General features: G+C 41.1%; 10 protein-coding genes across 14 annotated transcripts; 2 read left to right on the top strand and 8 right to left on the bottom strand.

The window, feature by feature from the left end:
- Window positions 1–8,646: 8,646 nt before the first annotated feature.
- LOC125901888 (C-X-C chemokine receptor type 4-like) lies at window positions 8,647–10,369 on the bottom strand. The gene is made up of 4 exons (XM_049597883.1): window positions 10,224–10,369; window positions 9,907–10,115; window positions 9,529–9,812; window positions 8,647–9,435 (listed from the first exon to the last, which is right to left on the bottom strand). Exons 1-4 carry the CDS (start codon window positions 10,236–10,238, stop codon window positions 8,840–8,842), a joined length of 1,104 nt encoding a protein of 367 aa, XP_049453840.1. The 5' UTR covers window positions 10,239–10,369; the 3' UTR covers window positions 8,647–8,839.
- A 3,947-nt stretch (window positions 10,370–14,316) lies between these two features.
- si:ch211-227n13.3 (uncharacterized) lies at window positions 14,317–20,961 on the bottom strand. Of its 2 annotated transcripts, none has more exons than XM_049598102.1 (6): window positions 20,649–20,961; window positions 18,155–18,235; window positions 17,160–17,632; window positions 16,838–16,913; window positions 15,166–15,294; window positions 14,317–15,063 (listed from the first exon to the last, which is right to left on the bottom strand). In XM_049598102.1, exons 1-6 carry the CDS (start codon window positions 20,684–20,686, stop codon window positions 14,685–14,687), a joined length of 1,176 nt encoding a protein of 391 aa, XP_049454059.1. In that variant the 5' UTR covers window positions 20,687–20,961; the 3' UTR covers window positions 14,317–14,684. The 2 variants fall into 2 exon arrangements, with proteins under 2 accessions (XP_049454059.1, XP_049454060.1); XM_049598103.1 differs by having other exon boundaries at window positions 20,738–20,954.
- Window positions 20,962–33,535: 12,574 nt separating this feature from the next.
- Window positions 33,536–41,273, top strand: LOC125902059 (UDP-glucuronosyltransferase 1A1-like). Its single transcript, XM_049598156.1, has 9 exons — window positions 33,536–34,217; window positions 36,665–36,728; window positions 36,811–36,959; window positions 37,280–37,407; window positions 38,354–38,447; window positions 38,599–38,724; window positions 38,814–38,901; window positions 39,787–40,006; window positions 40,113–41,273. The coding sequence occupies exons 1-9, from the start codon at window positions 33,675–33,677 to the stop codon at window positions 40,381–40,383; spliced, it is 1,683 nt and encodes a 560-aa protein (XP_049454113.1). The 5' UTR covers window positions 33,536–33,674; the 3' UTR covers window positions 40,384–41,273.
- Window positions 41,274–41,406: 133 nt separating this feature from the next.
- ndufb3 (NADH:ubiquinone oxidoreductase subunit B3) lies at window positions 41,407–44,713 on the bottom strand. Its single transcript, XM_049598157.1, has 3 exons — window positions 44,635–44,713; window positions 41,756–41,884; window positions 41,407–41,648 (listed from the first exon to the last, which is right to left on the bottom strand). The coding sequence occupies exons 2-3, from the start codon at window positions 41,881–41,883 to the stop codon at window positions 41,495–41,497; spliced, it is 282 nt and encodes a 93-aa protein (XP_049454114.1). The 5' UTR covers window position 41,884; window positions 44,635–44,713; the 3' UTR covers window positions 41,407–41,494.
- A 2,931-nt stretch (window positions 44,714–47,644) lies between these two features.
- pecr (peroxisomal trans-2-enoyl-CoA reductase) lies at window positions 47,645–53,460 on the bottom strand. The gene is made up of 8 exons (XM_049599186.1): window positions 53,328–53,460; window positions 51,334–51,467; window positions 51,075–51,240; window positions 49,987–50,068; window positions 49,801–49,897; window positions 49,597–49,707; window positions 48,097–48,208; window positions 47,645–47,989 (listed from the first exon to the last, which is right to left on the bottom strand). The coding sequence occupies exons 1-8, from the start codon at window positions 53,437–53,439 to the stop codon at window positions 47,907–47,909; spliced, it is 897 nt and encodes a 298-aa protein (XP_049455143.1). The 5' UTR covers window positions 53,440–53,460; the 3' UTR covers window positions 47,645–47,906.
- A 2,070-nt stretch (window positions 53,461–55,530) lies between these two features.
- rpl37a (ribosomal protein L37a) lies at window positions 55,531–58,676 on the bottom strand. The gene is made up of 4 exons (XM_049598793.1): window positions 58,620–58,676; window positions 57,737–57,865; window positions 57,088–57,170; window positions 55,531–55,694 (listed from the first exon to the last, which is right to left on the bottom strand). Exons 1-4 carry the CDS (start codon window positions 58,620–58,622, stop codon window positions 55,631–55,633), a joined length of 279 nt encoding a protein of 92 aa, XP_049454750.1. The 5' UTR covers window positions 58,623–58,676; the 3' UTR covers window positions 55,531–55,630.
- A 238-nt stretch (window positions 58,677–58,914) lies between these two features.
- On the top strand, window positions 58,915–62,456 carry cfap410 (cilia and flagella associated protein 410). The gene is made up of 7 exons (XM_049598931.1): window positions 58,915–59,126; window positions 59,274–59,292; window positions 59,447–59,493; window positions 60,462–60,691; window positions 60,794–60,944; window positions 61,069–61,168; window positions 61,257–62,456. Exons 1-7 carry the CDS (start codon window positions 59,050–59,052, stop codon window positions 61,419–61,421), a joined length of 789 nt encoding a protein of 262 aa, XP_049454888.1. The 5' UTR covers window positions 58,915–59,049; the 3' UTR covers window positions 61,422–62,456.
- A 56-nt stretch (window positions 62,457–62,512) lies between these two features.
- orc2 (origin recognition complex, subunit 2) lies at window positions 62,513–69,729 on the bottom strand. Its single transcript, XM_049598930.1, has 16 exons — window positions 69,621–69,729; window positions 69,292–69,366; window positions 68,935–69,090; window positions 67,620–67,706; window positions 67,432–67,521; window positions 67,307–67,338; window positions 67,105–67,162; window positions 66,651–66,952; window positions 66,459–66,568; window positions 66,237–66,369; window positions 65,967–66,063; window positions 65,743–65,889; window positions 65,487–65,658; window positions 63,180–63,241; window positions 62,964–63,082; window positions 62,513–62,862 (listed from the first exon to the last, which is right to left on the bottom strand). The coding sequence occupies exons 1-16, from the start codon at window positions 69,667–69,669 to the stop codon at window positions 62,779–62,781; spliced, it is 1,773 nt and encodes a 590-aa protein (XP_049454887.1). The 5' UTR covers window positions 69,670–69,729; the 3' UTR covers window positions 62,513–62,778.
- Window positions 69,730–71,346: 1,617 nt separating this feature from the next.
- On the bottom strand, window positions 71,347–81,965 carry zgc:162816 (uncharacterized protein LOC571260 homolog). Of its 2 annotated transcripts, XM_049598461.1 has the most exons (11): window positions 81,903–81,955; window positions 81,228–81,313; window positions 80,084–80,239; window positions 79,834–79,963; window positions 77,239–77,389; window positions 76,979–77,159; window positions 75,176–75,294; window positions 73,580–73,706; window positions 71,979–72,041; window positions 71,789–71,894; window positions 71,347–71,695 (listed from the first exon to the last, which is right to left on the bottom strand). In XM_049598461.1, the coding sequence occupies exons 2-11, from the start codon at window positions 81,311–81,313 to the stop codon at window positions 71,606–71,608; spliced, it is 1,209 nt and encodes a 402-aa protein (XP_049454418.1). In that variant the 5' UTR covers window positions 81,903–81,955; the 3' UTR covers window positions 71,347–71,605. The 2 variants fall into 2 exon arrangements, with proteins under 2 accessions (XP_049454418.1, XP_049454419.1); XM_049598462.1 differs by lacking the exon at window positions 81,228–81,313 and having other exon boundaries at window positions 81,903–81,965.
- Window positions 81,966–84,850: 2,885 nt separating this feature from the next.
- Window positions 84,851–111,127, bottom strand: col6a2 (collagen, type VI, alpha 2). Of its 3 annotated transcripts, none has more exons than XM_049598454.1 (32): window positions 110,917–111,125; window positions 106,111–106,202; window positions 105,838–105,938; window positions 105,579–105,722; window positions 103,252–103,611; window positions 103,141–103,161; window positions 102,990–103,055; window positions 102,763–102,861; window positions 102,640–102,666; window positions 102,312–102,338; window positions 102,161–102,205; window positions 102,010–102,063; window positions 101,857–101,919; window positions 100,547–100,609; window positions 100,362–100,415; window positions 100,239–100,274; window positions 100,088–100,150; window positions 98,345–98,407; window positions 98,166–98,228; window positions 98,020–98,082; window positions 95,980–96,030; window positions 95,797–95,895; window positions 95,642–95,704; window positions 95,418–95,453; window positions 95,281–95,326; window positions 95,042–95,194; window positions 94,831–94,925; window positions 93,277–93,458; window positions 93,007–93,185; window positions 92,857–92,895; window positions 87,069–87,403; window positions 84,851–85,665 (listed from the first exon to the last, which is right to left on the bottom strand). In XM_049598454.1, the coding sequence occupies exons 2-32, from the start codon at window positions 106,184–106,186 to the stop codon at window positions 85,396–85,398; spliced, it is 3,036 nt and encodes a 1,011-aa protein (XP_049454411.1). In that variant the 5' UTR covers window positions 106,187–106,202; window positions 110,917–111,125; the 3' UTR covers window positions 84,851–85,395. The 3 variants fall into 3 exon arrangements, with proteins under 3 accessions (XP_049454411.1, XP_049454412.1, XP_049454413.1); XM_049598455.1 differs by lacking the exon at window positions 102,640–102,666 and adding an exon at window positions 102,501–102,527; XM_049598456.1 differs by lacking the exons at window positions 84,851–85,665; window positions 87,069–87,403; window positions 102,640–102,666 and adding exons at window positions 87,431–90,280; window positions 102,501–102,527 and having other exon boundaries at window positions 110,917–111,127.
- Window positions 111,128–121,623: the final 10,496 nt, after the last annotated feature.

Below are 121,623 nucleotides of genomic sequence, written 5' to 3'. Positions count from 1 at the left end.
CTTGCCTTGCTGAAGAGCAATGTCAGGAGGATATCTTAAATTTATATAATCCAGACTCACGCAAACAGTGTGCAGTCAGCCGCTGCAGGCTTCAGTCCCAGCGCCATCTGCGACCAACACTGATTTCTCCTCTATTATTCCATTAATGTCTATTTCTGCTCCCACATCATTCTCACGTCTCCACCTGCAGAGGTCAATACAAACACTCCCGGCAGGCTATTGGTTTCACCTGTCACATTGTATTAATCCACCAGGAACAAAGCAGGAAGTTATTGCAGGCCATTTGGACGCAGCCCAGTGTTTCTCTCCATCTCTTTTTCTCCTTTTGTCTTGACCTCTGTTTTTCCCACGATTGTTCAGAAGCAGGAAACTCAGCTTGTCTCAATATGAGGGAACCTGACCATCTGTGGGCACACACACACAAAATCCCAACCCTCACACACACATAGTGTCAGAAGAGCACCAGTGCCATCACAGTTTGTGAGAAGGTCTTTTTGTATAGCGTTTGCATCAGTAATGTTATAAAGTAGATGTAGAAACAGTTTATTCAGTAGACTACCTTAAAAAGAAATACATTTAAGTACGGTCACGTTTCATTAGTGGTTTCATTATTGCTACTACAAGTGGAAAGTATACTAATATCACAAACATCCGGCTGGTGGGAACAGATCAAACACAATCTGTGTCTTATCTATTGTGGTGTGATCATGCAGCAGGCACCGAACCAGCATGTGCTCAGAGATTAAAACCTTGAAGGTATCAGATATGTGGCAGAAAACAAGACGATGAGAACAAACAGTCATAAGAGCAGCAGGATATGAAAAATAAGAGGGAAGCGACGGTTTAAAAAGAGTCGTTTCCTGCTGTATTCCTACACACATGGTGACACATGTTCATTGTTTGGATGGTGGACTCCCGCACACTGAAACAGTCACTGAGGTTTAAGTGCTGGCATTCAAGTTCATGGGTGCTCACAATCACACTGGGAGAACAGAGCAGGTAGTCCTCTTAACACACAGACCTCCATCTTTAGCACAATGCAGCAGGGGAGCTATTTTAAGGCAACCAGGGAGCCAAACAATGGAGTATTTCTGACATGTAGAGTTAGTGATTGAAGCTAAGCTGCGTGTGTTTCACTAGCTGACAACCAAACTAAGAAGAAGCCCAAGAAAACAAACAAGAAGTAAAATTGGTAGAACTTTTTTAACCACTGTCTTTTATTATTTTTCATTTATCTTATCATTTGTGGTTTATATATCTTGCTGTATCTGTTTTTAAAAGCACTAATGGAGTGGCACCTGTAATCTCATTATGACAATAAAGCTTTCTATTCTATACTCTTTCTATTCTAACACAGCTGGTTCAGCATCATCAGTAAGGATATAGTCTCATGTAGCCAGACCAATCTCCACAGCACTCCGTCAGCACCAGAGAAATATCTGGAATCACTGACTATCTTTCTGCGATGGGGGGAAAACGCTCTGGTTTATTTATGTTTCTTCGAACCAATCACAGTCATCTTGGGTGGCGCTAAGCCCAGGACGCAGTGCCGGTGCTCTTGCAAAATAGTGTCGAGGGTGAACTTGGTGTGGTGGAACATTTGCACATGGTAAGGCGAGCGCTGTCATTGAAACACGACCAAAAAAAATTAACAGTAATTTGTCACTGTGTGATTTAACTTTTACTGATAAAAACGACAAACATAATTTGATAATCGGAACTCGAGAGGTGAAGCCTGACTAAACTTTGGCTCTGGAAGAGCTCACTAGACTCGATTTGCTGGCTGTATATGTCTTGTGACAGTCCCCTGTTGGTCTGTGTTCTGTTGCTTTAATGCACCAGAGGCCTGTACCACGAAGCCAGTTCAACTTACCCAGGATATCTTTTCATTATCTGATTTGACTAACCCTAACATCAGCCATCTGGATAACCGGTACTACAAAGCTGGTTATCAACTAGTTCAGTTAACTCTGATTTCATAGTACTGAAAACCCAGGGTTAACCCCGAAGTTACCTCGTTAACTTCAAATGCTGCTTCATAGTACAGACCTCAGGTAGGCTAACTGTTGGGCGGAGTGATTGTCCTTGTTGGGAGCACCTGGGCCTGGTGCTCTCAGGTTATAAATACCTCATCACTCTGTCTGAGGTGCTCTCTTCCTTCAAAGCATTGTTTGTTACTTTCACACTTCCAACACCCCACACAACATGCAGCACTCATGCAGATACACATGAGTGCCTTCACCAATGATTTTACTGATAATACATCTCATCGTTACCTTTAGTTTGCTTTTGTGTTTCCTGCATGTAAAATTGTTATTTCTGTGTAACTAAATCATGTATTATTTTGCCTTCAGACTGCCTTTTTGTCATGGCTTCAGAGCCAGGTCATGACAGTCTCGAGCAGAACACTGTTATGACGATATCACAGAACGGATCTGTACATTAGTAAAGTCCCTGTCACTGGGGCATGGTGATGCTAGAGTTAAAGATGTGGCAAATCAACTTTGACTGGCTGTATCAGAAAACTGATCAACATCAGGCATGAGAGTCCTGCGAGAGGAAGTCTAGGCTTTTCCAATGTGCGTTCACAAGTTGTTTTATTAGTTAAATCTTCACAACAACTCACTAGAAGACCAAAGCTGCCATGTAAGCTGTTCACTTGGAGGTTGGGAAACAGTAACAGGCAGATAGCAGAAGGAGGGGACAATGCCGGCTAACATCTGTGCCCAATGGCAGGTTTATGGCCACAGTTTACATCCGGTGAGTCAGACTAGTGAGGATACAGTGTCTGCTGAAGTGTGTCAGACAATAGTCATAGAATTCACAGTATTGTTTAAACCAGTAGTTCCCAACTGGTCCAGCCACAGGGTCCAGATTTCTCCTTAGTCATTAGTCCAAGGTCCACACAGTTTAATGTACTCAGCATCATACTTGTGTTTCGCCATGTCATCAAGCTAGTTTGCCGTCTCTGTCAAGTAGCTGTCCGTCATCTCACTCATTCTACAGCAGGAAACCAACAAATTCTCACTCGGACCTCGTCATATATTGACGTTTTAATCATGGGCTTTCCACGTCCTCATACGACGAGCAAGGTACCCTGGGTACGTTGGTTGTTGACGTTCTGGGACGTCGTGTCAAGTTCTGCAAGTTACATGCGTTGTCTTCTCTCGGTTGACGTAATTTTTCCTTCAACAACAAACTCACATGATTGGGTTTAGGAAAAAAACAACAGGTTTTGGCTTTAGAATCTTACGGTCTCACCTGCCTCACTTGGATTGGCTGGTTGCCCGTATAATTTAACAGCCCTCAGCACCATCAGGAGGAAACGCGCCGGGACGAGGACATATGTAACCATCTAAAAACTGAACTCTGTGAACAACTAGACCCACTGCAGTTTGCTTATAGAGCCAGGCGTGGGGTGGAGGATGCCAGCTTGATTCTAATACAAGCAGTGACTGAACATCTGGATAAACCAAAAACTTGTGCACGGATTCTTTTCATGGACTTTTCCTCCACATTTAATACTGTAAATACAGACATTTTGATATCACGTCTTTTTAATCTGCAAGTAAAATTTGCCGTTATCCTCTGGATAAAAGAATTTTTATATAACTGACCTCAAAAAGTCAAGGTAAAGGATTTCATGTCTGACAGTCTGGTGCTAAATACTTGAGTTCCTTAAGGTTGCATTTTATCACCGATTTTATTTTCTGCTTATACAAATGTGATCAAGTGCAACATACACAATATTACATTAGTTAAATATGCAGATGATATGGCCCTGGTGGTGCGACTTACAGATGTACAATCATTAAATGCATATGTCAACTACGTAGCTGAACTGACAAAGTGGTTTGATGACAGCTATCTTCTGTTGAATGTAATAAAACTAAAGAAATGTGTCTGCATGGCAACAGGAATAACAACCTGTCAAACCCCCTTTTTAAACCCGTCACAATTAGTGGCCAGGAGGTGGAGCAAGTGAGCTCCTTCAAATACCTGGGGACTGTGTTGGATCAATCTTTTACATTCACAGAACATGTAGGCTGTGTCTATAAAAAAAAAACACAGCAAAGACTCTTTATGCTGTGCAAATTAAGAAGCTTTGAGGTCAGCCAGTGCACTTTAAACAGAGTATATCAATCTTTAATTGAAAGTATCCTCTGTTTTAACATTGTGTCCTGGTTCGGAAACCTAACTGTTAAAAACAAGGCAAAGCTTTCTAAAATAGTCAAACTGGGCAGCAAAATCACAGGCCGAAAACAAGGTCAACTGTCCCATCATTATGACAGAGCAGTACAACGGGTGAGTAACAAAACTGTAGATGATTGCAGTCATCCTCTACATTACTGTTTTCAGTTACTACCCCCAGGGCAAAGGTACAGAGTCCCCTGTGCAATGAAAAACATCTACAAAAAATCATTTGTCCCCATTGCTATAAACCATCTCAACCATCTCAATCAATAATCACTATTTTAAACAACTACCTCAGCACACTGCACTTTATATTTACTGGATTTGGTCTTGTAATGTTGCTTCTGTTGTGATTTATGTAAATTTTTTTAATGGGTTGTTGTTGTTGTTGTGTTGTTTTATGGTTTTATGTTGTCTTGCAAGTCAAAGACAAATTTCTGCCTTCTGTATGCATAAGGTAGACAATAAAGTATTATTCTATTCTTCTATTCTATCATACAGATGTTAAAAGATAGCCTGGTTTCAGACCATAGACCCCGCCCACTCAACTGAGTAAGCTTGCATCTCTGGTCTGGCATACTGCAATGAATTTGCGATTTATCTCGTCCAAACAATGGACGGACCAATGAACACCAGGGGTCTAGCGATTAGCCAATCAGCGCCACGCTGATGTCAAGCTGTACGCTGGTGGGTAACTGGTGAGGTTAGCAACAATGGCGACCGCTACAGATCCTACAGACCACATTAACGATGCTATCGAGGTATTTCGCCACTACTCGCGTTAATGGAGGACCAAATTAAGGAAGCTGCTAAACTGGATTTAACAGCGATGCAGCTGGGCGTGCACGACGACGGAGACATTTTAAACGGGCAATACTCGCTTGTTTTCGGCACCCCCGAGGCATGGATACTAATGACGTCAGATTCTGGGTGAGTCGTTGATCTCTACTGATTGGTTAGGGAAAAATCAAATTCCCTCCCCCTTGTAAATCGCCTTCAATGGAAGCCATGTCAGACTGAAGGTTCTGGGAGCTTCAGTCTGACACTCAGGCTAGTTAAAAGACGCCTTTCTCATTGGTTTCTGACGCCGCAAGTCACTGCCGAAGCACTGGATTTCAACAACTTCGGAGTGAAACTAGGCTCAGGAAACAGCACTTCAAAATAAAAGTTCTGTGTCAGAAATTCACCGTGCTTAAAAATAAAGTGTGCGTTTTACAAGGTTGATGCATTCATAAGTCACGTGCAGTCCATTCAGAATGGACCCACGACCAACTTTTGGACTGCAACCCACCAGTTGGGAAACACTGGTTTAACATATTAGCATGCTAACATTTGCCAGTTAGCACTACACACAACGTACAGTTGACGCAGAGTAGAATATTATGCAATTTGGTCAAAAACAAATTTCTTGGTGTGATGATAGACCACAGAACCTGCAGGAAACCACATATAGTATACGTAAGAACAAAGTTGACAAGGAGTGATCCAGTTTTCGGCAAAGCCAGACACACACTGGATTACAAAGCATTGTATACTCTGCACTGTTGTCTGATGAAATCATTGAGCTGAGGTTTGGGGAAACACCTACAAAACCACCATACAGCCATTATCCATACTGCAAAAAAGAGCCATAAGAATTTTACACAATGTTGAATATCAGGAACATATTAATAACCTGTTTTTGAAGTCACACGAACTGAAATTTATAGATCTGGAGGATTTTAAAATGGCTCAAGTCATGCAAGAAATGACTTACTACCTGGCAAAATACAAAAACAATGTTCTTGGATAGAGAGGTGGAGGGGGTATAACTTATGAGGTAGATTAAATTTCAACGTTGTTTTCACACCACTCTGAAAAGTATGAGTGCATCAGTTTGTGGGTTGATTTTCTGGAATGCACCAGCAGAAGAACTCAACCAGAGTAAAGATACCAGACAGTTTAAAAAGAGGAACAAAGACAGTATTTTCACAAGGTATAGAAATGATTAGAGCCAATATCCTCCTGAGACCCTGTGTCCTCATATGAGGACATCACATTTTGGGTTTATTTGACTTTATACTTCATTCTTCTTAACTTAGACCTGTCGTCCTCGTTTGTGGACACTTTTTGTGCCATCTAGTGGTAGTAAGAGCACAATACACTAATCCATGTGAAAACTAGATGGCGGCCATCTCTGCAAAGTCAGTCGGCAGCCGATTCCAACTCACAAGTGTAAACCTGATCATGTTTAATGATTGAAACGTATTTAGTTATGATTAATAATGTTTCTAGTTTGATATACCGTACACATTTTACCATTTTTAGCAACGGTGACAAGCTAAGACGCTGTTAATTAGGAAGTACTCGTTCGCAGACATTGGGAATTTCTCATCAGCTCGTTGAAGAACATTGGGACTTTATTATCATCTCCTCTGAGGACTTTAATTCTGTATTGTTGTCGTTTTAGGATATTAGGACTTTATTTATTTATTTATTATCGCTAACAATGTTTAGTTTTTTAAACTTATCAGGTTCTACTGATCTCAAATAGCTAGGAGAAATTGAAAATGCAAACCAAACAAAGTTCGGGTCTCAGGAGGATATAAAGCACACTCAGGGTGAGACTGTTGTCGGTATTCACAATTTGTATTATCGTATTTGTTTTATACATGGGGTAATATTGGTTATCAGGTATTAAGAAGTGCAGTAGTGTAAATGTGTGATTGATCAATGGTGAGGAGAGTGTATCTATGTAATAGTTTGATGAGTGATGGATCAGTATGGTTTGGGATTGAGTTGGGTGCTTCTTCTTACTCCTTTTCAGACATGAAATGTTAATTTATGATTCTTGTTGTACGTCTGTTCATAATTTATTGTTTGTTTTGTTGGCTTTTTTGTTGTTGTTGTTTTTACAATATATTCTATTGTATTATTATTTTAAATGATAAAAATTATTACATGAAATCAAATCAGAAGCCGAAGTTTTGTACACAATTAAATTTTGACCTAATGGTGCTATGAAATAAAAATATTGCACTCCATTCATAGAGCCAAGGACAAGACCTAGGGTTTATGATTTGCTAAACCCCACATAACTGAGACTCAAATAATGTAAAATATATAACCCGGGTCATGACATTTTCCTACTTGTATAATTCATAAGCGCTACAAACATCCTGAGTTTTACCTCTTTTCATATGTATGTTTACATGTCTACATTGTACCTGGTCATTCATGATGTCCTTCAGTGTCTCTGCACTGATTTATTCTGCAGCAGCTCTCTGTCTGTGTTGTCGAGTGCAGAGCTGCTTGGCTGTTTGATTGTTTTAGCTGCTTGTTTTTCCTAAAATGAGCCGCAGGAAGTCTTTCCTGTTTTGAAAACACTATGAATAGAAGAGAATTGTGTTTGTGTGCGTGTGTGTGACGGAGAGTGAGTGAGACAGATAAAGAGAAAGAGAGATGGAGAAGAATACATAATAAAACTGAAATGATTCAACACATTTCTGTATATATAAAGCCACATAGATACGACACAGTTACAGTGATGCCACAGAGTCGACCCTTCACTGTGGAGCTGATTTACTGTATTCTTCCCCTTCGTCTCTCTCACAACTCTCCTCTTAATCCTCCTCTCTGCTCCAGGAAACAGGACACAGTAAACTTCCAGCTTCTGTTTCTCTCACTTCCAAGTGGAAGTAAGTATGTGGGAAGCACTTTGTGTGTCTGTGTGAGCGTTGAAGTATTGGAAAAAATGAACCTCCTGACCGTTTGATGCTCCCTTCTCTCTCACGTAGAAGGCGCAAACTGTTTATATCATCAGCATAAATCTGCACCCCCAAAACAGCACACAAACACACACACAGAGGTGTGTGACTCAGATACACCTGGCTATCGCAACATTTTCAAAAAGCAGTTTCATTTTTCAAAGGAACTTTACTGCGTTCGTGCTCCGGATCAGTGGATTCAGATGGCAGGCGGCTGAGTGATCATGACTCAGTCTCAAGGGAGACAAGCTGATCATAATAAAGATAAGAGCACGCGCCACAATGCCAACTAATGGCAACTTTTTTTTTCAAAGAATCTGTGTCTGTTAACCGCCAACTCTGCCCCCAAAACACACAAATTAAAACTGTAGCGTTTCCAAAAAACAACCATGATTTGCAGCGTTGGACACCAAAAAGATTTGATTCACACTTGTTTCCACCTTTCCTGTCGCTTACCCATGTGTTTGCTGTGATAAAACTGAGCTGCTTTCATCAACCGTCTCATTAGCTCGCTCAGTAGACTCTGAATTATTTAATTTGGGTCTTAATGATATCAATCTCACCCACTGAGATGTTATCTGTGTGAGAGTGGCATTAGCTGTGGTTGAGTGGTTAAATTTCACAAGAATTCACAGTTTCACTCAGGAAGCAAGATACTTTTTTCACAAGAGAAGACATTTTCCACGCATATGGGTATTTTGCATATTTTATTACAAACATCTACAACAGTAAACGACAAGCACAGCAGCAGTGAAACAAACCTGATGACAGTATTTACAGGAGAAACCTCACAGTGAAGGAGGAAGACAAGTCGTGGGCCAGCAGACTGCTCCTCTCACACACTAAACACACACACACATATACACAGTATTTACACATATATACAGCACAAGCAAACACTAGCTGGAATGTAAACTGGAGGACTCGGACTCTGTGGTCGTGGAGGCCCCTGGGCGTCTTCGTGGTAAAATCTTCAAACTGGAGGCTCGGCTCAGAGTGAGGGCTCTGCGTGCTGAACTCTTGAACCCAGCCCCCAGGAAGGCGTACAGCAGTGGGTTCAGGCAGCAGTGTGCGAACGCCATGGGCTCAGCCACCGCCAGCCACACGCCCAGGACGGCCTCCAGTCTGCAGCTGCGCGGCAGGACCTCCAGGCGCAGCAGAGCGTCCACAGAGATGCCCGCTCCGTAGGGCAGCCAGCACACGAAGAAGCAGAGGACCAACGCGATGGTGGTCCTGACAGCTCGCCGCTTCTGCCTCTGACCCCCGAGCGGGCCACGGGTCAGCCTGGTGACGATGACGCAGTAACACACAAGGAGGACCAGACCTGGGATCACCAGACCCACCAGGACCAGCTGGAGGTGGAAGACTGCAACCCAGATGGGACCGTTGTCTGCTGGGTAGAATCGCTGGCACAGAGTGGCCCCCTCGCCTCCTTCCTGAGTGCGGGCGTAGATCAAGTCAGGTACTGCCAGGAGGCCGGCGGGCAACCAGGCACCTGCAGGGAGAGAAGGCACAGAGAGGTAAGAGACTGTGGGAGTCAGAGGTCAGACAGAAGAGTTGCAAAAAGTAAAAATCGTTCAACACTCACCAACATAAACCAGTTTGTGTGCCAGCAGCTGCCTCAGCTCGCCGGTGTTGGTGTCCGTGGCTCGGACTACAGCCAGGTAGCGGTCCAGGCTGATGAATGCCAGGATGAGCACGCTGCCGTACAGGTTGACTGTGTAGATAACGTTCACACCAACGCAGGTGACCTCTCCGAAGCGCCAGTCAGCCAGAGCTGCATCCACGGCCCAGAACGGCAGCGCCAGAACAAAGAGGAGATCAGCAGCAGAGAGATGTAGCCGATACCGGTCTGTGAGGCTGCACTTTGACCTGCGGACAAACACAGCGGAGGAAATCATTAAGCCTAGTGGTTCACAGACACAAAGAGATTCATCAGATCAACCACCAACCCTCCACCTCTCACCTGCGCTGGCAGCCCAGCACTATGACGACCAGGCCGTTTCCAGTGATGCCCAGGATGAAGATGAGGGCATAGACCACAGGCAAGAAGACCTGCTGGAGCTCATCAGTAATCACATGCTCCATGTCACAGAGCTCCTGCAGATCCACCCCCATGTCACCAGAACCAGAACCTGAGCCGGTGTCATTGAGGTCATAGTCGAAGACGATATGCTGCAGAGGAGATGATGATGATGATGATGATGAGTAAGAGCAGGAAGCAAAAGCAGATCCAGATTTGTTAATTTACATAAAAGCTCCAAACATGACCAACATCCTTACCTCATAGTACGACATGACGGTCCCTCTCCTCTCTCAGCAGAGTGAAGTTAAGATTTCTGTCCAAAGGGGATATATAGCCGTGTCACGCTCCTCCCCTCAACGCACCAACACATCTGTGTTCCTGCTGAAACGTTTTTCCTGTTTTCGAGGTGTCAGGTGCTGATAGTGCCTCTATCACAGGATACTGTGTTGTGTGTGTGCCCTGCTTGAATTGTTTTGGCCCTGAGACCTCTGGGTTGTGATAATCAGGAACTATTGGCAATAGGAAAGACCGCCGATGCGAATCAGACAATGTGTAATGTTTGTGTGTGTGTGTGAGAGAGACAGTCTCCAAACTCCACGCTCTGTTAAATCAGGACAAGCAATATGTGTTTCAGCCCTCAGCAGAGAGTGAACAGACTTGTTGTGTTTGCGTCATTGTCTTGTGTGATGCATAGAAGCATGTATGCATCGACTAACATGAAAGGAGATGCAGGGAGGAGAGAAGGAACGTGTGTCTCAGTTAGTGAATGTGATATGATTATCAGCTGTGTTCCAGCAACACCGTGTGTGTGTGATATTAGGGTGTGCCACCTTTTTAAGAGCAACATAACGATAATGTTTCAACACCCATGTGAGCAGGAGCACATCCCTTGGAGTCTTCCATTATGGAGACCCGAACTGTTAGTGTTTTGTTGATTTAACTGATTAATTAATGATTTAAAATGCTGATAAAACTCACTACAAAAAGGAATTCAGCTTGACAAAATCTTGTTTTCTTCAGTCCACCTATCTGATTCACCCTACTTTAACAAATCACTGCTGATTTAAAGCTCCAGTGTAGGATTTAGGGGCATATATTGTCAGAAATAGAATATAATACAATGAGTATGTTTTCTTTAGTGTATAATCACCTGAAAATAAAGATCAACATGTTTTCTTCACCTAATAATGAGTCGTTTATATCTAAATAGGGAGCAGGACCTCATTTACAGATATCGGCATGTTGCACAGTCATGTTTCTACAATAGCCCAGAATGGAGAGACCAAACGCTGGCTCTAGATAGGACGCTTTGGCATCACCCACCAACACAGACCTTTTCTTTTTTAAATGTAAAACTGCTTTATTCAGTGTTTTTACCGGATTAAATCACTCGGCCTGTTTGTTTTGCAGAGGAAGAGACCTCTGCAGTTAATTCTGCTCCTGACAAAAACCTTGTGAACGTTAAAAATAATAATAATAATACATTGGATTTATATTGTGCTTTTCTGGATAGTCAAAGGTGCTTTACAGAAAACAAGAACAACAAAACAAAACAAAACAAAACCAAAACTGAAATAATCTATAAGAAGGGAAACAATACAGAAAGGGAGGAGAAGATCACAATCTTTGAGAGGTTGGAGACTGAGGGAAAGTCTGTTATGTATTTAGGGAGTGAGTTCCAGAAGGTGGGAGCAGCAATGGAGAAAGCCCTGTCCCCCCTCATGTTTAGGTTAGTCCGGTTAGCTAGGTTAGTTAGGTTAGGTTAGCTGGTGGTCTCCGACATGCCAAAACAGCATCAGAGAAACACTAACTTGTACATGAAACTGCTTTATTCAGTGTTTTTACCGGCGTAAATTGTCTGGATCATTTGTTTTGGAGAGGAAGAGGCCTCTGCAGATGATGCAGCTCCTAATAAAACCCCTCTGAATATCTGGATCTTTACAGTAGTTATCAGAGAAAAAGTGTGAGCACACATTAGCCGATGCTAGCTGGCTGTCTCCGACATGCCAAACAGCATCAGAGAAACAATAAATTGTACATGAAACTGCTTTATTCAGTGTTCCTACCGACTTAAATCACCAGGTCCATTTATGCTAAGAAGAAGAGACCTCTCCAGACAATTCAGCTCCCTGTAAAAACCTCCTGAACGTCTGGTGAGCACACATTAGCAGGTGCTCGGTGAGTTGCTCTTCTGCGACATGCCAAATAGTGTAGAAGAAACACAGATTTGTGAAGTGAAATTGCTTATAGTTTCTATTTCATGACCATTTTTAGTGTAACTAACAAAATCAGCTGAAATGTAATATCCCTGCGAGCAATCGAGCACCGTCACTTTACATCCACTAAAAGTGTTTGTTTTCACCACTGACAGACTCAGATTGGTATTATAAGTGTCTGACAACTTTATGGAAAGGATCCCTACAGCCTAGACCTTAGACCTTTTTTGTAAAAGAGAGAGATCCAAGTGTCGGTCAGCAGACACATTTCCTGGTTTGGCACTGGCAGTTCTGACCTTAAATCCCATCCTCTCCCAATACATTAATCCCATCAGTAAACAGCACCAAGACTAAACTCTCAGTCCCTTATCTCTCCCGTTTCCCCATCCTTCCTCCACATTCACTGGTATCAGCACAAACGTCGCAAAAATAACATTGCTGTGTAAAAAGACCTGTTCCTGGATTATCCTCATTAAAATTACACAAATATCTAACAGGCAAAGCTGCTTTTAGGAACGTGTGCCTGCTCTAATGTGGAGGATGAAAAATGACAGGGAAAATGAAGTGAAGTATCAACACTATATAAGGTATACTGTAAATGAATACATGAATAACTAAATCACTACAGGAATAAAGAAATACAAGAATGAATAAATGCTGAAATAAATATGAAGGTACATAATAGATGAATAAAAACAAATGCAAAGGTTAGCACCTCCTACCTCACTAAAATACACTATAAATAAATAAATGTAGTTCAACATATTTAAAATATTTGTGTCCTGTTTATCAGCTTTACATTTGAATGTATATCTATTTCCATATTCCAATTTTTCATTGATTTAAATTTTGATTTATTTCTGTATTTATTTTAGCATTTATTCTTTTATTATTTATTTACATTTTTATGTCAACATTTTTATTTATTCTTTTAATCATGTATTTATCTATTTCCATATTTATGACAAATTGTATTCACCTATACATTGATTTCTATATTTATTTTAACATTTATTCACTGTTTTATTTGCACATTTATTTCTGTATTTATTTCCAAGTTCAACTTTTATTCATATATCCTTTTATCTAATTATGTTATTTATTTAAGCATTTATTTATTCTTACTTCAATTATTTTTGTATTTGTTCATGTTTTTAGTCCTGTTTTGATCTATTTATCGTTACTTCAGTCATTCACTTCAAGTCATTTTTTGTCCTCCACACACTGACAGTATTAATCTGAGTTGTACTGCTGATCAGTAAGCTTTTTTAAAAGGTAATTACAGGAAAAACAGGCATAAATAATTCCATTAATTAAAGGCTGTGTACGATATAGATAAACCACATGCATGACCCGGGCTGCTGTGCATGCTGCTTCACTGGGACACTAAATGATTGTTAGTTATTAATCATACCAGTGCTTTTCCTGCTGTGATGAGTCAAAAGGTTTAAAAAAAAAAAGCACACTTAACAGCTCCTGGCTAAAATACTGGAGGATTCAGTTAAGTGGCGCCACCATGTGGTCTTATAGAGAAAGGGTCAAACACTACCCAATACCCAAACTAAACTGTTAACCACGTTTATAGAATACAGCTCAGTTCCATAACTTGCAACCAGGAAAAAAACGCCAAAATCAGGACAGAGGACTTTAAACGAGATGGGTAAATGAAGGCGTCTGATTTCCCATCCCTGTGGAGACAAATCTACAATAACTAAAGAAGATCTGGACAACAGGGAGGAGGCAGCAACGTGTCCTACCCGTTCATCATCGTTAAAGTTGTCTATGATCAGGAGGTGTTTGGAGAAATCATCGACACACCGTCTTCCTTAGAAATCAAACTCAATCTGGTTTAGTCTTGACCTCCCTCACCGTCATCATCATCTCCAAATCCACGGACTGTTCCTTTAAATCCACTTTATTCATGTTATCCTAGTTCACATTCTTTATCTGTGATTTTAGCTTATTTATTAGAAACATTTCCAACGTAAAAATTTCATGTTTTATATTTTCTTTTTTCTTTAATTTATTTATTTATTTATTTATTTTTTGGTCTAAAAATGAACTTGCAGGGCAGAAACCCAGAAAATCCGTCATGTCTGAATAAGTTCAATTGAAGTTTGATTATTGGACTGCAAGGAAGAGATGGTGTAGAGATGGTGCATTCAAGAGCTGCTGGGAAACATCAGTCTTCAAAAGAATCTTCTGTTTCGTTCGGTTTAAAGTTGATTTTGAGGAAACAAAGATCTGTAAATATTTCTCATATCAGCATATTAACTTATATTTTATTGTCTTTTGTGTTGATATTTGTGCTTACATCAACAGAATTAAAATATATATATATTTACAGTTGTCCCATTGAATGTAACTCTAAATAACTGCTATTTTGAAATTTCAGAAAAAAATAAATAACATGCAAGTATGTGGAACTGCCAAAAAAACTATGGCTTAAATACTAAATTCTTAACTGAATACTGTAGCTGTAGCTTAAAAAAAGTCACCTCACTAACGTGTTTCTCTGACAATCGTGCTGCTGCCACGCAACTGGACAAGCAAGTCTCTGAATCCTCCCCTCCTCTTTGGTGCTTTCTGCTCAGGTGGAGTCTCTCTTGGTTCAGAGGTTTCCAGGGTGACTGAGGAAGGAATCAACTCAACAGACAGATTTATGTCTGCTTCACTGCTGTCGCTGCTATGACCAGGACTGCTGTAGTGGCTGCTGGTTGGGTGAGCACCGCTCATATCCGCACTGCTGTCACTGATGCGATTGTTGCTGTGGAAACGCTGCTGCTTAGCGACACGAGTGCTCTGAGAACCGGTTCTTGTCCTCTTTCTCCTGGTCTTCTTTTGTGCCTTTTTCACTGGCACTCTGACACGTTTTAGGTTCCTGACATGAAAACACACCATGTTTTAGTCAGTTTTTATGTAAGGTTATTGATCTGCTCTTCCACTGTAGGAAATGTAAGTTATGTGTACACAGATGCATTACCTCTGAAGGAAAGGGTGCGGCCTCCAGCAGGCCGATGACTCTCCTTCGCCCACACATTGCGCAGGTCGGTTTGTACCATTCTTCACCTTAAGTCTTTTCTTAACCAGCTGGACATGGATCAAAAGCTTCCTGACAAAACAGAGAGGTGCATTCTAATGAGCTGACAGCCAAATGTGAATTTCCATGGCTAGTATTGCACCTTAATGGTAAAGTTTGAATTCTTTTGAGGTGTGGTTTTATGAGTTACCTATCCACAGTCAGTGTATCACCGACAGTGAATGTCAGATGGCACGCCCCCAGTTTGGAGAAGCAGGTAGGATTAGTGACACAAAATCTAAGCAATGTACTACTGTGGATGGGGGCAGCAGCAAAACATATTTTAGCTTCCTGAAAAATTCAATATCAGTTTAAGTGCACGCTATATTCTAAATATTTTCAATTCTTTACCTTACCGTCTGATAGTGATGTCCAACTGGGAACTGAAGCAGTTATCTACGCTCTCTTAAAAGCCACCAGATTCCATTGACAACAGTAGCCTCTTTCATAGTGCCTCTTCAAGGTGGGTATTTCACGTCGTTATTCCACCTCGCCGTTCTGTATAAAAGGTACAGTCGTGGAATGGGGGGACAGAGTTATCTTGCCTTTGAGCTGCCACTGGAGGTAGTAACAACACTGAAACGGCATCAGTATAAATGGCACGGCTCGCAGGACAGGATTGTGATGATGTGTTATGCGTGTGACCCACTGCTGGAAATTTAAAAAGTAGCTACTAGCAGTTAGCAGCTAACTCCAAGAAGAAGATTGGCCGAAAATGTCCACAAATTGGGAAAAACAATGAGGTCCAAGAGTTCCTTACCCTCCAAGCAGAGGATGAGATCAGCAGCCATATAATAGGGATGGTAAATGATTGTTATTGCCACGTTTTGCCATGGTTATTGTTTATAAAGCTCTGCCGACACATAGATTTATGGAGCAGAATGATGCTGATGGTTCTATGTCAAAAAGTAAAGACAGCATAAAGAAGTGACTTTATAGCGGCCCTGTAGCGTGATCTCTGTGTAAACAGGACTAGTAATTTTACCTCGCAGAACACGAGAGCTGCTGGTCTACTGCTGCCTCTATCAGCAGGGGCCAGGAAACATGCCTCATCTTTAACCCCCTGGAAAATGCAAGGTCAGGTTGTACTACTATTGTGCCGCCTATGTGCCAACTTTAAAAAGCGCAGAGGTAGGTTGCATCTGAGGTTGCTAAGCGACAATAACCAGCACCGAATCATAGCCTACTTGTGTTACTGTGTGACTTTAAAGTGATGTTTTAAAGGGTTAGTTTGGATTCACCAATGTCACACAATGAGGACGTAAGTGATCAAAGCAGCGAGAGCATAGAAAGTTCCCCATCACAAAGGGCTGTCTGACAGCAAGGTATAGCAGATAAAATATTCTCAATATAGATTAAGGGAGCTAAAATATGTTTCGCTGCTGCCCCCGTCAACAGCAAGACACTGCTTAGCTTTTGTGTCAGTACTCCCATCTGCTTCTTCAAACTGGAGTGTGCTGACTTATATCTACTGTAGGTAACACACTGACTATGGATTAACACCTCATACATCCCCACTTCAAAAGACCCAAACTTTCCATTGAAGTCAGTAACCACACACAAGCAGCAGTCTTACCCTCTTACATTAGGCAGCCTCCTTGGTTTCCAGGTCTTGATCAGGACCCACTGGTCACATGTCAGGGACTTGGGATCTGAGGAACAAACCACAAAGAGAGTTTGAACATGTTAGCAAGCATCTGTGCACTGAATATGAGCTATGCCACAGGATGATTTATGTGTTGTGCTTTAGCAATGCTTCAATTACTGCAATGCAGAAGGCAACCGAAGACATATATCTTTTGTTGTAACAAGTATTTTCTGTGGCAATGGCCCAATTTCCCCACACAGATGTTACAGTTTCATCTTCTGTTCATAACACAAGGAATGAGTGCACTCACCAGTGTCTAAGAGTTTGTTTTTAATTGGTGCTTTCATCTTCTTTGCCCTCTGCTGGAGAGTCTTACAGGTTGAGCACAAGCCTTGTGAGGGCCTTGGTTTCTTTGGAGAGGCGTTACGAAGGAGAGAAGGACCAGAGGCTAAGCTGCTGGCAACAGAGTGACGATCATCATCTGACTCATCCATTCCTTCAGACACCAATACAAACTTTCCTCCATCGTCCTCAGTGACGCGTTTTGCATCATGTGTACTGTTGATGATGTCGATGATGTCCCTCCCTTCATCTGTAACTACGCTGTTGCCTTCTTTGGTCTTCTTCAGCCCCGCCCTCTGTCTCTTACCCTTCAACCTGCGCTGGATAACTTCTTCATCTGAGCTGGGACTTCCCTGGGGGCTCTTCTTGGAGACCTCTGATAGTCTGGAGGAGCGTCTGGGAGACATGGGTGTTTTCCACTTCAGAGAATACTCAAATAACCTGTGACAGAGAGCGACAGTGACTACCTGTGATAAAGCACCTATTATGTGTTGTACATTGGTATGTGGTCACTAATGCCAGCCTTAAACCAACTATTTTTCAAACAATTTCACTGTGGCAGACACATTTACAATGCTGGAAAAAGATCATGAGAGTTTTATCTTAGTTGGTGTAAGGTGGTCATGAAACTCAGTCCAACCAGCCTGAAGTCAGCATTTTTCTTGTCTTGACATTCCCATAAAAATTGAACATGTTTAATACCATATTAAGTTTTAAGTCTTGTGATTTTGTTGCGTTTGCTACCCTCATAGCCAAATGGCGCAGGGTGGGAGATAATCTCAAAGTGAATCAAACTAGTCTTGCAAATAGTGACCCTGCACAATCCAGTCTTGAAGAAAGTGACAGTCTTTAGTCTTTTAAAACTAATTTCCACTACTTCTAATGCAGCTTTATGTTATTTCACAAATTTAACTGAAGTCACACAGGCTGAAAACTTTAAGACAGTTCTCTTGTGGGTCTTACCTGTAATACTGTACTCTAATGGACAACGAATTAGTGAAACACTCCAAGCCCTCTACCTCATGCTCACTGTCTGTCGCAGGCCTATAAAGACAACAAAACAAATTTAGTGACAGAAAATCAAAACAGCAAAAAGGATATACAGCACAGTATTGATAACATAATCTTGTTCATGTGTCTGCTTCATCTCAATTCAAGTAATTCACTGCAATTATCACTTATCTATGTAGGTGCCACCAAAGAGACTGAAACACAGATCTTCAAGATTTAAAAAATTTTGTTATATATTGGCAGCTTTCTAGGGGATTATTTTATGGGGAAACATTTTTTTTTTTTTTACCTTACTGTACGGAAAGCTTGATAAGTAGCCTAATGTCTATTTTATCTACTTTATCGCAGTACCTGTTAAACTAATCAGGTACACAATATAAATACGTCTATATATTTGACCAATTTAAAGGTTTTATTACATTGTCAAATCCACCCTGAATCCATCCCTCTACTAGAATCAGGATAATCTTGATTTTTTTTTTTTTTTTTTTTTTTACATCAAAGGTATGCCAATCCTACTAAAAAGTTTTGAACATATGCTGAAGGTTTGATCCAGATCAAAACCAAGACTGGATTAAGAAATCTAATCCAATTTTGGAATCCTCTCATTCTTTTGAACAACTAACATTAAAGGTTTGATCAATTCCGATAGACGAAATCTAATAAGATTACTTTTAAACATTTGGGCCTGATTGTTCAAAAAATTTAATTTGGATCATTTTGATCCAGATTTTAAAATCTGATGTTTTGCGGTCCAAGATCAGCAAATCCATCTTACTTTTGTGCTGGTTTTTCAAAGCGACATTGGATCGGATCACCCTGATCCAGGTACATATTTTCCCAAGATTACCAAATTTAGAGAACCATTTCTCTAAATTCTCTAAATGGGATTACATAACTCACTGTAGGGAGTCTGCCAACAGACACACTGTAATTATCACTTATTATCGTAGGTGCCGCCAGAAAGACCAAAACACAGCTCTTTGAGGTTTAATCATTTTTGTTTGATATTGACAGCTGTTTGGGGGATTATTTTATGGAGACAAAGCCCCCCCCCCCCCCTTCTTTTAACATTACTGTACTGAAAGGCTTGATGGGCAGCCTAATATCCACTTTCTATCCTTTATCACAGCACCTGTTCAACAAATCAGATGCAAAATGTAAATAAATGTGTATATATTTGATCAGTTTAAAGGTTTTATTACCCCGTGTTCCTCAAATCCACCCTGAATTCAATTCAGTTCAATATAACTTTATTTATTTCCGGAGGGAATTCTTGTGCAAGAGAATGCTTCAAATTACAGTAACACCAAGTACAGTGACCACAATTTAACTATTCACAACTAGTATCAAACAGACAAGCAGTGGGTGTCCTGGGTCAGGGTCACTCACTGGGCTCAGTTTTCTAACAATACAGTACTAAATATTTAAAAACAGACAAGGCAGAAGTGTCTTCAAGGAGCAGAAGCAAAAGACAGTGCCTAATAGAGTTACAATAGGAGTGTGGTAAATACAAGAGTTACTAAAAAATAAACTGAAATGGTGGGGAAAAAAATAGATATAAAAAAATATAAAAAAATAGATAGATAGAGAGATAGATAAATAGATAGATAGATGGTTCTTTATTGATCCCAAACTGGGAAATTCTTGTGTTACAGCTGCAACTAATCAAACAGTATGTGGACAGTGATATACATGTAAATACGAGAAGACAAAAACAGATCAAAATGAAATATATGAGAATATATAAATATAAAATATATACAACAATAAGTAGTACTAAAATGTAAATATGATATGAATTAATATGAAATTTAAATATAACACAGATATTAATAATATTGCACTACACTGACAAGTGAACATGACATCGAGGGATAATATTGTACAAGATATTTAAAAGTAGTAAATAAGTAGAATCCAGCCTTCTCAGGATAATCCTGATTTATCTGGGTCCAAGGTATCCAAATCCTTGTAGGAAAGTTTTGAATGCATAACTGAAGGTTTAATCCAGATCAAAACCAAGACTGGATTAGATTATCTAAACTGAATTCAGAATCCTGACACCCATTTTCAAGATACAATCCAATGGATGGCTGAAATCTGACCAGATTACCTCTGAACAACTTGGTACTGACTACCAAGCAAAAGTTACTCTTTATGTTGAAGCACTACTTTCCCCTCAAGCCTGCTGTTTCTCAGTTAGTCTGTGGTGTGACAGTAACGTTAGGTTTTCACACAGGGTCCAGAGGACAGGACTTTAAGAACAGGTAATGATGGAGAGCCTGACTCACGAATTTGTCCATAACCCATTAAATAGCCCTTTATCTCATGTTAGCATCTTGGCTAAGCTAGCCGGACTTAAACGCAGTAAACACCATCAGACTGAAGGCTAACAGTGAGGACATCATCAGCACTGAAGCTAGGCTAAAACTTTACAACTTACTGATTCTCCGTTCGTTCACAGTTTACGTGACTTGACATGTTTACTTGTTTTTACCGACACCTTCATCTACAAAACAGCGAGGCGCTTACTTGTGAACATTCTGGCTCGTGCCGTATTGAGCTCGCGGACCTGAGGCTGTTGAGCTCGAGGATAACTTCTTAAAGTTGCGCGCGGCGGAAGAGGACTCGGCTGGTTCATGACTCTTCTTCTACTGCTACTGTTTGACACTGGAGGTAAAATGGCGCCTTACCGCCGCTAACTGGACGACCGTTTGAATGACCGTAAATTATCAGACATTCAAACGACATTATTCAAAACATGTTTAATGATGCAGCTGTTTGACCGACCAGTCTCTCTCGTTTATGCCTCACAAGCAGATGTTAATGTGCTGTTAAGCTATAGTCTATTTATTTAACCAACCAGGAAGTCCCATTGAGATTTCTCTCCAGAGCTGTTAAAACCCAAGGTGCATTAAAACATGTGTATGTGTGTTTATATGTGAATGCCGTATATTCATATTTTGTGTTTCTGTGTCCATGGGCGGATTATGAGACAATGGGCCCCTGGGTATACATATGTACAAGGCCCCACCTCCCCTCTGTCCTACAACACACGCAGACTTGCCCCCCATGTCTCTGTAGTTGTTTCATGTCTCCTTGAAGTCTTTTTGGCTGTTTTGAGTCTCTTTGTAGTCATTAAAAGTAAGTTGGGATGGGTCATTTTTGGTTTGACCTCTGGGACAAGATGGTGACCTGGATGTGTGTGTTCATCATTACAGTGATACATCAGGTGTTTCTGTAGCTCATACACATCACCTATCTATGTAAAACCTACAGTGCACACACAAATGCCCAAAAGCCTCCATATACCATTCATGCACTGTATATGAAATCTCATTCGCTCACGCACACGCACGCACATGCGTCAGTTAAAGTCATGACAACAGAACGGCTCTACTAAGGGTATATAAAGGCTGCAGACCTTTCAAACTCCCCTTTTGCACTTGGACTTAACTCGAGTTGAACTGCAAAACCTTATGCTGATAAGTAGAGAGAAAACAAACACTTGGATCACTGAGCTGAAGAAAAACCTAACGAGGTTAACTTCAACTCCATCAAATCGTACCTGCTGACAACATGGCGTCCGGACTCCCCGCGGTGAAGCCCCTGCTGACAACAGCCTGGATGACTTCCTTTAGAGGAGAATTTCAGCTAAAAATGAGCATTTAACTGTTGAATGTAAAGATAGTCAGTAATGTTAGTCGACCTGTTGGGAAACACAGTTGTTTTTTAGTGAAACTCAACTTTTTCTCGGTGTACTGTAAAACAATGATTACAGGTGTTAACAATGGTGTAGTGATTAGAAAACACTGTTATTTTTATTTGAGGGTGTTGCATTTTCCAAACTCGTCGTTGAAATTTTTGCGATAGAGATGGCGACTCTGCCTTTTTTGAATGGTACCAAAAATATTATTATCTTGTGCGCCATGGAGATGATGGAACGTATAGGGGCAAACGCCAGGACGTCACCACGCGCAGGTGTAAACAAACCGGGGCCTGTTCCTCTGTGTGCATAGCTGAGGATGTTGTCGGGTCCTATTAAGTTACATTTGTCACATTAGTGAACTAATTTCCCGAAATTCCACAAAGTGAACAAACAGATGAATATTTTGCTCTGAATCTGGATAAAAGAGATGAGGTGAACTGTGTGTGACAGTTATTGGACCTACAACCAAAGCTGTTCAGTCTGCACTCACAGCTTGTAGGCAAACTTACCTAACATGTTATTATTGTCTGAATATTGAAATCTGCTTCGCTCGTTCATGTCATATTTTCTTATGAAAGGAAGAGATGAGGGTGGTTTTATGCAGTAACTGTGCTCGTCGTCCTGCTTCCAAAGTGCCACCTTCTCCTCCACGGCGTGTGATTTGCAACTCATAAATTAGGAGAGTGACGTTAACTGAATAGAAACAATTAGTGTGCCGAGAAAACACAGATTTTGCTCTTATTATTTTCTGGAGAGGCCCTTTTATTCATTGTGTATAATTCATCAAAAGTGCCAACGTTTTATTGTGCGTGTGCGTGTGCGTGTTATTGTGTAATGCTTTGGCTCCATCTCAGTGTTTAACACAGCTTATCTTTGAGGCAGTGACATCCTACAGTTCCTGCAGATCATCTCTTCTCTCATGACACAACTGTGTGTGATTGTTCTGACTGCTATAGTCTGACTTTTATTGTGTTGTCAGAGGCAAAACCGGGAAATGTGAGCATGGTTTTAATTATGCAGAATTGTGGGTAACATTTTCTTGGATAGTCTGCATACAGATAGTTTAAAGAGTGTTTGTAACAACGACAGCTTATGGGTTGAGATTCAACAATTTGGTCTGTTTTATAAAGTAGAGAATGTGGCTTTATTTTAAATGAATCTTTTCTTCTTTAGGTGGCAATGCAAGCCCCCCCGATGACCCTGTCCTGCCTGTCGGGGTGGATGACGGGATCCAGGAGGCTAGGCTTCAGGTAAGTAACTGGCTGGGTGAGCGTAGGTTCCCAGCACTGCACCCTGTGGTGGAGGGTCCTGCCCTCCCTTTTCCTCCCTTCAACCCCGTTCCCTATGCTCCTTACACCACCCCCCCGCTTTGCTTTCCTCCCTGCTTTCCCTCCTGCAATTCCTCCTCCTTTCCCTCCTGCTTTCCCTCCTGCATTTCCTCGGGTATTTCCTCCCACATTTCCCGCCGCTTTCCATCCTGCTTTTCCTCCTACTGATCTGCAGCTTTTCACTGCTCCTCCTGCTGCTCCTGAACCTGCTCCTCTACCCGCCCCTCAAGGGATTTGTCACTCTGCTTCTGCAGTTTGATGAGCACCTCTTTCTTACCCTGATGCTAACCTCTTGGAAGATGTTGAGCCTCTGATTGCAGGGTGGATGGCCACAAAGAGGACCAGGGAAGACAGTGATGGGGAGGAGACTGCTGCAAAGAGGGAGAGGGGGGCTGAAGGGTGACTCGGATTGAGTCTACCATGGATGGGCTGTGTATCTGGCATGAAACATCACAGCAGGACCAGTGACTCCCATGGCAGCCTTTGCGTCTGGCAGGGCTGGTGCACCCCAGGTAGCATCTTGCACTGGGACTTTGAGTATCTCCTCATTTTTGCACGGTGGATCAGTGGATGTTTTCTCCATCCTGAGGGTCAGCCTTTACATTTGGCAAGGCTGGTGATGCCACAGGTAGCCCTTGCGTCTGGCAGGGCTGTCGACCCACCGTGCAAGTAGCTTTTGCGTCTGGCGGGGCTGAGGAACTGTCACCTTGGTCTGTGTTCAAATGAACACCAGCACCAGATATCTCTGTCACACACACACACAGCTCTCTCCAGGTCAACAATGAAGACGACGGCAGTGAGAGAAGAAGAAGAAAGACCCAAAATTTAAGAAGAGGACAAGACACCACTCTCAGACCACCAGATGACTGAATATTTCCTCCAGAGACTTAAATGCCTTTACATGGCCAAAAGGTATAGTAACTATTTTAAACACATTATATTCATAATATTCAATAATTCAAAGAGTGTTTGTCTTACCAACATTTGTTTGGTCATGGTTTATCTCACTCCAACACCTGAGCCGCTGCTGTTCACCATGGACGAAAAAAGTAAGTACGAGCTTCTGACTCAGAAAGAAAGTGATTTAAGGATATAATACAAAGACATAAACAGTAATCAATGCTGATGTATTAGCCTTTTAATCCATATATTACTGAATAATTCAAAGATAATTTGTCTTACTAACCATTATTCATGTTCCCTGTCTTACAAAACAACCTGAGCTGCTGCTGTTTGCTGTGGACTAAAGATGAGTATAAGTTTTTGACTTTTAAAGATAATGTATGTTATTGTGTAAACTAGCCACATATGCACCTGTTTATCCTGATATGATCACTCAGTCAATAAATCAAAGATGATCTGTCCTACTCTCAGTCTGCAGGATTATGTGAACCAGGCCAACGTCCACACAGGAAGCAAACTTCACTAACTTCTTGTTCTCCTCTTGTGTGCAGGGGCTCCTGAGAATGGATGTGAATCAAACCACCGAGAGCCGCCATCCCAGCCGTCCACTGAGCGCACTCTGTCACACTAATGTCTGAACTGCACTGATTTGGTGTTGCATTCAATAAAACACTCAGACATATAAAGTGACACTATGTATTGTGACCTTCATTTTATCTTCAGTGATGATGTGATGTTGTTAAATAGTGAATCAGCTGCAGGTGTCATAACATGAATAAAAAAGCTTTGCCACCTGGAGTCTCTTTAAACAAGCAGCTACACTGAGCCATCTGGTTCACTATGTCATATTAAAGCAATGCCACATATCCAAAAGTTCTGAGAAACCGTCAAAGATTAGGGAAGAAAGAAGACAAACTCACTGGAGAGGTTGTAAATGCTGCAGAAAGGGGAGAGGGAGTGCTCTGAGGCCTTCAGCCACTGCAAAAGATCAATCACACACATGCACACACACCTCTTTTATATCAACAGGCAAGCAGCAACGTCCAAGGCTGAAAAATGGTTTCCCCGCTCACAACAACTGTATGGGGGGTGAATTTTTTCATAACTCACCCATTTAGGCTCAAAGTTACGCATAATTAAGGGTGTGGCTGCTGTAGGTGACAGGGTGAGTGCAGATTATGTCCTAGGCTTCTAAGTCACACCCACCCCTCGCTTCACTACAGCACTTCTTGCCCAAATCTCCTCTGGCTCCAAAAAATGAAACTGGTGATGGGCAGAATGCCGAACTTAACTCTTCAAAATGAGAGTGCACAAGACAATAGGTGATGTCACAGTAGCTACGTCCATTATTCTAATAGTCTATGGTAACAGGACATTTAAACATTGAATTGACATATATCTTTTTATGGGTTTTGATGCATTTAAAGGGCTCATCCTGTTACCATGTTTGTAATATAAATTGTAGTTAACAGTTTTGTCCAATACAAGTATTTCAGTAAATAATTAAGCATTACTTTGGGTGTGACAAAGAAAAATCATGCTCCCTCCATAAATACAAGAAGACTAAAAGTCCATGCTGTGATGGTGTCATAATCATTTCACGCAAAAAATATAGGAAGGATGAAAAATGGACAAGAACATTGCTTTGTTTGACCCGACGGTGGCATCAGAGGTATGTCTGCTGCCACGTGCACACACCTGCCAGGGCTGAAAAATGACGCTGACACGAAAGTGCCAGTTTCTGGAATGGCCACTTGAGACTGGCCCCAAGAGTGAGTCAGTCCCCATAGACCCCCATGCCCAACTTTACAGCAGAAATTGACATGTTTTCTGCCTGGTACAAAAACTGATTTTTCTGTTCATGACAAAGGAATGGGGGGGGGGGGGGGGGGGGTGAATGTTTATACTCACCTGTTTACATTTTATTAGCTTTTTCACTTTTTAAACTGTTGTCATGTCTGTACCTAATCCCCCACATCAGTACACATGTGGTCCTTCAGATTCAGTGACATTTTTATATGTCCACATGTCATGCTGCAGAAATAAAACCTAATTTAAGACAAAGGATTCATAAGTTTTGGACAAAAAACTATGAACTGTACAGAGGCCACAGTAATTACTTGCATCAGAGCAGGTCATTTCTTTAACTTTAACTAAATTTCTATCAAAATATATTTACCACAGTGATGGTCTTTTGAGGACTTGTACTGTTTTGTTGCCGTCTCACTTTGATCCACTACTTTCGGTGGTTTTCCCGTTTAATCAAGGCTATGAAAATCTCTACTATAAATAGTCCCAACAGGTCAGTCTCCTCTCTGTATAAAAATATGAGGGGCAACATAAATGTTGGTCTCTCTTCTCCAGGTCAGTTTCAGCTGAGTCTGAGTCTCTTATGATAATCAATCCAGTGTTTGGAGACATCTTCAGGAGGGACACTGCACTCACTACATAAAGAGAAGACCATCACTATAAATAAGTGATAATATTGTGAAACCAATATTCCTTTTATACATATATGTTGTCTACCACAAAAATATATACACTACATGTTAGTGTGGACTTGGTCATTTTGTGTTTCATTAGTTATTTCATGTCTCTGAGGTAATTTTGTGTCTTTTGTGATTTTTTGTCTTTGAGGTAATTTGTGTTTTGGTTTGTTTTGTATCTCTCTTTTGTGTCCCTCTGTTCCCTCTTTGGAGTCATTTTGTGTCTTTTCAAAGTAGTTTTTTCGTGTCTTTGTGGTAATTTTGTTTGTTTTGTTTATTTCTTTTTTGTTGTTTTGTGTGCCCGTGGTCATTTTGTGTCTGCTTGAGGTAATTTAGTCTATTTCTTGGTATTATGTCTTTCTTTGTAGTCATCTCATTGTTAAGGATGAACTGATAGGACTCAAGAGCAGGACTCAACTCAGGTTCAGTTCACAACAAAAGTCTTTAATGAAAAAGGCTGGTTCGGTACACAGGAAGGCAGTCAGACAAGGCAGAGGTATCCAAAAAACGCTAAGGCAGAGGCAGGGTCCAAAAAACAGAACTAGATCATACACTCTTGAGACTCACACTGGGAAAAAGCCTGGGACGCTTATAGGGAACTGAAAAGACGAACCGGCAGAGACAAAGGGATGCACACAGACTAAATACACAAGGGAAGGTGGGATAATGAGACACAGGTGACACTAATCAGGGCGGGGCAGGTAATCACACAAGGTGGGAAACACAGGAGGAGAGGATCTGGAATGACAGGAAAATACAAAAATAAAACGGAAGTAATCAAAATGCACAAAGACAGAAAAACATAATACTCAGGGACTAGATGTTACAGTACACCCTGGAGGCAGGGACCAGCGTGCTTTCCTTAGCTGGCTTCACACGGGACACATGGAAAGTAGGATGTATCCTCATGGTCTTAGGGAGTTTCAACCTCAGTGCCACAGGGTTTATCACCTTAGATATGGGGAAAGGACCCACAAAACGAGGAGCCAGCTTACGGGACTCAACACGCAGGGGGAGATCCTTGGTGGACAACCAGACTCTTTGACCAGCCTGATACAGGGGAGCCGGGGTCCGACGCCTATCAACGAACTTCTTAAGACGAGCAGCACTCTGAAGCATGACTTGGCGAGCCCAACTCCAAGTCCGACGGCACCGACGAACCAAGGCCAGAGCTGAAGGAACCCGTGACTCACCCTCCAGGGCCGGAAACAGGGGGGGTTGGTAGCCATAAGCACACTGGAATGGAGAGAGACCAGTAGAAGAACAAGGCAATGTATTATGAGCATACTCCACCCAGATAAGCTGTTTGCTCCAGGAGGTGGGGTTCTGTGAGGCAAGGCAGCGCAGTCCAGTCTCTAGCTCCTGATTGAGCTGCTCCGTCTGACCGTTGGACTGCGGATGATATCCGGAAGAGAGGCTGACAGTGGCTCCCAACAGTGCACAGAACTCCTTCCAGAAACGGGAGACAAACTGGGGGCCGCGATCCGAGACCACATCACTGGGGAAACCATGGAGACGGAAAACATTGGAGAGCACAACCTCTGCCGTTTCTTTGGCAGAGGGTAATTTTGGCAGAGGAACAAAGTGCACCATTTTAGAAAAATCTGTCCACAACAGTGAGTATGACTGTGTTACCTCCGGAGGGGGGTAGACCAGTGACGAAGTCCAGGGCGATGTCAGACCAGGGTCGGCGCGGAACAGGGAGTGGGTGCAGGAGACCAGCAGGCCGATGGCATGGGGTTTTATTGCGGGCACAGACTGGACAAGCCGCAACATACTCCCACCGCTTTCTCCATGGAGGCCCACCAAAACCGCTGCTTAATGATGAACATCGTCCTACGTACTCCTGGGTGACAGGAGAGACGGGAGGTATGTGCCCAGTGGATCACTTGAGAACGGAGAGGAGAAGGCACAAACAGCCAGTTCGGGGGACAACCTTCCGGAACAGGAACATTAGCAGAAGCCTGTCTGACTCGTTCCTCTATGCCCCATGTGAGAGCTCCCACCACACAGGATGGGGGTAGAATGAGAGAGTGAGATTCAGGAGCAGCGGCAGAGCAAAACTGGCGAGAGAGCGCATCAGGTTTAACATTGTTAGAGCCAGGGTGATATGACAGGGTAAAGTGGAATCTATTAAAGAAAAGGGACCACCTTGCCTGACGTGAATTCAGTCTTTTGGCAGTATGCAAGTACTGCAAGTTCTTGTGGTCGGTCCATACCAGAAAAGGCTGCTCCACTCCCTCCAACCAGTGACGCCATTCCTCCAGAGCCACCTTAATAGCCAACAACTCCCGGTTACCCACATCATAGTTCCTCTCAGCTGGAGACAACTTACGGGAGAGGAAGGCACAGGGGTGCATCTTGTTGTCCACCTTGGAACGCTGAGAGTGTATCGCTCCAATCCCAACATCTGAAGGCCCACCTCAACCACAAACTGCTGATGTGGATCAGGGAGAGCCAGTATCGGGGCAGAGGAGAACCTTTCCTTGAGAGTCATGAAAGCCTGATTGGCTTGGGGATTCCACTGGAACCTGCTAGCAGGAGAGGTTAGAGCATGCAGAGGGGCAGCAATGGAGCTAAAATTTCTAATAAATCGTCTGTAGAAGTTGGCAAACCCCAAAAAACGCTGAACCTCCTTGCGGCTTCCTGGGGTGGGCCACTCTGAGACTGCTTTAACCTTAGCTGGGTCCATTTAAATATTGCCCTCGGAAACAATAAACCCCAGGAAAGACACAGTAGGGACGTGGAACTCACATTTTTCAGCTTTGACGAAAAGCTGGTGGTCGAGGAGGCGCTGGAGGACCTGATGGACATGAAGAATGTGCGATTGCTCATCTGGGGAGAAGATGAGGATGTCGTCCAGGTAGACAAACACGAAGATGTTAAGCATGTCCCTGAGCACATCATTTATCAGAGCCTGGAAGACAGCTGGAGCATTGGTTAAACCAAAAGGCATCACTAAGTACTCATAGTGTCCACTGGGGGTGTTAAAGGCTGTTTTCCATTCACCTCCCTCCCTTATCCTTACCAAGTGATAGGCATTTCTCAGATCTAACTTGGTAAGGTTATGTCGTTAAGGCCCCGGTAATCGATGCAGGGGTGGAGGGACTTGTCCTTCTTGTCCACGAAGAAAAAACCAGCTCCTGCTGGAGAGGATGAGGGGCGAATAAGGCCAGCTTTCAGTGCTGAATCCACATACTCCTTCATGGCCTGCATTTCTGGAGCAGAGAGGATAGAGCCTTCCTTTGGGAGGAGAGGTTCCAGGTAACAGGTCAATGGCACAGTCATATTCACAGTGAGGATGCAGGGAAGTGGCCTTAGTCTTATTAAAGACTTCCTTCAAATCATGGTAACACTGAGGTACTTTAGAAAGGTCAGGATAATCAGATTCGGGAGTGACTGAAACAGCAGGAAGGGCTGGAGGAGAGATTACAGGTGGCGACTGAACGGGAGCAGGGCAGAATGGAAAACACGTCTTAGAGCACTCAGCTCGCCAGCCTAGAATTCTCCCCAATGACCAGTCTATGTGTGGGTTGTGATGCTTGAGCCATGGGAAACCCAGAATGAGGGGGTGTTGAACAGACTCAAACAAGTGAAAATTAAGAGTCTCTGTGTGGTTATCAGGGAATGCCAATTGTACAGACTGAGTGTAATGTGTAATGTGACACAAGAGGTGACCATCCAGGGCACTGGCTTCAAGGGGTTTAGACAAAGAAATGAACTCTAAGCCTAGTTCTTTGGCAACTTTAAAGTCCATCAAATTGGCATCTGAACCAGAGTCAATCAAAACAGTACTGTTCATAGTCTTGGTGGGAGAGGTGAGTGTAATATGATGCAAGGAGCGAGAGGGACTTACAGACAGAAATGTGCGGCTCACCAGCGCCCTCCTGGTTACTGATGAGCCCGGTCTTTTACTGGACAGGTAGCGATCATAGACTGTATAAAATAAGTAGCGATGAGATGTCCCCAGCTGAGTGCAGTAGATACACCGCCCCTCCCGTAGGCGGCGCTGACGCTCCTCCGGGGAGAGCCTGGTTCTACCCAGCTGCATTGGTTCCTCCACAACAACAGGGGGCGATGAAGAGGGCGAAGAAGGGCTCTGCCCAGAAAAACGCCAACTGGGGGGTGATGACCTCTTGTGGCTCGGCGGAGTAACAGCACCTCTGGGCCTCCTCTTTTCTCTCTCCCTCTCAAGAAGCCGCTTGTCAATCTTGATAGCCAAGGCAATCACAGAGTCCAAATCTTCTGGAAGATCGAGTGGAGCCAGCTGGTCCTTTAATGGATCAGACAGTCCGAACAGGAAAGAGTCTAACAGGGCGGCGTCATTCCAACCGCTGTCTGCGGCAAGAGTGCGAAATTCAATGGCGTAGTCAGCAACTCTTCTCTCACCTTGTCTTAGACTGGAGATGGCTCTGGCAGCCTCTCTACCAGGAGTGGTGTGTTGAAAAATCTTGGTGAAAGTCCCAGAAACAGCTTCAAAGAGTCACAAATGGGTGAGTGTCTGCTCCACTCTGCCGTAGCCCATGCTTCAGCTCTGCCGGAGAGGTGAGAAATGATAAAAGCAACCTTGGACTGCTCCGTGGGGTAGGCAGCAGCCTGGAGCTCAAAATGCAGACCACACTGGACCAGGAATGCCTGGCAATCACCTGAGTCTCCAGAAAACTTGTCTGGTTTGGAGAGGTGAGGAAACGGAGCTGAAGGAGGAAGAGGCATGGCTGCTGGGGTGGACTTACAGGTGGAGGAGAAGACACAGGAGGCGGCCCAGACTGGAACTGCATCTTCTGAATATTGCCCTAAACAGCAGATCTCTTCGCCAAGAGATGTCATTATTCTCTCCTGGCGCTCCGCCATTTCCTTCATTTCTTGGCGGAGAATAGAAAGCTGCTCCTCCTGTTGATGAATCCTACTCCCTTGGTTTTGGAGAGCAACCCGCACAGGAACTGAGTCTGCTGAGTCCATGCTGGCCAGTTCGTACTGTTAAGGATGAACTGATAGGACTCAAGAGCAGGACTCAACTCAGGTTCAGTTCACAACAAAAGTCTTTAATGAAAAAGGCTGGTTCGGTACATAGGAAGGCAGTCAGACAAGGCAGAGGTAGGGTCCAAAAAACAGAACTAGATCATACACTTTTGAGACTCACACTGGGAAAAAGGCTGGGACGCTTACAGGGAACTGAAAAGACGAACCGGCAGAGACAAAGGGATGCACACAGACTAAATACACAAGGGAAGGTGGGATAATGAGACACAGGTGACACTAATCAGGGCGGGGCAGGTAATCACACAAGGCGGGAAACACAGGAGGACAGGAGGTGAGGATCTGGAATGACAGGAAAATACAAAAATAAAACAGGAAGTAATCAAAATGCACAAAGACAGAAAAACATAACAATACTCAGGGACTAGATGTCTCTGTAGGGATTTAGGGTCTTGAGGTACATATTTGTCTTTTTTGTTTTTGTTTTGTGTCTCTTTGAGGCTTGTTACCTCTTATGTTGTCATTTTGTATGAGGTAACTTTGTGTTAATTTTTTATCTCTTTGTAGTCATTTTGTCATTTTGTGTTTCTTTGTGGTAATTTTGTGTCTTTCTGTTTGTTTTGTGTGTCCTTGTAGTCATTTTTTGGTACTTGAGATCATTTTGTCTCTTTCTTGGTCATTTTGGGTCTCTTTGCAGTAGTTTTGCCTCTTTCTGTCATAACTTTGTGTCTTTCAGGTAAATATTTGTCTTTTTTGTCTCTTTTCCTTTTTTATAGTCATTTTGTGTCTCTTTGTGGTCATTTTGAGTCTCTTCCTGGTTGGTACGTGTGAATTTAAGTGACATTTTGAATGTGAAGTCCAGTGAGACCTCTGACGCTTTAAGCTGCTGGACCTCTGCCAGGTAGGCCCGTTCAGTTTCCTCATGTCTGTGTTAGCGAACTCTATGCTCCCATTTTGGACAGCTCTCTTAACTTAAAAAACAGATTAAAAATGAACCATAACAAGCAGATTTATGTCCTTGAATTTTTGTGTAACCCTGTGGCTGATGTTGTGAATGGCTGCTAATGAAACCTGAAGTTACAGATTACACTAACAGTCTCCATGTGTTCATCACATACTGTACTTACGTGACAAAAGTTAAAACTGTCATTCATAGACAGATAGGGATACAACCTAGCTCCAAGTTTTCTGTTTGTCACCTGAGGTGAATCGATGAAACACAACTTTATTATAAAAATGAATCATGGCTAAATTCCATTTAGCTAGTGGGCTAATCCAACACTTGTGATTTTCATTGTCAAAATTTCTGCTGTACGAAAGAAAAGAAAAGCCAAAAATAAACTACAATAATTAAGGTTTTAGAGTTTAATTTTGATACATGGACCCCTCACAAGATAGGGGCCACAAAATCACATTATGCAGGACCCAGCTGATGTTGTAGTTAGTTGTGCACATTTTCAAAAAAGTTCACGAACAAGTTGGTTGTTGGTTGCTAATCCACTCCCTTCACTCACTGCCTTTAAATGTTAGAACATGCTGCATGGGAAATCCAGAGAAACACGCCTGACTGGAGTAAAGATTATCTTACAATACTTAACTTAATTACTTCCCCTCGGACCCCCCTACAGAGGTCCAGGCTATGCCCTTGATGTCATCAAATCCTGGAAACATCCATGGTCCTCTTTATTGTCCTCTTCAGACTTTTTCCCTTCTCCATGAACATTGGACGCAGGTGAAGTTGCACCAGAAATCCCTCTGCAAACACTGCTGCTTCCTCCATTGAACTTTCCTCCAGTCCCCAGGGGCAGTATCGGTTGTAATTGTGTTCTTTCTTTTATGTGTTGATACCAATAATTACACAGTAATTCAATCACAGGGAGTCCAACTGACTGGAGGACTTTGAACACACACAACTGCAGTCTAATTCACTGAGGAATTTAACCAGTCAGAGGATCCTAAAGGGCGGGAATGCATTCAAAGCACAGAGAAGGGGGTGTTTCCGTGTCATTTTTCCTTCTCTTAGCCTCACCCTTTCCTCTGTATTGCACTCAGTGAGCTGCAGAGGAATGAGCACAATGTGGAAAACAGCAGCGTTTGTGTTCCTGCTGCTGAACATGGACATGCAGGTGAATGGTGCTGTGGATAAAACAAAAGGGTCTGCGGCAGACAACTCCAGACCAGAGAAGAAGGTGAAAACAGAAGAGGCTGAAACCACTGAAAACACCCCTGCAGGTGACTCTGCTTCTCCAGGTTTCTTGGGAAAATTGCTGGTGGTGCCCATGGATGGGAGTCACTGGGTGGGTATGAAGGCAGTAGTCCAAGAAATGGGTCGCCGTGGACACCAGGTCACCGTTGTGATACCAGAAGTCAGCATACGGTTGGGTCCAGCGGATTTCTACGACATTGTGACCTATCCTGTTCCTTATGAGAAGGCTTATATTGATTCTATCATGTCCACACACAAGGACATTTTGCAGAAATCTGCACAGTCCTTCATGGAGAAGATAAGGAAACAATTTGCGCAAATTCAGAAGATTACAGGCTTTATCCACACCACGGCAGAGAGCCTGCTGTTCAATGACAGTGTGATCTCACATCTGGCACAGCAGGTGAGTGCAAATGCAGAATCAGATTTGAAAGCTAGCAAAATTAAATACAGCCACGGGTCCAGATTTCTCCTCAGTCATGAGTTCAAGGTCAACACAGTTTAACACATTCGTCACCAATATGCATTTGGCCATGTCATTGAGCTTGTTTGCTGTCTCTGTCCAGTAGCTATCCGTTAGTCACTCATTCACTCTACAGCAGGAAACAGCACTTCAAAGTAAAGGCTCTGTACCAAAAATCCACTGTACTTAAAAATAAAGTGTGTTTTTTATAAACTTGACATGTTTGGTAGTCACGTGTGGACCATTCAGAATGGATCCACAACCCACCAGTTGGGAATCACTGCTTTAGACTGTGTCTACTACTCTTGAACTACCTTCTGGGGCTGTTGTTGTATTGGATTCAGGGGCCCTAAGCAGGATTTGGTTTGGAGAACCCCTCAAGGCACTGAACCCACTTGTGTACTATAAATATTAGCTTAACCACACATAATGTCCAAATAAGCACGTAAAGACCATAGACTGTATCAAATAACAACACACTCTCACTCTAACCTCGTCACATATTGACGTTTGGTCATGGACTTTCGACGTCCAGATATGACGTGCAAAGTACCCTGGGTGCATTAGTTGTTGATGTTCTGGGACACCGTGTCAAGTTCTGCCTGTCACATGCATTGTCTTCTTTCAAAATACATTTCTGTTTTCACAGGAAATTTAGCAAAAATGAACAGGGTTTGGTTTTAGAATCTTAAGTGCTTTTTGGACCCTTCCATCACTACACCCACCTGCCCCAGTCAGACTGTCGCCCCCTTAACTTTCATCCTTGTCCCGCCGCATTTCCCCCTGATGCTGCATATCATGCTGACATTAAAGGATGCCCTTTTTTGTTGGATTCTGATGCTGCAAGTCACTGTCCAAGTTCACCCGCTGATTTATGGACTCCCGCTTTGAAGCGTCAGCATTTTGGCCGTCGCCCTCTTGGATTTTTGGAGCCAGAGGTGACCATATTTGGATGAGAAGGTGGTGCTAACCCTAATACTGCAGCTGCTAGCTTGGTTAGCACTGTGCATTTTCAGCTACGGCTAACTGTGACAATACTAATGCTCAATTTTTGTTAGTTTTAACTACTGAAAAAAACAAAACATCCTACTCCCTATGCTGTGTTCACACTATGAGCAACAGGCTACAAGTCATTTTCGATGGAAGGTGACATTAAGCTACAAGCTGACGCTAAATACTTGTCGCTACAGGCAGGTGTAACATGCTACAAATCAAAGTTGAACTGGCTTCAACTTTTTTTTCAGCACTCCAATGACGTGGAGAAGTGACAACCAATCATGCAATGGGGCGACGAAATGTGACGATAAAATGGTGCTGAGACATTAATTAAAAAAGCTCAGATATGTTTTTGAGCAAGTGTAGCCTTTAAATGATGTTCAGTGAAGGTGTACTGTTGCAAGTAGCAGACACACACAAGTCTGTGAGAACGTAACTATGTTCAAGAGCGCTTGAGTGAGATTTTCGACGGCGACCTAGTGATAATGCAGCTGGTCACTGTGTTGTGTTGTTGTTCGTAGTGTGAACACAGGATTCAAGGGTGTTGTAACACAACCAAATGCTGAGCAAGACTTTTTCAGGCAACCAAAATGTTACAACTAACTTTCATGAACTGGAAAATCACTGGAATTGCAATAGCTATGGTGGAGCTTATTGAAATGTATTTACAATTAAATATTGTAGTCTACTGATTCCCAACCACATGACGTACTTTACGTCATCTGATGGAGTTTCGCTGGCTCTCAGGCTGTTGATTAAACTACAGGCTGTACGTCTGCATCTTTGTATTGCCCGCCACCAACGCCACCACGAAGACAGGAGCAAATCAGGAGACTAACCTGCCCCTGCTCTCTGTCTCAAACTCGGACCGAAATCCGATCAAACAGTAAATTCGGCCATGCTGATTAAACTTAACTCTCATACAGTGTCTTTCCAAACATCTTTTAGTGTCGTGTTCAGCTTGTGAACAGGAAGTGGGCGCCATTCTGTTTCCTGCATAGCGAAAATGAAGGCCAATAAAACTGAGATCGAACAGTAAAACTTGACAGAGCTGATCAAATAAAAACCAAGACTATGTTACTGAGTTACCTATCTCTCACCTCAAATATTTTCAGAAACATGTTTAGCTCACTATTTAACTGTGATACGAGATTGTTTTTTGCCAGACAGCCGCCATTGTTTCAAACAAATTGAAATATAAAAGTGCTACTTTCCACCTCTTAGACTTTGCTGTGATTGAGCAAAAAACCTGCCATCAGTTGAAAAGCCCGCACTCTTCTCGAGAATCAACGCATGAGCATATTCATAGGAGCAAAGGTGCTTCATTAGTGCACACTGTTGAAGATTCACCCGTCTATCTCATTTCTCCCTTGCACCTTTTCACTCTGCAGAACTTCGATGCCGTCCTAACAGACCCCATGGTGCCCACAGGCTCATTAATAGCGCGGAAATTAGGTGAGTTTCTGCCACACTTTGATTCTGTGTGCTCTTATACATCTGCCTATTTCTCACCAGTCATACATGAAATCAATTTCAGGTCTCCCCACTATAAATTTGCTGAGGGGAATTCCATGTGGTTTGGATATGAAGTCTGCAGGCTGCCCCTCGCCGCCCTCATATGTGCCCCGCTACTTCACCAGATACACAGATAAGATGAGCTTCAAGGAGAGGACGTTCAACACTTTGGTGAGGGCTTGTGCATCAGCAGGTGCATGCATGAAGGATGGCTGTTTAAATTATTCAAAATTAACTCTACTCCAATTTATTGGGTAAAACACAGGTTATGTGTTAACAACACTAATCCCTCTAATTCACATTTGTCAGTTCTTTCTCCATTTGTCACATAAATCTGCAGAAATAGTTATGTATGTCCGAGATGTTGGTGATGGAACATGTTGCCTCGACGCAACCACGGTTAAATTTAACTAATACGACTGAAATTCAGCTCTACTGCTGAGCACCTATGCCTTACTTTGATATTGCTCTGTGATGCCTCTGACCTACAGGTTGCTTTACTGGAGCCGCTGCTATGCAAACTGCTCTACTGGCACTTTGACAACATAGCCTATCGTTTCCTGGGAGAGGAGGTGGGCGTAGCTGAAGTGCTGTCGGACTCTGCTATCTGGCTGCTGAGGTAATATGTGCAAAGGTTATACATTAATGGTTTGGAAAGAAGTATGGAGGACAAACGATGACACAAATATACATTTACATTTATTTATCTATGCGATTATTTTTTGTTTCTATATTTATTTCAACATTTATCCTTTTATTTATTCACTCATGCATTTATTTATTTTGGTGTTCATTTAGTTATTCCTGATTATTTCATTACATTTTTTAATTTATGAATTTATTTATACATTTATTTATCTATTTATTCTTGTATTTATTTATTTCAGTATTATTTATTCACTTACATTTTTATTTATTTCTGAATTAATTTATACATTTATTTCTGTATATATTTCTTCATTCCTGAAAGTTTTTATTCATTATTTATTTTGTTACTATACGTATTTCTCTCTGTATTATTTATTCATTCTTGTGACTATTTACAGTTAAATTTATATATTTTTCTATTTATTTATTCCTGAATTTATTTATACATTTATTTATTTTGTTCGGTAATATTTCATCACATTTTTATTTATTTATTAATTTATCTATTTCTGTATGTATTTATTTATTTTCAGTATTATTCATTTACTATTTTTATTTATTTATGAATTTATTTATACATTTATTTCTGTATATATTTCCTCATTCCTGAATGCATTTATTCATTATTTATTTTGTTCCTATACTTAATTCTCTCTGTATTATTTATACATTATATGTTATGTATACAGTATGTATTTATACATTTATTTATTTATCCCTGTATTTATTTATACTTTTATTTGTTTCCATATTCATTTAATGATGCCTGTATTTACAATTTTACAAATTATTCATTTATTCTAGTATTCATTTATAGTAATTAGGAATTAGTAATTAATTTCCACTCAAGCACACTAAAAAATATTTTATATTGTTTGTCTCTACTCAAATAAATATTGTGATTCTGTGTCTAACAGGATGGACTTCACACTGGATTTCCCACACCCACTCATGCCTAACGTTGTACTAGTTGGTGGAATCAACTGTGACGTGAGAAATCCTCTGCCTGAAGTAAGTCCCCTGTGTTTTTGATTCTACGTACAGTAAAAACATTTCAACTATTTAATTTATTTTACTTCCTCTTTGTGTTGTATCACTGCATTTAGTGCAGGAAGATTGAGAGATAAAGAGAGTGTGTGTGTGTGTGTGTGTGTGCTTGCAGGATTTGGAGTCCTGGGTGTCGGGAGAACATGGGTTTGTGGTGTTCACTCTGGGTACCATGGTGTCAGAGATGCCAGTAGAGACGACAGCTGTCTTCCTAGAAGCCTTTAGACAGATTCCACAGAAGGTTTGTCAACATGTGTGACAATGTATTTTAAACCATACATCAATGCAACAATCAAAGAGCAATAAAGGATACGTGGCTTGTTTTGATAGGTAATATGGAGGTACACTGGGCCGGTTCCTGACAGCATCCCAGAAAATGTGAAGCTGATGAATTGGGTGCCTCAGAATGACCTGCTAGGTCTGTAAATCCGCCGGAATAAAAACATCCTGACATGCTAAACACATGACTCAAAACTGAACTAACCCAACATCTATAGAGGACCAAAACATACTATAGTATCAATAAATAAATAAATAACTACAGGAATATACAAATAAATATGGAAACAAATAAATAAATGTATAAATAGATAAATACAGAAATAAATAACTACATAAATGTATGAATAAACATAAGAATAAATAAATGAATTATAAATCAATACATTTGAATAAATATTAAATAAATGAAAGATTAAAAACATAAATTAAAACATAAAAATTGATCATTAAAGTGGACATAAACATCTTCAATTTATTTCTAAATTTTTGTATATCTACATTTATTTATGTATATGTATTTCTGCATCAGTATGTTAATGATGTAGGAGGTCGTAACCTTTGCATTAATTTCTTTATTTATGCATTCAATTATTTATTTCTATTTATTTTCAGCATTTACTTATGCATTTATTCATGTATTTATTTCATTATTTTGTTTATTCATGTGTTTATTTCAACAGATATTTTTTATTTCGATATGCATTCAATATTTATTTTATTTATGTATTTATTTTAGCATTTATTGATGATTTATTTATGTATTTATTTGTTCTTTTTTTATTCATTAGTTTGTATGTATGTATTTCACTATTTATTATTTTTATTTGTGTATTTATCTGAGCATTTATTGTGTTTTGTTAATTCATTCTTTTATTTATTTATTTTTGATCTCTGCATGTATTTCAATATTAATTTATTATTTTATTTTGTTTTATTTGTTGATTTTATTTCTGCAATTATTTATTGGTACCTATTTGTTTTTGTTTTCCATAAACATCTCTCTCTCTCTGTTGTGTTTTAGCACATCCTGGAGCTCGGGCTTTCATCACTCACGCTGGCTCCCATGGTCTCTTTGAGGGACTGTGCCACGCTGTTCCCATGGTGTTGGTGCCAATTTCAGCAGAGCAGCCTGACAACGCGGCGAGGTTGGTGAGCAGAAAAGCCGGAGTCGTGTTGGACATTTTTTCGATCACTACAGAAAACCTTCTTCAGGCACTGAATGAGGTCATCAATGATACCAGGTGAGTGATCAGGTCGCTCACAATGTCAGTTATCTCTTTATAAAGGAGTTCCTCTCATCTCAGTGCTGTGTTCTTAAACTCTTCCCATCAACCTGTTTATATCCAGGTATAAAGAGAACATACAGAAGCTGTCAGCTCTCCATAAAGACCGGCCACTTGACCCTCTTGACCTCTCAGTGTACTGGACAGAATTTGTGATGCGGCACAAAGGGGCCAAACATCTCAGACCTGCTGTCCATGACCTCAACTGGTTCCAGTACCACTCTCTGGATGTAATAACACTGCTGGTTACTGTGGTGCTCGTTATTGTAATAGTGACAGTGAAATGCTTGAAACTCTGCCTCCGGAAACTGAACAAGAAGAGGAAGCAGGACTGAGCTGGTACTATGTTTGCACCTTCATCTCAGCAACAACACTGTATATTAATGGAGATTAAAACCTCATCATTATTATTGAAATATTAAAGGGTGATTTCTGTATTTTTCAGCCTGGACCCGTTTTTCCTCATGTTTTTTGTGTCTCAGTGACCAACTGAAACTGGTCCAGTATCGAGCAAGAGGGCTGCAGCCATTAAACAGGCTGAAATGTAATCACCTAGGGCATATGCACGTTCAATTTATGTCCACTGAAAGTGTTTGTTTTGTCACTGACAGGCCCACATTGTTATACTAAGTGTCTGACAACATTATGGAAAGGATCCCTACAGAGATAGACCTTTTTGTTGAACCAGAAACAGCCCCAAAGTCAATCTCACCCAACACACCAGACCCCATTCAAATTAACTGTAATTTTAGCGTGTATAGAGCCAGCATATTTTCACATTTAACTGAGTGAATTAAAGGTTTATTTCAACTAAACCAGAGTTGGTGGTTGTTGGAGCAGTGGAAGGACGAACCAAGGTGGCTTTTGTCAATTTATTTTGTTTCTGCGAACTTTTACTGAACTGTGTTTTATGATAATAAAATTACTGTTTATTTAAATGGGGTCTGGTGGGGCTGGCAATAGCCATTTTGTGTCCTTTTCTGGTTAACCAAAAGGATTTTATTCTTTGACAAGAGGGTCTATTTCTGTAGGGATCATTTCCGTAATCATATCAGATACCTGGAATAACAATCTGAGTCTGTCAGTGACAAAAACAAACACTTTGAGTGGACATACACTGACGGTGCAAACATGCTCCAAGTGGTTACACTGCAGCTATCTTCATGGCTTCTCCTTCGGCGGCTTCGCTCAATACTGGCTCAATTTAAAAAATGTTGTTGCCATTAGTCACGCAGGCACAAAAACATGAGAAAATAGGGTCCTGGTTGAAAAAATACCAAAGTTATCCCTAAATGCAAAGTGAATTTGTTTATGACTTAAAGATGTAACAGAGTGTTTGAAGAATAAGGGGAGCAATGGAGTGATCAGAAAAACATTTATTAAACAGAAAATACATAATATTATTAGATTCCATTATGGTCTGTGTTTGAGGGAAAATGATGAGTATTAATGGTGGCCGCCCTTCTTCGGTGGGAATAGGGCGTACTCTACAGCCAGAGCAACAGTGAAGGCAGCAAAGCCCCACTTGAATCCCTTCAGCAGCACTTCAGAGAGAGTCACAGCACGAGCGAAGCCGCCTGCGTATCTCCAAGCCTCGTTACTGCACACAGGGAGAGTGACAGTGACAGGAAGGAAAGATACGGAGCAGGGTCAGGGATAAGACTTACTTAACTGTTAGCCACATCTCATGTAGGTAGAAATACTAACCGTGCCCACGGATCCTTGAGGCCTCTGGCTGCCAGCCTCTGCTGTGTGAACTCCAGTGGTGTTCCCTCTGTCTTCCACTGCCGCCAGTCAGGCAGAGACATCTTGCTGTGGCCGTGGTCACCTCCCATGCTGAAAACAGACACAGATGTACGATTATATATCAGCCTACTGGTAGACACATGATATTTATGTTGTTTAATTTGAGAAACGTGCAGACATGAGTCACAAATAATGCGGCAAAATTTTTCTCACAGTTAAAGCAAATGTCTGTTCATCAACTAATTGATTAATCAACTAATCATTCATCTCTAATGCAGATAAGATTTTTTTGAATCGGCCACATTCTATTTCTCTTCTTCTATACCTTGTATAACACAAAAATCACAACATTTTGTGAATACATTTTTAACAAATGCTGAGTTTTTATGTGGTTATATGTTTTGTTTTGTTGAAACCATGAGTCCAAACGAGCTGTCAATCAAACAATGCCACAATGATACTGATGTTTGTATAATGTAAGTGTTGTCTGTCCTGGGAAATTCTATACATTTTTTTTTTCATAATATTGAAGGAAATGTGGCAAAAAGGAACTCAATATAAATGTTAAAGATGATAAATAGGATGATGTCTGGGAAAGTGTAAAAACCTTGTGTTTGTAAATAGAATAAAATCTATTAAGCGCATGATTTTACACAGAGCTCATGTTTCTTTTCCAGACGCCATACATTTACAGGGTGTCTACAGGTATCAGACATTTGAATTTAATGCTTTTAAAGACATTTTTTAGCCAAATTTAAGACTGATTTTGGACAAATCATCTTTGTCTTATTCAATCATTGCAGGTAAGAAGGGGTTTTATATGAGAATATGGTTATAAGAGTGGGTTAGGTTAACAGGTAAGTGCAAGTATAAAGTAAAAAGCCAGTTTTAGGCTCAGCTGTAATTTTAAAGATTTGTAACATCAGAAATGTGGACTGTCACTCAGAAGAGCTTGAATCATTTTGGAAAAAAAAATAAAAGATAAATAAAAGATGGATAAACTAAATTCAGGGTTCAACAATAACTTTTTTTTTCACTTGCCCAATCAGGACAGTTTTTCAAAAATCAACTTGCCCTGAAGTCAATTTTTACTTACCCCTATAAAAAACAGTTTAATTTATTAGCAGGTATAAAATACAACAAAAACTTAAGCTAATTTTCATGTTTAACCTTTACTGCAAAGCCCTGCTCTCTAACTTGCGGCACAGCACACAATACAGAGTTATGCACACCTCCTCTAACGGCACCCAACTAAACTCCCGTTTCCAGGACAAGTGAAATGCTCACTTGTGCTCCAGCTCGTAAACTTTATCTTTACATTTTGCTCATCATCAGCCTTGGAAAAAAACCTGTGTTTAATTCTTTTAGTGCCACTTGACCAATTGGCTAAGTGTGTTGCTAGATTTACTGGCCCAACGCTGCATTTTACTTGCCCTGGGCAATCAGGCTGTTCTTAAATAAAAATGTTGTGCAAAACAGAGACAGGTAGTCTCAACCACTGCCTGTGGTCTTACCGAAAGATACCGAAGTTTTGGGATGTTATGGGACAGGAAATTAATAAAAGCTTAGGTAAACTCTATAAACTAACATTCCTCGCAAGAAGGTGCATACTTCTGATTTGAATAACAGACAGAGTTTTAACTAAAACACAGTGGCATGAGCTGGCAGCAGCAACACAAGCTACAATACAACCACTTGGGGCAATTGTGCATCATCAATTTACGTCCACTTAAAGTGCTTGTTTTTGTCACTGACAGGCTTAGATTGTTATTCTAATTGTCTGACAATATTATGGAAACGATCCCAACAGAGATAGACCTTTTTGTTTAACCAGAAACAGTCTCATTATCGTCATCATCAAACCTACCTGGCTCCATTTAAATAAAGAGTAATTTTATCATCATAAAACACACTTCATTCAAAGGCCAAAATAAATAACAAAATAAAAATCACAAAAGCTGTCAAGGTTCATCGCTCCACTATACCAACAATCAACAATTCTGGTTTGTTTGAAATAAACCCTTAATTCACCCAGTTAGATGTGAAAGTATGCTGGCTCTACACACGCTAAAATGACTGCTTATTTAAATGGGGTCTGGTGGGTTTAATGATGGCAAATTCAGGGCTTACTTTGGTCAAACAAAAAGGATCTTATCCTTTAGCACAAAGGTCTATCTCTGTAAGTATCCTTTCTGTGATGTTGTCAGACACTTATAACAATAATCTGAGCCCGTCAGTAGCAAAACCAAACACTTTGAGTGGACATAAATTGAGGGTGCACAGCGACCCAAGTGGTCACACTGCAGCCTGTTTCACTGTTGGTGACTGCAGCCCTCTCGCTCAGCACTGGACCAGTTTAAAAAAAATGTTGTCCTCATTAGTCACTTAGACACAAACGTGTGAAAACAGGGTTCAGGGTGAAAATACCTTAGTTGCCATTTAAACCTGCTAATACTGACAGGTGTTGGACGTTACTTAACATTTAACACACGCCTGACGTTATCAGTGACTCACTATCTCAATCCACTCACCGTGACTGATTACTTAGCTAACTTATCCACCTAAAATAAATGATCCCGTCGTACATGATGGATCTAAACTTTGATTTTAAGTCAAAGTGACGACAACCCGCAGTGAAGCGTTGGTAGGCTCAGCTAGCATTACGTTACGTTAGCTAACTGCTAGCTACGTTCCCTCGATAAGTAAGTAAAATGGCAGCATTTGTTTTAGGACGCACTATCTACACCTTCATATGTGTTAGGATAGTGCTGTCAACCACTGTGAAAAAGCAACAGAATATGGAAAGGTAAGAGTTTATATAACAGAAATACCCACTGTACCTGAGCCTGTGTTGTGACCTCTGTTTCTGGACCGAAGATTGCGACAGCTAACGTTGTTTTACGGCAAAATTACGATAAGTCATTCGGGACAAAATACTAAAGGAAAACGCGATTTGACAGTGCAGCACTACTTCTTCTTGAGAACAAGAAAATCCGTTTACAGGTAAATATTAACACATAGTGGTCATTAATTGCTGTGTCATGAATGCCTGCTGTTTTAATAATGACATTATACTACTTGTGTTAGACAGGTTAAAATAAAAAAATGTGTTCATCTGCAAGAAATTATACTCAAGCCTACTACATTACGACATCAGCAACCCCATCAATGTAGCAAGGCTAATGTCTTAGTTGCTGAATGTTTCACTTATTGCAGCTTCATTGTTCGTGTAGTAAGTTATTTATTTCATTGGTGAAGGCCACTGAGATTATTACCTGTAAGGTAAGTGGCATATAACTGCAGATGTTATTCTCTGTCTCATAAACTATAGTAACTAGTCCATACCCATTGAGTGCACAGTTGCCCACATACAGTTACACATGGTGTGTGTTTGGGATACAGGTCATAGGAAACTGCAGATTAAATAGTCAACTGAACCCATTAAGAAGAGCAATGTATTCAGACAGAGTTTTTGAAAAACGTAGGACAGACAGAATGACACACTGACAGTTTCTGTGATTATGTACAGCATACCATACCATGATACCAAAAATTAGAAAAAACAACAAACATTCGGCCACGGGGGGGAGCCACAGCGATCGGTCGCATTTTAGCCATTTTTAAGCATTTTTCTGTTGTTATAGCGCCACCCAGTTGCCAATTAGAGTTAAATTTCTCCAGTCACCTTGAGGCATCCTGTTCTACATATCTACCAAGTTTAGTAAAAATCGATGTGGCGGTTAGGCCTAGATAGGAAATTAGTTCTCTAGCACCCGCATTTTGTTTGATGGGGTCAATAATGGAGGGGTCCCCTCAGATTATGTGTGGTCATATGCCTACAAAGTTGCGTGGTGATCGGTGAAACCCTTGAGATGTTATACATCTTTATGTGATGAGCCACGCCCTCCGCAATATTCATTGCCTTATAGAAGCTCAGTTTTAGTAAGTTTTCCAACTTTTGCCAAGAGGGAACTTTAGATATTGGTCCCTAGATTATGTTCACCGAGTTTCATGCAGATCGGTCAAACTTCCTAGGAAGAGATCAATTTTAAGTGTTTTTCAAAAAATTCAAAATGGCGGAAAATCTATATAACCGGAAGTTATGGGTTCTTGAGGCAAATTTGTTCCTCATGAGGAGAGACATCTCTGTGCAAAGTTTCATGTCTCTACGACATACGGGGCATGAGATATGCCCATTCAAAGTTTGCAATTTTAATCGGTTGCTATAGCGCCCCCCTTTGGCCAATTGATGTAATACTGCGTCATTCGCATCCTCCCATGACCCTCTACCACTGTGCCAAATTTCACATGGATTGACCAAGTCAGTGAGGAGAAAAACATCGAACAGACACACAGACAGAGTTTTCATCATTATATAGTAATTTTATATAGTAAGATAACAAGTTATTTTAATTTTCTATTTATCCTTACAACTTACAAAATAAAGGAATCACGTTACATTAAGATATTAAATTAATAATTACTGTATTGTAACTGTATATTAAAGACAGTCAATGTAAAGCATCTGTTCTCTGTGCATCACTGAAACATTTTACTTTCTTAATGATTATCTATGGCACAAGTCTGAGTCTTATGAAGAATTACATGATCAAGTCCCTGTATAATTACAATTATAGTAACCAATATTATCATGGTTATAAGTATCATTAGGGATGTCCCAATCACATTTTTTTGCATCCGATTCGATACTTTGCAAAGCATTAAGAAAAAAAAAAAAAAAAAAGAATGCATCCACCAAAAAGCTCATCGGTGGCTCAGCAGTATAAAATGTAAACAAATTCTGAATTGTAAACAAACTGTCCCTCCAGAGTTGCCGTAGGGATGTGGTAGGCTAGGTTCCGCCGTTAGGTGTGGCTGTGTTGCTTGGAATAAAGAGAGAAGCGGTGGCTGCTGAACCTGTTGTCTCGACTCCTGTCCATTTATTGCTCATTAGCTGCACTCAGTTAGGTGACACTCAGTTACAATACACTGGAAAGCGGAGGCAACAATGAACAACATAAATGAAAAACCTGGCCATTTTTGTTGTTTTGAGTCCTCAGATCGTTTATTACGGATTCTGATTTTGTAAAGCGTGATCGGTGCTGATACCTGATCTGTGGACCGCATCGGGACATCCCCAAGTATCATCATGGTATTGTTACAATATGCTGAACATGTCCAAAAGTGACTCATACACACGCTGAAATAATTTTGTCAGTGTTTTTTAATTTAATTGAATTTATTTTTTTTCTATTAAAAACCACAAACTAAATTAGCAGCAGTTTTTGTTTGCATGAACATTAAAATTATAACATAGCTTGTATCCTATGTAAACACATGGAAACCATATAAATTGTGCAGTAATTAACATTAGAGAAAGTCTGTCTGTTGACATGTTTGCTCAAGTGTCTGTCACTGTTGATGAGGACAGGGACCAGAAGCCAGATTTGCTGCACGCCCACTCAGGGAATTACAGAAGAAACCCATGCATCTGGGAGACTGTTGCTACGTTTGGTTGATGCTGGATATTTACCGTGAGTTTTAAAGGTGCAGCAATCAAACACTTCTTTTAAGGATAATTCATATTTGAAATGGTGATGCTAACCATCAAAACATTTACTGCTGTTTATTGTGGAACCAGTAACCGTTTCAGGTCCAAGCAAAAAACCAAAGGTGATTTTGATATTTTAGCTCCTGAATCAGCCTCAGAGACACTAAATCAGTGCAAAATTTAAAATAAATCACTGCCATTTTCCTTTCCTGTTTCTATATTTAGTCTCCACTTTTAAAGCACTTTGTTAAAAGCACTTTGTGTTTACTGACAAAGGCATTGGAAAAAAACATTCTACATACATTTCAACAGTTTATGTCACAGCTTATCATCCAAGAAACTAATCAGACACTCATGTTGCTAATAATTACAAACAATTATTTACATTATTTGCAATAATAACAAATCAGAACATCTTCTACCCAGGCCACTCTGGTGTCTTGTTTCATTGACTGTGTTTATGGTGGCTTTACAGCTCATGGTCCATGATGGTTGGCCAACTGTGTGTTTATGACCCGGGCTCAGACTCAGCCTCAGCTCAGGCTCAGCCATAAAAGTGAATCAGAGTTTGCTTTGTGGGTTGAGCAGGTCCTTCAGAGCGTCCAGGTTCTCTCCCTCTGGAGCCTCGGGCCATGCACTGTGGTCTGGAGACGGACACACAGAACACACAACAATTTAGCATACAATATAGAATGCTGTATAGTATATATGGTGTATATATTGTTTAGATGCTATAGCAAGATGTACGCACCAGGTATCTCCCACATGGAGCGGTACAGACTCTGTCCTGCATCGACCCTCAGGGTGGCTCCAGAGATGAAGGAGGCAGCAGGAGAGAGCAGGAAACACACGGCTGATGAGATCTAAACATTCAAACACAATTTTGTAAACAAACAAACAAACAAAACAGAAGAAATCACAACAGTTTCTGACAGCTAACATGGATTTTATGGTGTGTTTTTCCATACAGCTTAGCCCATTCCACAACACAGTGTCATCAGCTATAGACAGATGTTTGCATGTGTAGGACAAGGACTTTATTAAGCACTTTAAAATCCCCCGAACAAGTGGGATTTTCAAATTGTTCTGCATATGTATTCTTTTATAGAACACTGCAGTGCATAGTTAAAAGACTTTTAAATATAACAAAGCTGCTCTTATGGAGTTTCGTTATGGAGGACAAAAATTAACTCCAGTATCAATAAATAAATGTATAAATAAAAACATGAATGATTAAATATGAAATAGAAGTATAAATAAAATCTGAAATAAATAAATGTATAAATAAATACATAAACAATGTATAAACAGAAACAAAAATTTAAAAAATCTAAAAATAAATTTATAAATAAATGTATAAAAAATTGCAGATATAAATAAATGTATAAATAAATGCAAATAAATACAAAAACATCTGAAATAAATAAATGTATAAATAAATAGAGGAATAAATAAATACAGAAATAATACATTCATTTTTTTATTTAACCTTTATTTAACAAAGAAGTCCCATATAATTTATTATTATTATTATTATTATTATTATTATCATTATTATTATTATTGAAAATCTCTTTTACAAGAGAGACCTCTTGTGAATAAATGTGTAAATAAATACAAAAAAAATAAAAGAAATCTGAAATAAATAAATTCAGGAATGACTAAATACAGAAATAATAAGTGTATAAATAAAAAGGAACTGAAATAAATAAATATAGGAGTGAATAAACACAGAAATAATAAATGTATAAATAAATACATACAGAAATAATAAGTGTATAACTAAAAACAAAGTGAAATAAAGATAAATAAATACATACAGAATAATACAGAAATAAATAACTAAACTTGGAAATAATGTATGCATATATAAATAAATAACACATTAAACATATAAATAAATGCTGAAATAAATAGATAAATGCAAATACAAATAAAAGTTGACAACGAAACAGCATATTAGTAAATAAATATCTTAAATTTTGTTTACATTTGTGTACAACTACATTTATTTATTTCTGTATGTCTGTGTCTGTATGTTAATGAGGCGGGAGGTCCTTTACTCTGCATTTATTTTTTTTATTTATGATTAATTTATTTTTGAATTTATTTCAGTAATTGTTTATTCTTTTATTAATTCATTTCTGTATTTTTTATACATTTCTTTATCGATACATCTCATTTTTCATCCTCCATGTTTCATGAGCACCTTTCCTCAGGGTATTGTGGGCATCATTAGATGGTTACTCACCTCCTCTGGTACTCCCAGCCTCTTCGCAGGGCTTAATGGAATGGCCGTCTTGAAAATTGTTGGTCCAATGTCCTTGTAGTTCTCCATTGCAGTTTTGGAAAAGATTGTTCCCTGCAAACAGACAAATGGGCAGATTATAAGTTATGACACAATTACAGACCTCCTCTTACACTTACTCTTTGTTAACTCATGACCTGGACTTACAGGTGCCACAGAGTTGATTCTGACTCCTGAGGCCGCCCACTCGATGGCCAGACTCTTTGTTAAGTTGTCCACTGCTGCCCTCGCTGCCCCTGTGTGTCTGTCAGGGAGATACAGTGTTTCAACAGAAGAGAAGAAGAGTGTGTGGGCTGCAAACTCGTGTGAAATTAGTGAGGTGTTGCTGCTTACGCCATGCCTGGGAACCCTTTCCACATGTCGGCAATGATGTTGACGATCACACCTCCATGTTGTTTCATCCACGCTGTGTAGACTGTGTGGAAACAACAGCAACACAGACACACTGAGAGCTTTGACAAACACACACTGATACTGAGGGGAAAAAAAATCAATCAATGCAGGAATAAAAACAGGAATAAATGAATACATACATAAATACAGTTATAAATATTATTGCAAAAAACCCCCAAAAAACATACAGGAATAAATAACCAATAAAGCAATAAATAAACAAATATATATATATATATGAAAATACAGAAAAAATACATAAAGGTGTAATTAAATACAGGAATAAATAAATATAGAAATAAATCAAAGAATACATAATACAGGAATAAATATATAAGTTAACAAATGTATAAAGAAATACAGGAATGAATGAAAAAAAGCAGAAATAAATAAATACATACATAAATAATGTTATAAATAATGCCACAATAAATGATATATTAATTAACATTAAAATATATTAATAAATAAATACAGGAATACATAAACATAGAAATGAATAAATAAATATATGAAAAATACAGGAAAAAATAAATAAAGGTATAATTAAATACAGGTATAAATGAAAAAAATACAGAAATGAATAAAGGTATACATAATACAACAATAAATAAACAAAAGTATAAAACATACAGGAATAAATGAATAAATACAGAAATTAATAAATGTAAAAAAAACTGGCTTAAAAATATCTGATGTATAATTTAATACAGGAATAGATAAATAAATATAGAATAAATACATAAATAAATAAATGCACTGAGAAATTCAAGTTTATCATTAAACAGGACATACATAAATATCTTACATTTTGTTGTACATCCTAGATTTACTTATATATATATATATATATATATATATATATATATATTAATATAATTTTTTCCCCCCTGTATTTATTTTTTTATTTTATTCATTTATTTGTGTTTATCTGCTTACATATTTCTTTATCTATTTTAATTTGCTGATAGCCAACTTATGTCATTTTTCATTCTGTATAACTGAGCCTGTGTTAGCGGTCAGCTTACCCTCCTGGCAGCAGTGGAAGGTTCCTGTCAGGTTGGTGTCAATCACCGCCCTCCAGCCTTTAGAGGACATGTGTTCTGCCGGGCTGGTGAACTGACCTCCTCCATTGTTCACCAGAAAGTCTATCCTGCCGAACCGCTTCAGCACTGATGACATCAGATTCTTCACCTGTCGCACAGGGAATCAGAACAGGTGATCGGGCACTGACAACATCAACATGACACAGATACAGAGGCTGAAGGTGTGTGTGTGCACATTTACCTCGTCCTGGTTTCGGATGTTACACGGTAGAGGAGTGACACACGCAGGGCTGGAGGCAGGGATTCTTTGTCTCATCTCCTGAGCTGCCGCCTCCAACCTCTCTACCTTTCTGCTGGAGATCACCACACTGCAACCTGACGACAAAAGAGTTAGTCATGACAAAACTATGATAACAGTACTGGCAGCCTGCTCACTTTATAACCTAATTTTTCTAATCAACATTTGGTTATGTGATGTAATTATTGGAAATAATCACGTGTCAGAATCGCTCAGTGCTTGCTCCTGTGTGATTGTTCATATGCAGAGATGAGCAAAAATACATCAAAATGTATTTTGATACAAAATACCCCTCAAATAAATGTATCAAAATAAAACACAAAATACTGATGCCAGAAATAGTATCAAAATAAAATACATGTATTTTGTATTTTCAAATACAGAAAATACTTTTTTTCTTTTTCTTTTTAGCAGCGACCTGCAGCTCTATAGGTCACTCTGTCGGTCAGTTGGTCCACAAAGCTTTTCCTGAATAACTCAAAAAGTGCTTGACCAAAAATGCTCAAAATTTATACTGTAACTAGAGACCCTGAGTAACTATACCAGAAAGAATGCCCATGATTCGTCCATAGGTGGCGCTATACTAACGGATTCAATTCTTTTTGTGAATAACTCAAAAAGAAAAAGCTAGGGACATGTAGGCTACCCTAAAATATTATTTATTGATTCAGATTTAGATTCAGACAACTTCATTGATCTCACGTGAGGCAATTCATTTGTAGCATACTCATCCCAAGCATCAACCACAACAACATACAATTTCCTATGTTATGGACGGTCCAGTAAAACAGACCACTAGGTCATTGAAGGGCACATTGAATGACCCAAGTTAAAAAAAAAAATATAGACAAAAATATTTTTTAAAAAATATTTTTAAATCCAACATTTTAAGAATGAGGGGCGGCACGGTGGTGTGGTGGTTAGCACTCTCGCCTCACAGCAAGAGGGTTGCCGGTTCGATCCCGGGCGTGGGAGCCCTTCTGTGCGGAGTTTGCATGTTCTCCCCGTGTCAGCGTGGGTTCTCTCCGGGCACTCCGGCTTCCTCCCACAGTCCAAAGACATGCAGATTGGGGACTAGGTTAATTGATAACTCTAAATTGTCCGTAGGTGTGAATGTGAGTGTGAATGGTTGTTTGTCTCTATGTGTCAGCCCTGCGATAGTCTGGCGACCTGTCCAGGGTGTACCCCGCCTCTCGCCCGATGTAGCTGGGATAGGCTCCAGCCCCCCCGCGACCCTCAAGAGGATGAAGCGGTTAGAAGATGAATGAATGAATGAATTTTAAGAATGTGTAGGGTATTATTTTTGGGTTTTTTTTATTCGTAGAGAAAGTATTTTGAGTATTTTAAATACAAAATTACCTCACTCAAAAATATTTTGTTACAAATTACATTTGCTTTTTATGGGCCTTATCAAATACAAATTACAAAATACTCAAATGTAATTGAAATACGTATTTTAAATACAAGTAATAGAAATACTGCCCATCCCTGTTCATATGCATGGCAGTGCTCTCAGTAATAAAGATTAGAACCAAAGTTATTCAAAGATACGTGTATTAAATGTGACACTTCTCTTAGGTCAGGCCAAAATATATAAGTTATAATTCAGTATTTATTCAGCCATGACAAACTCGAGGGGTGAATTAACTCTCATGTTACTGAAGTCTGAGGGGAACAGAATAACTTTGTCCAGGTGTTGCACCAAATACTGTGACCCATCAGATGAGCACCATTTTCTTTCCCTGGGTCATAAAGCAAGCATTGAATGACTCCTCACTCTCCGATGGCTGTCTTTACAGGGCACATCTACTGTATCATGTGCAATAATAAATGATCTGTGCCGAAGTTCACGGGGCTCCTGTCCTCAGTCAGCTGCTGTTCATTTGTAACCTTGTGTCCAGTTAATGTCTACTGACCCCACACACCGCTTCACTCACCGAGCTCCAGCAGCTCTGCAGAGATGGCTTTACCGATACCGGTGCCGCCGCCCGTTACAATCGCTACTTTATGGTTAAACAAGCCTGGTCTGAAAACACTGGACGTCGCCATGTTTGGTTCTTGAACCTACTAAGGAGAAGTCGACGCCACGCCCCCCTGCTGGTCATGTGACGGTAGTGTGTGTGTCTTTGGTGTTACAGTGCTGCCATCTTCAGGAATTTACTGTTTACTGCAGTTTCAATACAATAAGCGTGATGTAAAATATAATTAACTAGTGAACTTTTTTTTCTGGTCTTTTTTTAACTGAAATTGTTACTGACTGAGTCGTTGGTATTTAATGTGACTAAGAAATATACTTGTATCCAAACACCATGTTTAGAATAATAAGGAAAAATGCCAAAACAATTGTTGTTATTGGTCTGAGGCAATGGTCCCAGGGAGTCCCCAGAAAAATAAGTAATAGTTTATTTTCAGTATTTTATTCTGAAGTCCAGTGAGAGTTAAGTGTGATAAGGGTAGCTAACAACTATAGACTTTTGGTCTTAATTTTATCAAACAACCAAAATCTGTTCAGATGGAGCTCCCTGAAGCAAAATCTTATCAAATGGGGGATCTGTGACCTCATGTGTATCACTGTAGGGATCCTTGACACAAAAAGAGGTTGAGAACTAATGGTCTAAAGTGTTGACATCTGGTGCAGACACACTAGGAAAACTGAAATTTTAAAATTACATGAAAAGTCACCCTTTTATCAGTAAAGTCAGTATTTCGGATTTTTTTTTTTTTTTTGCACTGCATAGGTGTGCATATCTTGGAAAGTTAACATGTTAAGAGTTCACAGAAATCAAATACTTGATTTTACTCTTAGTTTCTTAGACACAGCCATTTCCTCATCATACTATTATGTAGTCACTGGGGACATAGGGCCAGGTTTTTCCTAAAATATAATGAAATACAAACAGTAGTGTCATGTGTTTAAAGACTACATAAGAATAAGAAGAACTCACTTTAAGCAGTCTGATTTTGAAATATTTTCATATTTGTGCTTAGACAAGCCCTGTGAACATTTTTTTCCAAGTAAATTAAAAACTTAAAGTTTTCTGTACTTAAATCGTCTCAAAGAGGACTCTTTCACTATTTGTACAATACAACAGATAACGAGATGTTTCATTATAAATTATGGATTCATGATATTGTATTTTGCTGATAAATAAGTTATTTGACAGATAAATTAAACAGAAAAACATGTTAGCCAATTCTGAAATTGGCAGATACCGATGATGTGCCAATATTATCGTGCATCCTTATTATAAATCTTATCAGGCAAGTTATTCCTTTCACAAAAGTCAGTGACAATTTAAAATATATGTGCAACAGTTAAACCTGAACGAAAAGCTATTCTATAATCTGTGCACATTTTCTGCAATTTCTTTTACTGTAAATCTGTGTTGTTTGTATGTATGCTTATTTGTAGGTACTTATTCACCTGTGCTGAGGATCAGTAAATATAAAAAAAATAATAAACTTTAACCTCTTACATCCAATTAAAGTGACAGTATACAAATCCACTGTTACATACAGTATTTACTCCACTACAAACAAGGATTATTAATCTTTTCCACAGCAGACACTAACCTGTCACTTGTGTAGGTATGTACATGTTGTAGGTAGGTACGGTAGGTTCCTCAGGGATGTTAAAGCTTTATGATACCAGATGTCAGAAATATTGGATATATGAAATGCTGTCACTAATTACACCTGTTTGTGTCAAGTCAATATCTGCTGTGAAAAAGGTCTATATTCACACTTAAGCTGTGGTTGAGTATTTCTCCAATTACCTTTTATAATTAGAGCAGAGTGGCAGAGCACTGGAGCTTTAACTTCATTTTCCACAGGTTGACAATAAAGCATACTTATTACTCCAGTTTCAGAGAGAGCACATACACAAATCTGAGTTATTAGTCTGACATGCTAAAAAGGAAACAACACAGGCGTTTACTGTCAAGAAACTGCAGGCCAGGAGAACCCTTTCTTATGCTGTGGCATAATTAAATGCTAATTTACTTAGACAGTTGTACTCCTTTTGACCTCACTGGCTCCCTGAGATCCAAAGCAACTTTCTCCCTCATGCGTGTTTCGTGAGGAATCTTCTTGATTCAACTGCTATATTATAGAAGAGATGAACAAAGACACAAACAAAGATTTCCGCTCCAGACCGATTTATTTGTGGATGTTGAGGCCATGTCCAGGTCGGTTAAATTATAGAAAAAGTCCCAAATCCACCAGTGATCATCGCACTGGTTTACTGGTCCTTCAACTCCTTCAGCCTCCTGATTGCGGACTTGACTGTGACAGCAGAAGTTGTGCTGAAAGAGACAAAACAAAGACATTACTTACACTTGGTGTTTACATTATGATGAATATCCCAAACTTCCATTGTCAGAGATACCCATCCCAACGTTTAACGTGAGCTTACTGATATGTTCTATGTAATGATCAACTTCATTTTATTTGTACATTTATTTCTACACCTATTTTAACATTTTCAGCATTTATGTATTTCAGCACTAATTATTTTATTTTGCCAAATTAATTTATTCATTCTTGTATTTTTTCATACCTGTGTTTATTTAGTTCTGGATTTTTTTCATTCCTGTGTTTATTTAGCTCCATAATTATTCATTTCCACACTTTTTTTTTAAATTCCAGTTTATCGTAGTTGCCTGCATTCACAGAAACACTTCATTTCAAAGTTCTACAGAGTGGCTTGGTGGTTCACTGACATTGTTCAATGCAATAATAGATTTTTTTTTTTTTTTTAATAAATGGCAGGTTGGCCCAGCCATCCAATCATTTTTCATATTACAGTCTGGCAAGGCCACGGCTATTTTATTGCAATTAGGCTTCCCACTGAGATTTACAGTTGTCTCCGTTGACACTAACATGAACCCTCCCTACATCTAATTGGACTAATGTGCTGTCCCCTGGGCTGTCATCAACTTTCATTCCAATATTTAACAGAAATACGTGGCTGCGGTTTTGGAGAAGTCAGCCGTCCCCAAAATATCCAACAAAAATTTGTTTCTAACAAAATTTGAGGGAAGAAATGCACGTGTAGCTGCTGGATCATATTTCTTTTTTCAGAACTGGGAGGTTGCGATGTTGTAAATGTTCCCTGGCAATTTGAGAAAATCTGGAAGAGCTGACTGAATTCTTGAGTAACTAGTTTCATATGCATGGTAATCTCAGAGATTACAAGGCACAGTACAACTGTGTGACATTTGATTTGTTGGTGTGATGAGTGGTACTGTCACTGACCAATACCTCCCATAAGCTTTGCAAACTAATCTGTTACAGATACTTTGACTGAACCATCTGGCACTGAATAGGAAACCTGTTTACTGCATAAACTCAAAAGGCTAATCATTGACGGACATTAAATATAGACACCACTGACATGAATGACATCCAGCTTTCTGTCTGAAAACAAACTGTATGGCTGTTCGTTCATGAGTGTAATTCCGTCTGTGCTCTGACCATTTACTGTCAAACAGCGTTACAAAAGCCAGACGTGGCCCTTACAACAGGCAAAAGTACAGAAATATGATTGTTGGTAGTTAAGTCACTGGGCTTTGCAGAAGATGCAGCCCTCAATCCAAAACTTCTTTTTAATAATAGCTATGAACACATCCACAGCTACAATCCCAGTCTGGGTTACTATGAGTTGCCAGAATTACAGCACAGCAGAAAGAAACCTACTTGTAAGTCCAGGCACCTCCAGCCACCGTCTTCCTGCAGGACCCACAGTGCCAGATACCAACAGCCCTCCTCTTCATCTTGGTCTGTCAATATAAAGTTAGCACAGTTACAGAAAGTCTCAATTTCTCCAGACATAACATCCAAACATTATGTGTGCACTCTCCAGGAAACATGAAAATGTGACATCTGCTGCAGGAATTCCTGGTGTTACTTCACATCAGTATACACACCCATCAGCCGACACATTAAAACCAGTGACAACTGAAGGGAATAACATTGAACATCTTGTTACAATACAATGTTCTGCAGGGAAACATTGGGTCCTGGTGTTCATGTGGATGCTACTTTACACACGCCACCCATTCAAACACTTGTGCAAACCAAGTGAGGTCCTATGCCCATGCCTCAACAGGTCAGAGCCAAGTCTGATTCAAGGAGGCCCTACTGTGGATTAGGGGTGCTTCTGGGGTGCAGGCACATCACACTTTGCCTAAATCAGATTGGGATCTGGGGAAGTTTGTCACATCCCTCAGCCATTCCTGAGCAGTTTTCGCTGACTGATGTACATGTAATAGGAACACTGCTTCCCGAATAAGATGATAAATGAGTGACAGTACAGTATTTTAGTTTATCCTTGGGTTGTCCTTACCTTGCCACAGAAAGAGCAGGTGTATTTAGCGTGCTGGGAGATTTCAATTTTCTTCACCATCTTCCTCAGCGAGGCACCGTAACGTGTGCCATATTTACCAACAATCCCCACCTTCTTGGTACGCTTGGCCTGTGAACATGAACACACATTAAAATTAAAATATGCAATGGTTAGTGCAGGTGTACAAGCAGTAACCACTTCTGACATACTGGGCTAACACTGCTGATAACGTCTGCCTCGTAACTTCCAGGTAGTACTGTTCCAACAGTAGACCGGATATCCAAATATTCCAAATAACCCCGCAAACAGTTGTGACTATGAAGGTTATACAGTCGGGTGTACAGGGGAGGACTACGTGTCATGTTACTGCAAGTATTCAACACACGTTTTAAATTATTAAGCGGAAACACTCGTAAAACCGGGGTGAATGAAGTTGTGTCACAAGCGGTGTCTCCAGCTAGCCTAGCCTAGCTTCTTCCAATCAAGCTAACGTTAGCCTCCTAGCTAACTCAAACAGACTTTCCAACAGTGGACCGGATTGGAAGACAACAATTTCTATTGAAACACGAAGCACAGCACTTCGCTTCACTGCTGGTTCCCTAAAGCAGCATGAATTTAGGGTTTAACCAACGACGGGAAGCTAATACAACTGGCCCGCCCGGTACTTGGAGCTCAGAGAGCATAGCAATGGTGGCAGCCATTTCTGTCAAAGCAAGACATGAAAACATCGTTTTTGCTGTTGACATATTCACAAAATCATCGTTAATAACGGCCAGGTCTGACAAACATGGAGATCACAGAGCCTCCAAATATGTGATTATAGCATTTATAGCACAGAATATGTCAGATTGACACGGATTAGGAAGGGACATTCTTAGCTCACCATCGTTTCAGTGGAGACGTAGGTCCAAAGAGGGAGTTCATACCGCGCAGGCGCGATTTACCCATTCGTGTGCGCTGCATTGTGGGACTTTGAGTTTTTGCAATATGTTGCCGATACTACATAAAAATAAAACTATTCTACTATATTATATCAAACATAAAGTACTTTCGCCAAATAGTAGTGCTTCTGCACAGTTTTAACAACGGTATTAATAATAATTTCTTTACGTAGGCAATATTTATACCGGAAATGACTGTAACTAAGGACGCCTCGGTGGATACACGCATGCGTATTTAACATGGTGGAAACATCCCCGCTGCTGATTCGAAATGTTTGTCCACTTCGTCTGTCATAATGCGGTCTTTGTTACCTGTGAGCATATAGTGCATTAAAAATATTATTTCTTGACAGTTGAATTAGCTGATTAGCCATGAAGCTAACACGGAAACAGGTTCTCGCGAAGGCTAAGGCCTCCGACTTGGACAGCGTGAAGAAACTGAACTGCTGGTAAGTGTTTACATTTTAGCATACCAGTTAACGTCACCAGTTATTTTCCTGGTTTTTAGTTTACATGATGATACCTAAGGCTGACAGGAATGCCTATATATTTTGTATATCTCCCATTTGTGGTAACGTTTCACGTAATTCTTGCAGGGGATGCAACCTGACTGATGTGAGTATTCTGTTAATTCATGTTTTTGATTTTACACTGAATTTACTGTTCATGCTTGAATTGACGTTACTCCTCTTTTTAGTATGTGTAATTAAAAAGTTGTATGTATGTATCCATGCAATAATAAAAGTGTTCCGCTTTATGCTCTTTCCAGATTTCTATCTTCTCTCAAATGGCCAACATCGAGGTGCTGACACTCAGGTTGGTACATTAAGCTTTGCTTTCTCTCTGACACATTCACACACACATTTACACTGATCAGCCACGATGTTAAAACCACTGACAGGTGAAGTGAATAACACTGCTCATCTTGTTACAATGCGATGTTCTGCTAGGAAATCTGTGGTCCTGGCATTCATGAGGATAACACTTGACGTGCTCCACCCACTCCAACACTGTTGCAGAACAAGTACACCCCCTCATGGCAACGCACTCCCAGATGGCACTGGTTCCTCAGCAGGACAATGCACCATGCCACATCACAAAAACTGCTCATAAATGGCCTGAGGAACGTGATAAAGAGTTCAAGGTGTCAACCTAAATTCCCCAAATCCTAATCTGATCAAGCATCCATGGGATGTGCTAGTACCCATCTCATAAACCACAGCACTCACTGCAAACGCTCCCAGAGGTCTTCTCTTGTGTCCATGTCTCAACAGGTCAGAGCCAGCCCCATGGATGGGTTGTACCTCTGAGGTACTGACATGTACCTCAGTTGCTCGATCAGATTGGGATCTCGGGAATTTTGAGGCCAGGTTGGTGCCTTACGCTCTTTGTCACGTTTCTCGGGCCATTCATGGCAATTTTTTTCCGATGTGGCATGGTGTGACTTCAGGGGTGTGTTCTGTGGTGTCTGGTGCCAGGGCCTTGGCAGCAGATTATTTGAGTCTTGTGGGTTGTAAGGTGGGGTATCAGCACTTCCCACAGATGCTCGATCAGTCTGGGATCTTGGGAATTAGGAGGGCAGTTTGACACCTTGAGCACTTTGTCACATTCCTTGGACCATTCCTGAGCAGTTTTTACAGTGTGGCATGGTGCATTGTCCTGTTGGGGGGGGCCACTGCCATCTGGGAGTGCTGTTGCCATGAGCGGGGGGGGATATACCTGAATCATTTGAGATGATCAGTGACTCCCAGCTGTGACCTTCTTCCTTTTCTCCCTCTCTGTAGTGTCAACAGCATCTCGTCTCTGTCTCCTCTGTCTGGCTGTCTGTCTCTGTGTGAGCTCTACCTGAGGAGGAACAATATTCCCTCACTCTCTGAGCTCTCCCATCTGCGTCCACTGACGCGTCTCAGAGTGCTCTGGTTGGCAGAGAACCCCTGTTGTGGGACCGACTCCAGCCAATATCGCCTCACTGTACTGCGCTGCCTGCCTCGCCTCCAGAAGCTCGACAACCAAGGTGAGTGTGCAGTGTGTGTGGGACAAGTAGAAATGATTGCGTTGAGCTTGAGCAATTGTAATGAAGCACATGTGTACGGTGTTTGTGTGTGTGTGTTTGCAGTTGTAACAGAAGATGAGATTACACTTGCTCTTGCGGAGGGTGAGGAGGTCACCACCCCCCCAGGCAGCGTCCAAAACCAGCTTTCCATCAATGGAGTTCCAGATGCAGAGACAGAGAATGACCCTCTTAACTACAACATGGAGGAGACCAAGTAAGCCCTGTGGATGGACACTGAAACTTATAGGAAATGGAACACGCATTGATTGAAAATAATCTGTCATAATGGTGTACACATTTTAAGAACAAAGCCTTTCTGACTTGATTTTTGTTTTTAGCAAAATCAGGGAAGAGTTGGGGATGAAGCCGCTCTCCAGAGACAAGTTCCCCTCTCTTTGTTCTCCATCAACCAGAGAAAACAAACCATCAATGAAAAAGGTGCCCTCTTATCTCCGAAACATTGCCTTTTAAAACTCAGTGTTTGAATACACGTTTTAATCTCAGTCAATTCAAATTGTATTTTCAGTCACACACTCTGGACGCAGTTCTGCTGCTGCTGAGGGATTTGGATGAAGAGGAGCTTCACATCGTATACACAGCGACTCAGAACAGACTCCAGATGCACACACTGGACTCAGAGACACTAACAGATTCACTTCAGGCACAGAAAACTGCTGACATCCAACACTGAAACGTTTCATAGCATGCACTCAGGGCCAAACCTCTCCCTCCTCTTCTTATATTTAAAGGGTAAGTTTGGTGTTTTTCAACCTGGAACCACTCAGGGCATGTTTGTATCATCAATTTACGTCCATTGACAGTGTTTTTTGCCACTAAGAGGCTCAGATTGCTGTTAGTGTCTGATAACATTATGGAAAGGATCCTACATTCATTCATTTTCTGAAACTGCTTATCTTGTTAGAGGTTGTGGGGGGCTGGAGCCTATCCCAGCTGACACTGGGCGAGAGGCAGAGTACACCCTGGACAGGTCGCCAGACTATCACAGGGCTGACACATAGAGACAGACAACCATTCACACTCACATTCACATCTATGGGCAATTTAGAGTCACCAGTTAACCTGCATGTCTTTGGACTGTGGGAGGAAGTACCCTGAGAAAACCCACGCTGACACAGGGAGAACATGTAAACTCTACACAGAAGGGTTCCCCCACCCTGGGTTCAAAACAGAAACCCTTTTGCTGTGAGGTGACAATGCTAACCACCACCTGGCACCACCCTGTCGCCAGGACATACAGTAGCCTACACAACAAGTTGAGTTTTGCAGCCGCTGGCAGCTACCGTTTAGCACAGTGAAAAAGAATTGATCTTTAGTAAATTGCATAACATTAGCTGTTAACAAAAAGCTACGTTACGTTAACAGCTACAGAAAATTAATTTGCCGTCACATTACATCACACGGAAGGTTATCGGCCAAAAAATTGTTCTCGTTAGTCACTGAGACACAAAAACTTTGGATCCAGGTTGAAAAATACCAAACTCACCCTTTAACCTCATTCTTGGGATTACAAACAGGATCCTTAAACGCCCCGTTTTACCCGTTACCTTCACATGGCATTTTGCATGGCACGTGTAGTCTTGCTGACCTCTCTCTTCTGTTACAGGTTTTTACATGTGGAGGGGAGTATTGAACAACTTCCCTTGCTTTCTGTTTTTTTTGTTATAGCAGCATGCCTTCCTGCCTTCACAAACAAAAGAATGTATGTTTTTGCTAACTGTAAATCTATTTCTGTAATTAAAGCGATGTAACTGCAACAACTCGTTAGCTCTTTAAGTGTTGATTTTAATTATACAGATGTTGGTTGAAAAGGTGATTACATCAAAACACAAGACGTGAATGTCACATTGCTACAATGAGGCATGTCTGACTAATTTAATCCATGATTTTAAACTGTGCAGAGCCTGTAAGCTGGGCCCGTGTCTTCATCTTGATCAGATGTAACAGGGACTTTATGTCAGTGACAGATTCAACCAAACTATTTGTTGGTTAAGTCAGTGGATGAACTATAAATCTAAAGCCTTCTCTTCTCAGTCACCCTCTTCGTTCTCCAGGAAATCCATCAGTGTGCTGGCGTCCACCGCAACGATTAAGCACTCCACTCCATCTGCACCCTGGAGAATAGTGGGAAGAAAAGTAGGTGAGACAGTCGAGGCTGCGGAGAGTTTCATCACTGAATTAGAGTTAGGAATTCTAAAGTGAAACAGGACTCCACCTTGCGCGTCCGTATCAGTTTGTGGTCTCTGAACTCAGTCAGCTGAGTCCTCAGTGTGAGGTCGGAGTTCACCAAGAACGCCTCTCGACAACGCTGGTAGAAATCTTGGAATGACAATCCTGCACACAGTGATGGGAACGAATTATACTCACAAAGCAACACACACATTTTAGGGGTGAAATCTGGACAGCAATTTGAAGGTTTGTGTGTGCACACCTGTGTATGAAGGGTTGTCTTTGTTTTCCAGCTGGAATTTCACCAAAAGTTTGAAAATTCCTCTGCAAAAAAAAAAAAAAAAGCAGAGAGCCATGAAGAATTCAAGCAATTCATTAATCATTTAAAGGTCGACTCCATTTGTGTCAGTGTATTCCCTACAGTAGATGTCGGTTGGCTTTTCCAACAGGGAACTAAAGCCGTTACTTCGCTCTCTTTAAAGCCATCAGACTACTTTGACAAAAACAATAATTTTACTTAGAACATGAGTTGCTGGTCTACCGCTACCTTGATTTGTTAGTTATCTCTGCCAGGTGTAAGCCTAAAGGGGATATTGTGAAGAGTGTGTGTATCTGTCTGCCCGCAGCTTATCTCGTAAACTACTAGACCTATCAGCCTCATATTTTGTGCGTACATGTATGACTGTATGGTCAAGAACATCTTGTGGTTGTGGTGATTCGGAATTTTAGAAAAACCTGTTGTGACTGTTTTTTAATGTCAATAGCCCTTTTTAGATAGGAGTTGTGCATATTTGCAGGAAAGCCCAATCAGTCTTTTTTCAGCACTGGCAGTATAAAAAAAAAAAAAAAAAAATCGGGTAGTGTGGCAAAATGCCGCCTACCTACTTTTGTTTATACATAATGCGCCTTTTTCGGGGCAATGGGGGGCGTGATCAAGTAACAAAACGTGTAGCTCAGCGTGTGACGTAAACAGTGACGTGGGAGGGAAGTCGCGGCTAGTCAGGTGGTGATTCTCTCGTAAATTGGCCCGTTCTTTATCGTCCCAGTCATCTGATGGTTAATGGCCTCTTCGTTTGCAAGGGCAAGGAGGGCGCACAATTCCTTCTCTCCCCAGTTGCTCATCTTTACAGTGTCTGTCAGGTTTGCGTTTCCCTCATGCTACTAGCTGATTGCTAACTCCTGCTATCAGCTGTTTCCTGTTAGTCCCACAAGTCTTCAACAGCCCCTCACGTTGCAGAAGGCCGCCTTGGTCTGTTTAAATTAAAAAGTTCCGCCAATATGTCTACCCTAGGAGGCGGAAAGTTGGGCACCTCAGATCAAATCGCCATTCCGCCTCTGTGTGTATAAAAGCTCGCAGCTTGCTGGCAAAACGGCCCAACATTCGTGGAAAATCTGGCAGTGTAAAAGGGGCTATTGACTGCTGACTCCTTTCTCCTCCTAGTCAGTTGGCAGGGGCTGCAAGTTTTCTGAAATTCGTCTTGGCTAAAACAAGATCAATCACCTGGTACAGGACACTTTTTAGACTTTTTCAAGGCTCGAAAACGGACAACCATGGAAAGGTGTGGTCTTATTTTGAACTAGAGCATCAGCACATAAATTTCATACCAGATATGTTACATCCCACTATAGTTAGGCAGAATATGAGATAAATTAGTCCCCAATTTTTTATTATCATCTCTGCCATCTTGCGCTGCATTACGGCTGTCGTTGCTGCGACCCAGCTTTGTTCTGTCTGCTGCATGGTGTCATACCACACCAGGAGTGTTTTGCCTGCATGATTTTATGACTTAGAGATTTTGTTGATTTGGTCATTTTTCCTTGATACTGGCGCTTCTACCACAGGTAAGTAAGTAGACTGCATGGTTAAATACTTTGTTTTTTGTCTATTTTAATAGTGTTTATTGTTGTTATTTCTTTCTTTGTTGTGCTGTAGCCTACAGACAAAGTTAATACTGTTTAAAGTCCAGTTATGAACAACATGGATCAAAGACAAAAACACATTCATCCTCATAGTTCCATTGTATTTATATTTCACATACAGTGCCTGTTAGGAAAACTTGATGGATGCTTTTGAAACGCGCTGCGCTGGGTCTGCTGGAATTAACAGAACTGTCAAGAGTGGCCGCGATCTGGGCTGCTTGGCCGAGATCTGCACTCTACTGGGTGCACTTTTCTAGTTTGTTTGTGTTATTGTGTGACTTTCAGATCTGAACTAATGCAGCGTCCACAGCAGTACACTGGTGAGTGCTCATGCTGTGATGCTTCTCCAAACTGGGAGAGTGCTGACCGCCGTTACTTACGAGGAATAAGGCTTATTTTTGAAGACTGATAACACACAACTCTAAAAGAAGGCTTAGTTCAGTCACAAAATGGATCACTACCTGGGTTAGGGGCATTTTGACGCTAAAACATACAACCAAAATAAGAATTTTCAGATGTTAATACATAAGGATAACTGCTGGGAAGCTACAGAATGATGTAAAAACCTAAAAAATACAAAAAATAATGGAGGCGCCCTTTAACAACTCTGACAGTTAGTTACATCAAGGTGTGTGTGTGTGTGTGGTACCTTGCATTGGGCGTCAAGCTGCGTAGCACGTGTGTAAGGGAGGACAGAGCGAGAGCGCCAGTCTGCTGCACCAGGAGCGAGTTTTCATACGACGTTTCCTCTGCATAGTGCTTGAAGGTCACACACTCCCACCACAGCCAGTTAAACTGGCTCTGCTTAAACTGGTCCCACACTGGAGACACACAAGAAATATTCAGCTGTGAGAATACATTGCAGTGTAATAACCACAGCAGCACACACACTTAGAAACACCCACCCAGAGGAGCGTTGATGTGGTCTAAAGAAGCCACCAAGTGCAGGTTGGGTAGGGCTGCCAGCTGCCCCAGTGCACTCTGGGTCTTCTCTCCTCGCAGCATCAGGCCGTCGATGTTATGGATTAGCAGGTACACATGGAGATCTGGGCCTGCGAGGACATGCTTAAATTATTAAACAGAATTCAACGACAGGCAGAGAACAGAAACAACCGACTGACACACTCACTGTCTTTAAGGGTCTGAGTGATGAACTGGATCTGGTCTGAGGGGGTGCGGAAACTTCCCTGGTGCTCCAGAACCTCACATGTCAGAGCATTTAAGATCTGCAATGAAAGCAAAGTATGATGAGAATTAGGCTTGGACGATATCTAGTTTCATACCTTCCTGGTATTTCAGCAGGGCATGTGGTATATGACTGTATTGTGTGTGGTGTTAAATCTAAGTTGTAACCAACAAAGCTTTTTTATGTTGTAGAGATTCTTCTGTGCATACTGACTGATTTCAGAGTGATGGAGGGGAAGAACCCGTTGACCACAAGGTGGACTTCCTGAGCCAACTGAGACACACGGAAATCCTCCAGCAGAGATTTTTTGCTTCCCAAACCATAGACCAGCACGCTGAATCCCAACCTACACAAAACAAACACAGACCCACTTTCCGTCTCTCAAACATCACAAAAGAAAAGACACGATGTAAAGAAAGTGCAAACCACACTCACTGTAACTGTAACATCCATTTGCTAAAGTGCTTTCTGTGTCTGTTGTGGAGTTGCTGGATCTCTTTTGAGAAGCAGGAAGGTTTTCCTTCTAGGAGCTGGACCAGCGTCTCCTACAAACACAAAATAAGGATTCAGTTACACAAAAACGCAGCTCATTAAATACATTTATAATGCTGGCTGTTATATACTGACCCTGTCGAGTTTAGGGGTGTGTAAACGCTCCAGGGTGCGGTCTGATGTCAAGACCTTTGAGCTGCCATGGGCTTCAAAGTACTCCTCGATCATACTGGGGGCTTCAGACGTGGTCTTGCTTTTCTTGGCGGGAGTCTTGTACAGAGCTGCAGATAAACCTTTACTGGGCGTTCTTGGAGTCTTTGAGTTCTCCTTGTCCTCTTTCTTTACTTTCTGCTCTTCCTCCATCCCATCTTCATCCTCCTCTTCCCCAGAGTCAGAGGGCGACAGCTCACTATCGCTGTCCGACCTCATGCTGGGAGCTGAAAGCATCAAACAGCTCAGCTAAAGTCGGACTTTTTATATCTTAAAGGAATGTTTCAGCCACAAAATGACCATTTGTTAGAGATTACCGTTCAACACAATATTGGTTGGCCACCATCTATTTTAATTGTAACATACGTATAACACTCACTTGTTATTCTCTTCCTGAGTCTGTGGGGTGTTGTGGAGACAAACTGAACCTTCTTGCTCTGTCACAAAGAAAATAGAGGTTAACTCTAAAATAACAACATGTTTGACACTGCAGTTTAAAGAAAAATGGCGACATCATTATAAAAGCTTGTAGGATCTGACGTGTAAATGAGAAGTAAGCAAAAAATCCCTTCAGGTCTCACCCTCTGTGGTGTCCTGCTTTCACCTCTGTAGTCTAGTCAGAGAGACAAACAACAGACTTAGTTGTATGTAAATGTACAGGATGGATAGACATGTAAAAGATAAACAGACAGTGTGCTGCACTCACTGCGTCCTGTTCGGGTGGGAGTCGAGGGTTCAGTGTTGGGGGCCGTGCTGAAGGTCACGCTTTTCCCGGGAGTCCGAGCCAACTCACTTGCTGTTTGCAACAACACAAAAACAAAACCAAGTTAAGCATCGTCTGATAAATGCAGCTGACATCAAGAATGTATGACAAAAGAGGTGGGAGGCTCTCACCAGTCTGGGCCATGCTGTGCCCACGTTTGGCTTTCTGAAAGGTGAAAATGGAAGATCCGGCCATTCTGTACATTCCCTCCTCATCCTCTGTAAAACCAAGAAAATTATGTAAGTCAGATGTAACCAGGGACACCACGAAAACGGATTCTTAATGACTTAATGTTACTCCTTTTTCTTTAGTACCGCAGATACCAGGTGGTAGGGTTGGGCTGGTCTGTAGCCTGCAGACTGATTCTAAATAACCCTTGGCTCATCTTTCAAAAATATACTATATGATTAACACAATATTTTGGTTAATGAAGCAAGATCACTTAGTATTTTTGTCATTCACTCCATGATGGCAAGATTATCATGCAGTCTGTAGACATATGCCAAATAGGAACAACACACGGTAAACAAGCAAATGATAATAACCTAAGACCATATATTTCCTGCTTGGTAGCAGACATGGCCACAGCAAAGAAGCGTAAAGTCAGGAGCAATGGCCGCCGCTCTCAGGAGCTGTGTAAAGTTGAATACTTTTTCACTTAAAAATGAAATGGTTGCGTTTATATTTGTATGTGATTTGGTTTTTTTTTTAATAACACACATGGATGCAAAAAGCAGCTGGCCACCAGTCATTGCCACATTATCTGATCTGGACCCCATTCAAAATAGTTTGGACACACCTGGACGATACAGTCGATGCAGTATTACGTGAAATACAAGACTCAGCATTAATGCTTGCCCACGGCAAGTAACTCTGTGTTCAGCCAAATGTAACTTCAAAGCCTCGTGCAGGTTTCTGTTAAGACAAGTAAAAAATAACCCCCGATGTCTAATGTAATGTTTTCTGAAAAATAACCTGCTGTATCACTGTAACTAAGTTTTTACCCTAGCCTTACCCTAAGCCTAACAAATCCCACTCCTCTTGCCTAAACCTAATCAATCCAACCAACGAAAACAACGAGTAGTTACCAATCATAGGGAGAGTAGAGTGGGTCATTGCTTTGCTATCCTAGGATTTGTAAATCTGCTAAATAAGTGTTCTAGTCTGCTGTTAAATGCCAAATGATGAAGAAGAACATCTAACAGCACGGAAGAACAGCAACACGTGAAAGACAGTCACAAGTGCAGCTGCAGCGACAGCTCCACATTGATAAATCGTGAAAATACAATATATTTTAATATACTGCATACAAACTAAGTCTACTCTCGTTGATGCAATGGAGTGAACAAAGTCATCATTTAGCAGCAGGCTGAATAAAATTCAATAAAAACACCCTTACAACACAAAGAGAAGTGGAAAAATCCTGACAGGTAGACCTTCACTCACCTTCTGCGTTGTCTGCTCCCAGAGCTTGGACGTAGTTCTGCTCATCAAGGACTCCATTTTCATCCCCATCATGTTCTGCATCCTCTCTGGCCCGTCGTCCAGCTGAGCCCTTAAACTTTACCATCTTCTGAACGGCCCCACTGCTGCTCTGCACACCTTAATATTCATACACAGACAGACAGGGCAGTCAGCAGTGGTGGAGGAAATACTCTGGTCCTTTACTTCAGTTAAAGTATTAATACCACACAGTGAAAACACTCCAGTATGTGTAAAAGTCCCACTTAGCGATAGTTAGCCACCTGCAAACAACATAAACTATGTAAGCAGGAGAGGTGTGTGTGAGTGTGTGGCTCTTACCCTCCTGTTTGTCCACGATGTGCTCCAGAGCATCTCCATCACCGATGAACTTCACCTCCAACACACTCATCATCGCTGCAAGGAAACACAACAGACAGTGTGACAGCAGCTAGCTTAAAGCTAACGACTCAGCAGTGCTTTAAACACAACACAAACACACTTAGCTTCTATAACCTTTACTGCTTTTAATGTAACGTTAGTTCTTCTCTGTCAGTCAGTGTGCTGCACGTTACATTAGTCTCTCCGTGGACTGCGGCAGCTCCCTGAACATCTCACAGTAAAGTGTAACAGTAACGTTAGCTAACCGGGTCTAAACCACGGTAACTTACCGGATAATGAGTCCGTATCGTCCGAGAAAAACGTAAACAAATCTTTCATAAACTGAGAACCACTCTGTGTGCTGGTGTGACAACTTTCCGCGCCATCCTGCTGAAGTTTTTAAACCACGTGACAAGTAAAAGGTCACACGGTGGCCAATCAGAGCGTTAGCTTCCGTGAAAACAACATTTCCCAAGATGCACTTCGCACCGTGCTTCACAACCGCAGTTCACTGGCTGCTGAGACTTCAGATATACGATTTCAATCAATTATAACAGCGATAATGATGGTAATGAATGATAGCCAGTACAATAATAATAATAATAATAATAATAATAATAATAATAATAATAATAATACATAAGTGGCATTATACTTTACTGTTATTACTGAAATGTTAATCACAGTGACACCTATTTAAAAATGTGCCAGAAACGTTTGCAGACCAATTATTAAAAAAGAGAAAATAAGAAATAGAAATTGAGAATATGGGTGGGCTATGAGACAATGGGCCCATGGGCACAAATATGCAAAAGGCCCCACCACCTCTACTATATTGGAGGAAGACACACAGACTTTGTGGTGGTTTGCCTCTTTGTGTTGTTTTTTGCATGTCTTTATGGTTTTGTGTCTCTGTTTTGTAGTTTGAGTTAATTTTGTGTCTTTTTCAAGAGTCTTTTTTTGGTCATTTTGTGTCTCTGAATTAATTATATGTCTTCTTTGGGCATTATGTGACTCTTTGAGGATATTTTGTGTCTCTTCACAGCTCCTTTGCATCTCTTTGAGGTCATTTTGAGTCTCTTCCTGGTTATGTTAATTTAAGTGACATTTGCAGGTGAAGACCAGAAGAGGCCCCTGGGCCTGTGACTGGTACACCCATTCATTAATCCATCAATGGTTGGAAACAAAAAAGGAGGCATAATGTATTCACTTGAGGAAAAAACCCCAAACAGAACTATTCTTAAAAAAAAAGAGAGAGAGACAGAGAGAGAGATAAAAATCTTGTAATTTCTCGTTTTTCTGAAACAACAAAGGTGGACACTAAACCTTTCTCATAGTTTTAAATTCATATTCTTGTTAATCCAGAAAATTTCTCATGAAATCTTTGCTCAGAATTCTAAGATAATAATATAATATTTATACTCCCTGACTGCACAAATGTACATCATGATGAACTCACAAGCAGCCATGGGCGGATGATGAGACAAAAGGCATGATTAGGTAATTTGGGGTCTCTTTTTTGAGTGTCTCATTGCGTTATTTGTTGTTATTTTGTGACTCTTTGCAGTTACTTTGCATCTCTTTGTGGTAATGTTGTTTGTTTTGTGTCTCTTTGAAGTAATCTTTATGCCATTTTTGGTCATTTCGAGTCTCCTTCAGGTCATTTCATATTAATTTGAGTGACATTTTGCAGGTGAAAACCAGGGGGACCCCTTGACACTTTGGGCCCCTGAGCCTGTGCCTGATAGGCCCGTTCAGTAATCAATCCACGCCAGCAGCTGTTCTTCTGCAGTTCAAACTGTGGGCAAAGCCTCTCCCACATTTTCAATAATTACATTTAGTGACTGAATATTGCATACAAAACTAAATAAAATATATTTAAAACATTCATGAATACTTCTTTAAGAGCAAGGTTCAAAGAAGCATGTCTGGCTACATTCAACTGTGTATGGACAGTCTCCTGCTGTCTTGGTCTAACTCACACTGACATACTGACTCATTATAAAGACACTGATGTAAGAAAGAAAGAAAGATTTATTTATTTAATCATTTAAAAGCAGACAGATGTGTTTTTTCCCTTATTTCCCCCATGTTGCTTCAGATAAAAAACAAACAAACTGGGGAGTAAGTGTACAAAAAGTAGATAATCCGTGATTATGGAATAGCTCTACATTTATACTTTGGAATGAACTACAGGTGGCAGGAGTAGCTCCAGGAAGTTGTTCTTCCAGGGTTCATGTAGCTATCCTAACAAGGTGATGTATGATTGAGCTGTTCACCAGCCACGTGTTGGTGTCCACTTCCCCACCAGACGGCCCTCAGAGTGCACATAGTACACGGGATGCATCACTGCACTTGCACACGACTGTAAAAATCAATAGATTTAGGGTCAAACAAGAGAGTGACACAATAAAACACACACAGCATTGAACTTCACTCCTCACTGAACTGTACTCACATGGTAGGGGATCAGAGTGAGCAGAGAGCCCAGGGGGTATTTACTGTAGTCCAGCTGTCCCGACATGGGCTCTACTCTGCCGTGCTCCTGGGTCATAGACAACAACCTGGAGAGAAATATGTATTTCATCAGAACTTCAGTCACTCTCAAGTGTAGTACTGAGACTAGAGATAAGAGTAGGTAGCATTACTTTAGGTTTGGGTGTCCTTCAATCACAGCATATCCAGTGGGAAGTTTTCCAGCTCCGTCTAGACTGAGAGCAGTGATCAAAAACAGGTTTAAAGACAATATGGAAACAATAGAGAGCTGCAATGATGATATTAAAGTAGAATTACTGCCTCACAGTTGTTTGCCTCCAATGACTAGTCAAGTTGCAGTTTACATCCATATCTGTCCAGTCTCAAACAATATATAAGGTGATATGAAATGGAAATTATAATTCCCAGTAAGAAACATGCTGTCTTCATTCAGAGACTATTTTTATAGTGGCCTTGATAGAGAGCTTTGTCACATGGTGCAATGAGGTGAAGCTCAATATCAGCAAAACCAATGAGCTTGTGGTGGGCTACCAGAGGAACAGGACAGAGCACAAAGTTGAAGCCATGACAGTCAAAAAATGCTTCAAATATGGATGTTGGTGCAAAGAAACTACATACTCCAAACATGGATGCACACACATCTTAACCCCAGCAGCACAGACGATGATAAAATGTCTCCCCTTCTGTTCCTGAGATATGACGTTAAATAATGACCAGAATAGTGTTTTTGCAGAACATTATGATGTCACAGTGTGGTTGACCTTTGATCTTTTGGATATATATTGTCAGCATCACATTATTTTATCCTATTAGACATTTGTGTGAAATTTTGTCATGATTAGCGCAAGAATTTTTGAGATGGCGGAAAAAAAAGCATGTCACAGTGACCTTGACTTTTGAACTTCGACCACTATATTCTAATCAGTTAATTTGTTTGTACCGAATTTGAAGAAATTCCTACGAGGCGTTCTTGAAATACTGCGTTCACAAAATGAAAACAATGCAAGGTCACAGTGATCTTGACCTTTGGCCATCAAATTCAAATCAATTCATTTGAGAGTGGCTGTTTGTACCAAATTTGAAGAAATTCCCTCAAGTCTTTCTCGAGATATTGTGTACACGAGAATGAGATGGAGGGATGGAGAGCCTGAAAACATAATGCCTCAGGCCATGGCTATCGTGGAGGCATGAAAACAGGTTTTGTGAGGTCACAGTGACCTTCGACCACCAAAGTCTAATCAGTTCATTTGTAAGTCCAAGTGCACGTTTGTGCAAAATCTGGAAGCGTTCATGTAATGAGAAGGATGCAAGGTCACACTGACCTTGGTCTTTTGACAACCAAAATCTAATCAGTTCATTGTTGAGTTTAAGTAGACGTTTGTGCCAAGTTTGAAAAACATCCCCTCAAAAAGTTCCTAAAATATTACGCTCATGAGAATGGGACAGTAAAACCTGAAAACATGATGTTTCAGCATAAAAATCAATAATGTAGTGGTGAATAAAACATGCGGTTAATGTATCTGCTCCAGCTAGTGAACATCACCAGTTGAAGGAACTGGGGAAATAAACTCTAGTCGAAGTGTGGGACTTTTACATTATAAATGAATGTAACTCAGCATTCTGGTGGAGGAGGATCTAAGTCAAAAAGACTTAAGGAGAGTGCATTATTAAGGATTATATCATCGTAGAACGGTAAAGAGGTAAAGTTCATTCTGCAACCACAAAACAGGGCAAACAATAATGATGGAGGTACCTGATGCCAGTCCATCCACAGTCAATCAGGAGCTGGTTCCTGTGAGGACAGTGTCCGATGACTCTCGTCAAAACCTTCACAGCCACATCGTCCAGAGTGCATGAACCAATCACAGACTGCTGCACATCTAGTAGACAGGAAAAGAAAAAAAACAAACAAGAATGAGACAGGTGAGGTTACATAGACCAGACCGTTGACCTCCAAAATCTAATCAGTTTATTCTCGAATCCAAGTGAATGTTTGTGCTAAATTTGAAGAAATTCCCACAAGGCGTTCTTGAGATATCACAAACTAATCAGACTGAAAAATTTAAGGTGTTCTTAAAGCCGTGTAACCTGAAAGCCGCTGAAGTAGCTGTGATGTTTTTAAGTATTAAATGATTGAAACTTTCCTGGACTCAGCGTGCTTATGAACCAGCAGCAGCGCGTCACACAAACATACAGGACCTCATCCTCTCAAACGACTTTAATGACAGGCAAGTCGTTACACATACTTTTAGGAAACTGTCTCCGGGTCCGCCGCAGGTCGCTTCCAGGACGAAGCGATTTATGGCACTCAGACGGCACACTTCATCTTGCCGAGCTGCTTACATTTAGTGACTCTTATAAATAGTCGCTATTCCTTCTCCTTGACCTGACGTCCGCGGGGAGTTAAAATAGCAGCAATTATCGGGTAAAAATTCTGTGAAAGCACTGGATTCACCAACAGTCAGCTACGTCTCAGTCACAGAGAAAATCCAATCCTCAGGAAGTCAGGAAATCCTTCAGGATAAATGTTTTGGTCGCTAGCGATCTAGCATTAACCAGCCCAATCCTGGCAGGAGCTGGCGGGTCCACGGCGTTAGCTGTCTGGGGAGCCAGAGGCCGCAGGTTGCGCAGATTCACCCCGCGCCAGCAGGGACGAGGAGAGCAGGGGCTGCGGGGCTGGAACACCTCATCCGGGCCGATGACAGGTACCAGCCAGGCGTCGACAGGGTCCAGCGAGTGCCGAGAAATAAAGAGGCGAGGCACCGAGGTGGAGCTGGGGCGCAGCAGAGGTGAGCTGGGACCCTCGATAGAAGCGGGGGCAAAGTTTTCCCGTCTTGTTGTTTCATTCATCCCCAAAACAAACACATGCATGAGCCAGGTAAGCGTCTTTACGACAATACGCACTAGAGCTCATGGGAAATGTAGGCTTCATTCCGGCAAAACACTACCGCTTTTGTCCACAGGGTCGCCAAAATCAACTCAAAATGTAAGTTCCTTGTAGGGGCTTTAAGATATTGTATTTTAGAGAATGAGACACACAAGGTCACCGTGACCTTGACCTTTGACCACCAAAAACCAATCAATTCATCGAGTCCAAGTGGACACTTGTGTCAAATATGAAAAAATTCCCCTAAGGCGTTCCTGACATATCATGTTCACAAGAATGGGACGTATGGCTGTACGGACGTACGAACAACCTGAAAACATAATGCCTCCGGCAGCAGATATCGCCGGCGTGGAGGCATAAAAAAAGTTTTGAGTCTTTTTTTCAATATAATAATTTAAATTAAAAGACAGCATGACCAAACTGCTAACACTGATACAACTACAGCTACATCCGTACACACACCATAGAAGCCGTAGTTTCCAGGATGCACCTCGCTGAGCCGCCCCATGTCTTTGACTGGGTGACTACAGGAAGGGGTGGAGCCAATGCTGGATTTACAGGTGATACCGACAGCCTTCAATCTGAAAACAAAACCAGAGAAGTTTACAGAAAGAACATATCAAGAAAACATTTCATAAGACATAAATATAATGGATTATTTACTTGTAAGTGCACTAGGGCCTTAATGTGATGTAGTGGTAACTATCAATAAGGTAACACAACTTAAATGTGCATTAATTTTATTTTTTGGCCACTTGGGGGCAGTGCAACAAGCTGCAAACACAACACTGAACTACTAATATGGCCAACATGTTAGCAAACAGTTCACATCCACACATCCACCAACAAACATGATGCAACATTGTCATTCAAGTCCAATATTCACTCTACTTTAAGCTCCAGTTTGTAGAGCCCCTCTGGGGTCACATGGTACAATTAGAATTACTGCCTCTTGGTTGTATGCCTCCGTGAACAGACAAGTTTCTCTCACAGTTTACATCCATGTCAGTGAAAACATGGATAATTCACACACAGAAGATCTATACAATCGGCACAGTTTCAAGGTGGACACCCAAGATTAGTATGTGACCAAATGTCACCCCATCTGTTCCTGAGATATGACTTTGAATAATGGCCAGATAAGTGTTTTTGCCGAAACTTATGTCACAGTGAAGGTGACCTTATAAAAATGTCATCACTTCATCATCTTATCCTATTAGACATTTGTGTGAAATTGTGTCATAATTAACATATGAATTCTTGATTTATGGTCAAAAGATTGTTTTTTGAGGTCACAGTGACCTTGATCTTTGACCATCACAATCTCATCAGTTCATCTTTGAGTCCAAGTGAATGCTTGTGCCAAATCTGAAGAAATTCCCTTGAGGCGTTTTTGAGATACCATATTCATGAGAATTAGACAGACTCAAGGTCACTGTGACCTTGACCATGGACTACCACACACTAATCGATTTATTTCTTGAGTACAAGTGAATGTTTTTGCCAAATTTGGAGAAAATCCCTCAAGGTGTTCTTGAGATATCTTGATAATGAGAATGAGACGGATGGAAGTTCACACTGACCTTGACCTGAGACCACCACAAACTAATCGGTTTATTTCTTGAGTCCAAGTGGATGTTTGCGCCAAATTTAAGGAAATTCCTTCAAGGCCTTCTTGACATGTCACCGTCACGAGAATGAGAAGGATGCAAGGTTGTAATGACTTTGACCCTTGATCACCAATTTCCAATCAGTTCGTCGTTGAGTACAAGTGATGTTTGTGCAAAATTTTTAAATAAATTCATGGTCCTCTTGAAATATTGTGTTCTCGAGAATGAGACAGGTAAGGTCACAGTGACCTTGACTTTTGACCTATGACCACCAAAATCTAATCCGTTCGTCGATGAGTCCCAGGTGGTATTTGTGCCAAATTTAAGGAGATTAATGAAGGTGTTCTTGAGATATTGCGTTCTAGAGAGTGGGACCTGTGGACAGACAACTCAAAAACGTACTGCCTTTGGCTATTGCTGGCGCACGCCAAAAAAAGGAAACTTGATGTGTAAATCTGTGTGAGAAGGAAACAATTGACTTCTTTTAAAAACTCTGGTAAAATGGTACATGTAGGTCGAGAGTAAACCAAATGTAATTAATATTAAAAATGTGCCTCATGTGCCTGAGAAAACACTGAATGTATTTTAACCAATCTCTGTGGCAGGTTACACACTACATGACTGGCCTGTACTGGTCTTATATTTTTTTCCATACTTTTCCATGAACTGCAGAGTTAGGTCGGTGGTCTCCTGGGCGACAGCCTGTATCCGCTCCACTCCTCTGCAGTTATAGCTGTTCCCACAGTGAGCGTACACTCCTGTCAGCTCCATGCCCTCTGTCTTGGCGATGGCCTGAGCCAACCTGAGCGCCTCAGGGTCTGAGTGCAGGAAACCAGCTACAGCAAAGAGCAAACAGAAGATCAGCAGGCTGTTGACTTCTGCAGCTCAGCAGCTGAAGATGAGTTGCGTGTTTACCTCTCCCGTTGCCACAGTCCAGTTTGAGCCAGACATGCCACAGCCGACCGTCTCTCAGTGGTCTCTTTTTGAGCTGATCCAGAGCGTCAGGATGATCCAGTAAAACTTGGAAGAGATCCAGCCGCTCTGACAGGGCTGCACAGCGCTCCACCTATAAACACACACGCATATTCAGACATAAGCAAGTGTGATTCAAGTCAAAAAAGCAAAAAAATTATGTCAGTATAATGTTTATTGCATTGTGATCACTTGATTCAGTCACACAAGAAAGTAAGTAAGTAAAATACCAAAATCTATTTTAGTTTATAATACAATTATATTTTAACATAATATATAGTATAACATACAATACTTAATTTATATTATACATGTACTACATACTAATTATCATATGGTCAATATAAAGGTTACAGTTAGTATGCAAGAAATCAATTTAACATTTAAAATTATGCAACTGTGACTTTAGAATTCATAAAAACAAAACAATTGTTATTTGATTTGTCATTAAATCTTTTGGGTTTTTTTTTAGATCTTCACAAAGCTGTTTCAGCACCACCTGCAGTTGTTGTAATGAAATGCAGCAGTGAGCAACTTCTCCATTACTTTTATGCAGAGGCGTTTTTCACAGCAGACATTTTGACTTGTCAGAGAAGGAAAACAGCAGGGAAAAATGTAAATAATAACATTAACGATGGCTCTGTTTAAAGTGAGCCAGCATGTGCAATTCCAGCTGGCTACCAACAACTTTAGTAGGGCTGCCCACTAACAGTCAATCACATGGTAGTTGGCAAGATTTAATTTTGCTTAGTCGACCATGTGGGAGTTTAATTTGAAAGGACAGACACAGGAAGTGGCCACGCTCAGCAGTCAGACAGGAGTCACGTTAATTTCCAGGGCTGGTACCTGCGGTTATTCCACAGGCTAGTTAATAACATGTCGGGCAGGAAATCCAAAGTGTGGGATCATTTTGAGAAGGTGAAGGATGAACCCAAGGTGATATGTAAACTCATCTTCATTGGTCGACTACAAACACGATGTATCATCTGAAACATGGAAGTAGCTACATGCCCATTAGCCACTTAGCACAATCATTACTGCTTTGCTGACAGCGTCATTAACAGGCGGCTCGCTCAGTGTGTGACGTGCACTTGTAGATAAAATATAGGCCTATATTAATGAAGGTTCATTAGGACGGTTTGTATTTCTCTGTAATGTAGCACAGTGTTAACAATGTTACTGACACTATTCTTTCTCACACCTTCAACTCAAACCATTGTGTTGCCCCGCCCAAAATATAGAATTTAATAGTTAAATTAATATCGTAAACATGCAAGTGACTAGTCGACTAATGGCCCTAAATGATGACTATTGGTCGGCTAGGAAAATTCTTAGTAGGTGGCAGCCCTAGATATTAGACGTTGATATTTGGTTGAATTTCAGTTGTTATGTCAGGTGACCAAAGTCTCATGTCAGAATGTTAAGTGCCAACATCCATTTGAGATAAAAAACTGGCAATAGTTGACGCTGATATATTGTTGGATTAAAGTTGTGCTGTTTAGTAACAAAAATCCACTGTCTTCCAAATGCCTCATGCCATCATCATCTTGACTGAGAGTAACAACATTTAGTTGTAAGGTATGAAGAATAACGTCAACGTCCACACATGGAATTGTAATGTCATTAGACATTTAAAATATCGTCAACCCGATTTTCATTCCAACCAAAATTCAATGTCTGTCTGATGTAAGAGTCCACCGTCTTTCTGATGTCATATCCTCCTTTTTCACCAAAATTAGCACATGTACGCAGTTTTTTAAACACAAAAAAAAAAAACAGCGAAAAATAGGCTATACTCCTAACCTAGATCCCTTTCAGATTACCAGTAGACCATAGCTGCATAGATGCCTCTGCATCAGATGAGCATGCCTTTCTGTTTTTTTTCCCCCTGGTGTGTCACGTTCAATGTCACAGACGGGTTAGTAAGATTAGTTAGTCGCATTGATTACCGCTTCACTATCTCCTTCCCTGATGCCATGACCACGGTCAAAAAACTGCATTTCTCTGCCCATCTAAATATTTATTTATTTATTTGTTTATTTGAAAGGGACAGTGCACATTGATGAACATGTTAAAACATGTAAAGATGCCGGATTGTAGCTTGACGCTAATTTCCATCCGTAGTCCCATTAACATAAAAACAAATTGTCTGTATGGAACTGCCACACAGTGTTCACAAGTGGTATTAAAAGAAAAACAAACAAAAGCAAACACAAGGACAGCTTTCTCTAACAGCGGCTGTGTACAGTGGGAAACGGGCTATGATGTCTGGTGCCAGCTGAACTGAAACTGAAGACACTTAATAGAATTCAGCCATTTTTTATTTTATCATTAAACACGTGACTTTTTATGTCCAGCTGTAAAAATGTCTTCTATGAAACAGACCTCTTGATTTATGGGACAACAGTGTACATTTACAGCACGCTCAAAAAAGTTGATTTCAGGATGCAAACTGACTGTTTGAGTTAACTTAATTTTGTCATTTTCAATTATAACAACATACAGAACTGGTGTTTACAGTGTGTGAGTTGAAAGGACCTTATCAAAGGGAAGAGAGTACGCATAGAGGATGTCATCAAACCCGTGGTCGGCATAGAAACAGGCCTCTGCCAGCGTGGAAACCACGATGCACCTCCGTGATCCACCCGTCATTATGTCAGCGCACTCACTAGACATGAACACAGATACACAGACCTCATCAGTGTCTTAGACAGACTGAATAAATGTATTGTAGGAGTGTGTGTGTGTGTGTGTGTGTGTGTGTGTGTGTGTGTGTGTGTGTTCATACAGGGTTTTGTGTGTCTTCATGTGTGGCCGGAGCTGGACCCCCAAATTCTGACAGCGTTCGATCATCTTCTGGGCATTTCTCTTCACTTTGTCCACATCCACCACCAGAGCAGGGGTACACAGGGTGGAGATGGCCTCTCCCTCCATACTGGCAGCACTGGGACAAACAAACACATACACACACACCCCAGTTACTTCTAATGCAATTAAATTCTTGTGCATGACCGGCTTCAGCCCACAAGCTCGTGACAATGACTCTATTCTTCTCATAACAAACATACAGTTAGTGGTGAAAGGGAGTAAGTACATGAACTCAAGTACTGCACTTAAGTTAAAATTAACATAGTTGTACTTAATTGAGTGTTCCCATTTTATATTACTGTCCCAAATCCCTCATCAAAACGTTAACATTAAACATTAAACAGCTTTACTCAGTGTTCTTACCGCTTTAAATCACCTGGTCTGTTTGTTCTGAGGAGGGAGAGACATCCTGCTTAAAAAAAAACAAAAAACCAAAAAAAAAACCCACCTGAACGTCTGGGGCCGGTTGCACAAAACACCAAGTTAAGATCCTAGTTAAGGTTTCCTCCAAATAAATCGGTTGCACAAAAACACCCTTAAGTCTTCTCCTTACAATTTCCTAACAATGTTCAATGAAGTATTTATGGTTTTCTCCTTGTCTTGGTTTCACACTTAAGGAATCCCTCAACAGCTGCACAAGAGGTTTTCTTGTCTTCTTTTCTTCTGCCATTTCTTCCACTATCCAACTATAAGCCAACTTTGTGAGATGATAACAGGCATCAGAAGTGTGAAAGTGTGAGTCCAAGCAAACAAACAATCTTTATGGAAACTTTAATTACTGTAAAATCTCTTTCAAGGCAGTAAATGAGTTAATGTCTTTCATTGACTAAGGGAACCTTTTAAGGGATTCTGTGCAACTATGTAAGTCGTTCAGCTAAGGAGAAATTAAGCCTTAAGATGTCATACTTCAGGAGAAAACTTAAGGTGTTAATTAATTAAATTATCAAAGAGAAAAGATGAGCACAGAATTGCTTGTGCTAGGTAAGCAGCTGGTCTCTGACATGCCAAACAGCTTTGTAGAAATGCTGAGTTGTAACCTGAAACTGCTTTATTCAGTGTTTTACCGGTTTAAATCACCAGATCCGTTTGTTTTGGAGAGGAAGAGACCTCTGCAGATAATTCGGCTCCCAGTAAAAAACCTCCTGAACATCTGGATCAGAAATACAATGAGCATTTTCAGTTATCAGGGGAAAAGAGGGTGAGCACAGATTTACAAGCAGCCTGTCTCCGACAAGCCAAACCTCGTAGAAAAAACACTGAATTATAACATGAAACTGCTTTAATCTGTGTTTTTATGATTTAAATCAACAGGTCCGTTTACTTTGAGAAGGAAGAGACATCTGTGGATAATTCGGCTCACAGTAAAAACCTCCTGAACACTGAACAGTGAAGGAATCCTAACCGGGAGACGTTTCAGCTGGTTGCAATTTGCAGCCCTCACCACTGGATTCAACCTAATAGTCCCTCTAAAACCTAGACACTGGACCTTAAGGTAGCAACGTATCCTCAAACAACGGTTAGCGCCGACAGACTTTGAACTTTGAACTACACACCAAAATGGTTTTTGGGTTATTACACAGCCCTCATTTTCTCACTGAATACATGTTTAAAAAGGTTTTAAAAGCTCTAGGCCTATATTATTATTATTTTTTATTATTATTTTAACTCTTTGACATATCTAACAAATATTAAAACTAGACAATGCATGGAAGTTGCATTAATCATTATAGATGACTTACCGTTAGGCAGTGATTCTACTTTCTCGCCGACATGTGATAATGTTGTGGTCACGTCACTTACGGTGTCCTGGAGTGGTCAAACCTCCTGACCGGATTGAGTCATTCACTGATACAAAGCAGCTTGGAAGAAATCCTTTATGAATAATATATTAAATAGATTTACTTTAAAAAAAAAAAATTGCATCCAGTATTTTCAACAAAAGAGACAATGTAAAGATTTAGACTTCATGTTGAAAATTATTTTATTTTCTGTGAAGGACGAGAATAATTTGTGATTTGTTTTATCACTGTATGTATGCCAGAATATTTTAGGTGGATATGAAACATAATTTAAGAAACTAAAGTGACTAAACTCCAGTGATACTGGATTTGTACCACTTTTTCAATTTAATATATATATATATATATATATATATATATATATATATATATATATACTTTTGTTTCTTCAATAAATAAATTCACAAAAAAATAAAATAAAAATATTAATTAAAAAAAGTACCAATTTGATTATATGGAGGCCCATTCCCTCCTATGTGATTAAAAAAATCGTCTAAGCCAATTATAAAAAACTTACAAACTTTTTTTTAAATCACTTAGTATCTAAAAAATAATGCCTTAGTATCTGTTGTCAATATCTTTGAGATATTAAATAAATTAAATAATTATTTTGAGAAAGTTTCTTATGGGTTTTGAGATACTAGTGATTATTTTTGAGATACTAGCTCATTATTATGAGATAAATAAGTCATTATCTTTAAGATACTAGTGATATCATGTCATTATTATGAGATAAATACATCATTATTTTGCTAAACAGTCATTATTTTGAGATATTATGTTAGTATTTTGTGATACCAACTCATTACTTTGAAATACTAAGTCATTATTTTGAGATAAGTCATTATTTTTGCAAATGTAAGTTATCGTCTTAAAATACTAGCTCATTTCTTATTCTAAAAACTTACAGGATTTTTTTTTTATAACATTGGTGGCGGAAATGGGCTTCCATTTTGATGTGTCACTCTAAATAAAGATTTACACTCATTCTTCTGCACGAGCACCAGGATAGGCAAAAACAACAGGCTTGACAAACATGACATAAAAGTATATCCTTGTGTGAATGTGATTTCATGGGGCAAAATTTGATTACTTTATATACTGCGTGGTAGCTTCATCTACAATATTGTGTCATAATTTATTACTTGATTTGGCAAAATGTTTATTTTGTATTAATTGTATGAAACTGCAAAATGACTAGGAACTAAAGCTGTCAAATAAACGTGCAGTGAAAAGTTTATTAGCCTTAAAAATGTGTAAACGCTCGGAATTGTATAATGTAATGGATTAGTCTGAATACGCTGTTGAATTTGTAGCTCTGTATTCCTGTGTACAGCAGAGGGAGCCAAATACACTAACCCCCATTTTCACACTTGATATTATGGATCAAGAGATACTTTGTCTCATTGGATCCAAATAATTTGAGGGCAGATTATTTTGATTTCAATTATTAGTATTACATTCAAGAAGGGCGAACTGTATGATGTATGTTTGTGTTACATTTTCAATACGTCTTTTCTTTACTAAAATCATTGTTGAGAGCCACTTCCTTTCCTCTCAGGGACTGTTCCTAATTTATTTCGACAAAATGTTAGTTGACAAGAAAGGTCATTAATTGGCAGGATTTCATTGATCGCTTAGTTGCAGAAAAAACAAACAAATAAACAAACAAAAAACCAAGGTGAAACTCTATCAGGAGCTGCGTCCTGTCAAAGTAAATCAAACCCTATATGACTGGACCATGTGGGAATTAAATTTGAAAGGACAGAAACAGGAAGTGACCACGCTCAGCAGTCAGACAGGAGTCACGTTAATTTCCAGGTCTGGTACCTGCAGTTTTTCCACAGGCTAGTTAATAACATGCCGGGCAGGAAATCCAAAGTGTGGGATCATTTTGAGAAGGTGAAGGATGAACCCAAGGTGATATGTAAACTCATCTTCATTGGTCGACTACAAACACGATGTATCATCTGAGACATGGAAGTAGCTACATGCCCATTAGCCACTTAGCACAATCATTACTGCTTTGCTGACAGCGTCATTAACAGGCGGCTCGCTCAGTGTGTGACGTGCACTTGTAGATAAAATATAGGCCTATATTAATGAAGGTTCATTAGTACGGTTTTGTATTTCTCTGTAATGTAGCACAGTGTTAACAATGTTACTGATACTATTCTTTCTCACACCTTCAACTCAAACCATTGTGTTGCCCCACCCAAATAAATAATTTAATCATTAAATTAATATCATAAACATGCAGGTGACCAGTCGACTAATGGCCATAAATGACAACTATTGGTCGACTAGGAATATTCTTAGTTGGGGGCAGCCCTACAAATCAGCTGAAAAACTGAGGCTTTTTTCAACTCCAGGATTTCATCCTCAACTTTCACCTTTCAAACGCCAGAGGGTAACTTCTAAAATCTAATCACTAATTTATGATGGAGGGAGGGTCATTCATTTTCCCTCAGTCACTCTGGGAGGCTCAAGGAGAAATATTTGTAGCTATGGAGAGGGTAAAAAAACAAAAAACAAAGTGACACCCCAGCCGCCACCCTCCCCCTCCTCTGATAAATAAAGAACAGTCCCTAAAGTTACACTGATTTAATAACAATCTGCACTTTGATTATAAACATATTAACACATTATCATATCTTGTAAAAACAGACGACAGTGTTGGGGTCACCACATTAGGCTTTATTTGGACTTCGTGTTTACAAATTTGGTTCTTTTATGTTTGTCTTTCGATGCATGTGTAATTAACTACAGCATACAGCTTTGTGCGATTCTCTGAGTTCGTGATATTTTTTTTATGCCCTGGCAAAGATATGTCTACATGTCTTTATCCCCTGAAAAAAAACTACAGCAATTACAGCATAACATGATGTAAAAAAAAAAAAAAAGTTTTGAGAACCCCTCAGATGGCTTTGTCCTTTATTTCTACTTTAGCACCTTTAATGTAAATACTGATTTTGTGTAAACAGACTGTGAGGGAGAGAGAAAGAGACAAAGAGACAGAGAGAATTCTTTTCTGCAAACTGAAAATCAGTACAAAATAAAAACAAAATAAAGCGTACTATTAGTTTCGTACACATTGAATAATCATACACCTCTCCTCCGGGATACTTATGAGTGTCTTTGGTTGAAAGATGCTGACCATAGATTTAGAAAGAATAGAACAATCAAGTTACAAATGATATTGCATGCCTATGTGTTTGTGTGTCGGCCGGTCCTACGTGGATTGTTTTGTAAAGAATCTTCACCCATGACAACGGGATATGTAGCCGCCTCAGTGCCTTACATCCAGTAATGATAATAACCACAGAGGTCTGTTGACGCCTCTGTGTGTGTTTACGTGTACGCTTGAAGGAGCTGGCCCTTCTTTCACTCTGTGGATTCTAATTCTGTGGTGCAGAGCATTGACAGTTCCTCACTAGCATATCCAGCGGATAAAGCGCTCAAAGAACGAGGCTTTGTTCAGCATGGTGTAGTCAACTCCTCTAAAGATGGCCGACGAGTCCTCTAGCGACACCTTCTTCAGCACCTCTTCATCCGTCTCTGTTCCCATGGCAATCACCGTGGGAACACCTTGGGCTCGCTTCATGGCCTCCACGCCCTCACTCAGCTGGTCAGTGCTTGTGATGCCATCGGTGATGAACACAAAGGCACGCTCAGCGTGGCGACGAGCCTGGTTTGCTCTAACCTACAAACAAAACAGGAAATGTTAAAAGAATACACTTTTTGCTTTCTTGCCAAGAGCCGAGATGAGAAGATTGATACCATAGATATAGAAACATAGATGCTACATTGGCCACTGGATCCGTGGATCTCTTAGGAGAACTGGATATAGCATTGAATGTGGGGCCCCGTTCATGCCTATGAAAGTTTCTCAGTGGCACATGACGCCAAAATGGTTCAACTGCCATGTACAAAATCACCCCATGATCCGGAGATTATCGGCACTACTTCAGCACTGTGCAGCCCTTAGAGCAAACACACTGGAGACATACAATGGCCGAGCACTGCCGAGCGCAACTGAGCGGCTAACTTCCAGTTGAGCACTCCGCTAACTTGAACAGGGATAAAAAGATTCAATCCTATCAAGAATTTTCTCTGTTTTTGGATTCTTTGTTCACTTGAGGCATGTGAGAAAATGTTTTCTTCACGAATTCAAAGTAACACATGGTGAGTAATTAATTAAAAAAAACAAAAAGGTCATTTGGGGCGGGAAGTATTCCTTTCAGGTTGCCAGGCAACCAGGAGAGAAGTCACTGCATCTAGCCAAGAGACATTCCCACTAGTGAAGCACTGGTTAACCCACAACCCGTGGGTTGGGTGGCTTGGGTAAGCTTGTCAAAAAGTATTGCAGGTTTCGGGCAGGTCAGTAAGTGACAAAGCAGCTTTCTGACAAAGTTATTAATAAGTTACAGAAACACTGTGCAACAGTCCACCTTCCACTTTCTCTTGCCCCTCTCCATCTCTCTTTTCTCTCTGTCTCTCAAACACATACAGGAAGCAGCTTTCTCATCAGAGCTGCTGCTCTCAGGGTTTCACTTATTCAGTTTTTGACCAGGAAAATCTGTTGAAGTCTGACATATGTAAATCTCGATTGTCATAATGTCTAGTAAAACTATTTACCTCTCAAAATATGTAGGCCTATCACTGTGTCCTAAGAGCAAGCATGCACCTCTCTGTCCACACTGAATCTTTTAAATATGCACTACTGTTGCATCACTTTCCAACCACTTAAAAGATGGGTGAGTACTTGCTTTCTTCCTATGTTTGTATTTTTTAAGCGAAAAACACTTTTTATATTTTGATTTATACTGAAAATTACATTCAACATAGCCAACAGCAGGTAGGTTGTTATAAAGGATGGTCATGGACCAGAAACTTTAAGCACCGGCTTGCAGGACTGCAGGTCGGGTACAAGTCATTGAATAATGCATACGTTTGTGGATCGGGTGGGGTGGACTGGCTGTCACAACAGGCCTGGTCTTATTTTAATTAGGCAAGCAAATTTCCAAAAATGTTGAACTATTTCTTTACACGTTTCTGTCATGGGTTACCTGCCAACAAATCCAAGACAAATGTTTGTGTTTATACCTCTGGAACCACCAGGTTGTTGACAGCATGGATGATAGCGCTGCCCAGATAAGAGGAGGAGTCCAGGTAGTTCATCGCTGCCAGTGAATCAGAGATCACTGAGAGATTGCCTGTGAGCTTGAACTCCACCCGCTGCTCTGAAGGTGTGCCGTACTGCAGCAGGGCAAAGCGGGCATTCCTCTTGTCATCTGGGCCACTGGCCAGGGTGAGGCGATTGGCCACGTTTGCGATGAACTCTTTGGCCATGCGATGGTTCTCCAGTCCCATCCTCTCAGAACCATCCAACAGGAACACCACATCCACTGGCCGCTGAACGCAGCTAGCCACTGCAGGCTCTGGAACAGACACACACACATACTTACAAGTTTTAAACCAAACATGGTGTTCGGTGAGCTGCAGCTGGAACACAGATGCTCGGAGGTCAAAGCCAGCAAAGATATACTGTAACATAATGTACTTCCTTACATGCTTGTTGCAGTCGATCTGTCTGACATCATGTAAACCCTCTGATATAAGTAGTAGCCTCATCAAGAAAGCACTTTTTTAGTTTGCTCTATGATTTTATTCTCTTGAGACATTAAAACATGAATACATCTCACAACATAGTTCACATCAGCAAGGTTCAGTCACAGAGCTAACATGAAATTTGGTTAAAGCTGCTCTGTAGTCATTTTCCTCTAGTAATCACACAAGCCAAGCCGCATGCAAAAAAAACATGCACCAATCAAGGGCATAACATACAATAGTTCCTTCATTGTCAGTGCCAAGACAATTAACCAAACATCCACATACACCAACCTCTGACTCATATACAGTATACTGTGACATGTATAAAACCAGATATTTTCCACATGTCATGGCCTTTTCACCAACATGACTCATTCACAGAGAAAACGAGAAAAAAAAGTAAAGGCCGTAACCATGGATATGTGCAAAACAGCAAAAAAAATGTCATCGGAGTGATTCAGCGAGCTCGTGATTCACAGTGGAAATTAGGCTTCATCAAAGAGCCACTGTACACTACACAGAATGGCTCTACAGACCAATCTGCCTCCAACAAATGGACGACATCCGCTTTCCATGTGAATGGAAAACGTTGCTCCACTGAGGTGGAAGGAATGATATGTATCATATTTATAACAGACATACTTTTCTAAGAGGCAGCTCCTTGAACGTTAAAGGAATACCTCACCCACAAAATGACCATTTTTATTTCATTAACTCAACGCGTGTCACGTTGAAGCTTGTGAAGAAAACTTTGTTTTTCTCACATGCCTCTACAATGAATGAAGAATCCAAAAAAAGCAAACATTCTCCATAATTAGAAGTCACTGGGGACAATGTTTAATGGGCAGCAAAACTACATGCATGTATGCTAGAACGTTACAATATAAAATCTGAGTGAATTTGAGAATGAAATTTAAGGCTGATTTGATAACCAAAAGTGATGAAAGAAAACATGATCCGACATCAATAAGCTTGGTGTTACGGACATTCATTCATTCATCTTCTGGAGCGTATCCCAGCTGATATTGGTTGAGAGGCAGGGTACACCCTGGACAGGTCACCAGACTATCACAGGACTGACACATAGAGACAGACAACCATTCACACTCACATTCACACCTATGGACAATTTAGAGTCACCAATTAACCTGCATGTCTTTGGACTGTGGGAGGAACCCGGAGCACCCAGAGAAAACCCACGCTGACACAGGGGGAACATACAAACTCCGCAGAAATGGCTCCCCCCCACCCCGGGTTTGAACCAGAGTCCCTCTCAGGGTTAGGAACAATTCTGCCAAAATGTTTACTGTAACATAAAACATGACTTTTGGTCAAGTTAAAAAGTTAGATGATCTTTCTAGACTAAAACTTTCTAGATTGGAACATGTGAAAAAAACAATTACTTACTATCATAAAAGGATCTATTTGGGTTGCTTTGAAAAAAGCTTGTCCGCTTAATTGGATATGGTAGATGAATATGAGTGTTGCTGGTTCTTCTGTCTTGATCAGCACTATTATGTTAATGTGAGAGGCATTTGGTATCAATTATTTTGAGATTTTACAATTCAGATAGCACCAGCCACAAGCCAAATGCTGGTATAAAATGCAAGCGTCTAAATGGTGGTATTATTATTATTATTATTATTATTATTATTATCATGATGATGATGATGATGATGATTTGGAATCCAGCAGCCACATTGGCAGATGGACAAAAATAATATCCTACATACTATGTTTTAGGATTTTTAAGACTTTTGAAAGATTTGATTTGAGACATTAAATCTTAATCTACCCAGGCATGCCATTCGGCTGCACGTGAGACTGTTGTTACAGACATTGCATAAATCGTAACTTTTACCAAAATGTATGCGTTTAAGAAGTACATAGCATTCGCTTGGATATATAAGACTTGGTTTATTCTGCACATGTTGTGGGAGTGTTTGTAAACCCATGTTATGATATAGTTTTTCTGTCATTAATCATGTTCCCCATTTACTTCAATTCATGAAGAATGTTTGGTTTTTTTGGATTCTTCGTTCATGGTACAGGCATGTAAGAAAAACAATGCATTCCTTGTGAATTCAAGATAACATGCTCTGAGTAATTAATATACAAATGGTCATTTTGTGAGTTAAGAATTCCTTTGTTTTGGAAATACTCTATGAGGAGAAGGAGCATCACATTTTGAATTTCGGCCCATCATATACAATAAGTGTATATAACGCTGCTTTGAAATTTTGGGACAGGGCCAGCCTTATATCATGCAATCCTATGGCATCAGCCTAAGTGTATATTGCACTCGTAGAGCTTACAAAAAATGCCCACAGTTTTAATAAAATCTACTCTATGTCCAGCAGTAAGCTTATTAGTTATTGGCGTCCATAATGGCGAGGTAGCATGGTTAGCATATTAGCATTAGCAGAGTCCTAAGGCTTTTTCTGGGTCTCCCATAATGTCTCCATAGACATATTTGAAGGAGTCGATGAACAGCTGGGTCCACTGCTGCCTGTCCTCCCCCTGGGCGAGTTTGGCTCTCTGGGCTGTGTACGCCATGGTTGCAACGCCAACCCCGTACTGCTGCTCGCTCAGGCCGTTCAGCAGTCTGGTCACACCCTCCAAAGAGGTAGGGACCAATGAGGGGCTGCCTTCCTCGGCCAGTGGCTTCCAAGGGAGAGGGGTTTGCCCCGCTCTGATGCCCCCTCCTGAAACAAGCGGGCGGAATAACATTGTGGGCGGGGTCCCACAGACACGACGCATCAACACAGCCAACAAAGATGCCGCGGCTACACCGAGTTGCACTAGATTGAAAGTTTGGTCTTTTGTGTTGGCTTTACAGGGACATGAATTATTGCATCACAACAAAGGAGGTGAAATGACATAACTGTGTTAAAAACACACTGACATTAATTCAAGCTGCAACATGTCCAATTCTTAACATAGCTTAGAGGCGTCAGAATGCTTCAAACAAACTAGGTGGTATCAAGTGTTGTCCAAACATGAAGGCCAAAATGTTTATACCTTCTCTGTATGTACGGTGTCTGAGATGTTTCAAATCATCTGCATATCGAAGACTTTGCAAATTTGAAAAACATAACGCACTAACAGAAAACACAAATGCAAAACCTAGGACACAAATGCTAAAGCAACAAAAGAAATGCAAAAACAAAAGCTACAACACAGATGCAAAAGCTACGACACAAATGCTAAAGCAAAGGCTTTGACACAAATGCAAAAGCTACAACACAAATGCAAAAGCAAAGGCTTTGACACAAATGCAAAGGGGAACTATTATTGCCTACACATTTGGAGGAGGAAGGTTTTTGCTGTTTGAGAAGGAAGTGTAACGTTGTTCGCTACTGTTCTACTTGTTCTACTACTATGCGATTGTCAAAAATGCGCAAAGTCGTACATTGTCTTTATAATTTCATATTTATGAAAGTAACTCTCAGGTTACCGTGAAGACAACATAAAACCTTTAGCTGAAGCTTAAGCTGAAAACCATGCACGACTGTTTAGTTTCTGTCAAATGCCACTTATAATAAAATGTTGAGTGACTTGCCATAAATCAGCATTATTATAGCTTTGTCTCCATACACAAGTACAGCTTAGGTTATATCTGACTGACTTACATTAGCTAAATGACATAATGCTAATATTACTGCATAGCTAGCTTCATTATAGCATTATAATGTTAGATGGTAGAGTACTTAAATGTGAATATTAAAGCATTAATAGTCTGCCTTTTTCATTCCTAACATCTGCCGAAGCTCACTGAGGTTGTGGCTTTTGAATTCGTGTTTTTCCATTAATGCATTTGTGTTTTTGGGATTTTGTAATGTGTTTTGGCCAAGGGACAACCTACAGAGCTGAAAATTAAGCCACAGTGGGACTGCCAAAAACTGCAGTTCCTCTAATGGCCACTTGAGTCAATCCCCATAGACCCCCATGTCAAAATACCAAATGTTAAAGCAGAAGTAAAAATGTTTACAGCCTGATACAAAAACAGTTTTGGTCTCTATAGCTAATTTCAACATTCATGACAACTGCACGGGATACATTTTTAAATAACTCACCTGTTTAAAGGTTATTAAGGCTTAAAGTAAGGCAAATTAGGGCATGGTCACTTTAAATGACAGGTGGGTGTCTCTACCATGGAGGCAACGTAAATTAGGTAATGTAACAACGATGTAACCCCAGATTCACAGAGTATACTTGTAATTGTACATGTCCTTATTTCAGACTGGCTTTTTAGCTCATGAAAGATAATTGTTGGTTTTCGAAAGATACAAAACTTGTCAGACACATCCATCTCAAATCCAACGCTTTTTCAAATGTTGTTTGACAATTTGACAAGAACTTCATTTGAAGCATATTGACGCCTTAAAGAGGTAGATTTTTTTCAAGTGGGGTTGAATGGGCTGAATTATCGTAGTCAGTGTGTTGCTAGATGGCAGTCAGCACGCCCCCAGTTTGGAGAAGCAGGCAGGATTACTGCCGCTATTTTAGTCACCTAAAAAAAATCATTATCAGTTTCAGTATTCAGAAAATTTTCACTGCTGTACTTTACTGTCAGACAGTAATTTCTGATGGGGAAATGAAGCCGTTGTATCGCTCTCTTCAAAGCCAGACTCCATTAAGAAAAACAGTAATTTAACAGTGCTGAACACAGGAGCTGCTGGTCTGCCCCTGCCTCAGTTGGATAGATAGTTGGGTTATTGTGTGACTTTGGTGATAAAAAGGGTTAGTTTGGATTCACCAAAGTTACACAACACACAAACTAACTAACTGAATGAGGCAGCAGTAGACCTGCAACTCCTGTGTTCAGCAAACTTAAATGACTGTTTTTGTCAGTGGAGTCTGGTGACTTTGAGGAGAGCATAGGTTGGGAACTAAAGCAGTTAACGGCTTCCCCGTTGGAACAGGCTGTCTGATGGAAAGGTAAAGCGTTAAAAATACTCTCAATGTACCGCATACTTAAACTGATATTGAGTTTGCTGGTTGGGACTTTTTTTTTTTTTTTTACAAGTGGCTAAAATAAGTTTTGCTGCTGCCCCCATCCACAGCACTACATGGCTTCCAAGTCAGTACTCCAGCCTGCTTCTCCAAACTAGGGGCGTGCTGCCAGAAATCTACTGTATGTAATACACTGACTATAAATGAGTACCTCACACAACCCCACTTCAAATAATCTGAACTGTCCCTTTAATAATGCTTGCTACCCAGGCCTAAATGCTGAAATTCTTCTGAGACATTAAGTGATGTTGTTGTAAAATCTTACCTGATTTACAAGGGAGATCAGGGCATACGATGACAGGATCTAAAGCACAGATAAAAACAGAATGTCAGAGACAAAACAGAAACAAAAACAGCTTCATGATCCACTAGATAAATGTACTGTATATAATGTTTGCCACTGTAATGAGTGTACCTGGGCAGAGCACTGTTTCAATCTTGTCGATGAACTCGTCGGCTACCAGGTCTGCAAAACGCTTCATGCCAAGCACCCTGCCATCCTTCTGGCAGGCGATGCTCTTCAGACTCTCATTCTCCTCAGCTTGGTCAAACATGTCTCCGATACCGATGGCACTCACGTCAACACTGGCATCACTGCTCACACAAATACAAGCAATGAGATAGAACTTCTTCTTCTCTGCAAATGCTTAAACATATCTCTAAGCGCAGCCCCAGTGTCAGGCACCTGCAGAGGTAGGTGAGCAGCGAGTCATCATCTCTGGGGTCGAAGCGTCCATCTGTGATGACAACCACATTGACTTTGGCCTTGGCTCTGCGGCCGTCCCTGATCAGGTTGTCGTAGGCATACTTCAGAGCAGATGGAGTCCATGTTCCTCCAGCGATCCACTCCAAGCGCTTCACTGCATCCTGAATCGTGGAGATCAGTTTTACAAAGGTGCTCCTAGTTCACATAACCTTACTGTGGGCTGGTTCTGTGAAAAAGATCGCAACTTTCAATTGAAAGTACTATTCTCAAATTTTGATGGCAAAAATGGAAACACCTGTTCACACACATATACACTGATCAGCCACAATATTAAAACCACTGATGTGTGAAGTGAAAAACATTGACCGTCTTGTTATAGTGCAACATTCTGCTGGGACACCTTTGGTCCTTTCACGTGGATGCAACCTGATGCGCTCCAACCACCCAAACACGGTTGCAAGACCATGAACACCCCCTCATTGTAGCGGCACTCTGATAGCAGTGGTCCCCCAGCAGAATAATGTGCCATGCCACAAAAACTGTTCAGGAATGGTCCAAGGAACGTGACAAAGAGCTCAAGGCGTCACAACTGGCCTCCTAATTACCAAGATCCCAATCTGATCAAGCATCTGCGGGAAGTGCTGATACCCCACCTCACAACCCACAGGGCTCAAATAATCTGCTGCCAAGGCCCTTGTGCCAGAAATGCAAACATCAGCTCCAAACACAGTGTTAGCAAAAAAAGGTAAAATATGTCATAAATGAATAAATTAGGTTTGAACTACCCTAAAAAGTTAAGTGAGGTCACTTTGAGGGTAACGTAACATTAGGAAAAAGGTGTGGTGTTCTCATCCCCATCAAAAGACCAAAACCCAACAATGTGTTAGTCTGTCTCCTAATGTCCGTGCCGTGTCTTTGTCACTTTGCCCAGAGCCTACTGGGTCCCAGTGAAGATGTAAGCCTTATAAAAAGAAGGTCACAAGCATATCGTTTAATTTTCTACAAAGTCTAATAAATTTCTTTAAACCCTGGGCACTGTAGCTTTTAGCAAACATTACTCAAGCAGGAGTGAAAAGTGAATTATACTGGGGACTATTTTCAGCTGTGGACGAATACACATTTGGTGCTTTAGTGAGTATTTACGGCAGCAGGACAGTGTATGTGGGATTGACTTAATAAACTACAGTGGTCATGTTCATGATCATGAACTTTTATCTGCACTGGCAAGACTTCTTATCAGGATAAATGTATTTTTGGGTTTGGTCTTTTATGGGATATTCTGACACCAAGAAAAATATAGAATATTGCCAGCCTTATTCTTTAAGGTGCCGTGCATCCCAGATTGTATGTATTGATAAATGTTTTAAGTATAGTGAGAGGGACACATGACTCCCATCTGCTTTACGTGTGTAGACAGCACATCAGCCCAAATTAATTAAGAAACATCTGGACAAAAAAAGGCAAAACAACAGTCTGTGCTACACCCTAAAAATACACTTCAAAGCAGTTTGCACATGTGTTTGTGTTTGAGACCTTGAAGGCAGACAATGTGTCGATCTTGGGGTCGTTGAGCCGGATGGCTTGGAAGGTTCCGCTGTGACTGTACTGAACAACTCCCACTCTTGTTCCTGTGAACACAAGCAGCCATGTTTACACCAAGTTCTCAGCCATGTTGTTAAGACAGACTAATTCTGTCGTCATTTAAGAAGGAAGGGAACATGTGCATGGAGACTTGCATGTCTACCTGTGATTGCCTCGGGGTCTTTAGCAAGGGATCCCAGTCTGTTGATGGTGTTGATGACAAAGTTCTTCTCCAGGGTGAAGTTAGTCAGACCCACTGACTCTGAGCTGTCAATCACAAACACAATGTCCACGGCTCCGCAGCGTTTCTCACAGTCTGCGGACAAAAACACGAACTGTGAGAATGTGATGACCTATCAGTGCGCCATCGGATCATGATTGCACAGTGGTCATTAAACTCACCGCAGCAGCCACAGGTTTCCCTGATGTAGTTCATAACATCACATTCCTGCAGGAACAAACATTATATCATCATTATATCCATCATGTTTCTGTTAATGTGTTGGTGATAAAAGAGTGGTAAGATGAAGTGTTCTCACAGTGAGGCCAGGATCTCCCTCAGGACCAGGATCTCCCTGTAGAGAAGGAGAACACATAAAATCACATCTTGCCTCTCAGCTTTTCCGGTTGCTAGCAGATAATGTTAACAAAAAGTAAACATACGAAAACATCAGCTTAGGTTTGTGTTTTCTAGCTGGATGCAACTGATATTATAGGAGAGAACCTGTATGTGGGTTAACCTGTGTAATTTTTGCATACTTACATCACGCCCAAGCTCTCCTCTGGGCCCTCTTAGACCAGATTCACCCTGAGCACCTGGCTCACCCTGTTGGGAGCAGAAAAATTAGCATCATGTACCTGCACTGTACAGCTTTTGTTTCATAACAGCATACATGAAACAACACTGAGTTTACTCACTGGCTCTCCGGGAGTTCCTTGGTCTCCTGGTTCACCCTTTTGACCACAGTCTCCTCTGCTGCCGCGAGGTCCACGGCTGCCGCTATCTCCTCTGCCACCCTGTACAACAGCAGAGGGAAGTTTTGTTAGCCACATGTGTCACTCCTTCTGGCCACTGTAAGGAGAAGCGCATGTTCACGTTACCGGTTCTCCTCTTGGCCCAGGATAGCTGAAGCCAGGTCTTCCGGGGTCTCCCTGAAAAAAAACACAAAAGAAAGAGTCAAGACAAACTGCAGCTGCCACCTGAAAACATCTGAGGAAGATGCTGACACACTTCAGTTTAATTTATACGTCTGCGGAAAAACTTGCGCAGAGCTTCTGCCATGGGTGTGGAAAGGTGGGTGCTGAGGGTGCTGAAGCACCCCCTATTGACACAGCCTGAAAATAGTTGGCTATTTTACCATAATTCATGGGCCTTCTGAACATTTATTTTAAATTCCGAATGGCACATGATACAGCCTGCCAGGAAATATATGAAAGCAGAATTATCGCCTCTGCACACTAGTCAAGTTTCTCTTACAGTTTGCATCCATGTCTGGATGCATGGATGCTTCACACACATGCTCCCCTCAGCAGCACATAAGATCTGTACAATCTGCACAGTTTCATGGTGGACACCCAAAATTTGTATCACCAATTAAGTATCTGACCAAACGTCTCTTCTTCTGTTTCTGAGTAATGGCCAGAAAAGTGTTTTATTCAGAACATTATGATGTCACAGTGAAGTTGACCTTTGACCTTTTGGATATAAAATATCATCACTTCATTCATTTATCCTGTTAGATATTAGTGTGAGGTCACAGTGACCTTTGACCACTGAAATCCAATCAGTTCATTGTTGAGTCCAACATTTGTGCCAAGCTTAAGGAAATTCCTAATTCTTAAAGAATATCTATTCTTAAGGTATCACGTTCATAAGAATGAGACAGACAAGGCCACAGTTACCTTGATATTTGACCTTTGACCACCGAAATCGAATCAGGTCATTGTTGAGTCCAAGTGGACATTTGTGCCAAATCTGAAAAAATTCCCTTGAGGCGTTCTTGAGATACTGCGCTAACAAGGATAGGACGAATGAACAACCCAAAATCATAATGGCTCTGGCCACAGCTATCGCCAACACGTGGGCATAAAAATATGTTTAAAATGTGTAAATTTAATTCATTCCTCCAGTCTGATGTGATAATGTCATCACATCAGGTTAAAGTGCGATGGTTGGGAGTCAGCTTGTTAACGTTAAACTTAGGGAGAGATTTGTGGAACCAGGAGCTGCTCAATATTGGGGACAAGCTAATCAGGCTGAGAAAAAAAAAATAGAAATTTGTCAAGACAGTTTTGGAGCTGCTTTTTCGATCCACAGAATATCTTTGATACAAGAGGCTTCCACTGTGGGGGCATATCCACTGGAATGTAGTGTGAAAGCAGCTATTGATGGAGGGGCAGATGAGCCGACGAAACGTTATGTTTGCCCAGAGGACGTGAGTAGCTTCAGCTAACACACAACTGGATGTCTGCCATCCTTCAAAAGGAAATATTCTAAATTTTGACCCATGCAGTCCACAGACAAATTGTGTCCAAGGAGGGAGAGCACGCATTCTTTGGACTAATGGAGCCACTGATGTACATCTGAGCAGGTTTCCTGTAGATCTTCAACCCAATTGCGAGAATAAGTGTTTGAACTGTAGGTTTCCGCAAACCGTGGATATGTAACATTTGTAACTTATTCCGCAGCGGTTATCTTGAAACTTTACATTTGCACAATGCTTTGGTTAACATGTAGTTATGTTCAGGCACAAAAAAACACTAGGTTATGGTTAGATAAATAAAAAATGCCTGCATTTGGTGGCACAAAAACAACCAGTTTTGTTCTTTGTTGGCAGCCATCTTACCTAAGCGCTCTTCAGTGAAAATATATCCCTCCGCACACCGCTTCCGCAGGGTCACAGAGATGGTTTGCGGGGCTCCACGGAGCTACAGAATTATGCTGCACACCTCCTGAACAATGTGACAACGCACTATGCTTTGCAGACTTTTGATTGGACATCAGAGCTGAGATTTCTAGACAACTACCTCACATCCATTACAACAAGAGCCGAAATCAAAAAGAGCTCTAAGCACAACACGCATGTGCCGCACAGTCGCAGAAGTATAAATCAGACTTAACTCAGACACAGAGACACATACCTTTGGTCCAGGTGGTCCAGATTCTCCTCTAGGTCCAGCATCACCAGGGTCACCTCTGGTGCCCTGTAATACAAACAGTGTTAATGTGGACTAAATGAAGTACTGTATCTTTTTCATATGATTCCCCACTGAAACCTTTAACGTACATTTTTTCCAGGCTCTCCTGCTGTCCCTGGTGGTCCCCTGGGGCCTGGCAGCCCGTTGTCTCCCTGTTGAGAGGAGAGAAAGATGATTGCAGGTGTAACAGAAGGGGCTACACTAAATAGGTGCATATGGTGTTCAGATGAAAATAAACACATTACAAGTATATCATGGCTCCTCTCACCTTTGCGCCTGGTTGTCCTTCTTCTCCTGGAAGTCCTCTTGAGCCTTCTGGTCCCATTTCACCCTGGAACATAAAATCAGCACTGAGGCCCCCTTGTGGTTGAGTAATGTATCTCAGGAAACAAATCATTTGAGCCAGAGATGTTCAGTGTTTTCATGACTGATGTTTGTTAGTGTTTGACGCAGTAGCCGAGTGTATTAAATGCATCTAACTGTACCAAACAATGGATGTAGCCACCATGACGCCACCCATTGCTTTATGTTCTTCTGCTTTGAAGCCTCAAGTTTGGCATTTGGTTGTCGCCATCTTGGACGGTATTTGGATGAGAGGGTGGATCTTACCCTAATGCCAGCTCCTAGCATGGTTGGCCCAGTGCATTTACAGCTATGGCTGACTGTGGTAACAATAATGCTAATTTTCGCTGGTGAAAAACAGGCTTAAAACCAATAAAACAAAAATGTACTCGCCTGGTACATAAACCGAAAAAAGGTCTTAGCTTTCAGGTTTAATTTTGCGGTATGTAAGTCTTGTGACTTGGTCGACAGACATGACAGACTACACGATGGTCCACACCAATCATTTTACGATGTGTGCGATGTCATCAGGTTATTCTTGTCCTATTTTTATTATTATTACTATTATTTCAGTCACTGTTGTTGTCATACAGTTGTCTATGGCAGCAGCTAACACTGTGTTCCTATTGGTCAAAGTGACGGCTGTGACGGGAGAAGTCACGAATAACTAAAAGAAAATCAAAAATGCTAGACTCTCTGTTGGAAGGTTGTGAGAGGTCCCAGACGTGGCGTCGGTTGTCGTCTACCATGACACACTACACGAGATGAAACGATGGATTAGCACATACGACACTCGTTGTTGTTCACAATCAGAGCTGTCACCGTACGACGCTGTTTCGGGCTAGAATCGGACTGAAACTGTTTCAGTTCCAGGCTGTAAATGTGTTTATTTCTGTTGTAGAGTTGGGCGTTTTAACACAGTGGTGGCAAGTGGCAATCACCAGGGCTAAAAAAAAAATGAAGCCAAAATTGTAGTTCCTCTAATGGCCACTTGAGGCTGGCTCCAAGCATGAGTCAGTCTCCATAAATCCCCATGTAAAAAAAATGCCCAACTTTACAGCAGAAATAAACATGTTTACAGCCTAGTACAAAAATAGATTTGGTCTCTGTAGCTAATTTAACATTCATGACAACTGTACAGGGGCTGAATTTTACATAACTCACCCGTTTACATTTTATTAAGGCTTAAAACTATGCATAATTAAGGGCAGGACCACTTTATGAGTCAGATCCACCCCTCGCTCCTCCACACCTCCACCCTCTCATCCAAATATGGTCACGTCTGGCCCCCAAAAAACAAGATGGTGATGGCTGTCACCATAGCTACGTCCATTATTTTAGATTTTTATCCATAGGAATTGACTGGCTTTTGAAATCAGCCTCAAGTGGCTGTTCAAAGAACTCCAGATCATGGCATTTCCACATTGGCTTCGTTTTCAGCCCACTAGATTAATTGTAAGCAATGAAAGTGAAAACATTGAAATCAACCATGGATGATTAAAATATAATACAGGCATTTAATGTCACGCACAGGGGTCGCACTAAATGCTTCTGGGGGGCACCTCTGACCCGTGGGCTGCACTTAGGGACATTATGATATTAGTCAAGGCAAAAAGTTCATAACACAGATGTGTATCACACCTGTGCAATTATGTTCATAAATTCTTACCTTGTCTCCTTTAACTCCATCTGGCCCTTGAGCACCCTTTGGCCCATAGTCTCCTCTTCTCCCCTAGAACACAAGAACAGTTCATCACAAAGCCAATGTAGATGAACAACAAAGGGGGACATTAAGTTAAGAGTGACTCAGATGTTCTTACCGGCTCTCCTCTAGATCCTGGAAGTCCAGGGACCCCCTAAAAAAACAGCACACAGGTGAGATACATGATGCATGTAATGAGAGTGTGTTTGAACGTGTTACTGCTAGTGGTGATTAGTCTTACTGGGTTTCCTTTCAGTCCAGGGACGCCAGGTGATCCAGGACTTCCCCTCTCTCCCTGTGGAAGAAGCACCAGAGTTTAGCCTCCACCTTTCACCTCCAACATTTCTCAAGCCGTTTAACACGACCTCAGACCTAATATCTGTCTCAGAAAAGAACAAATATCCCTGCGCCTGTGTGTTGATTTACCTTTGGTCCAGCCTCTCCAGGCGGGCCAGAGGGACCAGGTCTTCCAGGTCGACCGGGATCACCCTAAAGACAAGACACAAGCACACAGTTAGCAGAGTTTAACCACAGGTTGGATGGCAGACGAATTTTGTTTTAAAGGTCCAGTGTGTAGGATTTAGGGCGATTTAGGGCAATATAGGGGCAGAAAAGGAATAAGGTATGTTTTCTTTAGTGTATAATCAACTTAAAATAAGAATCATTGTGTTTTCGTTACCTTAGAATGAGCCGTTTATATCTACATAGAGAGCAGGGCCTCATCGACGGAGATCGCCATGTTGCACTACCATGTTTCTACAGTAGCCCAGAATGGACAAACCAAACACTGGTTCTAGATAGGGACATTGGCTTTTTCGTGTTTCTGTGTCAGCCACCATAGGTAGCAGCCCTCCTGCAAAAAAGCAGCGTCACCAGATCTGTTTGTTTTGGAGAGGAAGAGACCTCTACAGATAATGTGGCTCCTGGTAAAAACCCTGCAAACATCTGGATCTTAAGTTATCAGAGAATAAAGGTGAGCACACATGAGTAGGTGCTAGGCAAGCAGTTTGTGTCCGACATGCCAAACAGTGTTGAAGAAACACTGATTAGTAACGTGCAACTGCTTCATTCAGTGATTTTACCAGTTTTCATCATCCAGTCTGTTTGTTTTGGAGAGGAAGAGACCTCTGTGGATAATTCTTGGGAAGAACCTCCTGAGCGTCTGGATCAGAAACAAGGTGAGCACAAATTACGTTATCAGAGAAAAAAAGGGGAGCATACATAGCAGATGCTGGCGGAGCGGCTCATCTGTGACGTGCCAAACAGCACAGAAAAAACACTGATTTGTAACCTGAAACTGCTTTATTCAGTGTTTTTATTGGTTTAGATCACAGGGTTCATTTGTTTTGGAGAGGAAGAGACCTCTGTGGATAATTCGGCTCTTGGAAAAAACCTCCTGAGCGTCTGGATCTGAAGTTATCAGAGAATAAAGGTGAGCACACATTAGTGGTGCTAGGCTAGGCTGCTTCTGACGTGCCAAACAGTGTTGGAGAAACATTGATTTATAACATGAAACTGCTTTATTTAGTGTTTCTACCGGTTTTTATCACCTGATCCATTTGTTTTGGAGAGGAAGAGACCTCTGTGGTTAATGCGGTTCCCGGTAAAAACCTCCTAAACAATGAACACTGAAGGAATTCTAACCAGGAGAAGTTTCAGCTGATTGCAATCTGCAATCCTCACCACCAGAGGCCACTAAATCTTACACACCGTTCCTTTAAGTGAAGAGTGTGTACCTTTTCTCCATCAGTTCCAGGGAAACCACGTTCACCGACATCTCCGGGGTGACCATCAGGACCCTACAAAGCATCAAACACACATCATAAATAGGCCAGAACACAACACAATATGGAGGCACTGATCATTTGAAATCATGTTGAATGTCATACTCTGTCGCCTGGGTCTCCTTTGCAGCCGGGAGCGCCAATCCGTCCGATTTTACCCTGAAGACGAATGGAGAAAATTACAAAATGTCCACTATGTTCAGTTTTACTAAGTCAGTAATGATTGTCAGTGGTGTTTTGTTTTGTCAGTCCTTACCTTCTGTCCATCTGTACCATTACGTCCTGGGATACCAGCCACACCCTGACGATGAAGAGAAGAAACAATTAGAGGTGGAGGACCAACTACTTTATAAAAATGAATGATAATTAATAGATTCAGTTGGATAATAATTCATAAATGGTCCTACCTTTTTCCCCTGAGCTCCTATCTCTCCCTGTGGGCAGACAGAAGATCAACACTCATTTTATGTACGATCAATATGATGTGCTCCTTTATTAACAGACCAGAAATCATTATCGTTCCTCTACAAACCCAGTAATGCGTGCAAAGACTTCAGTCATGCATTGATGAACACAAAAGGAAAGTGATGTCTCACCTTATCGCCTTTGGAACCTGCTTCTCCCTACAGAGGAGAAAACAAGAAAAGAAAAATCGTTTCAGGCTTTGTCACATGGTAGTGAACGATGAATGATGGGCAGGTGGATGTTCAGCACAAAAGGAAAGTGATGTCTCACCTTATCGCCTTTGGAACCTGCTTCTCCCTACAGAGGAGAAAACAAGAAAAGAAAAATCGTTTCAGGCTTTGTCACATGGTAGTGAACGATGAATGATGGGCAGGTGGATGTTCAGTGTCTTACTTTGGTACCAGGCTGACCGATGGGACCCTCGATACCGGGGTCTCCTGGGCGACCCCTATCTCCTTTCAGACCTGGGTCGCCGTTGTCTCCTTTGGCTCCCTGCAGTCAACAAGTTGAAAGGAGAAAATATGTGTGAAGGTTAAAATGACTAGTGTGTAAATTCTGTGTGAGTACGTGTGTGTGTGTGTGTATGTATGTGTGTGTGTGTGTGTGTGTGTGAAGCTCACTTTTTGTCCTCTGTGGCCTTTTGGACCGCGGGGCCCTGGCGTCTCCAGACAGGACACTTTGTAACACTACAGGAAATGAAGACAAACAGTTAGCATTGACGCAGCCTGAAAGATAAACCTTTATGATCACTGGTTGTGTGTGCGTTCTTACCTCTACATATGCTAAATGTTTCTGTGAAGACAAAAGGAACAAGGTGTGAGCAGACGAGGTGCTGATTGTGTTTCATGCTTCTTTGTGTTTCTGTGGGTGTTTGTGCGTTACCATTGTTTTGATGATGTTATTGATGGTGTCCATATGTGTCACTGGTCTGCCTGAGCTCAGATCCACAGCCATGAATTCACTTCTGTAGACCATCGCTGGAGAGTTGGCGATCTCCCTCAGCCCCGTCTCATCGATGTTATTCGATGCCGCCACGACAAACAACCGAATGCCCTCGTCGCGAGCCTTCTCTGCTGCCACTTTGATGCCTCCGCAAGGGTTTCCAGTCACATGGCCATCGGTGATGATCACAGCGAAGCGCAGGGCACCTTTGTTGGGTGAGCCCCTTATTTCCTCGACCATCTTTAAGATGGCGCAGTCGGTATAGGTGCCCTTACCCAGGTATTTGATTCTTCTGACGGCCTGAAATATGGAGGACAAAAAAATTACCTAACTATCAATAAATTAATAAATAAATGTCTATATGAATTAAGAAATAAAGAAATAAATACGGAAATAAATGACTATAAGAATAAATAAATACTGAAATAAAAATGGAAATAAATAAATAAATAAATAAAAACAAATAAATAAATGCAGAGGTTAGGACCTCTGACATCATTAACTGACAGACACAGTAAATACATAAATAAAAAAAATGTAGTTGTTAAAAAAATGTAGAAATAAATGTACAGTATTTATTTATGCCCTGTTTAATTATTATCAGTTTTATTTACCTATTTATGTATTTATCTATCTAGTCTCACATTGATTTTGACATTTATTTATTTTTAACTTATGCATTACTCATTTCAATATTTATTCCAGTGTTGCTAATTTATTCTTTTACTTTCTTATTCATATATATATATATATATATATATATATATATATATATGTAATTAATGACATGCAGCAAAGGGCCATAGGCCAGACCTGAACCCGGGCCGCCGCGGCAACAGCCCTGCACATGGGGCGCCCGCTCCACCACCAAGCCACCGACGCCCTGTATGTATTTATTCTTTAATTATTTTATTTCTGCATTTCTTATTTCAATATTTATTTATTATTTTATTTATTTCTGTATTTGCTTATTACTATATCCATTTAGACATTTATTTATTTATAGTTATTAACTTTAAAAAAATAATTCCTGTATTTATTTACACAGTAATTAATATTTTTTTTATATATACACATTCATTCATTTATTTATTCCTATATTTTTATTCATTTTTTGTTTTTTCCTCATCCATTCTACAAACAGTGTCAAATGTGACTTGTTATGGTTTGATTACCAATCAGGAAAAGCAGGCAACTGCTCAGGGACCCAGGAACAGGTTGACATACACAGACCATACAGAAATACGCTTATTCATTTTCTGGAGAACAGTTTGAGTAAAATTTCTCTCATGCGTGTCTGTTTACTATATTGTCGGTTAGTTGGCACAAAGACTAGCCTGGCTCCTTGCTTTACGGGAGTTATGTGCTGGACTATGTGTTAGCCACTTGCCAGGCGGCCAGCAGAGACTTCAGGAAGTAACTGCTCACAGTAAACAAACAGTCTGTATTGTTGCAATCTTGCTGCTGGTAGGTAGATTTATTTGAGATTCAGGCTAGCTGTTTCCCCCTGTTCCCAGTCTTTGTGCTAAGCTAAGCTAACCAGCTGTTGCTTAATATTTAACAGACACTCACATAACCATAATTGTATGGATTTGCGTATTTCCCAAAATGGCAAACTATTCTTTTAATGAATAAATATCATTTTAATTCAGTTTTAAGATAGAAAACTGTAAGTGTGCTAACATTATAACAACCACTGTTTATTTCTTGGAATGAATGGTATTTGGGGTTTTTTTGTCTTTATTTGGACATTGCATAACGCATTTTAAACATGTTGGTATCTGGGATGTGTAGGCATATGTGTGTCGGCATTAGGGCTGGGCAATATGCTCTGAAAATTACATCACGATATTTTTAGGCTCTATCTTGATATAGACATCTTGATATTTTTAAATATCCTCAAAAGCCCTTCATTACTGCCAGTACTTGGAGACAAAATCCAACTTAACAATATTCTGACCAAAAAAAGAAAAAGTTGTAGGGATGACTATTGTTTTTTTCCAGAAAATATTGACACAATGAGATTTTTGATGAATAATCATCAGTAATGTGGATAAAAGGACCGAGTGGGTTAAGGCAAGTATTTAAATAAATAAAAAGTCTGGTAAGCTGATACATTTACATCACTTTACTGTAATGCAGCCTTCACAACAAGATGAAAAAACACCATTCATGCCACATCACGATATGATATCCAAAATCTAAGACGATATATAGTCTCATATCTCGATCTGCCCAGCCCTAGTTGGTGTGTGTGTGTCACTCACACGGATGAAGTCATCCTTGGGTGCGATGGGACTGAACACTTCCTGTCTCTGGGAGTAGTGCAGTCCACCGATGTTCCAGTTGACCTTCACAACACCTTTGAGTTCTTCGTCTTGTAAACGCTGTGCAAACTCCTCGGTGAACGTCTACAAGGGCAAGACAAAATACATTATACAACAACACAACAACATGGCAGCCAACTTCAGGGATGACGACACCGTGAAACGGGGCAATTTTGTGTTGATGAAATTGCAGGGGAACCTTGATGCTTTCCACCAGCGCTCCAGGAGGCGGCTCCTGCAGGGCGATGGTCTCAGATGTGTCTATGGTGAAGTACACGTCTATGGCACATTCATTCTTCTCTGGAGGGAACACACACACAAAGCACATGTAAGACGACCATGGAAAATCACAAATCAATTAAATCAGCAGGATGAAATGTTCCATGTGATGTCACTTAAACTGTGTTAACATATTAACATGTCATGTTACTGCGGCTGTGAGGCAACAAGGGTTCACTTTTATGGCACTCACTGCTGCAATCTGTTGGCTGGCCATGGGTCAGGGCTCCTAAAAGAAGACAGAGCGCGGCGACCTCTAACCCCAGCATCTTCCTCTTCTCCTGTCTGACACATGAAGGCAAAAGACACACATCTGAGCTGACAACATGTTCATTCATTTCTCACTTCATCTCTTAAAATCAATAAAGTGAATAGAGAATTTGTGAAAAAGAAAAAAGGATTTTTCAGCCTAAATCAAGAAATGACACAGTGATTATTTTAAAATAACCTGCATAGTCTATGAATAGAGACCTTTCTCATTATTCCACATGCTTTATGATTTTGTCATGTAGTGAGTTGTAGTTGACTGCCAAAGTAATTTACAAAATAACTCAACTTTCTTCATCTGGATTCTGCATCTGGTATCAGTTTAAGCTTTACGACGAACAGTCTACTGACTGCTGCCCAGGGAACAAAATGGCTGCCACAGTTATGTAACAGGTTTGAAGGGATGGGGAGTTGAACATGGCTTTTCCCTCCTGTGTTTAATGGTGGAACTGGAAACAACAGAAGCTAGGAGAAGTGACTGATCATAACAATGGCTGACATCTGCTGTGTTATGAATTATTAATAGAAAAACCTGGAGACAGGACTTAAACTTTACCGATTTTCGACCGGCTTTGTATCATAGAAATGTGGGTAGTACGTGTAAATGAACTGTCCCTCCATCTTACAATCTCCCTGTTCAAAGCTCAGCTCAACCTGTGGATTTTTCGCTAGCTCAAAGTACAGATAGTGCTGCCCCATTTCTGCCAAGGAAACTATAAATTTCCTTGCTTTTTGGCTTTATTATAGTGTAGCTGAAGAGTGACAGGAAGGCAGGGAGAGAAAAGGGGGGGATGACACACAGCAAAGGGCCACAGGATGGAATCAAAACTGGGCTGCTACAAAACTAGAGCAAACTAGAGGTTGCCCCAAGAAGCTATAAACTATGTTTGATAACACTTTACTTGAAGGTATCTACATAAGAGTGACATGACACTGTCATAACTATGACAGGACATTGTCATGAACTTGTCATAAACATTATGTACATGTCATAAATGTTTATGACTGCTGTCATCAAGTATCATTTGGTATCTGTAATTTCAAGTTGACATTGTTTGGGTTGTCTTGATTATGACAACTTGACATTGATCAAAGTGGCATTACCATGAGATGTCTTTGTCATGACAAGTTGACATTAAATTTGTTTGGGATGTCCTTATTATGACAACTTGACATTAACCAAGATGACATTACCAGAAGATGTCTTTGTCTTCAATAAATGCACCTCTTTTTGTGTTTATGACAAGGTGACATAAGGATTATTATTGTCATGACAAAGACATCTTCTGGTAATGTCACTTTAATTAATGTCAAGTTGTCATAATGAGTTGATATCATCAATTGCTTCTTTAGTCCACTAGATACATTTTTCTGCAAATAAAATGGCTGAAGTGAGATAAACAGAGTTTAAAATCGCAATAATATTGTATCATAACTTAAGCATCGCGATAATATCATATTGTGGATCCTCTGGTGTCAGGATCCCACAGTTTTCCCATATCCTCCTGCTGATGTCTCACAACATACTGCTTAAAAGCTTACGTGTCAGTGCTGCAGCTTGTTAAAACTTAGTTATGGATTCTTTACCATGTTGGCAGTGCATCCCACCAAAAAGCAGCTGTTAGGAATTTTTGTGTTGTTTGCTGGCAGGTGTAAATGACATGGAGGCATCTTCACGCGATACAAAGTCAGTGGAGAGCAATGAATTATTTTCTCCTCCAGTAGGGGCGGGACTTGAATGCACTCTGTGTTTGTGGTTACCTTGATTTTCGTATGCCCGCCACCACCTGACATAAAGAGTGCATTCGGAAATACAAACTGTACCCGTCGTAAATTCAGAGCACTGTTGGAATGAACTGTAAAGTTATTTAGAACACGAACTTGGAGCAGCAGAATGTACTCTGAGCGCTCTGTCTGGGGAGACGGAGCAACAGCGCCAATCGGAGTGAACGTGTGATTAACTTAACTGTTCATTAACTCATGTAGAAATTCGTGTAAGAGTAGAACGCTCTGTTTCTTCAAACAACAGGGCTCTAAAATTGAATTTACAGACATAACCAAAAAGTATAGAAGCAGATCGAGAGAGAGACCTGCCCCTGTCTCTTTTTTCTCTCAAACTGAGACCAAACTGTAAAACTAGGCAGAGCTGATCAAATATATACTAAGATTTGATTTCTACATTGTCTATTTCTCGCCTAAAATATTTCAGAAACAAATTTTAGTGAACTGTTTGTCTGTAATATAAGAATTTTTGAACAGGAAGCTGGCGCCATAATGCCCCATATTCCTGTATTGTAAAGATGCAGGCTGAAAAAAGTGAGATCAAACTGTTAAATTAAACATTGCAGATCAAATATGAACCAGGATTTAGTAAATGTGCTGCCTTTTTCTCAACTTAACATATCTTAGCTTACCCTGTAACTGTTAATTGAGATTGTTTGTTACCAGCCTGCAACCATATTGTTTTTATCGGATGATAAAATAAACACCAGGAGTGTTTATTGTTTTTTTGTTGGTTTTTCCTGGTCACATAGCACCACTTTCAAAAGTATTAGCATCTTTAATGCACAGACAGCCTAGTTTTATAAGAAAGATCATCTTTCCATCAGTGAAATACTTTTTTAACATGCCTCCGAACTTCAGTCGTAATCCATGGAAGTTCAATCAGATCCAGTTAATATATACAGGCCCAAGGACTCACTGTTTCACCAAATGAGACCTTTGGGTTCAACACCAAAAAATGGAACTAATTATCTTATCTACACAAAGCACCTCATCCTCACAAGTCAAGGAAAAAATATACAAACACGACTTTGAGTGATGACACAAAATGAACAGACTGGATGCATGTGGCAGCAGAGAGCAAGCTGCTGACTGAATGTAGAAGACTCACATTTTGGTTTTAAACCACATGATTTCACAAGGCCTCAGTCTGCTGCCCTCCAGAGGTGCTCCCTGCCCTTGCAGAGAATCTTTGTTCACTGGCTGATATCGCCTGATTAAAGCTGCAACTTTTACAGAAATAATGTTTTGTCATATTTGCCGAAACTGTGACTACATCCACACAGTATTACATGAAACGGATAATGTGTGCTTCTTGCAAGAATCCACAGCACGTTAACAAAAACAACCAGTCAGGGTTCAGCAGCTTTCAATTATGTCAATCGCTGCTCGTGAACTGTGGTCAAACTGTGCAACTAGGTGGCGTTGATCAAATATGAGATCAGATTCTGTTAATGTCTTCAGAAACATATTTTAGTGTACTGTTTAGCTGTAAAATGAGAACGTTTGTGTCCTCTCATTTCACAGCTAAACAGTATACTAAAATATGTTTCTGAAGACACCTGAGGCAAAATATAGGCAATCCAGCAACAGAGTCTTGGTTCATACTTGATCAGTGCTGCATAGTTGGACCGTTTGACCGCAGTTCAAAAGCTGTGATTGACAGGATTGACAGCTGTGTTAGAGACTCCTCGCCTCTGATTGGTTGTTTTCCAGCAGCTGGTGTAAATTCTAGCAAATGCCATTAAAAGTAGTACGAAGAGGAAGACAAACATAATTTGTCTCACGTGCTATCATGTGGATGTAGTGACACTTTTTTAAGCAAATAAAAAAAGTTATTATTATTAACCAGTAAGGGGGCCCTTTGCACTTTGTAATTTGGCTAAACACAAAGTTACAAAGGGATACGAATCATGTAAATCCAACAACTAATCATGTGGGACCACAACAAATAAACAAATCAATTTAATAACCACAAACCAAACAGCTGATTCGAGGCCTTCAGGGCCCCTGAGAGTTGGGGCTTGGGACGGTGCCACTTTGCCTCCAGCCCTGCTGGCTGTGTGGGAGGGGAAGGCCTCTGGGGGGGCAGCTGACTGCACTGACATCCAGTGAACACTGACACAAGTAGCAACATGTCAGCAAAGCCTTCAGCTGGTCTGATGTCTGTCCATCACTCTACAGCGAGCGTCCGGGACTGGATCATCTGCCAGCTGATGCCCACTGCAACATTTTTACACATCTGCACCCTAACAACTGGCAAACAAGTGAAACATCCCACTCTTGAGAAAAAAAATTCATAATTCCCAGTGAACATAAATGCCACCCCACAAGCCAAGCAGTTGCCATGAGATTGTCTTTTTTAACAATATTATCTAAAATTTAAATGCTATTTGAAGCCAAATGGCCTCACACCTGATGGTAGCTTTAAAAACAGTTTAAGGAAAACTGTATTTTCAGACACATCATTTTAGGCCCTCTTAAAGTGCACACCGACTAACAGCCGCGCTCTGCTGTGGCTCCCTCTGGCGGACTGACAGCCGGGAGCTGCGGAGGAGTCGCTCCTGCAGATGTTCCCACTCCTCTCCCCATGTCCAGAGGACTGAGTGTGAGTCCTCATAGCTTTTCACCACTGCACAGGTAAATATCATGCAAAGAAACATGCAGAGATAAAAGCGCGACTGGTAAAACTCATATTATATGTAACTAAGTTTGTTTTTTTGTTTTTTTTTTGCTTTGGGAACTGGTCGGAGTTGCGTACTCAAAGTTTGGTTTGGCTGAGAAAAAATCCTCATTTCTGTTCACGAGATTAAGTTTGAAAACGTGCAAAGAGACAGAGAGAGGGTCAGAGAGGGAGAGGGAGAGAGAGAGAGAGACATGCAGAGCCACACAGGGGTAAGGAAGGACATAGAGAGATTGGCACAATGTTGTGCGTAAAAGTGCTGCTTACCCGAACTCTCTCCAAGAACTTCAAAACTTCGTGAGCAGCTGTTCCTCTGTTGACTATCTCCTCATCTCAGCAGGATGGAAAGCCGAGAAAGTAAAGGGAGATACGGGGAGGTAGAAAATGGGAAATAAAGCCCTGGATGCGCGTTTACTTCCCGCAGAAGAGCCGTCCGTTCGCTGCTCTCCTGTCCCGGTCCAGCCCCAGCGACCAGCTCTGATCCCTCCTCCTGTGCGCGCACGACGCACCCCAGTGCCCGCTGCTGTCCGCTTGGAGGCGCCATGGCTCCGCAGGAACCCGTGTGAGCGCGCGCGCGTGTAGCCCCATGTATCACTGCCATGAGCCAGTAAAAGAGGATGCCAAAGCGCAGCTAGAGTCTTCAACAGAATCCCCCATTGTAGATACATTAAAGTCCACAAACAGATTGTACTGTCCGTTTAGTATCAGGAGAAATGACAATTTTATGGATGTGGCCCTCAGCGGAACACATGGCAACCTGGTGGACACCATCTCATGTCCCCGGGATAGAACATCCAGGAGGTTCTCACAGATAATCTCATACATGTGGTGAGCCAGTTTGAAATAAAACAGGATAGAGAGTAGACTTAACCCCGCCACACACACACACACACACACACAAATGGACCTCATTTGTGTCTGGTGATCTGGTTGCAATTAGTAGGCCGAGTGAGAGGAGTTTATACTCGATATAAACACTAGCAGACCGTCCATGAGTCTGCTCACCATGTTTATACGCATGTAGGTGCCATTTGTATGTGTCGGAGCATTGGTGGACATGGTGGGAGGTCTCCCCGTTAGAGGATTTACCATGTATGTACACATCTGCAAACATACTTATATCGACATTGAATGTAAAGCACATTTCTGGTCGTGTCATTGTTGCAGATCATGTGTTGGCTCAGGGCTGGCCCAAGACTTTTGGGGGCAGTAAGCAGGATTTGGTTTGTGGTCCCCCCTCAGTGTTGTGTGTCCTCATGGCACTGAGTTACTTGTGTATTGGTTTGAGCACACATAATGTACAAATAATCAAGTAAAGACTAAAGTGGGACCCATTAGCAGCAACACTATCTTTAAATATGTTGGTGAAGACTGTCAGTCATCCAGGTCATGGTAATCTCCTTCAGAACTGAGGAAGCCTCTTGGATAAGAGGTGAAACATCTTCAAGGAACTCAAGCAAGTCCAGTTCCCTGTGATATAGCACTTAAAGAGATAGTTTGGATCTTCTGAAGCACGGTCCCAAGGATGGCAGTGCCAGCAGTTGCAGTCTAAAGGCCCTGACACACCAAGCCGACGGTTGGCCGTCGGTCAAAGTCAGGCCGTTGGTGAATGTCTGTCGGCCTAGTTTTTGCGGATTGAGCATGTTGAATCGGCGGCAGAGCTTGTCGGTGAGAGAGATCACTCTGATTGGCTGTTCAGGTTTTATTTCCTCGTCCCTGTAGCGAATGAATCTGCCTCCAGTGAAACCGGCGCTAACTGGTGCTTCCTCCTCTGTCTCCACTTCACTCAGCTGCCCGACAGACCGGCTGCTTCTTCCCTCTCTAACCTGAATAGCCGCAGCACGACCGTAGGGAAGCACAGCCAGTTAGCCTCTGCTACCCTTCCAGCTAGCCCTGGCTCTCTATTTGGATCCAACCGAAGCACCGATCCCCGGTTTGTTATTCAGGTTAAAGTGGGAGGAAGCAGCAGGTTTGTCGGGCAGCTGAGTGAAGTGGAACCTGTGGAGGAAACACCGGGACCGTCTGGATGTAATAGTCCATGTTCAGTTGCACAGATAGGAAACCCCTCGGCTGACAGGATGTATCACTCTCTTACTCCGCTACTTTGTTTATCTCATGCATTCCTCAGACTTCCGGTTTCCCATTTTGCGTTTTTTCCTCTCATGCAGGCGCAGAACGTACGTGCTACTTGGCCGTCGGATGTAGTCTTTGTAGTGTGTTCAAATGCAACTGACACAGGGCGACATGAGGTGACATAGACGATGCAACAGTTGGCTTTCGTTGCCGCTAGTTCTTTGATGTCGGTTTGGTGTGTCAGCACCTTAAGGTGTCATCCATCATGGGTCTCAGCTGAGTTGGGCAATTGGACAGGGCCCAACTAAGTTCTTCCGGCATGCTGAGTTTGAGCCGATGCTGGGTCAGGTCATTTTGGCTACTTGGGGTTGTATGAGGTACTTATCAACAGTCAGTGTATTACATACAGTAGACGTCAGTCGGCACGCCCTCAGTTTGGAGAAGCAGACTGGAGTACTGACACGGAAGCTAAGCAAAGTGCTGCTGTGCAGGGAGCAGTGGCTAAATGTATTTTAGCCACCTAAAAAAATCAATATAATTTTGAATGAATGCAATATTGAGAGTATTTTCACCTCTTTATCTTTCCGTCAGACAGCCTGTTCTGACAGGGGGCCGTTAACGGCTGCAATTGCCCGTCTATAGTCTCGTCACCAGACTCCATTGACAAAAAATAATTTTAGCTCGCTGATCATGGGAGCTGCTGGTCCCCTCGGTTAGCTTGCTTGTGTTATTGTGTGACTTTGGTGAATCAGAACCAACCCTTTAAAACACCAAAGTCATACAATAATACAAACCAACCAATCATTTGAGACAGCATTAAACCAGCAGCTCCTGTTTTCAGCTATGTTAAATCTCTGTTTTTCTCAATGGAGTCTGGCTCCGAAGAGAGCGATGTAACGGCTCCAGTTCCCTGTTGGAAAGTGCTATCTGGCGGCAAGGTAAAGCAGTTAAAATATTCTAAATATAGCGTACACTTGGACTGATACAGATATTTTTTTTGCGCGGCTAAAATACATTTTGCTGTTGCCCCTGTCCACAGCAGCACATGGTGGTACTCTGGCCTGCTTCACCAAACTGGGGGCGTGCCTACTGGCATCTACTGTAGGTAATACACTGACTATGGATAAATACCTCAAACAACCCCACTTGAAAAGATCCAGACGTTCCCTTTAAATAGACCACAGTACATAGAGTTTTTGTCTGTCAACCCCTTTTTACCACAGAATAATGGGAGTGATTGCTCTGTAGGGGACAGTAAAATAGCATTAGATGGTAAATTGTCCATTGTGCTTGTCTCTGAGCCCATTTGTTTCGTCACTATTTGTTGGCAAAAATGGCCATCAGAAGTCAAGTTTTTATTTCCTTATTGTCTCATATTCATTAAAAATCTTCTCTAGACCAGGGGGGCCCTTGGCAACGGCTTACATCTCCCAGTGGGTAGGGCCGACTCTGTGTTGGCTGCTGTGCATATCAGAGTGTCCAATTTGCTTGAATTCTCTGATGCGGCCTGCAGAGCTGCCAATGCATTAACCAGCAACACTGCCGCTAATGTGTTATCCAGGCCAGGACATGGGAGGCGATGTTGGGAACAGGGGGTTTACATCCAAGTACACATCCGTTACATGAGAGGCTATCAGCGTGGAGAGGGAGACGAAGGGGTCGTTTGGGTCAGCTGAGTATGGCAGGTGCAAGAGACTGGAATTAATATCTTTGAGAATATCACATCAAAGGGGTAAAAGTTTGATCTGGACTGGTCATTGCAGGTGCTACATTTGCAGAGACGTGTTTATACATGCAAGTTTTGATGTTGTGGTCCCTCATGCTTTTTAATTTAACTTCATCTGAGGGTGTGGAGGGCTGTGATCAGTACAGAGGTGGTTGGAGGTGAGACAGCAGAGAAAAGAAAAGGAGGAGGAGGAGGAGGAGAAGGGCAGCTGCTGGCCAGAGTTATTACTCCGAAGCTGTTCTCTCTGTCTTGGCCCGGGAAAAGTTTTTCCTTAAAAAGAGAAGGAGAGGAGTGAAGCAGTGTGTGTGTGATGGAGAGGGGGGGTTCTGGTCTCTCTTAAAAGTGTGACTCATAGAGTAGGAATGACCTCCCTCCCAACTAAGAGTAAACCAGTCTCTGCCTCTCTTTCTCTCTGTTCCCCCTCTTCCTTTCTCACACACACTCTCCCTCACTCTTTAATTTTTTTCTTTATTTCTTTCACATGGACTGAAAGAGCATTTCAGTCTGGGGGGATTTCTGTATAATCAGTTCCAGAATCATAAACAGCTCGAGTCTCCCAACACTGCTGCAACGTTCCTCTTGCTGTTCCACGGAAAACACACAAAGACCGACTCAATTCGCTTCATATGCAAAACCGCACAGACAATAAAAAAAACAAAACATAAAAGCAAAGCAAGCATATGCATACAATTTCCACAAATCCACACATTCAAACAGCACATGTTCATGCTATCTGCAGCAGATATGACTGTCTGCGTATGTATAGGAGTGACACAGTTCTCCCAGATATTTTCCACAGCAGCTCCTGACTCTGTTTATATGTTACGAAGAAGCAAAAAAGGATATTGCATTCAGCTTATGATAAGATGAAATTTACTCCTCTTTTCCTTTGCTTCTTTTTGGAATCTTTTCCCCTCCTTTCCTCCAGATGTGCTTTCTGTTCAGACAAGGCAGCTGGGAGTCGTTACCCCAGTGCATCATGAGCACACACACACACACACACACACACACACACACACACACACACACACACACACTCATGAACACCGGGGGTAAAGTCCATGTGCAAAACTTATGTCACTACCAGTGAATTTTGGTGGAAAAAGGTTGTGCTGAGGTCTGAGAGTAAGATGGTAGTGAGAGGTCTAATCGCCGCGACTTCAGAGAAGAGGAGGGAGGAAATTGGTTTCAGGAAAACTTTAGAGGAGCCAAGACAAATTTCTGAGGAACAGTCCCCACACACACACACACACACACACACACACACACACACACACACAAATCAAACAGATACATACATGCTGTAAATCATGCACAGAAATATGCATCAGCATGCAAGTGGGCACACCCATGCACACAAACAAACAAACACACGCACAAAGGGTCTCGGTGGAACGCGCTGATAACTGCAGCTTTGGCTCCGGATCTTCAAAAATGACTTTGAGACAGGAAGAGATGTATTAAACAAGGCAAACACATGCAGTGCATGTACGTGCACGCACGCACACAAGCATGCACACAGTGCAGATCAAAACAGTGGCTCAAAATCAGGACCACAGGAAAAAAAAGGCAGGAAAGTAACTCAAACCCAGACAGTTCCACTGAAATTCTGCCGCAGTCTGAGTGTGAAGGTTTAATATAAAACACGTGTGACTCTCACTGAGCCACTGAGAGGAAGACACGTTAACATTTGTCCATGTACTGCTTATTTTCTGCCAGAGGTGTGGACTAGAGTCACTTGACTCGAGGCACAGATTTCATGACTTTAGACTCGATTTGACAGAATCAAAAAAGACTTGCAACTCTTTGACTTTAACACCAGTGACTCGTGACTTTACTCAACAACTCCTCATACGACAGTTTGTATGAAATCCCAACACATTCTCACTCTGACCTCGTCACATATCCATGTTTGGTCATAGACTTGGGTGTGTTGGTTGTTGACGTTCTGGGACACCGTGTCAAGTTCTGCCTGTTACATGCATTGTCTTCTTTCAAGATACACTTCTGTTTTCACAGGAAATAAATGAACCACGTCGGTACAACACCGCAAATTGGCGTTTTCTTCCTTCAACAACAAAAGCACATGGTTAGGTTTAGGAAAAAAGAACACGGTTTGGCTTTAGAATCTTAAGTGACGCAGACACTGCTCTCTCGGATGAAAGATGCTGTTTGTTGGACCCATCCAGTACCTCTCCTGCCTCACCTTGTCGTACTTTCGGCGGCTTAACTTTTGTCCTTGTCCCGCCACATGTCCCCCTGACGCTGCCGGTAGCTGTTAAACAATAATGGTACTGGCTGCCTATCATGCCAACGCTAAAGGACACCTTTTTCGTTGGTTTCTGACACTGCAAGTCACTTCCCAAGCGCCGGATTTCAACGACTTCGAAGTGAGACTGGGCTCGATATCCCAGTGGTTCCCCAACTGGTGGTCCAAACTTTTTTCACAAATAAAGACAAATTGTACAAAACAAACATTATTTTTGTTAAGTCAATATATTATTTCCAGCCTGTTCTCATGCTGAAGTCGGCAAATACCACAGCTTTGTCAGTGATTTTGGCGTTGACGCCAAAGGCCACTTTCCTCGGTGATATGATAGCTGCTGGTCAGCCAGACGGCACCTGTTGCAGCAGTGTGATACGTAGATGGGTGGCGTCAGTTCGTAACATGGTCAGATAGCACCTGTCACGGTGGTATGATACACCACTGGATGGCGTCAGGTTGAAAACTGCCAGTAATGATATGATAAAAAGAGCTGGAAAGTTCATATAGGGCAGGCAGGACCGGTGGTGGATGGGTCCAACAAACCCAGAACTTTCACCCAGGAGCCCTCAGGTGGTAAAATGACGTTATGTTTAGCAATGAGTGCGTTATGACTTGTTTAGGACTTGAAACTCAAAGTTTAGGATTTAGGACATGACCTGTGACTTGAGTGCAAAGGCTTGAGACTTACTTGTGACTTGCAGAACAGCGACTTCTGACTCCACCTCTGTTTTCTGCACGTCCAGGGGTGAAGGGTAGGGCACAACAAACAGATGTTTGCAGATATACACCATGGAGGAATTCTTTCTTCTCTTGACCCTCTTCATCATCAGGAGAGGTCAGAGGTCAGGTCAGCGCTGGAGCCGGTAGATATCCATTGCTGAAGGGCACCTGAACAGACAGATACTTGCTGAGATAATGCGACTTGGGACTTGTATTTAGGCGAGCCTCCCAATTACACCGTCACCCTGCTGTGTCCAGTCGTTAAATAATGAATCCGCTTTTATAGGGAAACTGGGTCTTTAGTGGTCATTACAGTTTACACACTGAGTTAATTGCTGAGTTTCGGGGACATGAGGACATCAGTGAAGGTCAGCAGGGTGGAGAACTAAGCAACAGTGTACGACAGGTTGGAAATGTACCTCCACTTCTGTCATATTATTTAAAACACTGTTCTGAGAGCCTGTAGTTTGGTGCAGAGGTGCTTGAGCTAAATGCAGAGGTCAGCATACTGGCATCCTTGCAATGAGACTGCTGACATGCTTATGTTTAGGAGCAGAGGCGACGGGTCATTTGGGGCAGGTTGGGCTTTGCAACAGAAAACAAATGATTTGAGTGGTATTGAGTAACATCTGGATTAATGCACAGTATAAAAAATCCTTGGTTGCCGCCTTGGTTATTAGCAGTTATGTTCCAAACACAAAATAAAAACTGTAATGGTGTTTTTCTATTCTCTAATGCACTCATAAATCATTGGCGATTTTGTTGGCATTTCAGTGAGGATACTTTATAATGTATTATTTTTTCTGTCCATTCTAATAGGCAGATAATATAAATGCAGAAACCACCTAATTGTAAAAAATGAAAATAAACGTGCTTAACAGACCTTTTTACTTAAAAAAAAAAACAACAGAAATTTATTTATTTTTAACAAATGATCATATGATATCAATTCATAAAATGATGCTTAAAAACATACGGCCTGGGGACCTAATAGTGATGCAATTGTGAAGGCTAAAAGGTTTCAGGAGCAAGTTAAACAGTGAGAAGCTCTCTTAAGACCCGTTTCCACCTAACACTTTCGGTACAGTACCTTGGAACCAAAAGTAACCCTTCAGACATGGTACCTAGACCCTAGAGTTTCCACTGCAAACAGTAATCTTAAATGTGGGCGGAGTTGTTGTGAGTCTGCATGCCGACATTATCAGAACAAGATATAACAGGCTGCAGTGAGAGTCTCTCTCCATGGGATATTTAAAAATAGCAGGTTTGTGCATTTAGTCCTTCTCAGGCAAGCTCAGGGGTTTAGTGTTGCTGTAGCCCACAGGTACTGCGCTCTGTGCTGTTTTTTTTTCCTGTGAGGGATAATTAAAATATATGCAGTTCACATAACCCTGCCGAAATTAATAAATGTTTGAAGATCCACTCATTATTAAAAGTGTCATATAAATGGATGGATTCACGTCTTCACTTTATGTATTGAGTAACACTACAAGTTAACGTTCCATCTAAAATGTTGCCGGCAGTCGGCCCATTGAATTAAGTTAGTAAAACATCCTCTCAATTCATAGTTACAGTTTACTAATAAAACTCAGTATGAACAGTGGTTACATGAGCCTCAAAACCAGCCACAACTCAGCCCTGAGCAGAGTGACTGTCCGCTATTGACCAATCAACAGACTGCAGTGTTCACAGCTCCACTCTTCTGAAGAATGTCATCAGCTGTTTTAAACAGATGAGCGTTGTTAAAATGTTCTTCATTAAACCTTAAAAAAAGGGAGGTGGAGGTGATTGTTATTTATAGTATATTATGCAGTGGTTTTACTGGTCCGGCCAGTCCAGCTGTGATCAAAGTGAACTGTATGTGGCCCATGAACTAAAATGAGTTGGACACCCCTGCTTTAAAACAAAGTGCACATATATGTTGTATTGTATTTGTCACCATAATCCTCTATTTTTGAAGTATCCTGAGAAAATATTGTGTTCAAAACCTACTGAGATAAATATTCATTGTACATAATCAATAAGATGCATTACAAGCTGATTGTATCATTAGAAAATCCAATCAGCTTATCCTCTTGAGGGTCAGGGAGGAGCTGGAGCTATCCCAGCTGACATTGGGTGAGAGGCAGGGTACACCCTGGACAGGTCACCAGACTATCACAGGGCTGACACATAGAGACAGACAACCATTCACACTCACATTCACACCTACCGACAGTTTAGAGTCACCAGTTAACCTGCATGTCTTTGGACTGTGGGAGGAAGCTGGAGTACCCAGAAAAAATCCACGCTGACACGGGGAGAACATGTAAACTCCACACAGAAGGGATCCCTCCTGGGATCCTATTGCTGTGAGGTGACAGTGCTAACCACCACACCACCATGCCGTCCCAATCAGAACAGTATTTCCCAAATTCATTTTGTAGTGACACTTCAATCCACGGTCCATTGTTTTGAAAAAAACAAAAAACAAAAAACCCAAAGAGTAAATCTATAGGTAATATAATATCTCTTGTTTACTTTAAACACAGTTTAAACATGAAATATGTCCTCAAATAATACAATTATTAGACTGAATCATACCTTACGCTTCCTCTTTGTCTCATGGTGGCCATGCTTGTTAAAAAAGGAGGGCGTGGCTCGACTGCAGTCGACTTTAGATGATGTGGAACACTGTGATTGGCTGACAGAGATCCCATCAAATAAGTCTGTGCACTTGGATGAAGTCAGATGACAGCGATTATAGATCTAGACATCCTAGAAAAGTTTTGTCCATTGAAATGGATGAGAGATCTGGACCCGAATAATTCCAAAAAGCTATAAGGGTGTTTTCACACATAGTCCTTTTTATACAAACTGAACTCAGTCCTCTTAAAGTGCACCAAGAAGTGAACCAACAGAGAAGGGACTTTTTTGTTTTGTTCTTTTTGTGTTCATATTGTCAGTTCATTTGAAAGAGGACTCAGTTCTCTTTCTGGTCAACTTCAGCTCTGATGGAGCCTCAGTCCTCTCTCTGTTCACACTATAGTTCCTCTGGAGCTCAGACCTTTCCTGCTTTGTATTACACAGTACATAGTCAGTAGTTTAATTACATTGAGAGGGAAAGAGGTGTGTGGTAACACTTGACAGGCACTTTGACAGTGTTATTATAGTAATGAAGGGCCAGGCTTTAACATGAACTGAGAACTGGAGGAAATATTAGTGTTTCTGTGCGATGTAGACAGCTGCTGTTTGACGTGTTCTTCATTCCAAATCTGGAAAAGTGCAGTAGTTTCCTCCCCAGACCAAACTGCATCTTGTCCTCCTCCTTGCCTGCCTGACCCGTCCATAGTTTTTTTCGAGCATCTAAAATCCAATGGCAAAGAGAACCTGGTGTTCATAATGCACAGGTTAAGTGACGCTGCAACTTGGACCTGAACTGAACCATACTCAGACCACCGCCAGAGGACATCTGAGAACGGTTTGTTAGAGGGGTCAGACTTCTTTTGGAATGTCCACATATGCGCAAAAAAAAATGCTGAGTCATGACTGCGTTTGTTTGAAGGGCTGAAAAGAAACAAGTGTGAAAACACACTAAGGGCACATCTACACCAGGATACTCCAGGGGACTTGGTTCAATTGGGTGGGGAATGCCGAAAAATTTCACACCTTCATTTGGTTCAGTTCACTTTCACACTGCAGTTTTAAAACAGACCAAACCGCCTGGACAACATCACGCAGCTACAACAGCTGCTCGCTTGGGGGCGGTATTACCCGAAGTGACCACTGACCCGGAAGAAAAAAAGCACGAGGAAGAAGAAAAACGGCTCATCAATTGGCCAGAAACGAAGATGGAAACCCATCCCCTTCAGCCGGCTTGGTCACCACAAAAACACCAAGCACCAAAATGCACTGCGCTCTTCGTCACTTCCTCTCTTCGGTTCACGTCCTCCTTTTGGTTCACTGGAGAGTCCGTTTGCATTTCCCACTGTAGGCAAACCGCACCAGGGTTCACTTGCAAGTGAACCGAGACCCCCAGCTTTCAAGCGGACCAGGGTTCGCTTGTTTGGTCCGCACCAGATATCGAATGATCATTCACACCACTCCAAACGAACCAAACTATCAGTGGAAGCAGACCAAATAGCACCATTGTGAATGTGTCCTAAGGGTGTTTTCACATGTAGTCCTTTTTAAACGAACCAAACTCAGG

This window comes from Epinephelus fuscoguttatus, linkage group LG15 (genome assembly GCF_011397635.1).
Source record: "Epinephelus fuscoguttatus linkage group LG15, E.fuscoguttatus.final_Chr_v1".
NCBI lineage: Eukaryota > Metazoa > Chordata > Actinopteri > Perciformes > Serranidae > Epinephelus > Epinephelus fuscoguttatus.
The sequence above is the reverse complement of the archived record's forward strand: the minus strand, read 5'-3'. Positions and strand labels throughout refer to the sequence as shown.

Coding starts and splice junctions, on each gene's coding strand:
- pecr (XM_049599186.1), bottom strand. CDS start 53,439: ATGGCGACGTCCAGTGTTTTCAGACCAGGCTTGTTTAACCATAAAGTA. Junction 51,468..53,327: donor TGCAGAGCTGCTGGAGCTCG/GTGAGTGAAGCG, acceptor TTTTGTCGTCAG/GTTGCAGTGTGGTGATCTCC. Junction 50,069..51,074: donor CTTCCACTGCTGCCAGGAGG/GTAAGCTGACCG, acceptor GTTTCCACACAG/TCTACACAGCGTGGATGAAA.
- cfap410 (XM_049598931.1), top strand. CDS start 59,050: ATGAAGCTAACACGGAAACAGGTTCTCGCGAAGGCTAAGGCCTCCGAC. Junction 59,494..60,461: donor ATCGAGGTGCTGACACTCAG/GTTGGTACATTA, acceptor CCCTCTCTGTAG/TGTCAACAGCATCTCGTCTC. Junction 60,692..60,793: donor CCAGAAGCTCGACAACCAAG/GTGAGTGTGCAG, acceptor GTGTGTTTGCAG/TTGTAACAGAAGATGAGATT.
- col6a2 (XM_049598454.1), bottom strand. CDS start 106,186: ATGCTGGGGTTAGAGGTCGCCGCGCTCTGTCTTCTTTTAGGAGCCCTG. Junction 102,862..102,989: donor AAGGCCACAGAGGACAAAAA/GTGAGCTTCACA, acceptor TGTTGACTGCAG/GGAGCCAAAGGAGACAACGG. Junction 93,186..93,276: donor CTGCTCACCTACCTCTGCAG/GTGCCTGACACT, acceptor TTGTGTGAGCAG/TGATGCCAGTGTTGACGTGA.
- ndufb3 (XM_049598157.1), bottom strand. CDS start 41,883: ATGGGAGGTGACCACGGCCACAGCAAGATGTCTCTGCCTGACTGGCGG. Junction 41,649..41,755: donor CTCAAGGATCCGTGGGCACG/GTTAGTATTTCT, acceptor CCCTGTGTGCAG/TAACGAGGCTTGGAGATACG.
- si:ch211-227n13.3 (XM_049598102.1), bottom strand. CDS start 20,686: ATGTCAAGTCACGTAAACTGTGAACGAACGGAGAATCA. Junction 17,633..18,154: donor ATTAGAGTACAGTATTACAG/GTAAGACCCACA, acceptor TCTCTGTCACAG/GTTATTTGAGTATTCTCTGA. Junction 15,064..15,165: donor CCGCACCCTTTCCTTCAGAG/GTAATGCATCTG, acceptor TTTTCATGTCAG/GAACCTAAAACGTGTCAGAG.
- LOC125901888 (XM_049597883.1), bottom strand. Junction 9,813..9,906: donor GTGCTGGGCTGCCAGCGCAG/GTGAGAGGTGGA, acceptor GTTTGTCCGCAG/GTCAAAGTGCAGCCTCACAG. Junction 9,436..9,528: donor ACACAAACTGGTTTATGTTG/GTGAGTGTTGAA, acceptor CTCTCCCTGCAG/GTGCCTGGTTGCCCGCCGGC.
- LOC125902059 (XM_049598156.1), top strand. CDS start 33,675: ATGAGCACAATGTGGAAAACAGCAGCGTTTGTGTTCCTGCTGCTGAAC. Junction 38,448..38,598: donor TGAGAAATCCTCTGCCTGAA/GTAAGTCCCCTG, acceptor GTGTGCTTGCAG/GATTTGGAGTCCTGGGTGTC. Junction 38,902..39,786: donor GCCTCAGAATGACCTGCTAG/GTCTGTAAATCC, acceptor GTTGTGTTTTAG/CACATCCTGGAGCTCGGGCT.
- rpl37a (XM_049598793.1), bottom strand. Junction 57,171..57,736: donor CCTGCTCTTTCTGTGGCAAG/GTAAGGACAACC, acceptor TTATATTGACAG/ACCAAGATGAAGAGGAGGGC. Junction 55,695..57,087: donor GGAGGTGCCTGGACTTACAA/GTAGGTTTCTTT, acceptor TGTCTCTTTCAG/CACAACTTCTGCTGTCACAG.
- zgc:162816 (XM_049598461.1), bottom strand. CDS start 81,313: ATGTTCAGGAGGTTTTTTACTGGGAGCCGAATTATCTGCAGAGGTCTC. Junction 80,240..81,227: donor GGATCTGGTGATTTAAACCG/GTAAAACACTGA, acceptor TGTTTGTCCCAG/TGCTGCCAGTATGGAGGGAG. Junction 77,160..77,238: donor GGACTGTGGCAACGGGAGAG/GTAAACACGCAA, acceptor TCTTTGCTGTAG/CTGGTTTCCTGCACTCAGAC.
- orc2 (XM_049598930.1), bottom strand. CDS start 69,669: ATGAAAGATTTGTTTACGTTTTTCTCGGACGATACGGACTCATTATCC. Junction 66,953..67,104: donor ACTCAGGAAGAGAATAACAA/GTGAGTGTTATA, acceptor TGATGCTTTCAG/CTCCCAGCATGAGGTCGGAC. Junction 65,890..65,966: donor CACTCAGACCCTTAAAGACA/GTGAGTGTGTCA, acceptor ATGTCCTCGCAG/GCCCAGATCTCCATGTGTAC.